The 125,155-nt window shown below is 39.7% G+C and overlaps 2 protein-coding genes and 1 pseudogene across 8 annotated transcripts; 1 reads left to right on the plus strand and 2 right to left on the minus strand.

Annotated features, from left to right (window-relative positions):
- The first annotated feature begins 625 nt into the window (after nt 1-625).
- Abl2 (ABL proto-oncogene 2, non-receptor tyrosine kinase) lies at nt 626-102,686 on the plus strand. Of its 7 annotated transcripts, none has more exons than XM_027935021.2 (13): nt 626-1,015; nt 74,999-75,061; nt 76,200-76,370; nt 79,643-79,938; nt 83,129-83,401; nt 84,469-84,553; nt 85,654-85,831; nt 86,438-86,622; nt 87,863-88,015; nt 88,734-88,823; nt 92,493-92,666; nt 93,197-93,430; nt 93,740-102,686. In XM_027935021.2, exons 1-13 carry the CDS (start codon nt 859-861, stop codon nt 94,918-94,920), a joined length of 3,240 nt encoding a protein of 1,079 aa, XP_027790822.1. In that variant the 5' UTR covers nt 626-858; the 3' UTR covers nt 94,921-102,686. The 7 variants fall into 7 exon arrangements, with proteins under 7 accessions (XP_027790822.1, XP_027790820.1, XP_071456374.1 ...); XM_027935022.2 differs by lacking the exon at nt 626-1,015 and adding an exon at nt 69,712-69,823; XM_027935019.2 differs by having other exon boundaries at nt 93,197-102,686.
- Nucleotides 34,495-34,977, minus strand: LOC114092435 (ATP synthase F(0) complex subunit C3, mitochondrial pseudogene; annotated as a pseudogene).
- Nucleotides 102,687-107,992: 5,306 nt separating the features above from the next.
- Nucleotides 107,993-120,239, minus strand: Tor3a (torsin family 3 member A). The gene is made up of 6 exons (XM_027935001.2): nt 119,991-120,239; nt 119,361-119,474; nt 116,746-117,011; nt 114,820-114,998; nt 109,300-109,424; nt 107,993-108,808 (listed from the first exon to the last, which is right to left on the minus strand). The coding sequence occupies exons 1-6, from the start codon at nt 120,223-120,225 to the stop codon at nt 108,558-108,560; spliced, it is 1,170 nt and encodes a 389-aa protein (XP_027790802.2). The 5' UTR covers nt 120,226-120,239; the 3' UTR covers nt 107,993-108,557.
- Between the last annotated feature and the right edge of the window lie 4,916 nt (nt 120,240-125,155).

The raw sequence follows: 125,155 nt of genomic DNA on the forward strand, positions 1-125,155 counted from the left end.
AGTAATTTAGGGAGCCCCTCCACAACGTGGCGAGCCCTTGTCTCAAAAATAAAAAATGAAATGCTGGGAATGTAGCTCAGTGGTAGCTCCTCTTGGGTTTAATTTCCAGCATAAAATAATAATGTAGCACCGTACTATCTTCTTGTGCATTTCATACAATTTTAGTTTGACTCTAGGCCTGCTACCAACAATGGTGTTTAAAGAGATCCTCCTGGGTATCTGAGGGATCCCGGTTGTACCGCGGAGAAGCTCAGGCTTCTAAAACCCCAGCTGTGTTTGCTACGGAGATGCGCACGTGGTGGGCACTCAGCCCTGCTCTGATTTGACAGGTGGAGGTGGGACAGGGCAGGCCACAGACCATCCAACCCCGAAAGGCTGTAGGTTGTGCAGCTGGACGTGGGTCGGCTAAGGCAGATTCGGACGTGGGAGGCAGAGGGACCCAGAGACCCACAGCTCTCAGCCGCCGCAGACTAGCGGACGAGGTGGGCCCCGGGCGCCCCCAGCGCGGCAGTCTCGGGGGCGGGGTCGGCGGGAGGCCCGCCCTCCGGGTAGCGGCGGTGACTGGGCGGGCGGGGGACGCTCTGTCCCACGCTCGCCCAGTCCTCGGTGGTTTAAAGATGGCGGCGGCGGCGTTGGGGGCGCGGAGCCGCCGGAGGGGGAGGGAGAAGGAGAATCTGTGAGTAGCCGAGAGGTAGCGCGGCGGCTGCCGTGAGGAGTCCCGGCGCGGAGCCGCCGGCGGCCCGGCCCCGGGTCTGGGCTGGGAGGGAGAGGCCGGAGCCGCGCCTGGAGCCCGAGGCCGGAGCCGAAGAGGAATGTGACCAGGGGTCGGCGGGGGCGCGGGAGTACGCAAGAGCAGGGATGGGGCAGCAGGTGGGCCGCGTCGGGGAGGCTCCGGGGCTCCAGCAGCCCCAGCCGCGCGGGATTCGGGGCAGCAGTGCAGCCAGGCCCTCGGGCCGCAGGCGGGACCCGGTGGGGCGCACCACGGAGACCGGCTTCAATATCTTCACCCAGCATGGTGAGTGTGTCCAGGAGCCGGCGTGAGGGCGTGGGGGAGGCCGGGGGTGGGGTCGGGGCGGGGTGGGAGGCGGACAGGCAGCCCTGGGGGGTTCAGGGGTGGAGGGGTGCCTGAGAGAGGGGGCGGAATCCGCTGCCATCTGGGCCAGTCACGGGAGGCGAGTCACACCCCTCCCCCTCCCGTCTCCAGCCTGGCTGGCAGCTCCTGGGGGCGGAGGAGAGCCGTGGGCTTAGGCACCGTGTATGGACTGTCCTCTACCGTGGGACGGGGGCGGTGGAGCTGGAGGACAGTGGATGGTATCCCCGGGGGAGGGAAAGGCAAGGGAGGTAGGAGATGAGTCTAGGAGATGGGAGGGTAAACCGGTTGTCAGCGATGGGAGGCGGAGTTGTGCCCCAAGGGATTGGGGAATAGGACTGAATCTCAGGAGATCGTGGCATATAAGGTTATGTGTAGAAATCAGGCAATGAGCAGCGTCAGAGTGGTGAACAGTGCCCTGACATATCCTTCTGTAGGAAAAGTAAGGGAAGCATCTCATCATTTTTGACATTTTTGTTTTGCTTTTCAAACTAGAAATGAAGGGCTTTTCCAGACCATACACATGTTCTGCGCCTTCGAGTAGGACACATGATTCTGATATGGTTGGCAGGGGCTGTGAGTTCGTGGGCATGGTTTGGGTTTTGTAGCTGTGAACAAGAGTTTGTGTGTCTGTATGTGTGTGTATGCATGTACATACATACATGCATATATTCTCTATGTAATCTGGGACCTATTTTGCCTTATTTCTGTATTTTTAGAAGAGTGTCTCCAAACACTTATGTCATACAGTCTTAGCAAAAATTGGAGCATGCTCTCTAATAATTTGTGTTTTCATTATATATTATATAACTTATAAACATTTAGAGGAATGTAGAATGAGATGGCTAGTTGCAGTGGTGCATGCCTTTAATCCCAGTGACTGAGGAGACTTTAAGTAGAAGGATCACAAGTGCGAGGCTAGCCTCTAATTTATTGAGGCTCTCAGCAACCTAGCAAGAACCTGTCTCAAAATAAAAAAGGATTGGTGATGTAGCTCAGTGCTAAAGTGTTCTTGGGTTCAAACCCCAGTGCCAAAAAAGAAAAAAAATAAGTATAGACCTGGGGGTGCAGCTCAGTGGTAGAGCGCATGCTTAACATGTGAGAGGCCCTGGGTTCAAATCCCAGCACCTCTACTATGAATAACAAGAGAACAAAAGAGTTTTAAGGCCAGGTGTGGTGGTGCATGCCTGTAATCCCAGCTACTCTGGAGGCTGAGGCAGGAAGGTTGCGTGTTCAAAGCCAGCCTGGGCAACTTAAGTGAGATCCTGTCTTAAATAAAGGTACAAAAAAGGACTGAGAATGTAGCTCAGTAGTAGACGCTTGACTGGCATGCATGAAGTTCACGCCTTAGTACTGCAAAAAAACAGAGAAAAAGTCCCCCCCCCCCCCCCAAAAGGATTCAGTGGATCCTTTTGCATGTTTTCAACAATACTTTTGAGACCACTTTTCTAGAGGATGGAAGAGTAGTGGAGGGGAGAAAACAAAATTGACCTTTATGGGTAGGTACCCCAAAACGTAAGGGGGGGCTGGAGATATAGATATGACTTCTATAGAAAGGACTGATAATTGAAATTGGGTGAGAAGAAGCAAACTGGAGTTTCAGTGAGGATGCATAGAGAAAATAAAGACTAAAGGAGGCAGGGTGTTCTATACTACACAGGTTAGGGAAGAAGAAAAAAAGTGTGAACTATTCATTAGAAATGAAATTTTGGAGGATGTAATGATGGGTGGTACCATGCAAAGAGAGATGAGTCTGAGAATCTATGGCTACCAGGTGAGTTGTGCCAGAAAGTTCTGTAGTCAGAAGTATTTAAACTTCTAAATAAATATCTGTTGTTTCTTTTTTTGTACTGGAGATTGAACCCAGGGGCACTTTATCCCCAACCCTTTCTCTATTTTTATTTTGGGGACAGGGTCTTACCAGGTTGCTGAGGCTGGCCCCAAACTTGTGATTCTCCTGCCTCAGCCTCCTAAGTCGCTGAATTACAGGAGAGCACCACCATGCCCAGCCTAAACTGCTGTTTTGTAATGGAGGAGTTATAGGTGGTTTGGTGCATCCAAGTTTTACATGTCTAATATTAAAGATGTGCTCCAGCATCCCTTCATAAAATATCTGAATATTTTATGTGGGTGCTAGATGAGTTAGTCTTTATTGAAGTCACTTCCTAAAACACAAGAAAAAAATGAACTAATAGTTTTTAGGGAAAAAGTCATCCTCTGCTTCATTATAGAAAGTGTTACTATGCATTAAACTTGACCCAGTGGGCAACAGTGATCTTGTTCCTCTGGTGTCTTATTCAGGACCTAAGATTTTCAGAAAAGGAGGAAGTCGCGAAGAATAGAATACAAAGAGATTTTGAAGGATGGACAGGATTTGGATCTGTGGAGCAGGAAAAAGAGGGCAGGCTGGGCAGGAGAAACATCTTGAACAGGAACAATGGGAATGGACCTAATTTGTTGATGGGATAGTGAGGAGAAACATCTGTCAGGAGTGAATAACCTATGAGTTGGTGGAAACAAAATCAGAGAACAAAAATTGAAAGTGTCAAGTTCAGATCTTGTCTCTACCTGGCTGGATGACTTAGTCACCATCATTGAATTTCTTTATCTGATAGATACCTTTTGCATTTACAATTTTATGATTCTAATTGAGAAGTAGTAGGAAGAAAACTTTGAATAGCTCAGTTGGACTGGGTTATGGGAAATCTGGAGGAGAAGTTTTTATCAGTTTTACTGATTGGCTAGTTTATAAGAGCTATCAATAAACCCAAGTATGAAATGCTGAAATGCTAGAATGTGCAAGCATACTTTGACCTTGTTGAAGGCAGTGGATTTGGAAGCAGTGGATACAGGAGGTGTAGTTTAGGGGACAATTCATTCATTTATCTATTTACTGGGCTCTGGGGATGATGTTGTAAACCATAACAGAATCCTTACCTTCATGATTTTTTAAAAAAATATTTAGTTGTTGATGGACCTTTATTTTATTTATATGCGGTGCTGAGAATTGAGCTGGTGCCTAGCACATGCTAGGCAAGCACTCCGCCACTGAGCTACAGTTCAAGCCCTCATGATTTGATCTAGAGGAAGAAAGAAGAGAGACTGTTTCAGAGTTTTTGTTAAAGGCATAACTCTGGAGCCATTCTGCCTGGACTTAAAACCTGACTCAGTTGTGTGGCCTTGGGCAAATTATTTAACTGACTGAAATGTAGAAGCACCTTAGCATTTACATTTTAAGTCTTTATTTTCTCTCCACTTTAAGTAACTTTGATTATTTGAGGGCTTTCAGAAAGCAACAAAAAGGTAGGGGAATTTTGAGAATTTGAAATCACTTTAGATCTGCCTGAAGATAATTGATATCATCTGAAGACAATTGTTACAGGGGTTGGGTGGCCGAGAATAAGTAGTTCATGGTTCTCATGGGTGGTTTTTTTCCATTTTTGAGAGTTGAACCAGGAACTGGCCATCATAATTGTGAAGTTGATAGAAACCTCATTCTAAGCTGACATTGATTTGCTAGTTAAATTTAATGACTTTTTTTGCAGATAAAAATTTATGATGTATACTATAACCCTCATTTGATATCCCCGGAGACCTTTTGTTTTGTTTTGTTTTGTTTGCCCCCTTATTATTTTTATCTCAGGTTGTAAAGTTTCTTTTTTTTTTTTTTTTTTTGTTTCTTTTTTATTTTATTTTATTTATTTATTTATTTTTTTATTGGTTGTTCAAAACATTACAAAGCTCTTGACATCATATTTCATACATTTGATTCAAGTGGGTTATGAACTCCCATTTTTACCCCGTATACAGATTGCAGAATCACATCGGTTACACATCCATATTTTTACATATTGCCATACTAGTGACTGTTGTATTCTGCTATCTTTCCTATCCTCTACTATCCCCCCTCCCCTCCCCTCCCATCTTCTCTCTCTACCCCATCTACTGTAATTCATTTCTCTCCCTTGATTTTTTTTTTTCCCTTTGTAAAGTTTCTTATTAGAAGCTTGTGGTAGTAGGACTTTTGTATTCTTGAAGTTGTCAAATTGGACATTTTATCAATGTGGTACTCCATGTGTAGAGATTTCAAAATGCTCAAGAGCCTCACCAATCTCATTGGATTTTTTTCCCTAGAATAGGAAATTTGACAGTGCCACTTTAGCATGGAGAGCTTGTTAAAACATAGATTGTTAGGTCCCACCCTCAGGAGTTTTGATTTGGGTCTAAGGAGGGTCTTGAGAATTTGCTTTTTTCCTTCCCTTCCTTGCTTCCTTCCTATTGAACCCAGAGGTGCTCTGCTACTGAGTTGCATTCCCAACCCTTTTTATTTTTGAGACAGGGTCTTGCTTAGTTGCTGAGACTGGCCTTGAACTTGAGATCCTCCTGACTTAGCCTCCCAAATAGTTGGGATTATAGGTGTGTGTCACGTGCCTGGGGTGCCTGGCGAGAATGCTTATTTTTGACAGAATTTCCCGGTGTTGCTAGGGCAGCTGTCTGGGACCATACTTTGAAAGCTGTTGGTAATGGGAGATGAAAAAGAGTAATGGATCAAAGGTGACTTAGATATTGTCAGAAAACATAATGTACTGATTCTCTACTAAAAGCTAGTGCAAAATTCCATTTGTTCCAAGTCTAGTGTCTGCATGTAAGTGACCACTCTCTTTTACCACCATTTGTGGTTTATCTCTAAAAGTTCATATGTTGAGAGATATACTTTTGAAAGACTCTGGAGTCATCGAGAAAAGGAAAGGTAGGGAACATAAGGTTCTGCTGGCAGACTTGTGCTACAGTACTATGGGCTTCATTTAGTTCTTGGGAGAATGAAGTGATGAAATAATTGCCATTTATTACCTGGCATGTTCTAAGTATTTTATATCCAATTTTTAACTCAAACCTCATAAAACCCTATTTGCCCAAATTGAAAAAGTTTGGGTACCAAAGAAATTGGGATATCTATTTGTGATTCTATGGTTTTGGTATATAATGGTACTTGTTACTTTTGTAGTTTATATGTATTTGTGTATGTGTGCACATATATACATGTATATACAAAGATTTTTACCTCATCACTCTTGAGACCAGTGATGGTCAAGGGTTAAAACTGTATAGTCTGTGACTATGAATTGAGACATATATATGTGCTATTGTACTGAAGAGAGCAGTACACACTATAGCTATTTGGGAGTTCATGGTAACATTTACCTACTATCTTAATTTCTAGGTTTGGGGTTACTAATATTATTGAAGACTTACATAAACCCCTCCCCCATAAATAGGTTAAAACTTATTTTATCCTTTTGGTTTTTTAAAGAAAGTTATCAAGAAGACTTATAGGGACTGAGAGTATATCTCAGAGACAGTATGCTTAGTGTGCATGATGCCTTGGGTTTTATCCACACAAAGATTTGCAGATGTCAGTGGTAGTATATTGGGCTACTATAGGAAAATGGATATACTTAGCCATTTTCCTTTTCTTTTTCTTGTGCTGGGGATTGAACCCAGGACCTTGTGTATACTAGGCAACCACTCTACCAACTGAGCTATATCCTCAGCCCTAAGCTATGTTTCTTTATGAATGTAGAAAAGAGTATACAATATTAGTTACCTGTGCTCTCTAATTTCATCAGTATACCATGCTGGTAGAAAGTTTTTAAAATAAATAATAACTAGTAATATTGTGTGCTTACAGGTATTGATTGCATAAATATATTTGTGTGAATAGCTTTTGGATTCTGAGATACTGGGTTGTAAGGATTGATTTCTTTGTCCTGTATCCTTCACATAGTACCTGCTACATAGTAAGTACTCTTGAGTAATTTTGGAACAGTTTTTTTTTTTTCCTAATTTAACATTTATATATCTTTTATATATTTCTATAATAGTGTCAGTGAAAAACATTTTAAATAACAGTATGTCTAGTTAGTAAAATTTTACATAAAAACTCACTAGTTTCCTTTTTTTCTCCTCTTGATATCAGAATATTTAGATGTAGGAGCTTCTGAGGAATTTGTGGGGAGGGGTATTATTGTACAGAATGTTAATATTAAAAATGAAGCACTCTAATAAACGTATTGGAATCAATATTAACCACTTGAAGTGATTTTTTTAAATAGTTTTATTTTATTTATTTATTTTTATGTGGTGCTGAGGATGGAACCCAGGACCTCCCACATGGCTAGGCGAGTATTCTGCCACTGAGCCACAACTCCATCCCCTTAAAGTGATATATTCAGTTTGTTATTATAATACATGATTTCTAATGATCTTTTTATTTTTAGGTGGTGGGAGAATTAAAAATTTTTTTTAGCTTAAAACTCCTAAACATTTTCTTTATTTCGTGTTCATTTCTTCTGTACTAATTGTTCATGTTAACATCTCTGAGAGAATTTTTAGGTTTAATTTAGACAGAACTGCTGTCCAGAAGAATGTTGCTGCTCAGAGAGATTTTGATGAACATCCTTATTTAAAAATCTAAAAAGTTTTGTGTGTCCCTGTGTGTGAAAATGTGATATTTTGTATAGTATCTCTTGGTTTCTGATCACTGTGTTTTTTTTATTTGTGTGCATAATTTCAATATGTGGTCATTATTATTAATAATAAAATTTCCTGAATATTGTTTTTGACTGGTCTTTCACTCAAGTAAATGCATGATAAGTACACATTAAACATAATAGTATACCCAGTTTAAACTTGATTGCTTCAAGAACTGAGAACAACTTTGGGCATTTCTCCACTTTGCTTTGTGCTGTAAATTTGCTGAGGCTGTGTGATGGTACTCCAGGCTCCTCCATAGTGAACTCTGCCAGCCTTGGCTGTTGATCAGTGGGCCCAGTCATTTGTATTCCTGGGTTTGCTGTCCAAGGAGAAGGGTTTAAAAACCTTTTACTTGATGTGGACAAGGTCAAAGAAAATGTTCTGTAACTTAATAGATATGTGGTATGTGCCCATACAATTTTGTTAACATATTCCTCTTTATATGCTAACTCCAGCAAATTAAAGTAGCAATATTGAGATATGATTGAAGATTGCCACTTAGCATTCTGTGGTTCCAGGTAATTACTAAGGAAACATTTTCTTAAAGCTAACAGTACTAACAAGCACAGTTTGTATCACCCATCTGTTCCTCACTGAAAAGCAAGGTTGATACTGAAGGTTTTTGTTTCATAGCTTTCTTGGATTAATTTTGAAATTTGCATGTCTGACTGCATTATAATTTACAAAGATCTCAATGTGAAAAACAATTCTTGGAGCATTTGCCTAGCACATGTGAAGTACTGGGTTTGATCCTCAGCACCACATAAAAACAAATAAATAAAGGTTAAATTCTTAAAATAGAAAAAAAATTAATTCTTAACAATGCAGAGGCACATAAAGTCGCCATGGAAGTCCCCTTTGATATCACTGCTCCCCATACATATTCTTTTATTAAAGGAAACTACTGTTCATGGTTTGAGTGTTTTTCAGAATCGTGTGTGTGTGTGTGTGTGTGTGTGTGTGTGTATAAAATGAGTATGTTTCTCTTGAAGTTTTATAAATACAGCCATACGAATTTTCTCCCTGAATTCGGTTTTGTATTTGACATGTTTGGAAGACCTTTCTATATCACTATGTATAGATTTCTCATTATTTTTGATACCCTTATAATTATTTATGTTCTGACTATATTTAGTTACTTCCTTATAAGATTTAATTTTCAAAAAAATCTTTCTTCTGGCCTTTTTTCCTCCTCATCCACCCTCCTCCTCTACTTCCTCTTCCTTCTCCTCCTCTTCCTGTGCTAGGGATTGAATCCAGGGCCTCACAAATGCTGAGCAAGCAGTGTACTACTGAGCTACACCCCTAACCCTGGTATTTTTTTTCCCTTTTATCTCTAATTTGAATCTGTTTGAAATTTATGTATGTTTGAGGTTGGAACCAACTTGATTTTTTTTTTCTCCTGCACTAATACTAATGAGTGAGTAGTCCATCAAGTCTCCACTGACTAAGAGCCTATTTACCTACATTAAATTCTCATATGAACATATGAGAATAGATTACAGGCCTTGTAAAAGTTGTATCATTCCATTGATCTGTCTCTTGCATATTGTTCGCATGCTTGTCTTATTTATTTATTTTGATTCTGAGCCCAAGAGCACTTTAGCACTGAGCTACATCCCTAGTATTTTTTTTTTTGAGACAGGGTCTCTCTAAAATGCTAAGGCTGGCCTTGAACTTTTTACCTCCTGTCTCAGCCTCTAGAGTTGCTAGAATTATAGGCATACACCATCACACCTGGCCTGTTTTAGTTATTATAAGCCTACATAGTTTATGTGTTTATCTGACTAGCTCCTGAGTCATTGTGTTCTTTTGAAAAATTTGGATGTTGCTGCATCTCATATCTTACAAAAAATCTTTAGAATTAGGTTATAAAGTTTGGAAATCTTGATGGGATTTTGATAGTGATCATAATCATAGGTTATTTAGGGGATGAATTGACATGGTTGCATTATTGTGTTCTTATGTCAAAGGACATTATCTCCTTTGCCAGTCCAGGCAATTCTTTGTCCTTCAGTTAAAGATTTTTAATACTCTTCATATTGTTTTTGAACCTTTCTTGTTAGGGTTTTTTGTGGGTGTTTTATAATTTTTGTTGTTATTGTAAGTTAATCTTTCTGTGTTAACATTTCTTAATGGCTTATTTGCTTATTACTAGTATGGGAGGCTAGTTTATACACACACACACACACATATGTTGTCTTACTGTGCTTATGTTGTGTTTAACAATTTTTCACTTAATTTTCTTTCTAGACAGGCAATCATTATTGTCTGCCATACTATCTTTCTATCAGTTTTTTCTCCCTATGTCTCTTTTTTATTTTTTGCAATATAGGGAATGAAATTTGGGGCCTTCAGCATGTAGGCTACTGTTCTACCACCGAACTACCTCTCTAGATGCCATCAACATTTTTATTTTCTTTTTTACTTGCTTATTTTTATTTTTTAGTACTGGGGATTGAACCCAGAGTCAGTTTACCACTGAGCCACATCACCAGCTCTTTTTTTGTTTTTTATTTTGAGACAGAGCTTCATTAAGTTGGGTAGGGCCTTGCTAAATTGCTGAGGCTGGCCTCAATGCTATCCTCCTGCCTCAGCTTCCCAAGCCACTAGGATTATGGGTGTGCACCACCATGCCTGGCAGAGTCTATATATTTTTATAGCTCAGCTGGTAGCCCATTAACTAACTTTTTTTTTTTAATATTTTTTAGTTGTCAGTGGACCTTTATTTTATTTATCCATATGTGGTGCTGAGAATTGAACCTAGTGCCTCACACATTGGTAGGCAGGCACTCTACCACTGAGCCACAACCCCAACCCCCTATTAACTAACTCTTAAGACCAGATTCAGTGTGGAATGATTAATATTGTGAAACTGGTATTTAACTTTAGGGAGGTCTCAAGAAAGAATATTTTCTTTTATAAAAATGTTTATCAGAAGTTAATTTTCTGATTATGTGTAAACTCTATAAAATCTGTTTTAGTATGTGAAGAAAATGTATTTTTTTAACTTTATTGTATTTATGTGGTGCTGAGGAAATGAACTCAGTGCCTCACGCATGCAAGGCAAGTGCTCTACCACTGAGCCGCACCTCCAGCACCAAGAAATTATATTTTTAAAAGGAAATATTTCAAACATAAGAAAAGCATAGCATATAGCATATATAATTTTTTAACCATTCAGGTTTAAAAAATGTTAATATTTTGTAGCTTTTTTAGAATAAGAACATATTAGAGAAATTCGAGCACCTTTGCTGCTTAAACCCATTCTTCTCTCTTCCTACCCTAAGGTTAACGCTTCCCTGATATTGTTTATCCTTCTCTTCCATACAGTTAAATTTGTTTCATACATAAATATTTATGATGTGTGTCACAGTATATAAATATTGTTTATTTGAAAGGTTTATACGAATTCTATACCATACTATGTTCTTCCAATTTTTTTTTTACTATTACATGGCATTTATGGTATATAAATATGTAGAAATTCATATTGATGTAGGATTTCACTGTTTATTTAGAATTTTTCATACTGAGAGATTGTTTCCAATTTTGCATAGAATAGGTGCTTGAAGTTCTATTCTGACTGGAAAACTTTTTTTTAGTTATTTTTATTAGCCATGTAGACATTTTTTATGCATATAGGCAATTTAAAAAGTCAATATAACAAGGTTTGAAGTGAAAAACCAAACAAAACAGCAGCACCTGTCCATTTCCCTTCATATTGGCATTGTCTGGTATAGCAGCAACTAGCCACTATGGCTATTGAGCACTTTAAATGTCTCTTCTCCTAATTAATAAGTAGTATAAGTATTGAAGCCAAGCATAGTATTGCATGCCTGTACTCCTAGGTACTGGGAGACTGAAGTAGGAGGATCACAACTTCCAAGTCAGTCTGAGCAATCCTGTCTCAAAACACATACACACAATTTCAAAAACAGTATGAAGAAAATGAATGTAAAGTGCTGCATTAATTTTTAAAAGTGATTACATGTTATGGTTTGGATATATCAGAATAAATAAGGTATATATATATATATATATATGTGTATAGTTTTTTCTTTTTTTTTTTTGGTGCTAGAGATTGAACCCAAGGCTGTATGAATGCTAAGCATGTGTTCTACCACTAAGCTATACCTTCAGGGGCTGGAGATGTGGCTCAAGCGGTAGTGCACTCGCCTGGCATGCGTGTGGCCCGGGTTCAATCCTCAGCACCACATACAAACAAAGAAGTTGTGTCCGCCGAAAACTGAAAAATAAACATTAAAAAATTCTCTCTCTCTCTCTCTTTAAAAAAAAAAAAAGCTATACCTTCAGCTCCCATTTAAAGTGTTATTAAAATTAATCTTATGAATTAAAAATTTAATACAGTTACTAGAAAATGTAAAGTGACATGTGACTTGATTATGTTTCTGTTGAACAATGGTGCTTTAGATAATAAAAACTGTGAGAGCAGGAAGTTGGTCTTGTAGTTCCAGTACTTTTTTTTTTTTCAGCACTGGGGATTGAACCTTGGGACACTCTACCACTGAGCTACATCCCTAGCCCTTTTATTTCATTTTCATTTGGAGTAAGAATCTCACTAAGTTGCTGAGACTGGCCTCAAACTTGTAATCCTCTTTTCTCAACTTCCCTTGTTGCTGGAATTAGGCATGTACCATCTTCCTGAACTTTTAACATTGCTGTGTATGCAGTAGACAATAAATATTTAAATGAATTGATATATTTAGCAAATAGGGAGAGGGCATTTTTCTTTGTTGTGTGCTCAGGGATATTATACCTGGCATGTTACAGTGCATGCTTTGAACTGACCTGAGATTTTCTTGTCATTGATTTGTAAAAAATTATTTTAAATTTGCCTTTATTCCACAGTGCATGTACTTCCTTTGATTACCTTGTTTTTAGCCTAGATGTACTTTTAAGAGTTTAAATGAAACTTTATGAAATCCTGTCTTTATTTTGTTCTATAATTAACCCTGCTATTTGGGAAAACTTTAATGCTTTTATAAGTTCTTGGACATAATTGTTTCAAGTTTTCCGTTTCTTGAAATTATTAACTGTCTTCATTAATCTTGGCCATGGTCTTGGTCGTCAAGGTGGCTTCAGCGTTGAGCTAATATTCTGTCAAGCTGTTTCCTCAAGTCTGAGCTTGTGTTTATCTTTTTATATTTAATATTATTTCTTCTTTCTTCTTGGCATTGTATGGAATCTTTCCATTTTATCCTTTTTATTCTTTAAAGTCATTCCCCCTCCCTTTTTTTGGGAGGTATTGGGGATTATTTAATCCAGGGGGATTTAAGCACTGAGCAACATCCCTTGTCATTTTTTTTTCTTTTGAGACAGGGTCTTGCTAAGTTGCTTAGGGCCTCTCTAAATTGCTGAGGCTGGCTTTGAACTTGTGATCCTCTTGCCTCAGCCTCCTGAGCCACTGGGATTACAGACTTTTGCCACCCAGCTAAAATTATTCCTCTTAAAATTTTAAGAGCTTATGTAATTTTTTTTGTAGATATTTGAGAAGTCTGTCTTAAACAGGGTTATATTGAATCTTTACACCTGTGTCTTTGGATTTTGGTTATCTTTCTATTTAAGACATTTTCATTATTTCTCTGATTTACACAGTTGTTTGCCTTTTAATATTTTCTCCAATAGCCTTATATTTGTAAATTAATTTTCATTGATCTCTTTTCTGGACTTCAGAGTTGGTTTTTCATTGTTAAATTTCATCAGATTAATTTCTGCTTGTGTTGAGCTGTTTATATTCTGTAGAGGTTGACTCTTCTACCTCAGTGATTTTCTCTGGGTGGAGACCAACTCCAGCTTGTGTAATACATAGAAAACTTACATGATAGTGGGAGCTCAGGGTCTCAAGGACAGGAATGCAGCTAGGCCAGTCCAGAAACAGGAAGTCAAAGACCACTAGAAACTCAGTCAGTATTTATTTTCTGTCTCTTGTTTTGGCTTCTGTTTGCTTATTTTATTCTTCTCTCAGACCTTCAGTTCATATCATACTTCCCATTTTTTTAACCCTCTACGCTGATGAAGAGGACAGTGTATATGAAAAAACATTAATTTCTTAGTTTTAGCTCCAAGTTTCCAGGAGTGTCACTGTGATTGTTGGTCACCTCATCTATTAACAGGGTTTCTCAGCCTCTGCAATGTTATTGAGATTTTTGGGTTTAATGAATATATGTTGTGGGGACTGTATTGTGTATCATAGAATATTGAGTAGCATACTATCCTCAACTAAGTTTCAGTAGCACTTCCTGCCCAGTTTTGACAAACTAAAATGTCTCCAGATATTGCCAGATATTTGTATAGCAATAAAACTAACTCGGCTGAGAACCAGTAACCTAGAATGTATTTGAGTGCTATAGTCTCTACTGTGTGAGGACATTTTGGAAGAATCTTTAGGAGGCTGGGTAGATATTTCCAAAATTCAACACTTATTTTTCATAATAGTTGGAATTTTATTTATTTATTTTTTAGCAGTGCTGGGATTGAATGCAGGGCCTTGCACATGCTAGGCAAGTGTTCTACCAGTGTGCTAAAAATCCCTAGTTTGGATGTTCCTTTTAAAATTATTTTTTCTTAGCTGATTGCAATGGCACACACACCTATAATCCCAGTGACTCAGGAGGCTGAGGCAGGAGAATCACAAGTTCCTGGCCAGCCTCAGCACCTTAATGAGACCCTCAGCAACTTAGCAAGACCCTGTCTCAAAATAAAAAATAAAAAGGACTGGGGATGTAACTTAGTGTCCCTGGGTTCAATCCTCAGTGTCAAAAATAGATAAATAAATAATAAGATTTTTTTCTTATTTGTTTTGAAAATGTTTTTTACTACTTGAAATCTTTGACTGGAATTATAGAGCTTACCATTTTTGACAATTATCTGCATTTCTCTGAATCTCCTGCTGGTTTGTTTTTTTTTAAACCCTAAGAGTGAGGGTATATATATGTGTAAGGGTGTTTTTTTTTTTTTTTAATATTTTTTAGTTGTAATTGACACAATACCTTTATTTTATTTATTTATTTTTATGTGGTGCTGAGGATCAAACCCAGGGCTTCACATGTGCTGGGCAAGTGTGGAAATGCTCTACTGAGCCACAACCCCAGCCCCAGTATGTTGGTTGTTTTTAAGATAAAATTTATGATTTTGGTGGCATAGGCCTAGGTGTAAAAATTTAGAACTGGAAGAGACATTAGAAATAGTATATTCTAATACACTTGATTTATAGACAGGTAGACTGATACTTGGAGAGTTGAAACAAGTGGCCATGTATATATAGAGTAGATGAGGGGAGAAAAAGTAATCTTTCCCTCACTCGTCCCTGTTCATGGCTGAGACTGTTGTGACAGAATAACAAGAGAAAAGCATACAGATTTGTTTTAGGTATATGTGACACTGAGTCCTTCAGAAATGCAGGCCCAGAGAAACAGAAACAGGTGTAATTTTATTTTTTTGTAGTTGTAGATGGACAGAATGCCTTTATTTATTTTTATGTGGTGCTGAGGATTAAACCCAGTGCCTCATGCATGCTAGGCAAGTGCTCTGCTGGTGAGCACAGCCCCAGCCCGTGAATGTAATTTTAATGTTTATGTTTGATTAAAATTAGACAGTTGTGTAGAACTGTAATTGAACAAAGGGAGAATCAATTGATGATGATAAACTAAGTTACAAGACTTTTGGTTCAGATTCTTTTCATTGTTCTTGTATCTTCAGATATAAAGGCATGCCTTTCCTTTTGGTATAGAGGAATGAAGTATAAAGGAACCTCTGGAAGGAGGGCCTTATGATCTGCTTCAGACAGGAAGGTCAGATTTCTTTTTATATTCTGCTTCAAGATAGAAAGGTGGGAGAAGGTCAGAGAGAACTTCCTGCTTCTGCTATTTCTTTAGATACCAAGTTGCTGTGTTTTGGGGTGGTATCCCCAGAACCCAATCATAGAGCACAGAAAAATTGGGATCCAACCTTATTTTCTAGATACAGTTTCCAGTTATCTTTTATTGGCATCTGTTTTTTTTTTTTTTTTTTGGTACTATTATTATATAACAATATTTATTGAGTACTTATGTACCAGCTGTGCTGCAGACTTTAATTATTTTATTTAATCCATACAATAAGTTATGAAAATGGATCTCAAAATGAGATATGTGTATTTCCAAAAATTATGCTCTTAACTATTATGTCTAATAGTAGGATGATGGTTTAAGGATTGGGTGCTTGTATACCAGATGCATTAGTCTATCTTATTTAATGCTGAAATTAACTCTAGGATCTGTACATATTTTCTGTTTTTTTTTTCAGACAAAAATATTTGGCTGAAAGAGATTGTTTCCTGACTTAAGCCTACACAACTAGTAGGTAGCAGAGCTTGACTTCAGGTTTTGCAGTTTCCCCAGTTCTCTGCTGCACCTAAGGGAGATGATCCTGTACTGATGTTACACTGTTTTCACAAAGTCCACCATAATATAATAAAAGGAAAAATCAAATATAATTCACTTTATTAAGATTAATAAATAACTGACTTTTTCATTTTGAGACTAGTCTTCATATACTATTTTTGTACCTCATTATTTTTGGACTTAAATCTAAAATATTAATAAAAGAAACCTAGATAATTACTATTGGTAGAAAAATACTTCTTTAAAAAAGTATATTTAAGGAGCTAGGGCTGTAGCTCAGTGGTAGAGCGCCTCTCTCGCTCCTGTGAGGCTCTGGGTTCAATCTTCAGCATCACATAAAAATAAATAAAAATATTTAAAATAAACTTATTATGTCTGTCTACAACTAAAAACAAAAAAAATTAAAGGTATATTTAAGAGATTAATAGAATGACTTTCCTGACTAATGTAAAAATTTTACATAAAGTTGTTGCAAGAAATAATTGTAAAATTCCTAGAGTGTGAATGGCAAATTATAGATACTCAGTGATAGCTATTATTACCTTAAAAAACAACAACAACAAAAAAACAGGGCCTCACACATGGTAGGCATGTCATCTACCGTTGTTTTGGGGTACTACTTTTTAATTTGAGTCAAGGTCTTACTAAATACTCCATACTGGTCTCAAATTAATGATTCACCTGCCTCAGCCTCTGGATTAGTTAGGATTACATGTGTGTGTAACCTGGTTTCTGTTATTACTTTTTTTTTTTAGTTGTAGTTGGACACAATGCTTTTATTTTATTTATTTTTATGTGGTGCTGAGGATCGAACCCAGCGCCTTGCGCATACTAGATGAACACTCCACCGCTGAGCCACAACCCCAGCCCTTCTGTTATTACTTTTTAAAAGTTGTTTTCATTTTTATTGGTTAAAGTACTTTCAGGCAGTTCTAAATATAATTGAAAACAATCTGAAAGATGTTAAGGCATGTAATTTTGAGATCGTAATACAAAGTAGTACAATTTCTTTAGGTATGTTCTGTGCCTAGGCTTAATTACCAGATTTTTATGCTTCTGTATATGTAGATAAACATAAAATATAATTTTTTTCTTTGCCTTTTTAAAATTTATTTCTTACATACATGGCAATAGTAGAGTGCATTACATTCATAATTATCCATTCATAGCACAAATAAAATATAATTTTGCTTTGTGTTGTTACAAACCAGCATTCTGATTGAATGTGTTCACCACTTCACTTAGGTAAATCAGTCTTTCTTTGCTCTCTGATCCTAAAATACCTTCTTACTCTCTTTTTAAAAATGTTTTTTTGTTGTAGATAGACATAATAAGTTTATTTTGTATGTCTCTGTGTGGTGCTGAGGATTGAGAACCCAGTGCTTCACACTTTCTAGGCAAGCACTTTCCTACTGAGCCATAACCCTAGCCCCCATTCTCGCTCTTATACATAGAACAAATCCAGTTGTCAGGGCCTTAAAACAAGAAATAAATAAATAAATAAATAAATAAAAAGAAATAGAGAACCAGTGGAACTAAGTCCAGAAGGTGGGTGGAGGTAATGTTATATGTGGGTGTACTGGGGATCATGGCACTCTGTTGACAAGAATCATTTTATAGCTGGGCCTCTTGGAAACTGGAGCTGGTAAGCTATTAGAAAATAAGACTGCATACCCCGCCTTTCTCATTCAGGGGCCACAAGGTTTTGGCAACTCTTGCTCTGTACATCTGTTCAATTTTCCTGTCTTCCAGCTGGCTTTCTCCATTTCAGCTTGTCTGTGGAGTATAATGGTTTTTCAACTCAGCTCATGATGACAACTCTCAGTGTATTTTTTTTTTTTGGCATTTATCCCTATTGCTAAATGATTTTTTAAAGTTTATTTTATTTACTGAAGAGTCTACATATAAGTGGTTCAAAATCCAAAAGGTATGCTAGGCGTGGTGGCATGCACACGCCTGTAATCCTAGCAACTCTGGAAGGCTGAAACAGGAGGATTTTGAGTTTAAGGCTAGTTTTAGCAATTTGGTGAGACCTTGTCTAAAATAAAAATGTTGTGGCTCAGAGGAAGAGCGCTTGCCTAGCATGCATTAGGCACTGGGTTCGATCCTCAGCACCACATAAAAATAAAACGAAGATATTGTGTCCACCTACAACTAAAAAATAAATGTTTAAAAACACTAAAAAAAGAAAAGGACGGGATGTAGCTCAGTGGTAAAGTGCCCCTGGGTTCAATGCCTGGTACCAAAAAGAAAAAAAAAAATTCAAAAGATATGTAAAAGTTTTCCTGCCACTTCTTTTCCTGTAGCCATCTTAATTCAGATAACTATTTTTTTTTTTTATGTTTCCAGAAATGTATTTTGCATATATATCTCTGGCTCTTTTTTTCTTTTAGATCAATGATAACATATTATGTACATTGTTTGGCACCTTGCTTTTCCCCCCTTTATCTTGGAGATTTTTCCATGTCTATAAATAAAGAACCTGCTTTTTTTGTGTGTGTGCTGGGGTTGTGGCTCAGCGGTAGAGCGCTTGCCTAGCACATGCGAGGCCCTGGGTTCGATCCTCAGCACCACATAAAGATGGATAAACAAAATAAAGGTATTGTGTACAAATAATAAAAAAAAAAAACCTGCTTTTTAATTTTTTTAGTGTATAATAGAATTTCATTGTATACATGGGTTATAAATTAGGATGTTTACAATGTTCTAAGGAGGAGTGTGTGTCACTTTAGACAAATGCTAGTATAGCTATAGAATAAATGCCTCAGAAGCTTGGTGTGGTGGCAATCCCAGCTACTGGGAAGTTTGAGGCAAGAATCACAACCAGTCCAGCATGAACAATTTAGTGAGACCCTTGCTCAGAAACAAAAAAACAGAACAATTGACACCCCCCAAACAAACGAAAACAAGAATAAATGCCTGGAATTGGAATTGTTGACAGCAGGACCATGGGGATTTTGTAATAACCATTTATTAAATAACTTTATACATCTCTGTGGGTGTGTATGCGCGCTGTTGCGCACCTGCTCGCTAGGGATTGAGCCCAGCTCTTTCTGTGTGCTAGGCAGTCACTTTACCACTAAGTGATCATCCAGCCCTTGAATAAACTTTTATCCACCATTTTGTTTATAAAGTGAATATTCTTTTCTGAAATGTTTGGAACTAGAAGTGTTTCAAATTTGGGGTTTTTGGACTTTAGAATATTATGCAGATTGAGAATCACTAATTAAAAATTCTGAAATCTGAAATGCTTCAAAAATATGAAATAGAAGTTTTGGATTTGTGAACATTTGGGATTTTGGAGAATTTCAAATTAAGTATGCTCAACCTGTACTGACATCCTGTGTGCATTGGATTTCATTTCTAGCCATTCTGTTCTCTTGATTTGCTTGTTTAATTATGATCTATCATTAGACTGCTTAATTTTATACTTTTATAATATGCAGTATAGCATGCTGATAATGATCTAGACTTGAGCTAAACCACCTGGCTTTGAATCTTGTCTTTACTATTTCCTTAGCTTTGTGAACTTGGGTAAATTTCTTAACATTGCTGTAGTTGAATGCCCTTATTTGTAAAATGGAGATGATGATGATAATTTGTATATAGACATTTAAGTCCTTTCCTGTTTTTTAAACTGAAATATCATTGTGATGTTAATTTTTTATGTGGCCTTTGAACAGAACATACTTAGTCTAAGTCATTGTTAACTGTTGAAAACACAAATGTGGAGGAGGACAGCAAGGTTATATGTTATTCCTTTTTAAATGTCATCAGTTTAATTTCTTTCAAGAAGGAAGGGTGGGTTTCCTGTCTAGATTTTAGGTGGTTATTTATAAAGGAATAGCACTCCCACATTGTTAATAGCTAATTTGCAAATGTACATTTTAACTGGTAATAAGTAGAAATATATTGGAACTAACTCACACTTTTTTCCTTTTAGAAAAAGCATGAACAGGCTGGGGATATATCTCAGTTGGTAGAGTGCTTGCCTCGCATGCACAGGACCTGGGTTCAATCCTAGCACCAAAAAAGAAAAGAAAAAAAAGTATTAACAGTTATCAGGGTTTTTGTTTTTTTTTTTTAAATACAATGTAGATGGCCAGTATTATTTATTAAATTGCATCAAATTATATCTATCTCAGTGTGCTTAATTTTTTTTATCATCTTTAAATATTAAAGGCATTCTATTTAAATATAGATATAGAATTTCAAATTTAATCATCCCATAGTATATCTAGTATATTTGTGACTGGTAGGAGTTTTTAAGAGTTGAGCATTAATAGTTGACTTACCAAATACAAATACAAATATACAAAATAAATAGCATCACATTTTGGACAGAAAATGGGGATCAACAAAAACAAAAAACCCCACATTACTTCCTAATGGACCATCTCAATTAGGCAAAAAAAGGCAAACATAGCAGGCTTGAGATTCATATCCTTAGGGAGGTCTGCTTGAAAGTTGACCCTTGGCTGACATCTGGGAACTCAGATTTTGGGTGGGTTCCCATTATTCCACCAAATGAAGAGTGGCTCATTGTGCCTAAACTGTTTATACAAACATTGTGGTTTATTTTGAACCCCTGCTTTCTTTCTGGGAGTTTGACTTTTCTTTTCCTTCTCTCCCTCCCTCCCCACCCCACTCTACCCCCCCTCTCTTTCTTTCTTTCTTTTTTCCCCCCAGTACTGGGGATTGAATCCAGGGCATTGAGCATTGCTAGGCAAGCACTCTACCTCTAAGCTACATCGTCGGCCCTTTTAAACAATTTTTATTTTGAGACCAGATCTCACTAAATTGCCCAGGCTGCCCTTGAATTTGCCATCCTCATGCCTCATCCTACCCAGTAGCTAGGATTACAGGTGTTTGCCTCTGTGCCCAGATAGGCAGAGGATGTTTATGTGACTGGCTCCCAAGAAAATCTTTGGGTACCAAGTATCGAATGAGCTTCCTTGGAGACTTTTTTTGCGGGGGGTGGTTGGGTACTGGGGGTTGAACTCAAGGGCACTTGACCATTGAGCCAATAAAGACAGGGTCTCACTGAGTTGCTTTCTACCTCACTTTTGCTGAGGCTGGCTCTGAACTCATGATCCTCCTGCATCAGCCTCCCAAGCTGGAATTACAGGTGTGTGCCACTGTACCCAGCTTCTTGGAGACATTTTATGTGTTTGATCGATTGATTGATCTGTCTGTCTATCCATCCATCCATCCATCTACCCCACCTCCAAACTCATATGTATTGCTGGGGAATTGAGTGAGTTCTACATGCTTCTGTGGGAGAAAACTTTTTGAAGCCTGTGCCTGGTATCCTTCAAACTTGTCCCATGTACCTTTTCCATTTGCTGATTTTGCTTTGTATTCTTTTGCTCATAAGTGTACTCACAGCCACGAGTACACTTATTTGCTGGGTTCTGAGACCTCCTAGTGAGTCATCAAGGCTGGAGGTGGTCTTGGGATCCCCTGACACAGCAGTCAATCAGATACACAAATAACTGGAAACTACCGTGTTCATATGAAGCCTCTGTGTGGAACCATCTGATGAGTAGATTTTTTTTTTTTTTTTTTTTTTTTTGCTTTAAATTGTGTCTAGGATAGTAGGTAGAATGAATAAAACTAAAAATTAGAGTCTAAAGAAGTAAAAACTTGTGAGTCAAAACTTTTAAGGTTTTATCTTTGTGAAACTGCATTTTGGTGTCTTGCTATGTGCTAAGCTTCTCTACTTTATAGAAATATGTAATTGTGGGGCTGGGGTTGTAGCTCAGTGATAGAGAGCTTGCCTAGCATGTGTGAGGCACTGGATTTGATTCTTAGTACCACATAAAAATAAATAAATGAAATAAAGGTATTGTTTCCATCTACAACTAAAAAATAAATAAATATGTAATTGTGGGATAAGAACTACACATAAATATGATCAAAGTGCTATGATGTAGAAGGTACATGGGTTCAATGGAACTTTGTTTTTATACCTTTATCTTGAGGTTGTCATAAATTAGTTGATACCTGTGTGTTACCAAGTTTCAGTAACTGAAGAGTGTTGAAAAGTTGCAAGAATAGCACAAAGAACTTTCAGTTACTTTTTGCCTAGATTCTCCATTTGTTAATATTTTGTCTTGCCCATCTTAGACCATTCCCTCTTATCTTTTCCTTCTCTTAACCAGAAATATATATAAAAATCACCTGGAAAATACTTAAAAAAAATAGGTGTTCTGTTGAACCAAGAAGGATTCTGGAGAAATAAAATAAACACTCTTCTTGATGATTTGGATATATACATCAGGTTAAAATTTAGTTTACTATACATTGCCTGTAATCCCAGTTACTCAAAAGGCTGAGGCAGGAGGATTTTGAGTTTGAGGCCAACCCATAATGAGACACTATCTCAAAAAAAAAAAAAAAAAAAAAAAAAGAAAGAAAGAATTGGTTCTTTATAATATGATGATAAGTTTATATTCTTTTGATGGGGACAAAAGGACCCTCAAAATTGCAGTAGGTTTAATTGCACATTCTTCAAGTGTATTTGATTTAGTCTTTAGCTTTTTAAATATTTTATTATCTCCTGGGTCCCATTGTTGCTGTTGAGAAAAGTAACTGACAGTAAATTGACTGTCCTGGAGACAGTTTGTCATTTCTATCTGGCAGTTTTATGAATCTTTTTGTCTTTAGTATCCTGCATTTTCACTACAAGTAATTAGGTATAGATTTCTTACTCTGCTAGCAATTCTTCATATGTATTGAAACTACAGCAGTTTTGGAAAAGTCTCAGCAATTATGTCTTCAAATATTGCCTTCTTCTCAGTTTTTCTTCTTTCCTTTTTGAATATTGTTCGGATATATGTTAGACTTTGTGTTCTACCTTTGTTGTTGAACTTCTGTTCCATAGTTTTAATTTTTATATCACTGTGCAAAATTTTATTTCTTCATAGTGCCCTTTGTTGATTTAATGACTGTTTAAGCCATGGCACTGAGCTTCTCATTTCAATTATATTTTTCACTTCTGCAAGTCATATTTTGTTTATTTTACTTTATAGTTTTGGGGACTGCAAAGCCCAGGTTTCATGCCTGCTAAGGCAAGTACTCAACCACTGAGCCACATCCCCAGCCCTGTTTTATATTTTATTTAGAGTCTGGGTCTCACTGAGTTGCTTAGTGTCTCGCTAAGTTACTGAGGCTGGCTTTGAATTTGTGATCCTCCTGAGCCACTGCACCTGGCCTCTTTTTTTTTTTTTTCATTGAGGATCTAACCCACTGTTGTCATCGAGTTTCATTTCCAGTCTCCCCCCAACACACACACAATTTTGAATCAGGGTCTTGCTAAGTAGCTAAGGGTCTCCCAAGTTACTGAGACTAGTTTTACTAAACTGCTGAAGCTGGCCTTAAACTTGTGATCCTTCTGTCTCAGCCTTCTGAGTTAGTACAGGCTTGTGCCACCATACCCAGCCCCCCTACCCCCCACCCCCCATTTGGTAGAATACTGTAAACATAACATAAATTTTAAAATAACATCCTAACAATTTTTAAATTTACAGTTTAGTGTGTTTGTTGTTATGCAACCATCATTACCATTTATCTACAGAACTCTCTTCATTTTTCTGAACTGAAACTTTGTATCCATTAAAAGAATAACCCTACTGGATGTGTGTGGTTGCACACTTGTAATCCTAGCCTCTGGGGAAGCTGAAAAAGATCTGGGGGATTTTCAGGTAAATTGATGGAATTGGAGAATATCATGCTAAGTGAAGTAAGCCACTCCCCAAAAAACCAAAGGCCAAATGTTCTCTCTGATAAGTAGATGCTGATCTATAATGGTGGGGAAATCATTGGAAAAATGCAGGAACTTTGATTGGGCAAAGGGGAGGGAGGAGCTGGGAGGGGGTATAGGGGTAGGAAAGATGGTGGAATGAGATGGACATACATATGGTGTGACAATACATTGTGTACAATCAGAGAAATGAAAAGTTGTGCTGCAATTATATGTGGTGAATCAAAATGCATTCTGCTGTCATATATATCTAATTAAAATAAATAAATTTAAAAAAATTAATGCACATGGACTCACTAGGAAAATCTGGGAGAGTATCTGAATTATTTAAGAGGGGTAGTGTGGGTATGGTTTTGAGTAAAGGGAAGGGTCTAGGATAAACTTTTTTAAAAAAATATTTATTTATTTATGTATCTTTAGTTTTAGGTGGATACATTAGCTTGTTTTTATGTGGTGCCGAGGATGGAACCCAGTGCCCCATGCATGCTAGGCGTGCACTCTACCACTGAGCCACCACTCCAGCCCGTAGGATAAACTTTTTGAGGCAAGGACTTTCTTTAAAAATCAATGAAAGTATTACCCAAACTCTGCAGAAAAGTAGGCATAACTTTTCTGGAAGGTTTTGCACCCCCTCCCCCCACCCCCCTCCTCCTCAAGGGAGGAGCTTGCTGTTCTGGAATCTGTGTGGGTCCACCTTTATTCACAACTGTTAGTCTGACACAGTAACTATAATGCTTTGGGGGGAGAAAGCTCTGTTGTTTTGAAGGGTTGACACCAACTTTCACACAGTGAACACATCACTTATTTTGGTGAATGGTTTTCCTATAGTCAATTAAAATTCTTTTCCATAATTATTTGACATAAGAGCATCAATAAGACTAAGTCATGCAAATACAAAACCTAAATGTTGCCTTAACATAAGGCAATAAAGAGACTTAAAAACAAGGTATTTTTTTTCAGTCTTTTTTTTTTTAACACAATATCTTTACCTATTTATTTTTATGTGGTACTGAGAATCGAACCCAGTGCCTCACATGTGTGAGGCAAGTGCTCTACTACTGAGCTACAGCCCCAGCCCAACAAGGTATTTCTTTAATCAAAATAAATAATGCATTGGAATAAAAAAATAATAATAATAAAAAAAGGCTGGAGATGTGGCTCGGTGGTTAAGACCACTAGATTCAATCCCTGGTATCAAAAAAACACCCCCAAAAAACCTTTTCTCCCTCATCTCAAGCAATGGCAAACACCATTCTTCTTTCTGTCTCTATGAATTTGATTACTCCAGGTGTCTTACTGTCTTACTCCAGTGGACTCTTACAGCATTTGTTCAGCATTTGGCTTACTTCATTTAACATACTGTCCTTTTGTTTCATCTGTGTTGTATCATGTGTCAGAATTTAAGACTGATAAATGTTTTGTTGTCTGCATATATATTTTGTTTGCCCATTCATGTAGATTGTTAAGATTTATTGGCCAATAAATATATATGACAGCAGAATGCATTTTGATTCACCACATAGAATTTTTGGATCCCCACTATACTGTTTTTCATAGTAACAGCACCACTTCACATTCCTACCCACAGTGTATAAGGGCTCCAATTTTTCTAAATCTCACCAACATTTGTAATTTTCTGTTTAATAAATCTTTTTAAAAAATCATAGTAATGGGTATGAGGTCATTTATCAGTATGGTTTCGATGCACGTTTCCATAACAGCCCCCCCCCCCAATGGGGATTGAATCCATGGCCTTATACATGTTAAGGAAGTACTCTACTAATGAACTCCATCCCCAACTCTTTTACTTTTATTTTATTTTGAGAGAGGGTCTTGCTAAGTTGCCCAGGATGGACTTAATACTACTGTAGAATAGCTGAGATTAAATGTGTGTGCAGTGTTGATCATCTTTTAATGACCATTTGTATGTCTTCCTTGGAGAAATTTTCAAGTCCTTTGCCCATTTTTAAATCAAGTTGTTTGCCTTTTTTGTTGTCAATTTGTTGGTCTTTTTTTTTTTTTTTTTTAATCTTTTAGTTGTAGTTAAATCCATTTATTTTTATATGGTACTGAGGATCGAACCCAGGTCCTTGCACGTGCTAGGCGAGCACTCTACCACTGAGCCACAACCCCACTCTTTTTTGATCATGTCCTTTTGTTTTCTTATATACTATCCTTACTTTTTTTCAAGCATATTAAATGTCATATATTCATAGCAGAGTCATTCCAAAATTTAGCATCTTAATATTTATCACTTAATTTCCGAGGATCAGAAATCTGAGAGTGATATAGCTGGCTATATATTTTGTTGTTTTTTGGTATCGAGGATTGAACACTTGATCACTGAGCCCCAGCCTAGCCCCATTTTGTATTTTATTTAGAGACAGGGTCTCACTGAGTTGCTTAGCACCTCGTTTTTGCTGAGACTGACAAATCCAGTGCCTCACGATCCTCCTGCCTCAGCCTCCCAAGCCAGTGGGATCATGTGCATGTGCCACCATGGCCGGCTAGCTGGCTGGTTTTAGCTAATACAGATAATATTAACAATACCAATAATATTAACATGATGTCTGCCTTTGTTTAAAATGGTTTATAAATTTATCATTTTATCTTTATAACAATTGTGTAAGATAACAGAGTCCTCTAAATAGCCCTTTCATGATATTAGTGGCCAGAACTTAAATTTAAGTCAAGAAAAGGTAGGAAACATGGTACTATTAGGAGCAGTTAATAGTGGAATTTTACTCAGGGTTGTTGATTTAGTTATTTGAAGGATAGATAGTAATTAAGTAGGTGGATGAATAGAGAGGTAGGGAGAGTATTTAAGTGAAACAGAATGTGCAAAGACCATGTGAATGAGGAAGCAGGGTAGTATTATTTTCAGTGGGTTCAAGTATGATTGAAAAGCCCTTGTTTTCCTTGTATTCTTCAGTAGATTTTGCTTATTAGCAAAAACAAAAGGTGGTCATTGTTTATTTTTGATTTGTGTATAGAGCATCGATGACTTACAAGTTGTTTATAGTCATTTTTCTTCTACTTTAGCAGAAATTATGCGATATGAAAAAAAAATTTTTTTAAGCCACTGTTAGTTTCTCAAACACACTTTGGCAGTCACTGACTTTTCAGAAAGTACTCTATTTAATATTCATGATTTGATTGTTGACATTTAGATCAGTGAAGTAGTTTAATTTCCACAATGATTTCCTTTGCTTTAAATTATGTTATTAGGAAACTATTAAGATAGAGTTAAAATTTCTAAATTCATGCTTTTGTATAGAATTCTTGGAAGAGTTTACAATATTAGAGATTTTGAAAACAATGTTTCTTAAAAAACATACGTATTTCTGTCTTGCAGGACTCCTATTAAAAATTGTCAAATTTATGAAAAACAGTACTAACATTGCTTTGACCCTGAGATTTTAGGTGGGATTTTAAGTGAATTTATTAGGATCATAGATTTAGAATGTTTAATTTAGTAAACTGGTGTTCCTCACTAGTCCACTAGGGGATACTCCAGTACTTAGGAAGAAAATCTAGTTGCCACTGTAGTTTAAAAATTATCTCCCACTTAGTATAATTATCTTTTTCTTGTTTGTTGACATAGAATAAAAGAAAGTAGATTTTAGGCTGGTTTAGGCTATTAATTTGACAATAATATTCACCTTTCAAAAGGATTTGCTGCATTTTTAAAATATAGAAATTCATAGTATCAATGGTTGGCCACATTATCTATTGTGTTCTTCATACCAACTTCTTGAGCAATCTAGAAAAACTGATTATTGGGTTTGGGAAGTGCTCAGTGCTGCAGTGTTCGTCTGGCATGTATGAAGCCCTGGGCTTAATCCCCAGCAGAGCAAAAAAAGAAAAAAAAAAAAAAAAGGTGTAGAATTCAATGTTTATTTTAAGTTATAGATGGACACAGTACCTTTATTTGTTTGTTTTGTTTGTTTATTTATTTATTTTTATGTGGTCTGAGAATCAAATCCAGTGCCTCACACAAGCTAGACAAGCACTGTACCACTGAGCTGCAATCCCAGCCCTCAATGTTTGTTTTTTTTTTTAAATTGATAATTATATATTTTTCTTCCTTTGCACAAGCACATAATGTCTCTCATTTATTTATTTATTTATTTGGGTACCAGGGATTGGATCTGGGGCACTCAAGCACCGAGCCACATCCCCAGCCCTATTTTGTATCTCATTTAGAGACAGGGTCTGAGTTGCTTAGCACCTTGCTTTTTTTTTTCCCCTAGTGTAGTTGGACACAATACCTTTATTTTTATTTGTTTTTTAATTTTAATGTGGTGCTGAGGATCGAACCCAGTGCCTCCCATGTGCTAGGTGAGTGCTCTACCACTGAGTGACAACCTCAGCCAGCACCTTGCTTTTGTGGAGGTTGGCTTTGAACTCTCAATCCTCTTGCCTCTGCCTTCTGAGCCACTGGGATTCTACTGCACCCAGCATCTCATTTATTTCATTTAAAATATTTTTAAAGTTGTAGTTAGACACAATATCTTTATTTATTTATTTATTTATTTTTATAGACATAATATCTTTATTTTATTTATTTATTTTTATGTGGTGCTGAGGATTGAACCCAGTGCCTTGCACGTGCTAAGTGAGCGCTCTACCACTGAACCACCACCCCAGCCCCATTTTAAATTTTAGTTTTCCTTGAAAGTTCAGGAAAGCCAATTTCTTGGTGAGTTTGTTATAATTTTCTTCACTACATCATGTGTTCTCTTTTGAACAATTGTCTTAAAAAGTATGAAATAGATGACCTTAGGTACAGACAACAGAATCATTCTTGTTGTTGTCAGATATTTAACAGTTTAATATCTTGATTTCTTCCTGCCAACTAAAGTAGATACAATTTAACTTATAGTTTGAAGAAAAATGTATCAAAAGTTGAGTTTCATATTTAAAATAGCAAAATTTTAAGAAAAGAGTTCCAGTGCAGCCAGACATGAATTACATGTCTATAATCCCAGCTTCCAGGAGGTTGAGGAAGGAGGATCACAAGTTGAAGGCCAGACTTGGCAACTTAGTGAGATCCTGTTTCAAAAAGGGCCTAGGATGTAACTCAATAATAAAGCACCCCTGGATTCAATCCCCAGGACCCCCCACCCCCTGCAAAAAAAAAAAAAATGTTTAAGCTCTTGTATATATTAGGAAAAGAAAATATTTTTTTTCAACCAAAAAGCCTTTATTTATTTATTTAGACATGGTCTTGGTAATTTGCCCAGGTTGGTTCCAGATTCCCAAGCTCAGGCATTCCTCCTGCCTCAATGTCCTAATACCTGCAACTACAAATGCTCACCACCCACCACACCTGACTAAAAGTTTTTATTTATTATAAATTTAGTTTTCTTAACTTTTTTTTTAAATTCTGTGTGGTATGATGGTGCAATTTTATTGCATATAGTGTATTTCATTTCTCTACATCTGATGTGTAAGTACTTAAGGTTAAGTGAATTATCAGATTTAACTCATTAATTTGCCTGATTTATGCTATTTTATAAATACAACAAATAGGTGAGGGTGTATACTGTCATGACTCCATGATTTGGAAATTGGAAATTCAGGCAGTGTGGGACAAAAACAAGTATACTATTTGTCCAGTGAAAGTAAAGGTGGTGGGGCTGGGGTTGTGGCTCAGCGGTAGAGCACTTGCCTAGCATGTGTGAGGCCCTGGGTTCCATCCTCAGCACCACATATAAACAAATAAATAAAGGTATTGTGTCAACTACAACTAAAAAATATTAAAAAAAAAAAAAGAAGGAAAGTAAAGGTGATATCAGAATAACTGAGAATTTGTTTTAATTAGTGCTGGGTAATAGTTTTTTGGATATAATAGATTTAGTAGTGTTGTGTGGAAGGGATACATTTGACATATTTTTTATCTTCCTAAAAAAAGGAGGGCAAGAGCTGAAGAGTGTTGGATAATTAGGTCTTTTAGTTGTGTATCTGGTTAGATTGACTAGTGTTCCCAGTAGTACCTTTGGTACAGAGTCAGAGACAAGGTGTTCCTATGGACCATTTTGACAATTGCCACTGTGTAACTACAGGGTATAGGTAAGCTTCCTGCTTTATACAATGACTAATGAATGAGGTAAATATGATCAGTTCATATTTTGTTATGTTGTGGCCGGAGGGGAAGGGTAAAATGTTACAGTGTTATGGTTGGTGGTTTTTCTCTACTTTTATACTTTTTCATTTTTTTGAAATAATATATATATTTTTAAATAAAGGCAATACATAAAAACAAAAGAAGTCAGTGTGGTGGCATATGTCTGAAAATCCAGCAAAAGGGAGGCTCTGAGACAGGGAGGATCCCAAATTTGACGCCAGCTTCAGCAATTTAGCAAGCCCTGAGCAATTTTTTTGAGAAAAAGGAAAAAGAAGGTTTATTGCTTTGCTAGCAAAGGAGAAACACAGAGGACTCCTGTCCTGAAGGCTGTAATTCTGCCCATTAGCAGGAATGGCCCTACACAATTTAGTGAGACCTGTCTCAAAATAAAAAGGACTGGGGTTAAGCACCCCATGGGTTCAATCCCTGGTACCAAAAATAAAAGAAAGGAAGGGAGAGCAGGAGGAAGGAAGGAAGGAAAGAAGCTGGGGATGGTGGCATAGGCCTATAATTCTAGCTACTTGGGAGCTAACGCCGAAGGATTCCAAGTTCAAGGCCAGCTTTGGCAATTTAGGGAGATGGTCTCAAAATAAAAAGGGTTGGGGATGTTGCTTAATAGTAGAGTGCTTGAAAGCCAAACCTGAAAGAATGATCAAGGCTTGCTGTTGGAGAAAATGCCCATTTATTGAGGAATAGCTCTGCATATTTATAGAGCCAGGGGCGGTTTGACAGTTATAACAGTTTAATGGTTGAATGGTTTGACAGTTGGCTGGGGTGCTTTCTGATAGGTGGGTAAGGATCATGTGAGCCAGCAGGGCTAGTCTGATTGGTGGGTAAGGATCATGTGAGCCAGCAGGATCATGTGAGCCAGCAGGGCTCACCATTGGACGGCTCTTCTTGGGGGATGAGGAAGTTAGTCTTTGGAGCCAGGGCGACTCCCAACAAAACCAAACCCAAAGACCATTTCTAGTATTTTTGCTGAGGTCCATACTGTTAAAATTTTATGACCGTTTTCAACTGACTATCAAATTTTCTAATTTCCTCTAATTGAGGGAGTGAGTGTTTTAATTTTCATTTAGCACTACATAGACTGTGTTTTAGTAATTTGGGGTGGGGGAAGGCTTGTGATTTTAAAAAAATAGTTTTATGAGTTTTTATGAGTATAAATTAAATGATAAGTGATGGGAAAATATGTGTATATGAAGTGATTTCATACAGAAAGGCTGTCCTATCATACAGTATTTAATAATTTGATGTAGAAGAATGGGCAGCCAAACAGCATTACCTGAATTTGGAAATTAGAGTCTCTTTGCTTGAAGCTTATTCATTTTAACTGACAGAAATCAGTGCTTATTCTTGTTTTATTTATTTATGTTTTTAGTTGTTGATAGACCTTTATTTTATTTATTTATATGCGGTGCTGAGAATCAAACCTAGTACCTCACACATTCTAGGCAAGTGCACTACCACTGAGCTACAGCTCCTGCCCCAAGTGCTTATTCTTTTTAATTATGGTTTATAAATCTCATTCTTTGTGATATAATAAGAGTAAAAAATACTGTGAAGGCCCTTAAGTCTAGATTGGTCAGTGAAGGATTTCGGGACTATCATTCTAGATTTTCTCTTCTGAAAACGATCTTCATCTTGTGGCTTTCCTGTCAGTTGAGAGGAACACTGTTTCAAGAGAACAGAATGTGTCTTCCTGTTTAATAGGGGACTAGAGGAGTAATGAAAAGTGGCTGGGTTGCTGCTTCTACTTTTCCCTTGTCAACTTTTGTTCCACCCAACCCCATTAACAGGCCTGTGACCTTAAATTCTGAATATATTGGAGCATGTCCTGGAGTATTCTTTGTTGTTGCAGTTTTTGGTGACAAAGTTTCTGATATCAGTGAAACCTTATGTGATATTGTGGAAAATATATTTGATCTTTGTTTTGTTTCTTGGCAAAAGGGGAAAAAAAAAAAAAACCTGATAAAATTCTTGGAAATCTCCAGAGTGATGAGTGTCTCTTGTATGCTAATGAAATGCCTGGTGCTTGGGGACCTCTAGATAGTTTCAGGATGGGTACTGGTCTTGGATATACCAAGACATGACTTGGGGGTTAAGACCTTGAAACCTACCCCCAGTCTTTGAGGAAGGGAGAGGGGTTAAAGGTCAAGCTCATCACCAATGGCTATATTTAATCTAATTTCTTACATGATGTAGCTCCCCTTAAAAAACCCCAAAGGACTGGATTCAGAGAGTTTTCTGTGTAGCTTGAAGTATGGTGGTTCCTAGGTTGTGGCACTACCAGAGTCATCATGGAAGCTCCACACAACTGGGCCCATATCTTGCCTTGTCCATCTCTTCTGTCTGGCTCTTGATCTGTATCCTTTGTAATATTCCTTGTAGTAAATGGGTGAACAAAGTAAGTAAAGGGTTTCTCTGAGTTCTGTGAGTCACTTTGGCAAATTAATCAAACCAAAGGGAGAGTGTTGTGGAAACCTCAGTTTATGGCTGGCAGTTGGAAGCAGAGGTCCCAACATGTGCTTGTGGCTGGCTTCTGAAGTGGGAGGCAGTTCTGTGGGAATGGGTCCTCAGCATGAGGGATCTGATGCTGTCCCAGGTAATGTAAGAATTGAGTTGATTTGTAAGAAGGACACCCACGTGGTCAGAATTGCTTGCTCATTTTGTAAGGAAATACCCCATGTGTTTGATGTCAGAAGAGTGCTGTTGAGTGCTGTATGAGAGTAGGAAAAACACTTTGGTTGTTTCTCAGACAACCTGTCCTCAGACTTTATAATTGGTGAAGGCAATATTGTACTTGAAGTTTGATGACTGGATGAATGTAACTAAAAACTTCCTAGTGACTAGATAGGTAATTGCTAGTTATGTTATAATATAATAGAAGAGTAAGGGACCACATAAGAAGGGAACGTTCAACATCTTACTCTGATAAATTCTCAAAGAATTGTATTAAAACACCCCAGAAACCAGGTGCAGTGGCACACAACTGTAATTCCAGCAATTTGGGAGACTGAGACAGGAGGATCTCAGGTTCAAGGCCAGCCTCAGCAAATTAGTGAGCTCCTTGGCAACTTAATGAGACCCTGTCAAATAAATGAAGGAGGGAAGGAAGGACTGGGGATATAGTTCAATGGTAAAGGACCCCTGGGTTAAATCCCCAATAATCCGCCCCCACCTGTTCTGGTGCAAAATAAAACACCCCAGAACAACACAAAGAATACAATATTTTTGCCTTTAATGTTCTACATTTGAGATGAACTGGAAAGTTAATGTAATTCAAGCATCACTGCTATTAAATTTAAATTTTTAATTATTTAACTTTTGAAAAATTAACATTAATATGGTCCCCAAATTTAAGAAGTATACATTTAATCTCTCTCTCTTTTCCTTTAGCTACCCTGTTCTCTTTCCTAAGAAGCAATCAATATTCCCAACATAAATATACTTTTAACATTTATTATTTAAAGGACTTCTTTGGTATGCATAAATAATTAAAGTTGACAACATGGATTCTAGAGTCAGATATTTGAAATTTTTGTTCACTCAACAATTGCTGAGCATCTACCACATTTTCGTGACACTGGGAATGCAACTCTGAACAAATCACAGTCCCTGCCTTTATGGAGATTACATTGTGGTAAGTGGAGACAGACTCTAAATAAATATTTATTTACTATTTTATATGGTGATAGGTTTTAGGAAGAAAACTGAAAGCTGGGTAAAGGGACAGGTTCATGGCAGAGGAGGTGTTTGGATAGGGTTGTTGAAAGAAAGCCTATAATGAAGTGACATTAAGCAGAGACTGTGATCTAAAGGAGTTAGACTTGTGCTTTTGGGAGAAAAGCATTCTGGGAAAAGAACCATCAAGGGCTAAGTTCTGGACAGTGTGTGTACAGAGGTATATGTCCTTTCAGAATGGTGGAGGAAGTTAGATTGACTCAGGAGGACTGATGTCAGTGGAGAGGGTTAGTGGATAATACATAAAAGGAGGAAGAGAGCAGGAGAGTTCAGTGCTTGTAATAATGGGGATTGCTGATGGCTGGTTCATGCAGGGTTTGTGTAGGAATCGGGATTATTTTGTTCTGAGTGGGATAGCTTAGATTGGCTGCTTTGTGGAGTGTAAATTCTTGGGGGTAAGAGTGAAAACAGAATTGTTATTGAGGCTAAAATAACTAGAATATACAACAGTGTGCCAGATACAGTGAGCTTTATTAAATTTAGTTAGGTATTATTTTCCTTCTAGATTTGAATTCTGCCCCTGAATAAACTCATATTATTATACTTATAAATGGTAAGTTTAGGAATTAAATTCTGTACTAATTTAAATTTGTTTGGATTTCAAATATCACTTAACATCTTGCAGAAATATGGTAAGATTCCCAAAAGAAATCCCACCCACTCCCCCCTGCCCCTTCTCCCTGGCGATTGAACCCAGGGGTGTTTTAACATTAAACTACATACCCAGTCCTTTTTATTTTTATTTATTTATTTAAAAGTTTTCATCTTTAATGAAATGACTTTGGAAATAACGTACATTTCCATGACACCAACACTACAATTTTTGGAGTCACAGTAAGTTACACAGAATTACATCCATAATTACTATGAATGCCAACATTTCAAGCAGTAATTTCTGTTACATGGCAAACAAGATCAAGAAAGCGACCATCAAACAAAAGAGACCCATAGCTTCAGACAAGACAAATCCCAGGATAGCATAGGAGAACAGCTGCTGATTCAGAGAAGGATTTCTGGCATAACCAGCGATAAGGATGCCAAAGACTGTTCCAATACCAGCACCAGAACCAGCTATTCCTACTGTTGCAGCACCTGCACCAATAAATTTGGCAGCAGTATCAATGTCTCTGCTGATTACACTGGTCTGAAACTCCCTTCGGATTAGCTGATGTTCACCATTCCGGGCCCCATTAAAAACTGTAGAGCCCTTTCCAGGTCTAGTTTCTGGTCGAGATAACACTGATACAGAAATTGGTCTGTAAGCAACTCTGGATCCAGCTGGGATCAGAGCTTGGGTGCAGGCGAACATCTTAGACTCCTTGGGGCGGCGGGGTTGGAGGATCTAGGTGACAGGCATGTGGGCTCTTCTCCCTCTTCCTCTCTTCCCGGGACGTGGCGTGGGCAGTGGCATCAGAGGTCCAAGGAGTGGGCTCCCGGTCCTTTTTTATTTTGAGACAGGATCTCAAAAAAAAAAAAAAATGTTTGAGGCCAGCCTCACACTTGAGATTATCTTGCCAGAGCCTCCCTAGTCATTGGAATTTCAGGCATGCACCCATTGTGCCCAACTTGTACCTTTTATAGTTATGTCTTGCAACAATTTTTTTCCCCTTAGGCTTTCCCAAAAAGATTTGTTGTATGGTTTTTTGGTTTTTTTTTTTTGTACTGGGGATTGAACTCGGGGCACTGACCACTGAGTTACACCCCTTATTTTGTATTTTGTTTAGAGACAGGGTCTCACTGAATTGCTTGTCACTTTGCTTTTGCTGAGGCTGGCTTTGAACTTCAAATCCTCCTGCCTCGGCTTCCCGAGTCACTGGGATTACAGGTGTGTGCCACTGCACCCAACGTGTTGTACAGTTTTGACAAATTAAATATTGGGTGCTGTTTTTCTACTCCATTTTGGCTAGATGACATTTTGAACTTGAAACTGCTTTGATTTCTCTGGTAATGTGTCAAAATGCTAAAAAGTATTAAAAATCTTTAGACCTTAAGGAAGCAGGTTGCTAGTGATGAAAATAAATGAGATATAAAAATGTAAAATTTAAACTTTTCAGTGACTGAATAATATATCTGAATTTGCTGGTAACCTGATATATCTCTTGTGTTAAAGAGGGTACGACATAGAAAATAAACCTGAAACTTGAGGATGTTTCAGAACTCTTACTATCTACCTGGGTAAGTAGAGGTACTTTAAAAATCAAGGAAATAATGGATAAGGGAAAAGATGGTTAAAAAGGTAGGAAGTAGAAAAGCAAAGTCGACACTTTGAAGTATTTTAAAATAGAAATTGTTTTGGAAGAAAAGAGAAATAGAAAGTTTAGGTTTCAGGGAAAGCCTACAATATTGAAAGCTTAAGAAACTTCTTTAAAAATATATATGTATATATATAAAATCTGTAATTGGACACAATACCTTTATTTTATTTATTTTTATGTGGTGCTGAAGATCAAACCCAGGGCGTTGGATGTGCTAGGTGAACGCTCTACCACTGAGCCACAACCCCAGCCCAGAAAGCTTAAGAAATTTTTTAAATAAGAGTTTGCTGGTTCCAGTCAAGGTTAGTAAAGACAGTCAAATAACATAGCCATATGCACATGCTCAAAAAGAACTGAAAATGAATTCTAATACTTATATTATTCATGAAGCAGTTTCAGTCTAGAGGGACATCACTAATTTTCTCTTAATTTGGTTTGCTTGTTTAGACTTTCTAAAATATGACTTTAAAAGTAACTAAGTATTTCAAGTTGATGATATGGTGTAGGGGGTAATATAAAACAAACTTTGTAAAAAAAGGTGTTTACAGAAAGAACTTTCTCATGAGGACAAATATGTTCTTATTAATATTTTTTTCAGACCTTTCATGAGTTTTTATTTTTGCTATAAATTTATTATATAACTACCCTGTTATTTATATTTTAAATACAGTATACCTCAGTTTGGTTCATGAAATCTCAAGATTTTTTATCTAAAAATAACTGAGTGATCTTTTTCCCATTCCTAAAATGTGAATGGTGATAAATTCTCATATGTAGTATGGCAGAGAAAAGACTAGAATTTGTCAGTCTTCAATTTAATTTCTACAGATTCCTTTTGTTATTTGTGTGTGTGTTTATTTATTTACTGGGGGGAGTTTACAGGGATGAAACCCAGGGGTGCTTTACCATGAGCTACATCCTCAGCCCTTTTTATTTTTTATTTGAGACAGTCTCACTAAATTGTTTCTTTTTCTTTTATTTTTTGGTGGTGCTGGGGACTGAACCCAGAGCCTTGTGCATGTGAGGCAAGAGTTCTACCAACTGAGCTGTCTCCCCAGCCCCTCACTAAATTGTTGAGACTGGTGTTGTGATCTTCCTGCCTCAGCCTCCAGAATCACTGGGATTACAAGCATGTATCACTGCCCCGACTGTGGATGAGTTTTGGAAGAAATTGCTTTCTTGAGCAGTTTTTGATACTAATCATAGGCAAACATAGCCAGCTGTCCTGACAGTTATAAAATAAACAATGGGCAGGAAAGGCAAAACCCATCAGTGGCAAAGGAAAGAGCACCTCAGTCTTAAAAGCGTCCTATCTTTAAGGTGATGTACACCTACCTAGAATACTGTGTAATATACATTGTAGTATTTGATTAATCACATCCATTTCAAAGTTTGAAAACTTCTTGTAGGAGAAACATCAGGGTCTGCCTCATTTACTTGAAAGGGAGATTTTAAGTGGAAAGTGTGCTGCAAAATCAGTTGCAGTCAATAAATATAGCTCTGTAGATAGTCCAGAAACAACCATAGAAAACAGTCAAAAGTTTCTAAGACTAAAAAAAGATTATATGTTAGTTATATAATAGTAAGTAGATTTAGTGAGAATAGCCGTACTTAGTAACCATTATCAGATTCAAGACTGTAGTTTTGGTAGGTTAAAGATTTAGACATTCTGGGGCTGGGGCTGTAGCTCAGCTGCAGAGCTCTTGCCTGGCACGTGTGAAGCACTGAGTTCGATTTTTAGCACCACATAAAGATAAATAAAATAGCACTGGGGTTGTGGCTCAGAGGTAGAGTGCTCACCTAGCATGTGTGAGGCACTGGGTTCGATCCTCAGCACCACTTAAAGTAAAATAAAGACATTATGTCACACCTGTAACTAAAAAATAAATATTAAAAAATAAAATAAAGATATACTGTCTGTCTACAACTACAAAAATAAAAATAAAAAGATTTAGACATTCTGTTATGTTTGACATCTTTCATATCTTTTTCTTAAAATTTTTGAAATAGGATAATATATTCTCATGTCGTCACACTTAGAAAAATGACTTAAATATGTATATGGCTTATGTTTTTGTTTTTAAGGGATAAGGTATTGGGCAGGGGTTATATAGCTCAGTGGAAGAGCACATGCCTAACATGCTCAAGGTTCTGGGTTCAATCCTTAGTACCACAAGGGGTTAAAAAAATACAGGATTTTGATGTTGTCCAGGTGCCTCAAACTCCTGGGCTCAAGTGATATTCCTGTCTCAGCCTCCCAAACAGCTACGACTACAGCCATGTATCACCATACTGAACTGTTTATCTTTTTATTTGCAATTTTTATCTTCTTAATTTTTAATATACTGTAAATGTTTTATATTATAATATTTATATTTGGTGCTGAGGATCAAACCTCAGGGGCACTCAACCCACTGAGTCACATCCCCAGCTCTATTTTAAATATTTTATTTAGAGACAGGGTCTCACTAAGTTGCTTTGTGTCTCACTAAATTGCTGTTGTCTGGTTTCCTAATATTTATAGTATGTAATGTTATATACCGAATATCCATGTTTTAAATTTCATTTCCTTGCCTTTTTGTGTGTGGGTGTGTGTTGAGGATCAAACTTAGTACTCTACTGATAGATGTGACAGATAAGCAGATGGTAAAGCAGCCCTTCCTTGCCTTTACAAGGTGAAAGTTGCTTAAACACTTGCAAAATAATCAGTATTCTGATGACTACGTATTATAACAATCATAATTAGTTTAATGTGATTGCCTGTTACGGGATTGGGATGTTGAGTGGCAATTTTAGAATTGCAGAGTTCTTTTTCTTGTGGAAGAATTATCTGAGTTCTGTAGTAATTGGACAAGACTATGTAAGCCTTACCCTTTGAGGTCAGTACATCTAAGTTGCACATTTTAAACTGGCGACTCAATAAATTATTTTCTTCCTTCAACTGTAACTATTGTTAGTGTCATTGTATTTCCTAATTTATAATTTACACTCATCAGTGCTGCTTTTAAATTTTATTTTCTAACATTAAAGGTTGTATAATCTGGGTATTTCTTAGAATTTATGACTTAATGGGTGATGGATTATTTGTTCCCACAAGAAAACATTGTTTTAGATGGTTTTCCTTTTTGTAAAGTCCAGAATCTTAATCATTTTACCTTAAATTTTCATTCTTTCTTTCATTTTACTTAGGAGAGCATTTACATAAACGATAGTCAAGGAAATCATAAACATACTAAAAATGTCTTGGATTTTTAGGGCACAAAATCTTAAGTACAGCAAAAGTGTATTGTAAAAACAAGGGTGTGTGGGGGCCCCTGGGCTTGTGGCTCAGCAGTAGAGAGCTCGCCTAGCGCGTGCAAGGCTCTAGGTTCGATCCTCATAAAAATAAATAAAATGAAGGTGTTGTGTCCAATTACAACTAAAAAACAAATATTAAAAAAACACAATGGTGTGAAAATCCAAATTTAGATTTATCCAGATAATTTTTTAAAAATTAACATGTTAGAGTGTGGGGTTAAGAATACCTCTGATCACTTTTTCCTGGAATAGGTCAACTCTTCATGCAAGTGCTATTTATCTACAGAAGAACAATTTTTATGAGATTTACCCTTTGAAAAAACATTTTTAAATGTATATAACAGAATTTTTTCTTTTGCCCTTTTTAAAGTACACATTTTAGTGGCGCTGATTACATTCACAATGTTGTACAACCCATTGTTATCTGTTTCCAGAACTTTTTCACCATCCCACATAGAAACTCCATCATCAGCAAGCAATGATTCTCCATTCCTCCCTCCTTGCAGTTCCTGGTAACCTCTCATCTACTTTCTGCCTTTATGAATTGCCTATTTTAGTTATTTTGTATAAGGGGACTCATACAGTATTTATCTTTTTGTGTCTAAATTATTTCACTTGTCATAATGTTTTCAAGGTTCATCCATGTACTGCATTTATCAGAACTTTTTTGGGGGGCGGGGGTGGGGTGGGGTAGGAAATTACCAGGGATTGAACTCAGGGGTACTAGACCACTGGGCCACATGCCCAGCCCGATTTGTATTTTATTTAGACACAGGGTCTCACTGAGTTGCTTCGTGCTAGCTTTGAACTTGAGATCCTCCTGCCTTTGCCTCCTGAGCCACTGGGATTATAGACGTGTGTCACCGTGCCTGGCTTTATCAAAACTTTATTCCTTGATATGGCTGAATAATATTCTACTATATGTGCATGACTCTACACTTTGTGTATCTATTCTTCAGTTGATAGACACTTGAGTTCTCACCTTTTGGCTATTGTGAAACATGCCTTAAGTTAACACTGGCACTTACAAATATCTATTTGAGGCCCTCTTTTTTTTTTTTTTTTTTTTTTTTTAATACTAGGGATTTAACCAAGTGCTGCTTTGCCACTGAGTTATGTCCCCAGCCCTTTTTATTTTTTATTTTGAGGCAGAGTCTTGCTAAGTTTCTGAGGCTAACCTGGAACTTGCTATTCTCCTGCCTCGGCCTTCTGAGCTGCTGTATGGTTAAAAGTGTTATGTATGGAGCTGCTGAATTTGGCAAGTTGGATCTGATAGACAATAAAGACACTCTTTTTATACAAGATAGCGTTTACTTTAGTAATATGGAAGCAAGAGCAAAAGCAAAAGTGATCTGCAAGAGAAAAAGAGAAGAAAATATATCACCAGATGAGGGAACCATCAACACCTGAAATTATGAGCTGGGAGTTTCAGGTTAGCTTTTCAAGGTTCTTACTAGGAAGTCCTGAACAGAGTGTCCTTTCTACCGCAGTCTGGCTGCAGCAAAATAACGGGGGTGGGGGTGGTGGTGACGAGCAACTTGTGAAGATTGATACAGCAGGAGTGGGAGCCGTTTATTGTAGGACAGTAGGGGTATATATACATAAATGATTACACAGCTTGTTCTTAATTAACATAAACTAGGTACAGCAGTCAACCAATAAGGAATCATCATCTTAATGATTACACACAGCTTAACTTAATTGACATAATCTAGACACAGTAGTCAGCCATTAAGGAATCTCTATCATCTTAATGGCTCGCTGGCCGTTAACTTCTCAAACCACTCCCTCTGGCAAAGTGCCAGGCGCCATCTTGGCTTGTTTATGGACCCTAACACCTTTCCACAAGTGAGACTCCAAAGTTTTATTCCCAGCGGGGTCCCTTAAATACAAGTTAGAATAAAGCAAACTCCTTTCTATAATCTGTGTGACCTAATGATCCCCTCAAGGACATTTCATTCTCCCAAGGACTGGCAAGATCCCCAAAGGAAGGGAGTCATGGCCTTGAGATAAGTCAATATTTGTGAATTCTCCTGAGGGAGCCAAACCCACCAAGAAGTCAGCATTCTTTTTTAAGTAGGGTTTGTTTTGATATACTTATACAAACATGGAGTATGTCTTATTCTAATTTGGGTGAAGTTAGCATTCTTCAGATTTTCCATCTGTGTGCAAAGGTCTTAGTAGGCACATGGAAGAACTTTAATTAATTTTCCTTAGCCCTTTAGTTGCTTGGATAACAGGCATGTACTGCTGTACCTGGATGTTTGAGGTTTTTTGGGGGGAGGGGTGTTTATTTATATATATATATATATATATATATATATATATATATATATATATATATATATATAGTGGAATTGCTGGATCATGTGGCATTTCTGCTAAGCTTTTGAGGAATAGCCAAATTGTTTTCACAGTGGTTTCACCATTTTAATCCTACGAGCAAGGTACAGGGATTCATTCTGAGGTGATAATTCTACCCACAAATTCTTGTAGTATCTATATGACCTTGAATGAGTCTTTTTTTGTTACCTCATCTTAAAAAATGGAGCTTGATGCCACTGTAGCACAAAAGCAGCCCTAGATCTTAAGTAAACAAAAAGTATGGTTTTGTTCCAATAAAACTTCATTTTCTTTTTATTTCCCTTTTTTTTTTGACGGGGGGGCGGGGTACCAGGGATTGAACTCAGGGGCACTCAACCACTGAGCCACATCCCCAGCCCTATTTGGTATTTTATTTAGAGACAGGGTCTCACTGAGTTGCTTAGCGCCTTGCTTTTGCTGAGGCTGGTTTTGAAGTCGCCATCCTCCTGCCTCAGCCTCCCGAGCTGCTGGGATTACAGGTGTGCATTACCAGGCCTGGTTTAAAACTTTATTTTCAAGATCTGTAATTGAACCAGATTTGTCTCCCATGTGGTAGTTTGCGAATTCCTACTCTATATCATAAGATTACAGATAAAACTAAATTTTAGTTAATACAATTTTATTTCAGCACCAGTTATTGTTTCATAGTATCTGCTGGATATATGACATATATTGTTCTATTTTCATTTATTACAATTGAATTAATCTTTCCATTATTTATATTTTCCATTATTTATATTTATATATTTATATTAAATTTATATATATTTTAAAATATTATATTTTATAAATATATTTATATATTTATAATCTATGGCATCATAGATTAAGCATACTCTAATTGTTTTGCATTCCAGTATTATAAATAAATTTATTTATTTATTTGGTACCAGGGATTGAACCTAAGGACACTTAGCCACTGAGCCACATCCCCAGCTGTTTTTTTGTTTTATTTTGAGACGAGATCTTCCTCAGTTGCTTAGGGACTTGCTAAGTTGTTGAGGCAGGCTTTGAACTTGCCATCCTCCTCCTGCCTTAACCCTTCAAGATGCTGGGATTGCAGGCGTGTACCACCATGCCCAGTATAAATTTAATTTTAAGATGTCACTTTGGTAAGGATATCATATGTATACCATAATTAAATGTATTAAAATTTCCAGATTTTGTTTTCTCTTTTTAAATCAATGTTATTTCCCCCATAGAGTTATTAGGATTATTTTTGCATTGTTATTTAAAATTAATAATTAAAAATGACATAGTATGGCTGGAAATGTATCTTAGTGATAAAGTGCAGGCCTGTTGTGCTTGAGCCCTGGGTTCAATCTCTAGCACCATTAAAAATAATAATATTTAAAAACTTATTTATAAATATTGTAAATATTGACACTTTATTGGTGTCATAATTGAATTTCAGTGCTAGAATATTCTATAAGAATTTGGATAAATATATTTTGAACTTCTTCAAAGAAGAGTTCTAATTCTATGTATAAATATTTTTCAATGTATTGTTGCTTTTTTTGGTAAGGGTATTGAACCCAAGGGTGCTTAATCACTGAGCTGTATCCCCAGCCCTTTTTTTATTTTTAATTTTTTTTTAATAGTTTTAGATGGACAGCATGCCTTCATTTTATTTGTTTATTTTTATGTGGTGCTGAGGATTGAACCCGGGCCTCACATGTGCTAGGCAGGTGCTCTGCCACTGAGAAACAGCCACAGCCCTCTCCAGCCCTTTTTAAATATTTTATTTAGAGAAAAGGTCTTGCTGAGTTGCTTAGAGCTTCACTAGGTTGCTGAGGCTGGCTTTGAAGTGATCCTCCTGCCTTAGCCTCCTGAGCGGCTGGGATTATAGGCATGCGCCACTGCCCCACTACTATTGTTGCATTCTTGTGACTGTTAGAGGGAGAAATTTTAATTAAACTATTATCAACATTACACAGCCAATTGGAAGGACTGGCAGTAGTTGATAAAATCAAAAATTAAATATTTTTTTAGTTTAGATGGACACAATGCCATTTATTTATATGTTTGTTTGTTTGCTTGTTTATTTATGGTGCTGAGGATTGAACCCAGTGCCTCACATGTACTAGGCAAGCACTCTACCACTGAGCCCATGAGGGAATTAATTCTTAGGAAAGTTTGCTGCTATTTGGTCAGCCAACCAAAAATGGTTATTGAGTCTTTAGGTATAAGTAGGAACAAATAATACAGCTTTGCTCAAAACTGAGAAGACAGAGTTGGGATCACAGCATTGCTGTTCAATGGCAGCAACAATCTTTCCCCAACGTAGAATGCTTAGACTGCTTCTCTGTTGGGAAATGGGACTCTAATAAGAACAAGCCTTCTTTAAAAACAAATAAACAACCTCAAAGTGACTTCTGAATCTATACATGAATCATACTTTTTGCTCTTAAGATCACATAACTAATGCTTTAAATAGCTATTATGCTGCCATCTACATTGATATTAAAGATATAAGTAAAATGGATTTATGTACTTTTAAATACTGAAATATATGAAGCACTGACTGTATTCCAAAAATTGTTTCTTAAATTTAATATGCTTAAGGATGTATTTCAGCAAATACTTTAGGACTAGCAAAATCAAAAGCAAGTAAAGTGACCTTCTAAAATATCTGTTACTCAGACCTCTGAATTTTTATATATCTTGTAAAGGGTAATTGTTTACTTAGAATCTAATATGTGTGGAAAAAGTGCCACAAATAATGGTTCACAAAAAGTTGAAGTTGAAGATAATTTTATATAAGTTCACTGTGGTTCTGAATAGTACAAATGTAAACAAAAATATTAAAAATTCAACTTTAACTTTTTGAAAACCACCCTTTGGTGATCTGAATGAATGTTTTCTTCAAACTCTGTGAAAGGTGTATATAACTACTCTAAATTTTTTTATATACTAATATGTAAAAATATGTTCCTGTGAGGGATTAATAATTTAATACTGACTAGAAAAGAATGTTTTCCATTAAGAAGTATAATGACGTCTTTTTTTAAATGGAGCTTGAATTGTATAATCTATAAATTCTATCTCTAAATTTTATAACAATTTATAACATCGGAATTGCCACAGTTTTCATATTTGATGTGATTTTTATCTCCCTACGTGTATTTATTTTAAAGAGCAGGTTAATTATAGAGTAGAGATAACTTTTGTATACTTAGGAATGCAAGTATATATGAGTCTTCAAATACTCTTTAACTTTTGTTTGTTATATAATTATCAAAGACTTTTCGGGTAGATTTATAATGAAATGTATTATTAATTTGTACTCTGGCTATAAAAATTATAAGCTGATCAGAGAGAGTTACTTTTAAAAATCTTTCGTCAAAAGGGTCTTGCTATATACACTATCCACATGAGTGATTATATAGAATAGCATATGCTTGACTTTTATAAGAAAACAGGTTGTTATTTTAAGAATGTAGCATTGCATAATTATCTCTTAATGAAATCTTGAGACAAATGGAATTCCAGAATAACTGCAAATTTTAAATCTGAAAGAGTTTTTCTTACAACAACAACAACAACAACAACAAAAAGAAAATTTGAAATAGAAGTGTATTCAGTTAGTATATAAAGGTTTGAGTCAGTACAAGCTTTAGAACAATTGTTAACTTTAAATGGAATTTTTATGTGTTGTAGATTTCATGTAGTCCATTTTATGTAATCATATCCCTGCAGATATAGTACAAGTATATTTGCACAGCACCTCAAATTCATAGCACAATGTATTATACATAAAATGAGTAGGGAAACCAGAGCCCTGATCCACATTACAGGCATTCTATTAGAAGGCATAAAACCCCCTTATACCTTGATGTTCAAAGTTATATTCTGACCAAAAAGTCCTCTTTAAAATGGCTTTATAATCTGTTAATACTTCAATTTTGCAGGGAACTATCACTTTTTATACATAAGTATTTTTCCATATTTTTTATTGGTGCATTGTAGTTATACACAATGGTAGGATTTGTTATTACATATCTGTACATGCATACAGTATAACAATATAATTTGGCCAATATCATTTCCTAGTCTTTCCCATTTCTTTCCTTTTCTACCTCTCCCTGGTTGCTTTCTCTATTCTGCTGATCTCTCTTCAATTTTCATGCGGACCCCCTCCTTTCTTTTCCTTTTTCCTAACTTCCACATAAGGGCTTAATATCATCATTCCTTTTTACCTATATGCATGAAGGATACATATATCTTTCATATGCTATTCTATATAATATGCATGAGAGAAAACACGCAACCCCTTGACCTTCTGAGTTTGGCTTATTTCATTTAACATCAGTTAAGTTCCATCCATTTTCCATCTTTAATTTCATTTTTTTTAAATGGTGGAATAAAACTCCATTTTGTTGGGCTGGGGATACAGCTCAGTTGGTAGAGTGCTTGCCTTGCATGTACAAGGCCCTAGGTTCAATCCCCAGCACCACAAACAAACAGAACACTCTATTTTGTTTGCCTATTCATCTATTGTTGGACACGTAGGCTGGTTCCGTAGCTTAGCTATTGTAAATTGTGCTGCTACATACCTGGGTATGTCTATCGTGAAAATATACTGCCTTTAATTCTTCAGGATAAATACTGAAAGAGTGGTATAGCTGGGTCATGTGGTGGTTCCATTTCTTGTCTTTTAAGGAACCTCCACACTGATTTACATATCATTTACAATCTCACCAGTGGTATAAAAATGGTCCTTTTTCTCCACATCTTCTCCAGCATTTGTTATTGTTTGTGTTTTTGATGGCTGCCATTCTGACTGGATTGAGATGAAATCTCAGTGTAGTTTTGATTTCCATTTCCCTAATTGCTAATTATTTTGTGTAAGGTCAGGCAGCAGCGACCAAAAGGAGGCAGACTGGAATTTTTATTGGGCTTAGGGCAGGAAGGGAGGGCTTAGGACAGGAAAAGGGGTTTTTAGAGTCCCTTGTCCTACTGGAGTTGGTGGGGGGCGGGGGGAGCTGGCTAGGATCTAGGATTGGCCCGGAGACCCCTCTGATTGACATTTTGAATATTGGGATTTTTTTTTCCATTTATTTGTTGTTTGTATTTCTCTTTGGAAAAATGTCTGTTTAATTTGTTTGCTCATTTATTGAGTTTTTTGATGTTAAGCTTTTGAGTTCTTTATATATTCTGGATAGTAATCCTCTGTCAGAAGAGTAGCTAGCAAAGATTTTTCTAACATTCTATAGGTTATCTCTTCACATTCTTGTTTCCTTATACTTAAATATTTTGAAAGTTGATTTTAGCACCTGTGGCTTTCCAGATAGCCTGCGAGACCAGATTTACCAAAGAGGTAGCAGTTTTAGCCACTCATCCTCCAATAGAATCAATTGCCATTAATTAATTGCTGTTCAATTTCAGGTTCCTTAATCTACGTTTACTGGGTTCTAAGTGGATAAGGTAGGAAATAGAACAAGATAACTTCCCAAAGACCAACAGTCTCCCTGAAGGTGACTTTAATTGAAAGGGTATGGTATGTCATGACTATTCTTGGAACTTGACTTGGTTGTTTCTGAGCCTCTGGCAGAAAGTAGAAGGGTTGGGTTGGATTTCAGAGCATCTTTGAAATAATTGGGATGCTTGTAGTAACAGCCTGAATTGCAGCCAAGGCTCAGTGCTCTGACAGTGCTTTTTTTTTTTTTTTAAATCTCAAAGTATTTTCAATCCTTACTTGTAAGAAATAGGAACCTGTTCCTCATTCATCTAGTTCTTTTCCTAGGCCAGGATGATAAGGTTTATTTTTCCCTTGATTCAGTCAGTCCTAGGTTTTGTACATCAAAAGCATGATTTTACTTAAAAAAAAATGTTCAATGCTTACCTTTTTCCTAAGCTAAGAAAATATAATGGATTTAAACTCTAAAACTTGTTAATAAAAGCCTTGTTATTTTTGCTTTCTTGAATAGCACTTGAATATGCCAGATATTTGTCTTCATCTCCCAAAGTGAGATACTCTAAACAGAATGTTAAGAAGTCTTTCATGCATATAGTTAAAAAGGAATGGTGATTGATATTGATCAAGTCCTTATAACTCCTTCTGACCATAGAGATTATGGAAAAAAATTTGTTTAATACGTGATCTTCATTGTTAATTTGCATCATTCATTCTCATTTATTAGACATGCCCGATAATAGTAAAACTTTGTAGGAAATCTGTCTGCCAGGAGACTAAAATTAAGAGCTAGATGTTTATTCCTTAAGGATAGCCAATTAAGGAAAGGAGTTCCCCTCTCCTGCCCTTCTTTTTTAAATAGCTAATTTATTTCCTTTAGGTAGCCTCAGACTTGTCTAGTATTTTGATTAAGCCTGCAGCTTTTATTGTGAAATATTTTGGGAGTAGAAGTATGGTCTTTACCAGTTCCAAGGGACTGGTGGTAGCCTTTCTGGGGCAGTGCAGGGAACAGAAGGGGTATAGTGAATCAAGGATCTAGCTCAACATCTGTCAGCTGGTATAACATTTTGTCCCTTTTTATTTTCTTTCTTTGTCTTTAGCATTCTACTGCTTCTGTGGCCATGTATAAACATACATCTACCTTACCCATTGTTAAGAACAAAACAACCCACAAAATACAAACAGAAAACCCCTTCCTCTCAGGAGCTCAGGGGGCTGAGGCAGGAGGATTGGAGTTCAGAGTCAGCTTCAGCAACTTAGTTAGGCCCTGCGCAACTCATTGAGACCCTGTCTCTAAATAAAATATTTTTTAAAAAGGGCTAGGGATGTGGCTCAGTGGTTAAGCACCCCTGGGTTCAATCCCTGGTACCAAAACAAAGGAAACAAACAGACAAACAAAAACCCCTACCTCATATCTTTATTCTGCTTTTGAAATAAATCATGCTTTAAGAAATTTCACAGAGAGGGGCTGGGGCTGTATCTCAGAGTAAATGCATTTGTCTAACATGTGTGCAGCTCTGGGTTTGATTCCCCAGCACCACCAAAAAGGAAAAAAGAAAGAGAAAAGAAAGGAAAGGAAAGAAGTTTCACAGGGAGTAAGAAAGGTGAAAGGTATTAAGAGGAGGTCAGAGTGAGCCCTTGTATTTCTCCAAATTCTCCTTTTTATTTAGAACCAATAGGAAAATAATAAAAATAATAAAACCAATAGGGCTTAAAATAGATGTCAGAGCTTTTAAAACTATACTGTGCACTGAATTTGAAGTAATAATTTATTCATATATATATGTATATATCAAAGTATTTCAGACTCATTCTTAGTTGTACATATAGGAACAGGGGAGATCATTGAGGAATATCAAAAACTATACGCACATTTGAAGGTGGGGTAAATTTCTTAGTCCTTGATCCCAAGGTGAGGAAAAGAATTCTGTATCCATGCTTTCAACCAATTGATAATGAAAAATATTCAAAAAAATTTTTGTGTATGTTGAATATGTAAGACATTTTTCCCTTGTCCTTATTCTATAAGTATTAGCATTTACATGGTATTAGGTATTATAAGTAATCTAGAGGTGATTGAAAGTATGTGGGAAGACATATATAGGTTATATGCAAATACTATGCATTTTTATATAAAGACACTTGTACATCCTTTATTTTGGTATCCTATGTGGGATAGGGTGTCCTGAAACCAATACCCCTCATGAATACTAAGGGAAGACTGTGCTATATTCCCAGGACATGAGGGTAGGAAAAGGAAAGCCAGAGGACAACAAAGGACTTTTAAGTGAGGGTGGGGGGGTGTTATATAGCTGCTTGTAAGGCATATATATATGGCAGTTCCCTGGACTACTAGTCTTTTGAGATGCTCAATGAAAATGTAATTTTTTTTCTTGCAAGTAGCCTTATCATTCTTCAGAATGGTTTTATTTTTGGAGAGGATAGGTAGCATTGTAATTTACTCTTTATTTTACATTTATGTTTTGTTTTTGTATAGTCATATATCCATTCAGTGTCAAATGTCATTTTTTAGATTTATTTGAATTAATGCCCAGATAAAAGCTATTTATAACAATGATAAATTTAATAATTAATACAGTATTTAATATATTAATATGATATCTAATGAAAGTGATATTAAGTCTCTCTTGATCTCTAGGTTCTCTGCCTTCACTCTTTGTATTCTGTTTTTTGGGCAAAGTAAAAGGGTTGTGTTTCTAAAAATGCCTTTCTAACTTTAAATTTTGTTGATACATTACTCTAAATGTATGAGCTATTTTCTGGAACCTGTTTTCAAAACAATTCTTGGTGGTTTCAGAAGAATACATATGAAAGTTTTTTTTTTTAAACAAAAACTTTTCTTAATAATTTATGATGTTTAATAGTTTGAGAGTGTCTAGATGGGTTTACTCTATTCCTATTTTACAATGTAAAAGATCCCATGTCTGGCTGGGCACAATTCAGGAGCCACTTATCAAAAGAAACGAACTTTATTTTTAGAACACACACACCACCCCACACAGCTCCTCAGGAAAAACCCTCAGAGCCCAACTGCCACCACAGGCTTCCCACAAGCCTCTCAACCTCCCCCACTCCTCCTGCTCTTGAGGCCGATTGGCTGGGTCGCGTGGGCGGAGCCAAAAAAGTCCCCCAATGAGCAGCTCCGTGGTCTGAAAGGGGGGGGGACAGCCCAGTGAGCATCACTGCAGAGGAGCCAATCAGTTGGCAGCTAGAAGTTTGCTGGGGCCACTGTTAGCCAATCATCAGCTGGCAGCTGGAAGTTTGCTGGGGCCCCTTCAGCTGTGGCTCTCAACAGGTTTACTCTATTCATATTTTACAATGTAAAAGATCCCATAATATTTTGGATTGACATTTGTCAGTTTAGTATCTTCAGGAGAGATTTGTTGCTTCTAGGCCGTGTGTACTTCTAAGAAGAACAGACTGATCTAGGCTTTGTTGCATCACATAAGAAATATCAGCAATGTCTCCCTACTTGTTAATGCATAAAATTCTTTCTTTTTTTGGGGAAATTTTTTTTGATAGACTGGGTAACTTATTCATATGTCATATTTTTGTGGTGGGTAAGATTCAGGTTTATATGTTGGAACAAGTTTCTTAGACTGTCTTTAAGCTCTAGAGCATAGCTGAATTCAAGATCTTGCCCTTAGAGTAAACACCCTCAACCTTTGAGCCCCTGTGTAGTTGAAATAAATTGGATCCATTCTCTTTTGCCTATTACCACTCTTCCTTCAATCAAAGATAAAGTCACTTCAGTCCTTTGGGTAGAAAAAGACTGACTTGGGACAATGGGTATACATTTATGCATAAAGTGTAAAAAGAAAATTATAGCATTTGTTAACTTTTAATTCTGGTCTTTGCTCTTTTGAGACTGCTGATAACCTATTAGTTATGATTTTTAAAATGAGTTAATTTGATTTTTACTTTGTCCTGAATTATTTGGGGCTTTAGCTCTGTACTTGGTTTTAGTGAGGACAAATTAAATTTGTGGTATATTTGGGATTTTCCTTAGCTTTCCCCCCACTTTTCTTGAGGAAATATTATAGCACTCAGTAAAGAACCCCCCACCCCCCCTTTTTTTAGAGAGAGAGAGAGTTTTTTAATATTTATTTTTCAGTGTTCAGTGGACACAACATCTTTATTATATTTGTATGTGGTGCTGAGGATCAAACCCAGTGCTCTGCGCATGCCAGGCGAGCGCGTTACTGCTTGAGCGACATACCCAGCCTGGAACCCCCTTTTTTTATTTTTATTTTTTATTAAAAAAAATTTTTTTCCAGTTGTAGATGGACACAGTACCTTTATTTTATTTATTTATCTTTATGTGATGCTGAGGATCGAACCCAGTGCTTCACACATGCTAGGCAAGTGCTCTACTACTCAGCTCCAGCCCTGGAACCCCCTTTTTTGTGTGTGTGCAGAATGGTTTATTCTTGTTTGTGTACAAGAAATTATTTCTGTTTTGTGGATTTTATCTTGTGATTTTCATTTCTAAGTCTTAACTTCCTAATAATTACTTAGGTAGGAAGATGATGTGACTGTAAAGAAATATTATGAGTTGGATAGAATTAAAATGATGTGCTTAAATAACTCAGTAAGAACTACTTAAAATTATTTCCTATATTTGATTTTCCCCACTTAAAATTTTCATAATGTAGGGCTGGGGATATAACTCAGTTGGTAGAGCACTTGCCTCACATGCGCTTGCACAAGACCCTGGGTTCAATCCCCAGCACCACCCAAAAAAAAAAAAAAAAAAGTCTTAAGTTCCATTGGTTTTGACTTCTGGTGCTTCTCCAAGTGATGTTGTGCCAGGTGTTTTTGTCAAGGATGGGTTAAACACCCCCACTTTTTTTTTTTTTTTTGTACAAAAGGATTTATTGTTGTTTGTGTACAAATGATTTATTTCATTCTTTTTATCTTAGTATTTTCATTGTAAGTTTCAATTTTCTGTAAAAATTAAGGCAAGGAAAAAATTCTAACTCTAAAAGGTTAAAAGCAAGGAACAGTTTCACATTGTTGCCCAGGCTGCTTTGAACTCATGATCCTTCTGCCTCAGCCTCCTGAGTAGCTAGAATTATAGGCATTTGCTACTGTGCCTGAGGTCTTTTAATTCTGTTGAACATAACAGAATATTTCTGTTTAAAGATATGAATAGTTTTTAGATAGTTCACCTCTGTCGATATTGTGGAGAAATATCTTTAAGTCTATAGGGTCTGAAAGTCAGCAAGTGTATTAACCAATTTTGTGGATTGACTTGAATACTGTATATTATTTTGGTTCATAGAATAGATTTCTACCATTGCTTATCAAATATTTTCGTCTCTATTAATATTACTAAGTGAGCTGGGTGCAGTGGTGCACGTCTGTAATCCTACCAGCTTGGGAGGCTGAAGCAGGAGGATTGAGTTCAAAGCCAGCCTCAGCAATTTAGTGAGGTGCTAAGTAACTCAGTGAGACCCTGTCTCTAAATAAAATACAAAATAGGTCTGGGGATGTGGCTCAGTGATCAAGTGCCCCCCAAAAAAAGGACTGGAAATGTAGTTTAGTGGCAAAGCACCCCTGGGTTCAATCCCCAGTACCCCTCCCCCTAATAAAATCTGTGCTTACTTTTCCTATTTTTGCTTCACTAGTACTTCACTTCATGCATACACATCACTGACACAAAAACAATTAGAAATTAGAATTACATTCTAGAAACAAAAAATAATAATTTTTTGTTTCTAGAATGTAATATATGATATACTGTTTTGTTGTTATTCTTTATCTGGAATGCCTTCTTCTTCATCACTTTACCTATGCTTTAGATGGTTAATATAAAAACAACTTGCTAATGTGGTACATATACACTATGGAATATTACTCAGCCATAAAGAAGAATGAAATTATGGCATTTGCCAGTAAATGGATGAAACCTGAGACTATCATGCTAAGTGAAAAAAGCCAGTCCCAAAAAATCAAAGGCTGAATGTACTCTCTGATCTGTGGATGCTGACTTACAATAGGCAGGGAGTGGGGAGAGGGTCACTGGATTGGATAGGGAGAAGTGGCGGGAGAGAGTTAGGAATGGGAAAGACAGTAGAATGAATCGGACATAACTTTCCTATGTTTGTATGTGAATACATGACCAGTGCAACTCCACATCTTGAACAACCACAAAAATGAGAAGGTATACTCCATGATGTGTGATATGTCAAAATATATTCTACTGTTATGTATAACTAAAATGACAAAAATTAAAAATAAATAAATATATAATGGGAAAAATAACTTGCTAGTGTATTAAACTGGATGTGATAACATGGAGTCATAGATCTCATCTTTTCATCTTACTGATATATTCCTGATTCTTACTGTGTTTTGTACAAAGTTCAACAGATATTTTAATAATTAATTGAAGGATTGTGGATCGTTTTACATTTTAGAATTTCCTATGTATTGAGTTGCTTTGTTTCTTTATGTGTACACAGATACCTTCATATGCATTCCATGCACAGAAGCTATAGTAGTGTGCTTGTGTGTGTGTAAGCAGTTGTTGCATGCTTCCGTAGTCTCAGTGGAACAGCTGACTGCTTAGATTACAAAGGATGTATTATAGATCTTTAGGAATGATCTAGGTTTATTTGCTAGTCTCTTCTTAGGAATGTCAGCTCTGAGCTTGCATTGAAGTCATTGTACCAGGTGCTAGCTACACTGACTGGGAATTCCACGAAGGAAAGAGGATTGGCACATTCCTTTCATCCCTTAGATATTTCATTATCTTTTGCCTCAGCAACACAGGCAGTGATGTGTTTCTGTTAACCACAGACTGGTATTTAAGGAAGGACCTTAACCTCACCTAAACCTTTGTCACAATATGAACAGAAGTATTTATTTGTATCTAAAATAAATGTGGAAATTTATAATTCAGGTTAAGCTTCAAATTCTCATCTTTGAGTATTGCTAAAATTTAGTGTTCTGTGATAGTTAAGATATGATTTTTTTTTTAAAGAGAGAGAGAATTTTAATATTTATTTTTTAGCTGTTGGCGGACACAACATCTTTGTTTGTATGTGGTGCTGAGGATCGAACCCGGGCCGCACACACGCCAGGCGAGTGCGCTACCGCTTGAGCCACATCCCCAGCCCAAGATATGATTTTGTATTATTTTTCACAACTGGTATGAAAATGTAATTCAACATAGTCAACACTTTTTTGGTTTTTTCTCTTTATTTTTAAAGTTATAATAAAATTGTATTTTTTTGTTTATCTGTGAATTTTAACGTGTTTAAATTCATGTTACCCCACGATCAGCAGAACAATTCCATCATCCCAAAAGATTTCCTCATGTAGTGAATCCCTCTGTAGTCACATCTTTCCTCAGCCTTCACCCCTGGCAACCACCTGTCATCCATCACTATAGTTCTGTCTCTTTAAGAATGTCATATAAATGAAACCATACAGTTTACAACCTTTTGAGAATAGCTTCTTCATAATGCCTTTTACATTCATCCACATATGTATCATGAGTTTATTTCTTTTTATTGTTGAGTAGTATTCCCTTGTGGGGATGTAGCACATTTTGCATATCTTTTCATTTATTGAAAGACATGAATATTATTTAAGGTAATTTCAAATATAGCTGCAATAAACATTTGTGTATGGATTTTTGTGTCAAATTATATTTTCATTTCTCAAGTCTAAATACTCAGAAATGGGATTGCTAGGTCATACTGCAAATGTTTTACTTTATAAGAAACTACTTTCCAGAATGGCTGTACCATTTTTCATTCCCCCCAGTACTTGATATTGTATTTTTTTATATTAGCAGTTCTAATAGGCATTTAGTAGTATCTCATTGTGGGTTTTTTTGTTTTGTTTTTGCTGTGCCAGGGATGGAACCCAGGGCCTCCTGCATTTTGTGATTTTAATTTGTGTTTCTGTAAAGGATACTAAGGTTGAACCCTTTTCATGTGCCTATTTGTTATTCATAGAATCTCTTTGGTGAAGTGTCTGTTCAGGTCATCAGCCTACTTTTTAAAGAGTTGTTTACTTAGTGCCTCAACCCATTTTTGTTTGGCCTTTGTGAACAACATCAGTAAATAATGTTTCTTCTCATCACTTTTTTTACTGTCTTATTAAAAGACAATGTCTTAGAACTTCAGAGATGGAACAAAGGCCAAGTTTAATTGTTGGTTCTCTGTATCACCTTGTGATCTTAGATTAGTTACCTGAAGGATTATTATGAGAATTGAATAATTTTAATTAATGAAGTGCTTGACGCACAGCTGTACTAAAACTTTGTCCTTTCTCTCATTTCCCAGACTCAGTTCCTGGATTACTAGTCTTTTGAGATGCTGAGTGAAAAGAGTGTGAGAAAAGAAACCTGACACATGCTGCATGCTGTAGATGGCTTTTGGAGGATTACTATAAACATGGGTGTACTAGTGGTTTTAAAAATCAGACATTTCTTTGTTGTACGACTTGTATTCAGCATTTTCTTGTTAGTGGTTTAATAGTCCCGTGACATCTCTTTAATGTACTGTTATGGAACACACTTTGGCAAATATTGATTTACTTAGCATGTTGTTCCACATCGTATGGGATACAATAAATACTCATTGTTTATCAAATATAGAGATAGATGCATGATCTAATTTAGCTTTTAAGACTTGAAATAAGCATTTAGAATATATTAAGTATTATCTGGAGATGGGTTATGCAGCTTACTGAGGTGTTTTTTTTTTTTTTTTTTTAATATTTTTTAGTTGTTGATGGACCTTAATTTTATTTATTTGTATGTGGTGCTGAGAATCGAACCCAGTGCCTCATGCATGCTAAGCTAGCGCTCTACCACTGAGCCACAACCCCAGCCCCAGATTTTCTTTTTTCAACTGTTTTCTGTTTATGACTCCTTCTCCTATTTCTAAAACAAGTTCTAGGCAGTGGTTTGAAAGTTTGGTCCTCAGACTAGTAGCATCAATATCATTTCTGAGTGATATTAGAAATGCACATTCATGTTTTCTCTTTTTTGTTTTCTGTTCCCTTCCCTCCATTGTTCCTTTCTTTTCTCAGGACTAGGTTTTTGAACCCAAGGTTTTGAACCCTTGTACATGCTAGGCAAGTGCTCTACCACTAAGCTACGTTTCCAGTCCTTGAAAGATTGTTTTCCTAGCCAGGCATGGTGGCGCATGCCTATAATCCCAGCAACTTGGGAGGCTGAGGCAGGAAGAGCAATGGCTAGGAGCTTAGCACTCAGTGAGATCCTGTCTCTAAATAAAACACAAAAATAGGGTTGGAGATGTGGCTCAGTGGTTGAGTGCCCCAAGTTCAGTCCCCAGTATACCCCCACACCGCCCCCACAAAAAAAGAATTGTTTTCTTTATTTTTTTAAAACCCCTTTCAGTTCTCACCTGGTCTGTGAATCAGTGAACTGGAAGGACACAGTTAATGATGGTGGTAGAGTGAAAGCAGATTTTGGTTCTGTGTAATATAATGTAAGATTAAAAGGTGACAGTGATGATCTTTACTATGAATCATTAATAGTTTGATATTGATGGATCTTCTATTAAAATGAATTTCATAGAGAGCTTTACTGAAGTATGTTATGAAGTTGTCCATTAATTTGGTAATTTCACTGATAGTTTTGTTTTAGGTTGTAGAAGAATAGAGGTCAGCAGTGAACATAACAGAGATTGAATTCCGAACTTTCATTAATTTATCAGGACAACAGAAGATTAATTTATGTTCTGAACCAAAGGAATTTTGTAGTTTGAAGTTATGTTTTTTTTCTTCTTGCTTGTACCATTCATGCTATAGGGAGGATTAGGATTCTATTGCTGGGTGTTTTACTTGGTGGTAGAGCACTTGTCCAGTATGCATAAGGCCCTGGGTTCGATCTCTAGTACTGTAAAAACAGAAAAGAGGAAAAAAAAAAAAAAAAAAGGGATTCTATTGCTTTTGACAGCCAGTAGCTGCTGAAATAAGGTAATGAACAGGGTCTTTTATCTTAGTTAAAGCATTCCAATTATCTGTGTTTAGCCATTGTAGCCAGGACCCAAGTAATATGTGGAGTGTATGTACGCATAAACATAACCTCTTCATAGATATTGGAGAACCAGCACTTTAAGTCTGAAACAGGAAGAGCCAACTTTTTTTTTTTTTACTTTTGGCATCACATGCATGATAGGATTGTTGTCTATAACAAGACAGTGAAGATAACCAAATAGAATTGGGTTAAAGAAACTAGAACTAGGGCTGGCGATATAGCTCAGATGGTATAGTGCTTGCCTCACATATCCAATCCCAGCAACACACAAACACACACACAGAAACTAGAACTATATTATCTCCTAATGAATACCCACATATACATTACTTTTTAGCTGCGATGTTGTTAAGATAGGTCATAACTGGGTGTGGTCGTGCTGGCCTGTAATCCCAGTGGCTTGGGAAGCTGAGGCAGGAGGATCACAAGTTTAAAGCCAGCCTTAGCAACTTGGTGAGACCCTATCTCTAAATAAAACATAAAAAGGGCTGTAGATGTGGCTCAGTGGTTAAATGCCCCAAGTTTAATCCTCAGTACCCCCCCCCCCCAAAAGAGAGAAAGTCATACATGAAGGGAAGACTTTTTTGTTTTTAATCATCCTTTCTTTGAGGAAAAATTAAAAGGAAGCGTACTCTATTCCATTTTTGGTCTAAATAAGGTTGTTTGAAGAAGAGATGAAAATTGTCCAATCACTAGAGAAAGGGTTATATTTTTGGATGGATGCTAGGTTCTGGAATGACCCGTACAAATTTCTGAAAACTTTAATGCATCATTTTGCATCAACTCAGGAAAAAATTGTGATTATTTTGTTGGAAGTAAATCGTAGATATTCCCAGTTTCCTTTGATGGAACACACTGGTAAGCATATGCATATCATTCTAATTAGTCTCTTTGGGTTGACTCTTAAAATGTTATCCTGTGTATGGATGGATGGATCACAATCAGCCCACTTTGGGAACTTGACTGTTATTCAGATTTCCATCACTGTGACAGAATACCTGAGATAAATTAACTTAAAGGAGGAAAGTTTTATTTTGGCACACAGTTTCAGAGTTATCAGTCCATGGTGAGTTGACTCCATTGCTTTTGCAGTAATGGAGAACATCATGGCAGGGAGCACATGATACAGTAAAGCTGCTTACTCACATGATGGCCAGGAATCAGAGAGATGGAAAGGGACTCAGAGATGTGAATATTCCCTTCAAGGGCTTATCTCCAGTGACCTCTAATTTCTTTCCACTAGGCCTCACCAGCTGAAGGTTCCACTACCTCCCGTAGTGCCATAAACTTGTAATCAAACCTTTAGTGCATAGGCCCTTGGGGGACATTAAAGATCCAAACTATAGCAAGAACTTTTTCCAGTTCTTTTTGTGCTATTTCTATTGCATTAGAGAGGTTTCCTGATATAGTGAAAAGCACCTGGGCCTTGAGTTCAGTAAGACCTGTGTTTTGAATCCTGATTTCACCAGTTAGCCCTGGACTTAAAAAAATGACTTGACATTTCTGAGCATTTATAGATTGGTGATAATGCCTGTTCTTCAGAGCTCTAGATAGTGATATCATAAGTTTTAATATGTCAAAATTACTGGAGTGCCTGCTATGTGCAAACTACAGTGTTAACACAGAGGAAAACCAGTGATCTTATTGTGGAATGCAAGCAGCTGTTTAAAGAAACTTATCTGCAGATGGCTAGATGAGTTCTTCCTGAATGCAAATACCTTGATATTTTCTCAGAATTAGTACACTTTCAAAAAGAGGGCAACTATCATGTACAACTACGGTGCACCAATTTTAAAAAATTGTGGGGGTGGGAGGGTAAATGAAAATGTAATAAATAATCAAAAGGGAATGCTATTAGGGAGATGATTAAGAGATTCTTTGGGACAAAACACTTGAATTCCTGAGTCCCACCCTAGATCATTCATTTATCCAAGATTCTCTTTCAAGAATGACATCTGCACATGGAACTAAGCAAGCCAGGGTAACACAATTACACATTTTTTTTTTTTTAACCTTCCTTGTTGGATGAAAAGACTGTACTTTTAAAGAAGCAGGACAGAAAAAAGTGTGGCACAATCATTGTCTCTGAATATAACAAATCATAACAAGTTTTCCATTTGCTTGAAAGTAGAGTCAAAAGATTAATTCTTGTGAGAAGAATGAAGAGCTGGGTGAAGAGAGGAAAAATTCAGCTTCTCTTTCACAGAGACCAGTACATAATTAAGCATTCTGTAGAAGTAAAATTATAAATTCTATTAGTTTAAGTTTCTGAAATATTCCAACTTTAAAATTTTACTTGATTTGGAGAGCTATTCATACTTTCTGGTAGTTAGTATTTTGGTCACACAATGGAATGTGTGGGTGTATTTAGAAATCAATCACAATGTCTTATTTTACATTTTGTTCATTGTTTATAAATTGAAGAATGGTTAAACCAATTATATTTTCCTAAAAACTCCTTGGCCACTGGTAGAATTTGCTTTGAATTTTGTTTTTAAAACTATCACTGAAAAAAAAAATTTAAAAAATAAAACTATCATTGTTTGTAGATCTATGTATAGGAATATATAACAAAACCTGAAATAAATAAATAAATTAGCATGGAGTCCACATAAATTAAATTTCTTCTATTGCCAAGTGTTCCCCCCCACCCTGCCCCCAGTACTGAAGATCAAACGTAGGGCCTTGCACATACTTTACCACTACATCTTTATCCCTCAAATCTTAAATTATAGGAATTGGTATTTTAATTTTAGCCTGAAGGCTAAAAATTGCTGAGCATGCCTTAGAGAAGTCTTTAAGAACAGGATATGGAAAAGACTGGATTAAAATGTATGAAAAATGTTATCAGTAATTATTTCTGGATAATGGAATTCCCTTAGTCCATTTGCTATGATGAATACCCGAGAATGCATAATTTCTAAAGAATAGGGATTTATTTAGCTGATGGTTCTGGAGGGCTGGGAAGTCTAAGAGCTTAGTGCTGGAATCTGCTTAGCATCTGGTGAAGGCCATATTGCTAGGTCATGGACAGCATCCATGTGCGATAGGGCTAGTGAACCAGAGAAAGCTCACTTTTATAATGAAATCACTCCTGAGATAACCCATTAATCCACAGATGGATTAATCTGTTAACAGGGCAGAGCCCTTACAACTCAAGGACTTCCCTAAGGTTCCACCTCTTAAGCATCATTTACATATTAATTTGAAGATTAAGTTTCTAATGCATGAAATTTGGGGACACAGTCAAACCATAGTATAGGGATCCTAATTGCTTTCAGTTGCCTTCATTGCTTTGTGTTCAGAATTCTAGAAAATAGGCACACACTTCTATAAGTAAGGAAAAATGATGTCAACCAATATTTATTAAATACATATGCTAGGAAAATGAATATGAATAAGATGTATAATCTCTGCCACTGAGTGGGATTGGGTAGGAACTGGCAGAAATGGGAGTGGGGACAGACATATAAGTAATAGTACTTTATATTTTTCTGTATTTTGCAATATTTTGTTCTCCTTCAATAACAATAATACAAATCCATGTGATTGTGATGCAGGATAGAATTATGAAGTTAATTATTAGAATTATGAATTATCTTAAGCATGGGAGAAAACACTTTGAGAACAGGGAACAGAATATGCAAAATATAAATCATATGCTTCAAATGATGAATTTACTAGGTAACTGGAAGGAAAGAAGACTTAGGAAAAGAGAATTAGCAGTTACAAAGATGAACATATTGAAATCTTGAGTAAACTGCTGTAGAGCCATACATTGAATTCTCTGTATTTGTGGGTTCTACATCCTCAAAATCAACCAATTGTGGATCAAATTACTCAGGGAAGAAATTGTGTCTATACTGAGCATGTACAGACTTTTTTTTTTTTTTTGCTGTTATTTATATAATACATTATAAATACACCTATTTACGTAGTATGTACATTGTTTCAGGCATTATAAGGAATCAAAAGATGATTTGAAGTGTACTAGAAGATGTGTTTAGTTTAAATTCTATATCATTTTATATAAGAGACTCGAACATTCACAGATTTTGATATCTTCAGGAGTTCTGAGAACCATCCCTCATGGTTACTGAGGGACTACTGTATAGCATAAGGTCTGAGAAAGGGAATGATGATAAATGAGATTGGAAAGGTAAGGAAGGGCCAGACCATGGAGCATCTTTTGTATACTAAGGATACTAAGGATTTTTGTATACTGAGGATTCTGTTTATTATACACCCATCAAAGGTTTTATAGAAATGTAACTTGAGATTTGCCTTTTCAAAATGCAAATTTAGAGACAATTTGGCTATTAGATTGGAGCAGAGTGAGATGGAAGTCAGGGAGGTCAGAGAGAGCTAAGAAATAAGACAGAATTAGGAGCGAAATGAGTTTGGTTGCTTTTTAGGATGTCTTAAGTGTATTTATCCAAAGGCCGTAAGAGTCAAGTGATCTATTACTCAGGAGAGTGTTTCAGATCAGTAGGATTTATTTAGGAGTTGTGGTAGGCCAATATCTTAAAAGATAGCCTTGTCCTAATTCCCAGAACCTGTAAATGTTAACTCCTGTGGCCAGAGGGAGAGTGGGGAGAAAGGGGTGTTGTGTGTGTGTGTCTGTGTGTGTGTGTGTGTGTGTGTCTTTTAGAGGTATGATGAGGAGGTTATCCTGGATTATTGAGTTGGGCCCTAAATGCCATGGCTGTGTAAGGGACAGAAAGGAGAAGACAATGTGAAGATAAAGCAGAGAGAAAGGAGAAGACAATGTGAAGATAAAGCAGAGAGATCTGAAGGTGCTGCTTTCTATGATTGAGTGATGTGGCCACAAGCCACTGAAAGCTGGAGGAAGTCAGCAATGGATTCTCCCAGAGAGCCTCCAAAGGAGCTGTGGCCATGTTGACCCTTTGATTTTTGTCCCAGTGTGCCAGTTTCAGTCTTCTGGCTTCCTGAATTATTAAAGAAAGCATTTTGGTTGGCTTAAGCCATCTATTTTATGGTTATAGCAGATAAGGAAACTAATACAGCAGCCAGTTGTCTAGTTTATAATGACAAAGAGTGGGTACGAATGACTTCACCTGTGGAGAATGCACAGCATGAGAAGAAAAGAAGAGGCGATGTTTTTGTAATCTGGTACCACTCAGACATGTTGTTTTGAATTAGTATTTCAGAAACTGAATATAAAACCTTATAATTATTGCCAGGTTTTTAATTGATAAAAAGTTTTTGATGGAATGCTAATAATTTCCTTTATCTTTTGTATAGATGTTGAACTATGTTAACTTCCAAATTTGCATCTTAGTGATTTCTAGTCTTGCTTTTGTCACTCTTACTTGGATATCTTCTGGATGTTACTTTATATTCATCTTGCTCCAAACTAGAGATTTAATATTTGTTACCATAACCTCTTTCCAAGTAATTATCCAATGTGTTTCAAAAGATTTCTTGAATTTGTATATTATTCTGTTCTGTGGTCAGGTCCTCCTCACCTCAGTTCAATTTGCTGTCATAGACTTTTGAGTTATCTCTTAACTCCAGGTGGTGTGCCTGGAGTCTTCTAGACCAGAGCATAATCAATGTGTTACTCCTTCTCACAAATCTAGAATGGCTTTCATTTGACTTTGAATTCTTACTACAGTCTACATTTTGTGGAAAGATAAATTTATGGAAGGAAGGAGTAAGGTTTGCTTGCCTGTTCCCTTGATGCGCTCTCTGGGTAACTGAGTTTATATCACCAGTGAAGAAGGATTTCTGTTCTACCATTAGGTGAAAAAGCAGGAGGATGAGAAGAGGTTTCCTCTTTGTTGTATCTTAATTGTTTTTAACTAAAAAAATAATCTGTATGTCAGAGGCATATTTTGGGGCAACATTCTGGGTTTCTTTACTTTACTAATGAATTTTAAAGAACTTACTGTTGTTTCCTATACAACTTTCTCTTCACCCTAGTGAAGTGAGTATTCATACATAGCTGAAGGGTATTATGATGTACATTTTTTGAGGGCTTTATCATGAGCTTTGAAAATACCCTTAACCTGAAAATTTGTCCTAATGAAGTAATATTAGAAAAAAAATTAGGATGTACAAATGTATGTTAGTTGATAATAGTCCAGAGTTGGAAATGATGGTATTCATCTGCAAGATGAAATATAAATTTTCAAAGATTTATTAGAATATGAGAAAATTCTTACAATGTAGTTTTTAAAAGAAATAAGTGCTTTACTCATTTATTAATACCTCAGTAGGAGGTGACTTTCGGTCATTCCGTCATCCCTTTTTAGTCTCTGGTAACTTTCTTATCTGTCCTTGCTTGATGTTGTTAGTCTCCTTTTCTGACTCCTTGTCTTTTTGTGTGAGCTTTCTAAGTGTAGTTTTTCAGTGCTTATTCCTAAACTCTGCACTTTAATTTTTTAATTTTTAAAATTAACATCCAATAAAATGGACCTTTTGCGGTATACAGTTTGATAAATTTCAGTCCATGTATAGATTTGTGTAATTGTCACTGCACTTAGGATACTGAGTAGTTCCATTACCCCATTAAAAAATAATAATCATAAAAACACTTTGAGGATCACACCTTTCCTAACCCTTGGCAACCACAATGGTTTTATCTTTTGGAAAATGTAGCCTTTTGTTACTGGCTTCTTTGGGAAACTCAGCATAATGCTTTTGAGATTGATCCAAGTTGTGCGTATCAGTACTTCAGATATCTTTTTTATTTTTCCTTTTTATTACTGTATATTTTCTGTTATGTATTTGTTCCACAATATGTTCATCCAGTTTGTCTGTAGATGGACATTTAGGTTGTTTTCAGTAAGTATGAATAGAGCTGCTGTAAACTTTGTGTGCAGATTTTTGTTTGAACATAATTTTCATTTCTCCAGGACAAATACTACTCATGAATGGATTGTTGGATCATATGGTAAGTATATGGTGTACTTTCTGAGAAATTGCCAAATTATTTTCCAAGGTAGTGGTACCATTTTGCATTTCGCCTATCAATGTATGAAGGTTTTGTCTAACCATCCTAGGTTAGCATTTGGTATTATAATATTTTTGTTAGTCACTGTAATAGATATGTAGTAGTATCTTTTTGCAGCTTTAATTTGCATTCTTAAGTGTCTGTGATATTGAACATTTTATTTATCATTCCTATATCCTCTTGGCTGAAGGAAGGAGTAAGGTTTGCTTGCCTGTTCCCTTGGTGCTTTCTCTGGGTAACTGAGTTTATAGTTGATTTTTAACCCATTTTAAAATTGAGTTATTTCCATATTTTTAAGTTTGAGGTTTCTTTACATGTTCTGAATGTGTGTCCTTAGATATATAATTTGCAAATATTTTTTATCAGGTTATAGCTTTTCTTTTTATTCTCTTAACAAAGTCTTAGAATATATACCTTTCTAAAAACAGCTTTGTTGAGTTATAGTTTACATTCCATAAAATTCATCTGTCTTAAAATGTGTACAATTCAATAATTTTAAGTAAATGTACAGAATTGTGCAACCCTTACCACAGTCCTGTTTTAGAGTATCTCTTATCACCCAGTGGATCTCTTGTACTAGTTGGTCTGTGTTCCTGTCTCTAGTCCCAGGTAACAATAATGTGCTTTCTGGACATTTCATATGAATGGAGTTCTGAAATATGTAGGCTTTAAAAATTGTTTTATGGAGATTTAGTACACATCATAAAATTTACCCATTTATACTATTAGAATTCAGTGGTTTTTATTAGTACATTAACAGAATTTTTCAACCCATCAGCACAATCTAATTTTTTTTTTTTAAGATCTTAGAAAAATTTTTTTCATCCCCTGAAAGAAACCTTGAAACTCTTAACAGTTATTCTGTGTTCCTCTCCTCACCTCTGCTCTAGGCTATCGTTATCTACTTTCTCTATGAATTTACCTATTCTAGATGTTTCACCTGAATGGAATCACAATACTCTGATTTCTCTTCAGATTGTATCTTTCACTAAACGGAACCACGTAGTATGTATTAGTTTTTGACTGACTTCTTTCATTTGGCATAAGGTTTTCAAGGCATGTCTATTTCGGCATGTATGAGTACTTCATTCCTATTTATTCCTGAATAGTTTTATATGTCCATTCATCAGTTGGTGAACACATGGGTTATTTCCACTTTGGGTCATTATGAATAATGCTGTGAATCGTAGTGTGCAAATTTTTGTGTGGATATATTTTCATCTTTAAAATTATTTTTGGTTATGCTAATGGCTATGATTTATTAAAGTGGAAGGAAATGCAGCAGAACCATCAAAAGGAAAAAGCACATGGAAAAATTCCAGAGCAAATCAGGCACCTCATCCTTTAATTTTTCTACTACCTGTATGATTATATTTTTCTTTCTTTATTTATTTTTTTAGTTATAGTTGGACATAATACCTTTATTTTATTCATTCCCCCCTTTTTTTTTAATGTGGTGTTGAGGATCGAACCCAGGGTCTCGCATATGTGAGGCAAGCGCTGTACAGTTGAGCCATAAACCCAGCCCTATATTTTTCTTTTTGACAGCCTTTCATTGGATTGTTACACATTCATTTTGACAATCTGTTATAAATGTGATTAGATCATTTATATGTGGTATAATATAATCCAAATTATTTTGGAATTTGGGTCCATAATATTTTAAAATATTTTTTTCTTAGTTGTAGATGGACACAATACCTTCAATTAATTTATGTTTATGTAGTGCTGAGGATTGAACCCAGTGGCTCACATGTGCTAGGAAAGTGCTTTACCACTGAGCTACAACCCCAGCCTCCAGGTCTATCATTTCTTGTTTGTTCTTCTCTGTCTTGAATTATTTGAACATTGTTATTTAGTGTTCCATTTTATTTATTTTATGTATGTTTGTATCTCTCGTTTGATTGTCCAGGGGTCCATATAGGGATTTCAATATATATGTTGAACTTTTTACATACTGCTTAGACTCAGTGTTTACCACTTCAAGTGAAGTATGGAAACCTTATCATCATATAGTTCTCTTTATTTTTTCATCTTTATGTTATAATTGTTACATGTTATATCTATTATATGTACATAAATTGAAGGGCCCATACAGATGGTACTACATACTTTATGTTTCTAGTCATCAAACATATTTTAAACAACCCAAGAGAATAGTGTATTTTGTTTGCCCAAATGTTGATCAGTTTTTGTAGTTGTTTATTCTTTTTTTAATATTTATTTTTTAGTTATAGGTGGGTACAATATCTTCATTTTATTTTTATGTAGTGCTGAGGATCGAACCCAGTGCCTCACACATAGTAGGCCAGTGCTCTACCTCTGAGCCACACCTCCTGCCCCTAGTTATTTATTCTTCGTGTTCCAAAATTTCCTTCTAGTATTCTTTCCCATTTTATCAGAAAAACCTTTGACAATTCCTTTAGAGCAAATCTTCTGGCAACAAGTTTTTGCTTTCAACTGAAAATGTGTTTATCTTATCTTCATTTTGGAAGGATAGTGTCTGTGGATATAGAATTTTGGGTTATGACAGAGTTTTTGTTTGTTTGTTTCAGAGCTGGGAGTTGAACCTAGGGCTTCAAGTAAATGCTGTAACATCAAGCTACCTCCCCAGTCTTTGTTTTTCTTAGCACTTAAGATTATGTGTTCTGCTTTCTAGGCTCCATGGTTTCAAATGAGAAATCTTAAGTGACTTGAATCATCATTCTATAAATCTGATTCTACACTTTTGTCTGACTGTTGTCTCCCTAAGTGATATCATCCAGGTCCGTAATTTTAAATACCATATAATGCTGATGACTGCAGCCCAGGATTATCTCTGACCTCCAGATTTATATATCACAGATCTTAGTTATCTCTCTCAAACTTACTTGTCCATGGAACTTGAGATATACTACTATTCTGAGTGAGTGACATGGCCATCTACCATGTACTTAAGCCTGAAACTTAGTAGCCAACAAACCACCCAACTACCCCCATGTATGTTGTATCTACATTATCTGCAAGTCCTGTGGATTTCCATCTGCAAGCCATATCTTTTATGTTCTTCAACGTTTGTCTCTGCTGTTACCATCCTGTTCCAAGCCAACATGATCCTTTTCTGCATATTTTTCTGTTTCTAATTTTTTAAAGATGGAAGTCAAACCATCTGATCTCCTTGCTTAAAACCATTCACTGGATTTCCTTTATACTTGGAATAGAAGCCTAAACCCTTAAGTATTTGATCTGGTCAACTCCTGACATCCATAGTAGTACTCTTTTCATTTTCTTTACATACCAGGTTCTTTCCTCTCTTAGGGTTTTGCATGTGCTTCATTCTCCCTGCCCTCCCTCCCCATCCATTCTTTGCTTGGATGCTTCTTTTGCTTCCAGCTTTAGTTTGTCACTTTATTTAAATAGTATAATTTCCTGCCTTAACCTGTTATTAACGAGATTTGCAAAAAATAACAATGCTGTTCTTATCTTTTAATTCTCTTCTGAAAGTTATTTTTTGATTTTTAAAAAATATTTATTTTTTAGTTGTAGTTGGACACAATATCTTTATTTTATTTCTTTTTATGTGATGCCGAGGATCAAACCCAGGGCCTCACACGTGCTAGGTGAGTGCTCTACCACTGAGCCACAATCCCAGCCCTGAAAGTCATTTTTTTATACCTTTATTTATTTATTTATTTTTATGTGGTGCTGAGGATTGAACCCAGTGCTTCACACATGCAAGGCAGGCTTTCTACCACTGAGCTACAACCCTAGCCCTGAAAGTTATTTATTAAACAAAATGTTTTATGTTAAATAATGGGTTTACTGTTGTTTTAGAATTAATAAATATGGTTAAAATTTCTCAGCTTTAATTTTAGCTATGGTAATGTGTAATGTAATATGTAATGACAAATTTTTTAACCCACATAAACCAGAGATCTTTGGAGATCTGTTGCATATTTTTAATTTTAGTTTTTATTATGGTAAGATATTCATAGCACAATTTACAATTTAACTACTTTTAGGTATACATAAATAAATTTACAATGTTGTACAACAATATTTGCAGAAGTAGGTTTTGAGAATGAGAAGAAAATTCCAGATGTTTCATATTAATGGAATTATACAATATTTGCCTTTTGTGTCTCTAATTTCACTTAGTTTGTTTTTAAAATCCATCTGTGTTGTATCACATATCAAAAGTCCATTCCTTATTAGAGTTGAATAATATTCCATTAAATGTATAGGATACATTTTGTTTATTCGTTTATCTCTTCTTTACTCTTAGTTACAATACAAGAGCAATTTAAATGTATTGATAACGTAAATAGCAAATAATTAAGTAGTAAATCATGTGGTTTAGAATCTACATATTTCACCATAGATTTTTTTATAATCCAGAGGAGAAAGTCAACCTGGTATTTGAAATCCTGAGTCATTATTTGAGGTTACCATTAGTCATTTAATTCTTGTTTTCTCCATGATATGGACAGTATTGGCTTTATCAAGATTAATTTCATTGAAAGCGTAAATTAGTTTATTTGTTGTTGTTGTTTGGTGCTAAGGAATGAACCCAGGGATGAGCCATGTCCAGACAAGGTCTCACTAAGTTGCTGAGAGGCTACCTTGAACTTGTGATCCTCCTGTCTCAGTCTCCAGAGTAGCTGGGATTACAGGCATGTGCCATCACACCTGGCAAGCTTTGTTTTTTTTTAAACTGTTAACAATTACCTACATATAATAATATTAAATTATAATTTATGTTTTACTTTATTGCTACTTCAGTCTGGCTGTCTATAATTTTACCTTATTATTTTTTATTGATCTAGAATAGTGCTGATGTATATAGTAAGTGCTTGATAGATATTAAATCAGTGAGTGTTCTCAGCTACACAGTTATAAACACCCTTGTAGTATTTTTGTAGATCATATCATTAAAGTCATCCCTTATTTATAGATTTTACTAGTTTTTTGTAAGACACTCTTATTTTCAAGTTCTTAAATTTTATTTAACTTTCTTCCTCTATTATTAACAAAGATTAGGCTTTGTTTTTGAAAGTTTTAACACTGAAAATTTTTCAATATAATCATGCTATTCTTTAACCTGTAATAAGCTATAGAGCCAAAAATGTTAGTGGAGGCAGTTATTTCCTGGCTTTGGGCTATGAATCAGATAGTAACTATTTCTTTGGTTTTGAAATTGTGGTTTCTTGAGCTAACTTGAGTGATGTAAAAGATGAGTCTTGTTAGGCGTTTCCTCTTTTAAAAATGTATTTAGTGTTTTATTATAAACAGATTTTCTCCAAGGAAACATTTCTCTGCAGTCTTACCTCATCACCCTTAGAAATGAAAACCTTCCTATATGAACTGATAACTTAGTTTATTACGAAGCTGTATGTTACTCACATGTGTGATGAAAATAGCCTTGTGTTTTTATTTTATACACACACACACATTTCTGCATTTAATATTCCCAGAACTTTCAGAAGTAACTCGATTCTGACTTAGTCTTGTGCTGATTACAAGACATTTTCCTTTAGGCTACCCTCCACCCATTTTGGGAGTTGTGAGTGTTTATCCTCTTATTGGTTAACTCTGGCCACTGAGTACATGAGTAAATGTCACATGCATGTGGTGTTGCCTGTCAGAGTGGAATTCTAAGACTTCCTCTTTACATAGAGCAGTTTAACTTTGTGCTTCTGACCAGCAGCATGGTCTTGGGGACAGTTCTGCTTCCACCTAATAGTTATGGCAGAGATCAGAACACATCACTTTGCTGCCTGTGCAGTGAGGCCTCAGGATCTGCTGTACGCAACTTGACAGGTATGGGTCAGAGTTGGTAGTTGGAGAAAGGGTGGATAACCACAAGAGTCAAGTGTGGAGATATTAAAAAATTAATCTTACCTGCTATTGTTATCATCCGCATGTTTTGTCAGTAAAGGTTTATGTTGCTTTTTTTCTTAGTATTTCATAGTGTAATGTTTATTGAATATTGAGTAGTTAGCAAATGAAAGAATATATAAATGATATTTTATGATACAAAGATGTATATATGTCTTGATGTGAAGAACTTAAGCTGTGTTAAAAACTGTTGAATACTTTATCCAACTTAGTTTTTAAAAGAGATTAAAATTCTTAGCTTGTAGAGAATACAGTCAGGTGAAATAGAATTCTGTGAAGAGAAAGGTTTTTAAAATACTTGAAACTACCTAAACTGAAAAATTTGTATTTTAATTTTTCCAGTTACTACCTGACAAATTTCTAATAAAACTGATAAAGAGTTATTGAATAACTAATTGTTGGAAGTGTTTTTATAAAATTAAGCATTAAGTTTCAGATTACTGGGGCTGGAGTTGTAGCTCAGTGGTAGGAGTGCTTGCCTGGCACATGTGAGGCACTGGGTTTGATCCTCAGCATCACATAAAAATAAATAAAAATAAAACAAAGGTATAAAAAAGTTTCGGATTTCTCTGTGAGTTTATTATTCTAGGTTTTAACTTGTTTAATCATGGTAATTTATTTTGAACAAGCTATTATTGCTGTTTTGCTTTATTTTTGTTGTATATTGCACATTTATCAATAGAAAAAAGTTAATAGGGCTGGGGTTGAGGCTCAGTGGCAGAACACTTGCACTGGGTTCGATCCTCAGCACCACATAAAAACAAACAAAATAAAGATAGTGTGTCCATCTACTAAAATAAAATTTAAAAAAAAATTAACAAAGCCCAGTGCAGTGGCACATACCTATAGCCCAGTGACTTGGGAGGCTGAGACAAGAGGACTAGAAGTTTGAGGCCAGTCTGGGCAGTTTATTAAAACCCTGTCTCACAAAAGAAAAAATTAAAAGGGCTGGGGATGTAACTCAGTTCTAGAGAGCCTCTGGGTTCAGTCCCAACATCCTAGTACTGAAGGAAAAAACAAGGAGCGTAGGGGATGGAGAAAGAAAGAAGTAACAAAATTCCTTTTTTAAAATTGTCATAAAATAGTTCTGCCACTTGGTTCCTTTACATACATAAGTAAAATTCAGTTTTCTAATGTTTTGTCTTAAGTCCATCATCTACCTCTATAGCAGTAATTAACTAGAAGATTAGTTCAGTTGCTATCTAACTTAGTATATAGCAGTCACTTCACATTGTTCAAAAATGAAACTTCGCAGCCTACACATCTCCATTGAGGCTTGCGCAGTACATCTGAATCATCCAGACATGTCTATCTTAACTGATGAGGAAAGTGCCACAGACTAGGCCCACTGACTTTACTTGCTTTGCCCACAGGCTTTTGTTTCATTTTGGTTTTGCATTAACCCTTAGCTGATTCTTCTCCATTTCTTTCTTTTAACACTGTGATTCAATACATGTTCATTCTCGTCCCCAGAAAAATGTTGAATTTCTTTTCTTTAAAAAAGTTATCTTTTTGTTTGGTACCAGTAGGTAGGATGGGATTTCAGTGGGATATCCTGTGTAGACTGGTTTGCAGGAAATTGACCCTCAGTTCTATGAGAACAGAAGAGTGAGTGGGAAGAAAGAAGAAAAGAAGGAAGGAAGATCTTTTGACTCAGCCAGAAGGACCGTAAAATCAGAGATGGGAAGAGGGGGTGGTAGGAAATGAAAAGGTTTGTTTTCCAAATGGTGGTTCTTTTAGTATTTTTGCCTAAAAAAAAATTATTTTTTATCCTATGTTTATTGATTTGTATATTTAAGAAATATGTAGTATTGTTTGACCTTTAGATATTTTAAAATTTATGTTACATTGTGTTGTGGGTCTTATCCTGTTTTCTCCTTTTGTCAGATAACTTCTTCTTTTGTTTTGTTTTTTTTAGTACTAGTAATTAAACCCAGGAACACTTCACCTCTGAGCTACATCTTTAGTCTTTTTTCTTTTTAGGAGACAGGGTCTTGCTAAATTGCTGAATCTGGCCTTGGACTTGAAATTCTCCTGCCTCAGTTTCCTGATTATAGACATGTGCCCCTGCACCTGGCTAAATAATATGGTTTTAAAGAAGCTAACTTTGCCTTTAAAAATCTTCCCTTGGCCTTGGAGTTCCTTCCCCGATAGATGAGTCACATGTTATGAACATGTCCTTGCACATTGACAGTCATCAGTACAGAATTCTTACTCATCCATTTTAAATGCTTATTTAATTTAAAGTCTGAAACCTTGCCTGACTCCAGAGTTTTGTTTTATATTTTGTCCTCTTATAGCATCCTCTGAGTATGGCAGTCTACATGATTTATTCTTTTTTGAAACCTCTTATATACAGGCACTGTTTGGCATTCACTGTTCAGTGAACAAAACAGAAAATTCCTGTCCTTCCTCATGAAACTTGTATTCTAGTAGGGGAAGTTAGATGATATGCATAAATATAATAATAAGTAAATTATATGTTTGGTAGTAAGAGCTGTGGAGAAAAATGTATCAAGAAAGGAAATGTGGAAGATCTGGAAGTGTTGTTAGGAATAGTTGCACTTTAAAATAGAGTAATCAGAAAATGCCATACTGGAAAGGGTAATATTTGAGTAAAATGTCATGGGGACAAGTGTTTAGGCAGAAGGAAAACCAGCACAAAGATCCTGAAGCAGGAGTGTGTCTGCCATGTTTAAATAATAGCAGGGAGGCCAGTGGTCAGAATGATATAAACTAAGGGGAGAGTAGTTAAGAGATGAACTGCACAAGACACAGAGTGAAGGACCTCATAGTCTCTTTAAGGATTTTGGTTTTTACTCTAAAATGGGGAGCCATTGAAAGAGTTTTAAACAGTATGGTTTATGCATTAAGAGATAACTGGTGTGTTGACAAACAATAGGAAGACAATATAGAAGCATGGAAATCAGTAGCTTCATGAAATAATCTAGGTGATAGATGATTATTGTAACAGGATGGTGGTAGTGGAGAGGGTGAGTGAGAGATGGATAGACTGGATATTTCTGAAGGGAGTGCCAATAGAAGTTCTGAGTGAATTGGATGTGGTATGTGTGAGCAAGAAAGAAGTCATGAATGATTACAACGTTTTTGGCCTTAGCACCTGAAAAGATGAAATTATCATCAGCTGAGATGGGAATTCTGTAGGAGAAACAGATTTGCGGTGGTGGTAGGGAGAATAGAGAGTCGTTTTGTATATTAAGTTGAACAGTGTTATTAGAGATTTCTAGTCTTATTCTGAAATCCAGCACAATATCTAGCATATAGTAAATGTTCACACAAGTTACTAGTTTTGTAAATCTTAAAACTTTTTTTGGGGGGGTGAGGTGCAAGGGTTGGCCTAGGCAAGTGCTGTACTACTGAGCTACATCCCCAGCCCTAATCTTAAACTTTAATATGCTGGGTTTCACAAAGTTAGGTATAAATGTATAGCATTTGCTGTTTTTGTCCTAATAGGATTTAAGTTGGCTACAATGTCTGCTTAATACTACAGTATCTTTAACCTTGTCATTGATGACAGAAAAGTTCTCCAGGGGTGAGATTTTTATATAATTTCAAACAGGCAGCTTCTATCTAAAAAGAATGAAGTGTATTTGAAACTGTACTTTGATAATTATTAGACAATAATAATTACAAAACATTGTAATGTGTTATCACATTATTTCTGACAAAATCATTTATCAGTATGGATCTTGGGGTATTTAGTGTGGCCCTAATAAATTGATAAAAGTGAATATTTACTATGTTTTTTTTTTTTGGACAATGCTTTTGATTTTAATGAAGGACTGGCATTTGTGATCCAGTGGAACGTCTGCTAGAGCAAGTAATTTTTTCATTAAAATAAAAATATAGTACATGTGACCACTTCAAAGAATGTTTCTTATGATATGTTGTTGTTGTTTATTTGGTAATCCTAAATTAGTTATCTTATATATAATTTAACTGTTTCATTCATTGTAAGTTTGTTTAAACAGGGAGCAAGTATTTGCTTTAAATTGACTTTTTGGGACACCTGAACATACCTTTTTTTTTTTTTTTTAATTTTTTAATATTTATTTTTTAGTTTTCGGCGGACACGACATCTTTGTATGTGGTGCTGAGGATCGAACCCGGGCCGCACGCATGCCAGGCGAGCGTGCTACCGCTTGAGCCACATCCCCAGCCCCTGAACATACCTTTTAAGTCTATCATAATACTTTTTTTTTTTTTTTTTTTTAAAGAGAGTGAGAGACAGGGAGAGAGAATTTTTTTAATATTTATTCTTTAGTTTTCGGCGGACACAACATCTTTGTGGTGCTGAGGATCGAACCCAGGCTGCACGCAACCCAGGCGAGCGCGCTACCTCTTGAGCCACATCCCCAGCCCATATCATAATACTTTTAATACAAAACAAAATTGAACTCTAGAAATTCAGACATTTCTTTCTTTTCAGAGAAGAAATGAATGTGATGAAGTGAAACTATGCCACTCTTTAGATAATTACAGATCCGGCCTGCAGTAGGAATTTCTGTCAATATCATGTAGATAGTTATGAAACATTGTTTAGTGTGATTTTAAGATTAAAATTCATTTCTTTCCTGTCATATATTTTTGTGTAAGTTAGCAATTCATTCAGCTAATAGTTACTGAATACATATTATGAAAACTAGACAGGAAGAAGATTCAGTTCTTATCCTTAAGGAGTCTCCATTGTAAAGTGTGGGAAATAGACATAGATGGAGGTGATTGATGGGACAGATGTCAGGTTTTGAAAGCATAGAGAGGTGTGTGGTTTCCTAGGGAAAGTTATAGATAACTTAAGTGTGGTAAGATGAGAAGTCAGCTAGTCAGAAGAAAGTAGAATGAGAACCCATTCTAGGTATACAGGACTCAACAAAGACCAAGAGGTGGGAAGTAGAGTGGCATATGTTAAATGTGAGGTGTGGAGTGGGGAGAGACAAAGTTGGAGAAGTAGATCTCAACCATCTACTAATTGTGAAAGGTCTCAAAGGCCATGCATGATAAGGAGACTTCAGCTTGATGGTGAACTCTTGAAGTGGCTTAAGAAGAGTGATGTGGTCAAATTTTTGTCTTAACTAGATCACTTTGCCAGCTGTGTGGAGGATGGATTTGAGGGAGACATGACTGGAGGCAATAGTCCAGGTGAGATGTTGGGGATCTGAAACGAGGTCTTGGAAGTAGAGATGGAAAGAAGAATGGATTTGAAACAAAATAAAACCACAGATTTAAAGGTTTTTCCCTTCAAATATGTTAAAAAATAAATTTAAATTAAAAGTCAGGAGAGACTTAATACAAAAATGTTGTTCTATGACAGACAATTGGATGGTTTGCAGACAGCCACTAAAATCAGTCCCAGAAATCTAGAAAATTTTGGAAGAACAATTATTTTTTGCATAGCCAATCTGGGCTTTGTGAGACAGGTGATCTTTCAGACAATATAGGTATCACCTGTCTATGTGTATGAATAAATTAGGAACTATAAAGCCTTGAGGAAGAAACCGGTCTTACTAGGCTTCAACCACTGCACATGTTAGAAACTCAATAAATATTCACTGATTAAATTATCAATATTTTTCAGATATATGCTCAGGAAAAGAAATTAGAGGGTTTCTTAAGTCATTAAAACCATGAACAGTTACAAACTGTTCTTACCTAAAAAGATTGCTTGAAATGTCAAGAATACTTTGTATTGAACCAAAACATGTTCCTTTCATTTTGCAGAAATTTGGGACTATTTTGCTGAAAGCATTATTTCTGTAATTTTTATACATAATGGAAGGTCTGGATTTATTCAATACTTCTATATTTCTGAAATATTTCTTTTTCCTATAGTTTGATTTCTTTGGAAAGAGTAATGGAAGAAGTGTAGTTTAGAATTTATAAAACATAACTATTCTTTATTTAAAGCCATCACCACAACAAAATATGCTGTGTGTTTTTTAAAGGTAGGAGCCTCTTCTTTCTGAGCTTTCTTTTTTACATTTTAAGAAAACTATGCCATATCTGATTTTGGTGCATGCATATAAATCAGAGCTAAACTCTCATTTTGTGGTCCTTTCTCTATCTTGTTACCATTTCAAGAAGTAATTCTATGTCTAATGCTCAGGAGACACAGTGCCTAATTGCTCATCTTCATGACTCCATTAATTGTACAGTTCTGTCTCTCTTTGGAGTTGTCAGTATAGGCCAGCAAGTGAAATAATGTGTATGTACTGAATTCAAATGAATTTTCAGCTGTTGGAACTCATTGTAAATTCTTTTCCCTTTTTGTGTCTTTCAGAAGCTTTGCACCGCCCTTATGGTTGTGATGTTGAATCCCAGGCACTGAACGAAGCTATCAGGTGGAGTTCCAAGGAGAACTTGCTTGGAGCCACTGAGAGTGACCCTAATCTCTTTGTTGCACTTTATGATTTTGTAGCGAGTGGTGATAACACACTCAGCATCACTAAAGGTGAGGCTTCTATGTAACATCCAGTTTCTATTAGTGGTTAAGAAATAAAGGAGACTGTCTGGCTTCTGCCACTGACTATAATTAGTTTGCTGATTTGGGCCCAGATACTTTTGGTTTGTTCCCTTTTTTAGCTGTGTAAGAGTTCTGCCCTATAAAGTGTAACTCTATTTTTTAGGGTTTATTAAGGATAAAACCGAATTAAAGCACCTTAGGAATTCTCAGAAATCTGTACTGTATATGTTATGTACGTAATATATAAGTATACATATATGTATGTGCACGTATATATTAAAATCTAAGTTTGTTCTTGCCTCTTGAATCTATAAAGGCTCCCACTGGGGAAAATGTATTTCAGGATAATTTTTAACTAAATAAAATTGGAACTTAAATGATTATTTGTCAAACAGATGCCTCTTCGTTACAAGTTTCAGAATGGAGAATTAAATGGGAGTGGTCATTCCAAGAAGGCAGCCTGTCCCCACTCAAGGAAGGTCACCCATCTGTAAGGAAGGCAGCCCTTCCCCATTTGAGGAATGCTACCCTTATATTTCTTGTCAGTATTTTCCAAGATAGCGCAGTCACCAAGGGAACATCGATATAGAAAGTCTCAGATACCAGTTAGAGCAACTGCTAGTCTACTGCTTATGTAAAAATTTTAAAGACATTAATTCTTAACATCTAATCCCATTCATCAGAAGCAGAAATCCTTAAAACTGAGTTTCTCAAACTGAGGTATAGGTATGTCCCAGAGTGGGTATGATTGTATATTAGCACATTTCAGGAATTTTCAGAGGCACAGTAAATGTAAAAGTGCATTCTTTCCTGGCATCAACTTAAAAGATTTTGGGTAGTTTTAGGAGCAGGTTGGTGACAATATGGATATGTGTGTGGAGGTTGTATTTATGTGTTGAAGGAAAATATTACATAAAGTTTGGGGATAAAATAAAGGACGTCAAAGAAATATTCTGCTGTCCAATAGTCTCTTGGGCAACATTGCACTCTATTTTACCTCTTCCAGTACTTCAGTGGAGAAATTTGCAAAGCAGTGACTTAATACATTCTTTCCTTCGTATAATTTTCTTGTCAGTATTTTCCAAGATAGCGCAGTCACCAAGGGAACATCGATATAGAAAGTCTTCATTTCTCATTTACGAGTTAGAGAAGCTGCTAGTCTACTGCTTAAGGACTAGGATTCCCTTTATCTATGGCCAAGAGTAGTTTCTCTTAAAATCCATGAAATGTCAGATTTTTCTTATCTTTCTTTCCCTTGTATTTTGGTATTGGGGATTAAACCCAGGGGTGCTCTGCCACTGAGCTACATCCCCAGTCCTTTTTATTTTTTATTTTGAGGCATGGTATTGCTAAGTTGCCCAGGCTGCCCTGCAATTTGGGATCCTCTGCTTCAGCCTCCCATGTAGATGGGATTACAGGTGTGTGCCTGGCTAGTTCCTTCTTCTTTGAAGGTGATACTTTGCTTACAGTAAAAAGAAGAATTCTGCTGAACTCAGTGCCTGCCTATAGCCCAGCTACTCAGTGACACTGAGATAAGATGATCATTTGAGCCCCAGACCTTGAGACTAGCCCAAGCAACAGGCAAGACTCTGTCTCAAGAAAGGAAAGAAAAGAAAGTTCTTTTTAGAATTTCTCTGCCAATAGGCCCAGTTTTTATGGTAGTCAAAATTTCTAGAGTTGAAAATTCTCCTAACTGCCAAAAAGAAAACAAACAAACAAACCTGTCATGTTTGTATCCTAATTATGATGGTCTGTAATTACCAGTTCTATTTAAGGAAGGGGCAATATGAAAATACACAAAACTTGGTCTTCTAGTTCTGTGGACTAATATAGAAAAGCAGCAGGGCAACAAGTTTTCCTATAAGTACAGAAATATAGTTGGCTAGTATTCATCTGTGCACTCGTGCATGTCCACTGCCACAAAAGTCACACTTTTGTCTGTGTACATTGTATGTATATTATATACCCATGCGTGTGTATACATGTGCTTTTGTGTTTTTCTTCCCATATAGGTGTTTCAGGTAAGATAGTAGGGGCTACAAAGTTATGCTATGGTAAAAGTTTCTGGAGGTCACTGGGAAAAGATAGATGGCTACCAGAGTAATTATTTTGAATTTTTCTTCAATAGCCTTTGACTGGAAACTTCTGGGCCATGAGACTGATTTGGCATCCTTCTGATTTTTGACCCTCAGAAAGTAGGAGTGAACTCTGTATAGAAAGCCTTGCATCTGTTAGAGATAAGAGTCTAAGGCACTACAAGAATTCATTAGATTAACTTTTATGCATTACTAAATACCTGTACATAAATAGAGTTATATATTAGTAATACTTACACATTACCTAAATAATAATGGTATCTTTTTTACCTTCCCTGTTTTGCCAAAGACACTTCTAATCTATACCTGAAAATATAGGGACAAAATGTACATTAAAATCTTAAGTTTATGATGGTGTATTAAGAATTGTAATGCAAAAATTAAAAAAAATCTAAGTTTTATGTTACAACTTTACTAGAGAAATCAAGAACATGGAAATAGGTGGCAAAGATTCACTAAGTGACTTAGAGTTTGGGTTCCATCTTCAAAGTCATCTTCCTTTTCCATACACTAATTTTAGAGGAAAAGATAGGGGATTCATTCTTTGTGGAGAGTAGGAGGGAAACCGTAGCTATATTGGGAAAGTATACCATCCTGGAAGTAGCTGTGCTTTGGGAGTCCTCTCTGCCTTCTCCTGCTCTCCTAGTTTTCTTAGAGAAAACATTGCTGAAAACTCTTTGTTCTTGTGGGTTTTTTTTGTTTGTTTGTTTATATCCGTAGTTTTGTTGCCTTGGTACCAAATGATATTTAGAAGCAACTTGGTATTTCACATCTTACCTCTAATTCTTGATTATCATTATCATAGTAAGCTATTTTGAGGGAAAGTGAATTTTATTTTTCTTGCACTATCATTTTCTAGCCAGTTGAGTAACTGTTCTGTCTTTTTTGTTTCTTAGCACCATAGAGGTCCTTGGGAATATTTTTAAGGGGTTATATAAACTTTTAAAATTTTGTAATAAATGCCAGAAAATAATTTCTGTTCTTATAGTTCAAGCTACAAATCAGAGATCAATCAGGACATGGCCAGCTTTTGTTATTTACAAAACATCTTGCCATCAAAGTTCTTATTTTCTTTTTAAGTGAGTTTCAAGTTTGACAATACACTGCATTGGTTTGAAATAAAGTCTTCTCTTTTCTTTTGTTCTGTGATTACTTCACGGTTAGGTGAAAAGCTACGAGTTCTTGGTTATAACCAGAATGGCGAGTGGAGTGAAGTTCGTTCTAAGAATGGACAGGGTTGGGTGCCAAGCAACTATATCACCCCAGTAAATAGCCTGGAAAAACATTCCTGGTACCATGGGCCTGTATCACGCAGTGCAGCCGAGTATCTACTCAGCAGTCTAATCAATGGCAGTTTCCTGGTGCGAGAAAGTGAGAGCAGCCCTGGGCAGCTGTCCATCTCGCTCAGGTATGAGGGGCGTGTGTATCACTACAGGATCAATACCACCACAGATGGCAAGGTAAGACTTGCCAGTAACCACTGCTACTTGTGGACTGGCTGCTCTGTACAAAGAGTACTCTCACTGACTAAAGTGGAATATAGTTTTTTTTTTTTTGTCTCACATGAAATAAGATATTTGCTGAATTTGTGAGTTTTAAGATATTTGGCATGTTAGAGCTTGCTCTTTTCAAAACAATAAAGTAATATAAAGTAAAAAGAGGACTATATTAATAGTTTAAAGATGAGTTACATGCGAAGGTAAAGAATGAAGGGAACTGCTATCTAAGCTGTTCTAATCATCAACACAAAAATATACACCCAGTATATTGACAAAGAATTTATATTAACCCTGTTTCATGGAAAATAAAAATGATCTCTAGAAAGTTCATGGAGTATGAGTTAAGACTTTTGAGACTGGCGTTGATCATTAAATGTATGTTTGTATGTTGATATAAATAGATCATTTTAGTCATTTAGTAGTTTTTATGTTGGGAAGATCACAAATTAGAATGAACTTATTTATTTATTTGTATTTGGTGGGGGGGGTACTGGGAATTGAACCCAGAGGCTTTAACCATGAGCCACCCTCCCAAGCCCTTTTTTTTTTTTTTTTTTTTTTTTTTTAATCTTTTGAGACCGGTCTCACTAAGTTACTTAGGGCCTTGCTAAGTTACTAAGGCTGGCTTTGAACCAGGGACAGTTGCTGGGATTACAGGTCTGCACCACCATGTCTGGCCAGAATGAATGTATTTAGAATGGAATTATTATATTTTATAAATTAGGAAGTCTGAGAGCTTGTGTCAGTTCTTCTGTTGAAAATTTAGATCAAACCCTTTTTTCCATTTTTTTCCCTGTGTGATATGCATAACAGGGAAAAAGCATGGGCTTTAGACCAAGCATTCCTGTTTGCCTGTAATTTCAGATACTTGGGAGACTGAGGTAGACACAAGTTCAAGGCCAACCTTGTCAACTTAGTGAGACCTTGTCTCAAAATAAAAAATAAGGGGCTGAGGATGTGGCTCAAGCGGTAGCGCGCTCGCCTGGCATGCGTGCAGCCTGGGTTCAATCCTCAGCACCACATACAAAGAAAGATGTTGTATCTGCCGAAAATTAAAAAATAAATATTGAAAAATTCTTATTCTTTCTCTCTCTCTCTCTCTCTCTTTAAAAAAATTAAATAAAAATAAACAAAGGGCTGGGATTGTAGCTCAATGGTAGTGTTCCCTGAGAGGGAAAAATGTCCCACATTATAGGGTTGTTGTAAAGATTAAATAAAATAATTTATGTAAAATATAATAGCTGGTACAAAATAAGAAATAAATAAATTACTAGTTCGCTTTCTCTTTTTGCCCCACCATACAGACGTAGTATGTTGTATCATGGCCCAAGCAAATAGAATCAGTTGTCTAACAACAGTAGAATGGATTAACAAATTGTGGTGCGTTCATAAAATGAAATGTTTTTTAACAACAAAAATGAACATAAAGTTCTATACCCAACACCATGTGGAAATCTATGGCTTACAGCTGCCTGCTTTTATAAGTAAAATTTTATTGAAATGCACCCACATCCATTTATATATGTATTCATACATGTATTCATCTGTAGCTACTTTATGTTACTAGGCAGAGCTGAATAGTTGTGTCAAGAGACCCTATGGCCAAAAGCCTAAAATATTTATTTTTTACCTCTTTACAGAAAAGTTCTCTGGCCCCTGCTACAAAAAGTCTCATACACATGAAGCTGATTGAAAGGGATTAGTGATTGCCTGGGGGTTGGGATGTGGGGAAAGTGGGAATAATTACTGATAGGCCTTGAACAGGGGGTGATTAAAAATATTCTGGGGTTGTGAAGGTTGGGCAGTTTTAAAATACACTAAAAACTACTGGATTATATACTTTAAAATGGTGAATTTTATGCTATCTTACAACATAAACGTTGAATGAAAGAAAGCAGACACCAGACATACTGTATATTCATTTGTATACTGTTCAGTCAAAGCTATCTAAGATGTTTGAAGTCAGCTAGTGGTTACCTTTGCAGGACTAAGTAGATAGAGGGAGGATTCAGGAATGCTTATGATGTTAAAATTTTTGGTGTGGGTGATATTTTCATGAATGAGTTTATTTTATAAAAATCACCGATTCTCTATTTTTGATATACTTTTCTGTATGTAATCAAGTAAAAGTTTCTTTTTAAAAAGTAAGCTCCCATGGTAGATAAAGCCAAAGGCTGCATTACTTTACATTTCTTATTGCTTATCACAAATAAACAACTGTTTTGTTAATAACCCTGAAACCCAAATGTAGCATGTGTGAGCTTTCTTGTGCACTCTCTCTCTCTCTCCCTTTCTCTTTTTTAAAACAGCTTAGGCATTCAAGAAAACACATTGTAGCCTATATTCCCATTGGCTCAGGAGGTTGGGTCAGGCAGATCACAAGTTCAAGGCCAGCCTCAGAAGTTAGCAGGGTCCCTTAGGGGACCATTAGTAATTATTCCCACTTTCCCCCCATTTAGTGAGACTCTGTCTCAACATAAAAAATAAATGGCTGGGGACGTAGCTCAGTGGGGGCCTCGGGTTCAACCTCCAATACCAAACAAAACAAAACAAAAAACCCTTACATGTTGTAATTAAAAATGCTTAAGATAATTAAATAAGAATCATAATGCCTTCCTCACCCCCCTCCAATCTAAATCAGTGGTTATCAATTTATGTTCTCTGTAAGATTTGGGGGTAATATTTCATTAACTTTGACAGGAGACCAACCCCTGCTTATCTACTTTAATCAGAACATCTCTCTTTTTACCCACCTTATATATTTGGATTCTATAACATTATTGTTTAGAAAGACCAGTGAGCTTGATGATCCAGAGAGACATGTTGGAATTCTCTTTCAACTTTAAAAATAGGGGTTGATTTAAACATTAAACTGAAGTTCTGTTGTTGCCCCTGGCCATCAGCATTTAATGCAGTTTACCTCAATTAAGATGTAAGGGGGGTGCCTGGGATTATGGCTCAGTGGTAGAGTGCTTGCCTACCATGGTGAGGCACTTCACTGGCTTTGATCCTCGGCACCACATAAAAATGAATTTAAATAAAAGTGTTGTGTCCATCTACAACTAATATATATATCTTCCATCTTCATACCTTAAGGCTTTTTAAAAAATCCTAATGTCTTTCAAGTTGTTTATTTCTTCTTTTTCACCAGGTGTATGTGACTGCTGAGAGCCGCTTTAGCACTTTGGCAGAGCTTGTTCACCATCATTCCACAGTGGCTGATGGGCTGGTGACAACATTACACTACCCAGCACCCAAGTGTAATAAGCCAACAGTCTATGGTGTATCCCCCATCCATGACAAGTGGGAAATGGAACGAACAGATATTACCATGAAGCACAAACTTGGGGGCGGTCAGTATGGAGAGGTTTATGTTGGTGTCTGGAAAAAATATAGCCTTACAGTTGCTGTGAAAACACTGAAGGTGGGTTGCTGAGAATTACAGTTTTCAGGCATCTTTTTGCCTGTGTGCTGAATCACTTGGAAGTACCAGTGTGCTCTTTTTTAACTTTGGAACACTTTCCACCCACTGGTGCCAAACACATCAGCAAATCGTGATGATTAACCCTAGTGCCATTGCTGATAACACAGGGCAGATTATTCACTGCAATGCAGTGAAACCCACATGTGGGAAAGGTTTGTTTCTGGAGAATGTTGATGTAGATCTTGGTGGGAGTTGAAAAGCAAATTATAAGTTACAAAAACAAAACAAGCTGTTTTGCTTCCTGTCAAAGACCCCTACTGGACAGAATTCTTCATGCATTGTCTATGAATCATGGGTCTTTCTTATTCTGTTCTATATCTCCCTGCCTCTTGCTCCTCCCATCTCCATGCAATTACATAGTTTTTTCTTGTTCTTAAATTTGCAGAAATCTTTTTCCTGATACTACTCTCTCTTGTTTAAGCATCCCAGGATCAGATTACAGGGTCATCACTCATGTAATTTACTGATCTTATCCCAGAATCTCAGTGACTCTGGGAAATCACTCATACAGGTTACTTTCCAACAATGAGTAGTCATCAGTTCTGTTTATTAAGCATATTTTGAGTGTGAGACAATATGTGAGGCTTTGCAAATATGCATTGCTCCTTAAGTGTGTGATTTAATTAGAAGATAAACAGGTAAACAGCTGATTGCTCTTATCTTTTCATTGAAATTCCAAGGTATCTAAAGAAGTAAAGAATTTCTAATCTAAGTCTCCTGTGTTTTAATTGATGTAGGATGTGCTATTGAATTTTGCTCACCCTCCTAATTTTTATTCCAGTTTCTAATATTGGATAAATTCAGGAACTTCTGTTGAACATATTAAGTTGTAAGGAAAAAAATATTTTGGTTGTAATAAAATTTCTTAAAGTGAAATGCTAAAATATTCAAGGGACACTCCCTTTTACTTTTAAAACTAAAGCCATAGAATTATTAGTTGATTCAAATGATTAAGATAAGGATCTATCTCTTTGTTTTTTTTCTATCTTACCTTCCCTGTTTTCCAGGAAGATACCATGGAGGTTGAAGAATTCCTAAAAGAAGCTGCAGTGATGAAGGAAATCAAGCATCCTAATCTGGTGCAACTATTAGGTAAATAAACCTGAACCATTAGTTTTCATAAAGATGCTTGCCCCCAGCCCCTGTTGTCTTCTAATCATTCTTTGGAATCATTGTGATAAAAACTCCCAATGAGAATCCATTTCAGAAAATGGTTTTCATGGCCTGGGGGTATGGCTCAGTAGTAGAGTACTTGCTTGGCATGCATTTGGCCCTAGGTTCAAACTCCAGCACACCCCCCCCCAAAAAAAAAAAAAAGTTATTTTGAACAGTAGGGGTTGGGTTGAAAACAAACAACAGGGCAGGGCTGGGATATAGCTGACAATAGAGTGCTTGCTTAGCACATATGAGGCCCTGGATTAAAGACCCAGCAGTACCAAAAATAAAAAAAACAGTGGCCTAGGTTCATTTCTGTGTAGGAAACTGCCAAGCATAAATGATGGCTGCCTCATTCAAAATTCAGAAGCATTCAAAATGGTACTAAGTCAAAAACTTATCACAATAATTTCACAAAATAAGGAAACTTTTACAGTAAAAAAAGAAACAGATTAGAAAATTGTTACCACACCCATCACTTTACCCAAGCAGGAAATGCTATACTGTGATAGATTGATTTCACCCATTCAGATCACAGAGAATCTTTTGACTAAACCCTTATTTTCTCTCTATAAAGTTGGGCCAGTTTCTGTGGATGTTCAAATAGAATCAAACTCTCTGAAAGAAAATAATTTCTTGTTGGCTCTTCATGAGGAATCTGCTATGTGAAAATTCTTGACCATGGAAACAATTAAAATCTTTTTACAAACTATTATTACTTCTAGATAAGCATTATTAGAATGTAGTTGAGTGGGAGAATCATAGGCATGTTCAGAACTCTAGAAAATGTGGTCATCTTTTCCCATTGCGGAATTAACACAAGTACCTCTTTTACACAAAGGCAAATGAGTTTCCAGAGAATAATATAAATGGAAGCAAAGACTTCCTTATCAACCAACTTCTTAATTATGTTAATTTCACAGAACGTGGTAAAAATTAGCCAAACCAGACAAAGAATTGTTGAAATATTCTTGGCCATAATGACTTGGATTATTGGAATGTATACTAATAAAACAACCTCTGTCTTCATCTATCAGGTGTGTGTACTTTGGAGCCACCATTTTATATTGTGACTGAATACATGCCATATGGAAATCTGCTTGATTATCTCAGAGAATGCAACCGAGAGGAGGTGACTGCAGTTGTACTGCTTTACATGGCCACTCAGATCTCTTCTGCAATGGAGTATTTAGAGAAGAAGAATTTTATCCATAGGTGTGTGAAACCTGTTATTGCCTTCTTGCTTGATATGAAGATGAAGAAAAGAAAACCTTCCCAGAAATTTTCAGATAATTAAAGAAAGTAATTATCTCTATCACAGGGCCCATTAAATGTAATTTCTAGCTTGTAAACTTATTGTGCTCTGATTAAAAGTACTAATGAGAGACCTTTGTTATTCTCAACATGTACTAGTTCCTATTTTTCCCAGCACTGTATCCAAGGTCCTTTTGCTCCATCTAGTGGCTGAATTTTTAAAAAAAATAGCATCTGTCTATGGAAGTATTTTGTTAATTTTTATGTGGTGCTGAGGATAAAGCCTCCTAAGCATCTCTTACTTACTTTTGAAACCTGACCTAATACTTATAAACCCATTTTATACAACCTGCTCTATCCTAGCATCATATAACTGCTTCTTGATGACTGTTCTATAAGTGTTACAAATTTAGTGCCTTTTGTCTTTGTTAGTGATTATCATAAAATAACTACCATGATTGTTAGTTATCAACTCTTAGAGCACAAAGAAGCAAGAATAGAAGATTTATGACCATTTTTCTCACCATATGAGTAGGATCACATTAGAATTTATTCTCTTTCCCACAGAGATCTTGCAGCACGTAATTGCCTAGTGGGAGAAAACCATGTGGTAAAAGTGGCTGACTTTGGCTTAAGTAGACTGATGACTGGAGATACCTATACTGCTCATGCTGGAGCCAAATTTCCTATTAAATGGACAGCACCAGAGAGTCTTGCCTACAATACTTTCTCAATTAAATCAGATGTCTGGGGTAAGGTTGGAAGAGAGATTTTCCTTTGTGTCATTTTATTTTCTTTATAAATCCTTTTAATTCTTTTGAGTTTCTCTTTTATATGACGTTTAAAAAGTCAATCAAAAAAGGGCGCTGACCCTGGGCCTGGTATCTCATGTCTGTACTCCAGGAGGCAGAGGCATAAAGATTTGAGACCAGGAGTTTAAGAACAGCCTGGATAACATAACAGGACCCTATGTCCAAAAAAAAGCTCTAGACCTTCAAAGAAGTCACAGTCTACAGCTCATATTGCATTGGAGTGCTAATGATCCATTCTTTGTAAAGCTCCCTGCTTTTCACATAGGTTTTATTGCTCATTTCCGGAGCATGTGACACAGAACACTCTTTTCAAGGAAGGCATGAGGAGGTTACATCTAGTATTTGTCCTTCTAATAGATCTTGTTTCTAATACCCTGAGAGCAGAAGGACTTATTAGATAGAGTCTACCTAGTAGGCTGAGCAAGTCTGAAAATGTAGATTGTGGGTAGGCAGAAATTGTTGTAGGATTCTAAGTCACTTCTTTCCAGAAAGCTCCAACTCAGAGATAATCAAATTGTGATATAATCAAGCAAATTCTTTTTTTTTCTACTGTTAATTTTACCTGATTTTAAATGAATCTATTTTTCATTACTTTTCTGATTATTAGCCAACTTTAAAAATCATGTAATTCATTAAATAGATCAGAGACTGTTCTAAGAATAGTTAGATTATGTCACAGGCTTTATATCATCTTAGTTTGTTATACCTTAGTGTAATAAAGAAAAACCTAAATAAAAATTGTGAATTTTAGAATTGTCCTGAGATTTTTTTTGGGCAGCATTTCTGTGGCAGATACCTTAGACAAATAAATCATGCTCTAAAAATTGGCAAAAGGGTATATTAATGTTGCTGTGTGATTATGAACCAAAAAAAATTGGGTAGCGGGGTACACTTTTTTTTTTTTCTTTTGGTACTAGCACTTTACCACTGAGCTACATTCGCATTCTTTTTTAATTTTTAATTTTGAGATAGAGAGGCCCTAAGCAACTTAGCAAGACCCTAAGTTCCTGAGACTGACCTTGAACTTGAAGTCATCCTGCCTCAGCCTCCCAAGTCACTGGGATTACAGGTGTATATCACCGTGCCTGACTGTGAATCAAAAGAGACGTTACCTAATGATAGAAAATAAACAATAAGACAAAACACTAAGCTTTCCCCCCCCCCCTTATTCCTTATGCAGCTTTTGGGGTACTATTATGGGAAATCGCTACATATGGAATGTCACCATACCCAGGTATTGACCTGTCTCAAGTGTATGATCTACTGGAAAAAGGATATCGAATGGAACAACCTGAGGGATGCCCTCCTAAAGTTTATGAACTTATGAGGGCATGTGAGTATTTGTGCATATTTTAATTTTGAAATGCCAACAAGTTGGGATGGTTAACAAAATTGGAAATATTCCTTTCAGTATTAGATTGAATCTAGCTTCATGGCATTTAAAAAGTTTGTCATTTATCAGCTAGCTGAAATAGGATAGGCTCTACCAGTGAGTCCTACTGGAATCCTAAGAATAGTTGTCTGCAGCCCAAATATTGATCCAATTTCTCAAAAAATTGTATATTTAATAAGATCATAAGAATTGGGTTTGTAGAGGAGTGTTGGAGTAGTAGATTAAATTACAGTTGTGTTCAAATACAGGTTTTATATTATTTTCTCATTGAGCATTGGCAAAAGTGAATTTTAAATGTCTCCTTTCTTATACCCTATTAAATTTCTGGATATATTTGGGCTTGTTTCTTCACAACGTTTAAAGACAGTTTTTACTTATTTCATTTTTCTGCTGGAAGAAAACTTGCCATTTTCTAAGTGATTTTACACCCCTTCTCATTTTTACAGTAGAGGGAATGGGAACTGAGGCTGGATAGAAGGACCAGCCTTACTAAGTGGATTCTTAAACCTCTGGGTCTAGAACTGAGAGGTAGCTACATGTCTGCCATAATGAACATGTTGTAACTAATAAACCCACATCATGATGCATGAGCCTCATTGTCTGGTATGCCATTGGATATGTAATTCTGTCAAGGAACTAATTCTCTTCTGTCACATAGGCTGGAAATGGAGCCCTGCTGACAGGCCCTCTTTTGCTGAAACACATCAAGCTTTTGAAACCATGTTCCATGACTCTAGCATTTCTGAAGGTAAGAATCCGGTGGATTTAGTGTTGGTGGCTAGTTCTGGCCTGTGGGGAGTGGTGGGTTATTACATTCCAAAAGTATTTAGCTCCTTTGGCCACGGTGACACTTGCTTGCCTATAATCCCTGTGACTTGGGAGAATGAGGCTGGAGGATCCGAATACAAGGCTAGCTTCAGTAAGTTATCGAGATACTTTCTCAGATTAAAAAATAAAAAGGGTTAAGGGTATAGCTCAGCAGTAAAACATTCCTGTTTTTTTTCGTACTGGCCCCAGTACCCAAACAAAACAAAACAAAACAAAAAAAGGGATCTGCTCTTACACTTGACAGCTCTGTTTCAAGATATTCGGTTAAGGCTGGGATTGTGGCTCAGTGATAGAGCACTCGCCTAGCACATGCGAGGCCTTGGGTTTGATCCTCAGTGCCACATAAAAAATAAATAAATAAAATAAAGGTATTATGTTCAACTACAAGTAAAAAATAAATATTTAAAGAAATATGGTGTCTCAATTAAAAATAAAGAAATTAGTCTCTTCATAAAGAAAATAAGTTTGAAAATTCTTTATGTATCAACATTTATGATAAAGGGAAGAAAAGAAGAAAAAGTAATATGAAAATACCAAATTATTCGAACCACATACCAAGTCATAAAAGCAATATTCAGGGCTGGGGCCGTAGCTCAGTAATGGAGCACTTGCCTAGTATGTGTGAGTCACTGGATTCAATCCTCAGCACCACATAAAAATAAATTAATAAAGTTATTGTGTCTAATAAAAGAAAGCAATATTCTATCATTCATCTTCTAGAAATATATCTTAATAAAATAAGAGCATAAATTTAGCTATAAGGTATAAAAATTTAAGAACAACCAAACATCTACTGTGCTGTTAATTATTATAGTATTATTGAATACTTTAAATTGTATTCTTAAACCTGTTGGCATGGAAAGAGGTTTAGAAGAGATAAATTAAGCTATCAACAGAGATAAACCACTTCTCATTTAAAAAACAAGGTATGGGCAGGAATGGTGGCACAACACCTGTAATCCCAGCCACTCGGGAAGTTCAGGCAGGAGATTAGTGAGTTTGAGGCCAATCTGGGCAACTTAGTGAGGCCCCAAGCAATTTAGTGAGGCCCTGTCTCAAAATAAAAAATAAAAAGGGCTGGTGATGTGACTTAGTAGTTTAGTGCCCCTGGGTTCAACCCCACAGTGCCAAAAAAAAAAAAAAAAGTGTCTGGATACATATACATACAGGTAGTTTCCTTGGCATATAATGCCTCTAAAATTATGTTCAAAAGTCAAACAATAAACTTATTATAAGGAGAGAAGGCCTGTTCATAGCTAAAAATATACAATTCTTAGTTTCCCTTGACTGTAGACACTGTGATAAAATGCTGGAATTTGGTATGTATTTTCAGATTTTTTTCCTTTCCTTCAAAATAGAACAGAGTCAAGCACTTAAGTTCTGTATTAGAAGAAGAAATCAGGCAAGTTGATTTTTGTCTGCTTTCCTTAGTAGTTTATCACATTAGGTAAGAGAAAGGAAAAAAGAGAAGTTCACTACCAAAGTTTAATGAAAAATATTTTCATCCTTGCACTTTGATATTGGGAATTTCTGTTGGTTGAGGAGGGCACAGCTGGTCTTTGGGGCCTAAACACACATGACAGTCACAACACTCTCCCTTCCTCTATATGTGTATTTCCCATGGAGTCAGAGTATTGGAAGTCAAAGAGTAGGGGCCATTTCTTTGGTACTTTTGTGTTAGCTTCTCTTGACTCCTTAGTTTAATATTTCTGCTTCTCTTGAAAATGTATCCCTTTAGAACATGAATGTTTATCAATTTTCAAAACTAATGCCAATTCAGAATTGTTAAAAAATTTTTTTTACATTATTCAAACCACAATTATTGACCATTTAGTCTGGGGCCAGGTGTTGTACTAAGTCTGGAGATACAGAGATAAGACACAGTTGCTAAAATAGGGTTGTAAATTTATTAGTAAGATGTAAGTAAAAGAAACACAACTTAGACTCTAAGCAATAAAAGGAAGATTTTGTCGCTCATAAGCAAACCATGGCAAAGCAGAGCGGATGCCAACCTCAGAGTTCTACAGACTCAAGTAGCTTTATGACGTCTTCCCTCCCCTTTCCCTGTCACTCCCACTGCCATCGAATTTCTCTTTACTTGTACTTTTGCTCTTCTCTCATTCTTAGACTCTTCCAAGTGGCACGGGACATAGTTGCCAGCATCTTTGAGGTCCTGTCTTTAGAGCTCATGATCAGGCAGGTTTGTCTGGCTCCCGCTACAGTATATAGTCATGTACCCATTCTTATGAGGAGTTAGTTCCAAAATAATTACCAAAAAAGTTGTAAAATAATTACAGATGTTCACAGTTTGATTGATCCTACTTGCTTCATTTTTGTTTAGAAATGAATAGCAAAGTATGTGTTTACCTCAGAAAAAGCCACAAAACCCATGGCCAAGTTTTAAATTAACCGGCGTAATTACTAATGGAGTGAACACTTTTTCAAGAGGCTAATTTGCTTCATTTGCATGAAATGGAATGTATCTACCCTTTCTTTTTAAAAACCAAAATTTCTGCAGACTTTTGTCCACTTTGTTCAACTTTTGAATAGGCACTTAGTTAATAAAAATTTCCAAATGACCAATAATATAAAATCATCCCTTATCACCAGAAAAGGACAAATTAAACCATGATGATATACTACAACTTGCTTACTAGAATGGGTAATATTAAAATAGCACCAAAAAGCCTGTTAACTGTCAATTTTGGTAAACATGCAGAATAACCAAGACATTTATATCCTGCTAGTGGGAATGTAAATTGTTACAGCTATTTGAGGACAGTTTGGCAGAACCCACTAAACCTGAATGTACACGTACCCTGTGAACTGATAACTAGGATTATGTCAGGCAGACATGCATAGAATTATAAACCAAAAGATACATAGCAGGTTGTTCCTAGCAACATATTCATTACTAACTAGAAACCTGGACATAGTCTAAATGTCCATTAAGAGGAAAGCAAATGAAGTTTGACATTCACACATTGGAATATTAGACAACAATGAAAAAGAATCTCTGGCACATGCAATAACATGTGAATCTACAGGCTTAATGTTGAGCAAAAGAACCGAGGGAAGAGAGTAACGCTCTGAATCCATTTGGTTAATTTGGTGTCTTGCTGTGTTTCCCATGCTGGTCTTGAATTCCTGAGCTTAAACCATCCTCCAGCTTCAGCTTCCCAAGTAGCTGGAGCTGTAAGCATACACCACTGCACCCAGGTGAATTTTATACTTTAGCAATCTATTCTTCATTTCTTTCTCAATTGTATGGTTTTTGATTTTTTTTTTCTTGGTATTAGGAATTGAACCCAGGGGTGCTTGACCACTGAGCCACATCCCTAACCCTCCCCTCATTTTTAAATCTCTTTAGTTATTTTGGTTTTTAATTTGTTATAATCCCAGCCCCTTTTATATTTTATGTTGAGACAGGGTCTCACTAAGTTTCTTAGGGCCTTGCTGAGTCTGGCTTTGAACTCACAATCCTCCTGTCTCAGCTTTCCATTAGTTGTGTGTTTTTTCTGAAAAAGAAAAACTGCCTTTCTCTGTCATAAAACCGTTCTTTTCATCAGGCCTCTTGTCTTCTTCACAGAGGTAGCCGAGGAGCTTGGTAGAGCTGCCTCCTCCTCGTCGGTGGTTCCATACCTGCCCCGATTACCTATACTTCCTTCCAAGATGCGGACCCTGAAAAAACAGGCGGAGAACAAAGAGAACATTGAAGGAGCACAAGATGCCGCAGAAAATCCTGCCTCCAGTTCAGCACCAGGTGAGGCCCTAGGAGGTAGAACCAAAGCTGAAACTGCCTTTTTTAAAGAAGTGTAGATACGATGCTTTTGTGCCCGTTTTATGCCCGTCTTCCCTGAAGACAGTATGGCCTCTGTTCTACCTCTAGTGCTGGTCCTGCATTGCTATTGCTAGTAGTTCTGATCTGTCTGTCCAACATAAGACTCTGCCACGAGCTCCATTTCCTCAGCCCTGGCTCCTGCATAGTTACCATCTTTACAGTTCTGGTGAAAATGTCTTCATTAAGCCGGATAGGTGATGCCAGATACATTTGTTTTTAGAAACAGGATGAATACTGAGGTAAGAATCAGCAGGGTATTTCCCCCCACTTACACCCACACCACATTTGGAACACTAATCACCAAGAAATGATAATGTATTTATTAATTTCTTCTAAGTACCCCAACACTTGACACTTTATTGATGCTGACAAATTTTACAATTCAGTCTTAGTTACTCTAATGGATTCTCTTCTTGTCTTTTACATCACACTGATTGTCCATTTCTCATTAGGGTTCATTAGAAGTGCACAGGCCTCCAGTGGGTCCCCAGCACTGCCTCGGAAACAGAGAGACAAGTCACCCAGCAGCCTCTTGGAAGATGCCAAAGAGACATGCTTCACCAGGGATAGGAAGGGAGGCTTCTTCAGTTCCTTCATGAAAAAGAGAAATGCTCCCACACCCCCTAAACGCAGCAGCTCTTTCCGAGAAATGGAGAATCAGCCCCACAAGAAATATGAACTCACGGGTAACTTCTCACCTGTTGCTTCTCTACAGCATGCTGACGGGTTCTCTTTCAATCCTGCCCAGCAAGAGACGAACCTGGTGCCACCCAAGTGCTATGGGGGGAGCTTTGCACAGAGGAACCTCTGTAATGACGACGGTGGCGGGGGTGGGGGCAGTGGCGCTGCTGGGGGTGGGTGGTCTGGCATCACAGGCTTCTTTACACCTCGCTTAATCAAAAAGACACTGGGCTTACGAGCAGGTAAACCTACAGCCAGTGATGACACTTCCAAGCCTTTTCCAAGGTCCAACTCTACATCTTCCATGTCCTCAGGGCTTCCAGAGCAGGATAGGATGGCAATGACCCTTCCCAGGAACTGCCAGAGGTCCAAACTCCAGCTGGAAAGGACAGTGTCCGCCTCTTCTCAGCCAGAAGAGAATGTGGACAGGGCCAATGACACGCTTCCAAAAAAATCAGAGGAAGGTGCTGCTCCAGCCAGGGAGAGACCAAAAGCCAAACTGTTGCCCAGAGGAGCCACAGCGCTTCCTCTGAGAGCCCCTTCTGGGGACCCAGCCATGACCGAGAAGGACTCTCCAGGGGTGGGAGTGGCTGGAGTGGCAGCTGCACCCAAGGGCAAGGAGAGGAATGGTGGGGCACGCCTTGGGACGGCTGGAGTCCCGGAGGACGGAGAGCAGCCAGGCTGGTCTTCTCCAGCCAAGGCTGCGGCCGTCCTTCCAACCACTCACAACCACAAAGTGCCAGTCCTCATCTCGCCCACTCTCAAACACACTCCAGCGGACGTGCAGCTCATTGGCACAGACTCTCAGGGGAATAAATTCAAGCTCTTATCTGAGCATCAGGTCCCATCCTCTGCAGACAAGGATCGCCCCCGACGGGTAAAACCAAAGTGTGCCCCACCTCCACCGCCGGTGATGAGACTCCTGCAGCATCCGTCCGTGTGCTCAGACCCTGCGGAAGAGCCAGCTGCCCTGACTGCAGGACAGTCCATGTCAGAAACACAGGAAGGAGGGAAAAAGGCAGCTCCAGGGGCAGTGCCCATCAGTGGGAAAGCTGGGAGGCCGGTGATGCCTCCACCCCAAGTGCCTCTGCCCACATCTTCCGTCTCGCCCGCCAAGATGGCCAATGGCACAGCAGGTACTAAGGTGGCTCTGAGAAAAACCAAACAGGCAGCTGAGAAAATCTCAGCAGACAAAATCAGCAAAGAGGCCCTGCTGGAATGTGCTGACCTACTGTCCAGTGCAATCACGGAACCTGTGCCCAATAGCCAGCTGGTCGACACTGGACACCAGCTGCTCGACTACTGCTCAGGCTACGTGGACTGCATCCCCCAGACTCGCAACAAATTCGCCTTCCGAGAGGCTGTGAGCAAACTGGAGCTCAGCCTGCAGGAGCTGCAGGTGTCCTCAGCAGCTGCTGGTGGGCCCGGGGCGAACCCTGTCCTTAATAACTTACTGTCCTGTGTACAGGAAATCAGTGACGTGGTGCAGAGGTAGCCACTGTTAGCCTGGTGGGAAGATGCGTACACATTTCTGGGGGAGAGGGAAAGGGACATGTTTTCCTGTGTTCTTGTTTTCAAAAAATGAAAGACTGATACTTGAGTGTGTTTATGTGAAGTACCTCAGATCCCTGAGTTCTCACGTTTACAGGTTCATCTCAAAAGTAAAACACAAACCACATGAACATAGGAGAGGTGAATTAGGTAGGGGCAAGGCACTGGTGGACCAGGTTGGAAACCGCACCGGAAGTTGGGGAACTTGGGTGTGACAGAAATGCAGTCTGTCCCTACCTGGAACCCTGTGAGGTGCTGGACTGGGCCACTGGTCAGCACCAAGGGTGACTGTGCTCCGGTTCACCTGGCAGCTTCGGTGGGATAAGAGAAGGAAAGCTGGGCCTGTGCCAAGAGCAGGTTTGCTCCAGGCAGCTGGGAGCCCTGTTAGCTTTGCTTCCACAGGTCATCGCTGCTGCAGTAAGAACTGCGGGTCAGGTTGCTAGAACACAGACCGGGAAACGTGGCCGCCTGCCTGCCCCTGTCTGCCTGCCTTTGGTGCATTGGTGCAGGGGGTAAAGAGTGCTGGGAGGTGTCGTCTGGGAGGTTGAAGCCTCCTCCTGAAATGCTCCTTGAAATGCTCCCATCCCCCAGTCTGATACATTATTCATGGACCAGGACTGGCTGACTGCTTGTTGGTGGCTGTCTGTTAACTGTAGGTGTAGAGGTCTCCTTATTGGTTCTGCCCTGTCCCTTGCAGGGCAGGCTGTCTTCCTTTATTTCTGGCAGCATTCAGGGCATTCACTCATTGATCTTGAAAGTAGGGGTCACTGCAGGTTCTCACAGGGGAAGCCTTTTCTGACATAGTGCCCCTGCATATTGACACACTGGCCGAGGACTGCATATTTCTTTACCAACTAAAATATCAAGGAGGTGGTCCTTTCTTGAAACTGTACAGCCAAGCCTGTGACAGAGGAGAAGCTGGCTTGGTTGTAATGACTGTTTCTCCCTCCCTCATCACCTTCAGCCGAACCGGGTGGACAGTAGGGGAAGGCATCCCCAGCACTGCACCGCCCCCCCAACTCCGCTTGAATTACCCCATTATGCTTTTCTCTTCTCACATATCTGTCCCTGTCCTCCATCGTTGTACTTGTGTAGTTCATGTTGGGAATATTCTTTATTTATTTTACCATTTCATCTCTATTTTAAGAGTGCATAATTGAAGGAGTAGGTCCTTTTCAGGGAGTACCAGTTAGATCCTGGAAACATAATGACTTACCCTTAAATGTGTTTTGTCCTTGAAAAATAGGCGTTTCTCTTCCCTATTCAATATAATTATGGAAAACTATGGCATAGAGTTGAGTCTAATGGGTTAAATATTATTAATGTTCTTGGTATCAGGTCTAATTCCAGTTACTGCTTCATTCTTTTTAGAAAGCTTTATGAACCCTCCCTCCATTCACACTCCCCAAAGAGAATCCAGTACAAAGTATTTTTATTTTCTTCTCCCAAAGGAATATTAGCATAGGAAGATAGGAATTCAACATTGAGCAGAGAGTTTTCTTCCTGGCTGTCCAATCGATCCCCTGTCAGGCCTCAGCCCTGTCTCTTAATCCCTTAAATGATGGTAACAGTGCATGTTCTCAAGGGCGTTTTCAAATAAATGTATGCTAACCCTTTGATAGCCTCCCTGGAAAGCTCTTTAATGCATTGTTATGTTGAATTGTTTTTCTTTCTTTGCAGAGTAGCAGATGCTACTGAATTTAGAACTGCTGAGCTTGTGTTAATTAGGCTAGAATACTGAGGAAGAAACTGTTTTCATCAGAGTTTGGCATTTTTTGACCAAATTAGTTTTTTATCACTGCTGCTCCAAAGGAGGCTCAGGTTAAGAGAAGGATTCGCAGGGAGGGGACAGTACCAGGTATGCTGGCAGGTGTTGAGTGATCCGTGTCAGTATGTGACCAGTAGCTGTAACAAAGGCAACTGGTGGTCCTGTTAATATCTTTGTAGTAATTGGAAGAGAACTTGGATTTAAAGTCACCTTTTTTCCTTACTGCTCCCCCTTATCAAATACCATAAACTTGAACTTATTTTAGTAGTTAGTCTTTTAAAGGTGGAGAAGAGAAAGCTGAAATTTAGAATATTGTTATGCTGCTTTTTAAGTTTATCCCTGCCATTGTGGAATGCAAGTTAAGGGATTATAATTGTTTTCAGGTTTTTTTTTTTTTTTTTTTTTAAACAAAGGCTCTATTTTTTCTTAAGAGTTCTGAAAATAAGCCTTGCAGAAACACTACTGAGTGTATTTCGGCTCCCTGGTTTTCTCACTGAAAAATGATCTTGAGGGTGGTGGGTGGGGGCTGCATCTTACTCAGGGCAGCACCTATTTCTGTCTTGCTTACAGTGGGTGCTCAATAAATCCATACATTGAATTGATTCTTCTCAGCACTGTCACAAGTAGCATTAATTATCGCAGCACACCCCATCCACATGATGCTTGGACTCTGTGACGTCAGGGGTGAGGGCTCAGGGCTCAGGTTGAAGAGGCACTGTCAACTTGCTATAAAAGTACAAGTTAGGTTTTTCCTTTTTACACTTGTAAAGGACCAGTTTTAAAGAGAAAAAAAGAATCAAAACTTTATGTAAATTAAAAGGTTTGAATCCAAAGCAGAGAAAACTGCTTCTAGAGATTAAAAATGTCGTTTAATTTATCTAATCTAAAAGCAGGTAGTAAGGGAAAAGGCCTTGTACATTGTGTTGACGAGTGTCTGAAGTGGCTCTATAGATGCGCAACCTTTGGGTTGCCATGGCGTGTTTTCCTTTCATGTACAGGTAATATGATTTGACCTTAAATTTTCTACCTTAAAATGCAATATTTTGTGTTGACTATATCAATTGTGCATTACATAGAGTTTTCTCCTAAAAGGCTTTGTGTAAAGTTAACATGTACAGTTTTTCTTACAGACTCCTATCATGAATTTCAGAGACACAGCCTTAAAAATTTTGGCCTTGCTGGGGTGCAGTGGTGCACACCTATAATCCAAGCCACTTAAGAGGCTGAGACATGAGGATCATAAATTTGAGGCCAGCCTCAGCAACTTAGTGAGGCCCTCAGCAACTTGCAGCATGTCTCAAAAAACAAAAGGGCTGGGGATGTAGCTTAGTGGTAAAGTACCCCTGGATTAAGTACCCAGGCCAAAAAGATGTGTTTTATGTGTTCTTACAGTGAATTGAACTTGATACCAAGCTGTGAGCTCTGTTATGCAAGAATGTTTTTCTAGATGACTTATATATACATAGAGGTCATTAAAGCTGACACCGTTTCCCAGATGCATTTTAAGGTTTAAAATAGAAATTTTCTTACAATTCAATTGAAAGTTGGCAGTAAAATAGTTCTTAGTTCATAAAACATGCTGCCTATGCTAAGGCACAGCCCATGTTTATTTAACTAAAGTCATAGATCTTTTGCGTTTAAAAGATGCAGTATAGATAGTGGTTTAGAGTTTGGGCTCAAAACCAGTGAAGAAGACAAGTCATTTAACTTTGCTGAGCCTCAGTTTCCTCGTTGTAAAACAGGGATGATAATAGTAACTACCTCAGGGTTGTTGTAAGGATTAAATGAGGTAATGTTTATAAAATCCTTAGCTCAAGTGCCTAGCACACATGGCACTCCATAACTGTCAACTAGTATTATTATTAACACCTAATCCAGGAATGTACAACAGAATCGTTTAGGGGTTTTTTTTGTTTTGTTTTGTTTTTTTTAAAGAAATTAGTCCCATTCCAGATCAGAATTCCCAGTGGGGTGAGATCTCAGCCAGTGTGCTTTCAATGAATGTCACCAGGTATTTGAGATACCCAACACTATCTGAAAACTGTCAATGACCTTTTCTTCATAGATTAGGAGATCAGAGGAGAGGATGGTCAAGTCACTCTAGTATTATCTTAACAGTCAATGACAGGGCCAAGGCTGAATTCAGGTCTTCTGACTGCTGGTTGTGGCTCTTCACCACACCTGCTGCCTTGTGGGACACGCGAAGAAAGTGGCTCAGAGAGACAATCAGTGTGCAGGGTGCTGCACGCTCTCTAAAGCACAGGCTCACGGCACACTCTGACCCTCAGGGGCTTGACTGTTGAGAAATGGCAGCTCTGGCAGAGCAGTGTTCAGGAGAACTCCGTGATTTAAAAGATTATTTGGGGTCGTTCTTTTGGACTGATCTCACCAACAGCCGTCTGCACTTTGTAGTAAAGGAATATCAACTTAAAAGTTGTTTTTTTTTTTTTTTTAACTAGTCCTACATTCCTTTTTCTTAAACGACTTTATTGTTCAATATCACTTTAATGACTGAGATAATGTATATGAAAGCACTTTTGAAAAGTATCAAATCTAATATAACTATAAAGTTGTATTATGAATGTCTGTGTAGAAGAGAAAACATTTCACTAGTGCTGATTGACCTAAACGCTTTTACCTGGGGGGACCTGAAACTGCAGGTATATGAAGAATCACCTGTGTAATTTATACATTTATAAACATGAAACTGCTACAAGAATATGTGCAGGTATAGCACATGGTTTGCTACAGTTATAGTTCAGAGCTGAATAAGTTCAGGAAAACTAGGGACCAACTTTTTGGTTTAATTGTGCTCTTTAAAAAGTAATGAAGTGTACTTGGCTTCAGAATATGGAAGCTCTTCTGGGGACCTTGGCTCAAGAAGGATGAGGCCTCTTACTCTTGAATATTTGTCTACAACCTGCCCAGCCATTGGTATCCTAAATGTGGTGGAGCAGACTCGTTATCTGTTGGTGTTGACAGTGTCTTTTTTAACCTACGTCCTTTGTGGTTTTGTGGTGGGAGGATGCATGGGGCTGGATGACCTTAGGGCCAGGGCATTGGGTTATTACTTCTAGGATTTCCTACTAGTTGTGACATTGACATTTATCATCTTTGTTTTTATCCCAGGAAGAGTAGATGAACTTAATTTACCTGTTAGATTATTAAATACTGAAGAGTAAATTGCAGTGGGGCTGCTGTGGGTTACAGCTGTGCTTCATTCTGACCCCTCCCACCCCTTTCAATTTTTGCTTGCATTCACCTGTTCCACCTGGACTGGGGTCCATCTTTGTGTCTCAAGCATCTGTTATGACCAGTCCTTCTTAAGTAGGTGGGTCTCTGGGTTTAAGTTTCCTTTCAGGGACCGATAGACTCCCCAGGCTGTATTTCTTAGCTTCTATTAAGCCAGTAGCCCAGCTTCTTTGAAAATGCCTGCTTCCATTTGTGGGCAAGCGAGAGATCTAGGGAAAGGCAGCTCCAAGGGCACTCGTACCTTCCATGTGACAACCTGGGGAAACTGCTGGCTACAACCTCACCGGAAAGGCCAGGTCTTGGGCTGGTTCTAAAACTTCTGTTCTTAACAGGATATCTACATCTTTTGTATAGAGTTCCGGTTTTCTAACTTCCAGACTTTTCAAAGTCCAATAATTCAAGGCCAGCTTTTTGGGGGTTGGATGCCAGTCAGCAGTGCCTGGAGTAATGGTGACTGTTACTGCCATGTTAAGCACAACCTCACTGCCATCCCTGCCCTCCTCTTAGAAAGCATGGGCAAGTTTCAGGGCTAGGGACTGGACCTGAGTGTGGGCAAGATGGTATTTCCTTTGTTTCTGACTCATCATCCTAGATGTATAGGCCAGGAAATTAGGAAGCTCTACCCTTGTAATTGGGATAAAAGAAGATCCAGTGCTTCTCCTTGAGTAAGGAGGCCTACAGCAGGCATCTGGATTCTAAGCTGACTTGGAGCAGCAGAGGCCACCCGTAAAGATTTGTACCTTCAAAGATGGGTTTATGATTTTTGCAGTAGAAAAGGTTTGTCTGCTCGGTTGCCGTCATGATTGAGCTAGGTCTGGGAGAAATGGGCTTCAGTGGAGCGCAAAGCCTCAGGCGGGGAGACACCACCACTGAGGGCTTTCCTCACAGCCAGCCCTGATGGGAAGGAATGCTGCAGGTTTCTCTGTCCCTGAGTGAGCCGAGGGAGGGGAGCTCTTCCTGGACCCTGCCCCACCTCCAGATGCACGCACTTCTCTCCTCCTATGTACAGCTATGGATTTGAAATTGTTTACCTCTCCTAGGAAAATGTCTTTTCACCTCCCCATTACTAATCAAACTGAACACGGTAGCAAAGCCCTTTCAACTGGGACAGAGTGGACAGATGGCATGTTGAGTGGGTCTTCAAACCTGCGGACCATATAAGGGAATTAGTATACAGGGGACACAGTCTTTAAGTTGAAAGGCTAGGCACAGTCTTGTCCCCAGACTAGACCACGTTTAGGGCAGAATTGTGATACCTGAACTCTGCATTTTCTGGGAGATTCTTTTTTCACCATTGCAAGAGCAAATTTCAAGGTCGTATAAGTCTCTGCAAGTGACTGAGCTGTGCACACAGAGCTTGAGGTCTCCGTACTACTTGACCCTTTAAGGAGCTGGTAAAGGCAAACTGTCACATGCCAACAAGCGTTATAAAGGAAATGCAGGAGTTCTTTGGTTGGAACTGGGTTAGGTTTGCTTCCGAACCTCAGAATAGGAGGTTTAAATCATGTTTAGGTACCATAAAATTTAGTTGGAGAAGGGGACTTGTGCTTAATAATTTTTTTCCACATATGGGTACCTAATTTTCAGTAATTATTATACAACAAAAATAAGTAAGCCAAATAAATTTAATCTTGTTTAGAAATTGAACGCATGATGCTCAGTGCTTTAGGGTCCTTGGTAATGAACTCCAGGTACTGCTCTGTCGTTTGTAAATCCCACACCATGTATTGTGCGTGGCAAGAATGCCGAGAGAGAGAGACAGAGACGGACACACACACACTCCTGATAGATGAGGGCTCCCTAAACCAGCTTTCTTCATTTAGACAGCCAGTTTTCATTGTGGCCACTTGGACTCCATTATGAGAAGAGGTTTCTGAGACTTGAGAAATCACCTTGATCAGGCTGACTGTCTTCCAGGGAATTAGTATACAGAATTAGAACAATGAGGCACTTACCTTGTAGTTCCCTAAGGAACTGTGTTTGAAAACCCTCCCCTCTCAGACCTGTGCACACATTTATGTCAGTCTGTTGTGCGCCCTCCCTGAGAAGCAGGGGTGTAAGTGCAAGGGGAGTGAGTCACATCTTGCCTTGTGCACAGGGGCAGTGGCAGGGTTGGTGTGTTGGCCACAGGCAGGCTGGCTGAGCCACTGATGCAGACACAGCCCGTCTCCCTCATAGACCCTGCATTTTTCCTTCTTTGCTTTCTGATTTTATAAAGACATCAGTGGAGAAACCCCAGTTTTGTGCTTGCTTGATTAAAAAAAAAGTTTGGACATTTCATGGTTGTTGACAGAACTTTGTCCTGAAACATGCTAATTCAGAAAAAGTGTTCAATGTTTATACCAAAGGTTACGCTCTGCAGGTGTGTGGTGCACAGAGAGTGCTATGTGTTGCTACGGGGACACAGTGCACAGTGAGACAGTATGGGATTAAACTGAAAACACGTCAATCATGGGTCACCTACCAGTGTTGTCAGGTATTTGTTCTTTATTGTTATTGTAATATATTTTCAATTGTTTTTCTAATTTAATTCTCACTCTGTTGTCTGACTGTGAACTGCTAACAGTGTTAAACTTGATGTAAATAAATAATGCCCTTGAAAGGGACTGCTCTCTGCCTGTCGTCTCACAAGGTTTGCAAGTTGTGTTTTGTTTTAAATAAAGGTTGCAATATTTTATTGACAAAGTGAACTTGAGTTTGAAGTGTTTCTCCCATGATTTTAATTGACAGGAAATCTAAGCAGAATTTCTCTTTACATAAAATAAATGTCATTTTTAATGTAAAGAAGCAGATTTTAGCAAGCATCCCTCTAGTGAACTCTGGAGGGAGGGGTAAATCTCATCCTTTGGTGGTTCACATTTTTTACATAAGGCCTGGAGCCAGGCTGGTGTACATAAGGTAGGTAGTGTGACTCTCCAACATGAGATGACTATAAAAGCAAACCTGACTCTCAAAATCCATCCTGAGTGAAAGAAGAACCGACACGAGACAAGTCACTGGAGGAGTTCCACTTTATTACAAAAGGCTATGGGCTTATAAAGATCTAAGGAGAGGTGGCAGGGCTTAGGAGAATGACGGGTCACTCATTTATTGGTAAGTTCTTCCAGATGTCAGTTCCGGGGTCCACAAAATTAGTTCCTATTGGGGCTAAGGTTTCCCGCTAGTGGGGTTTGAATATTGGCGCCGGTGGGAAAGAGAAAGGCAGGAAGAGAAGCTCCTCAGGCACCATGTTGGGGTTTTTGGGGTGTGGCTGCCGTTATACCTTTTCCCAACACTGAGAACAATACCAAGTTCTAAAAATACTCTGAGCCAAAGTAACATTAATAGGATAAATATATAGACACACAGGAGGGAACTTTCTTTTTCTTTTTCTTTCTTTCTTTTTTTTTTTTAACTACTGAGCCCTTTTTATTTTTTCATTTTGGGCAACTTAGTGAGACATTGTCTCTGAATAAAAAAATTAAAAAGGCTGGGGATGCAGCTCAGTGGTAGAGCATTTTCCTAGCACATGCGAGGACATATTCTCAATATTACACATACCACTCCTGATTTTTCTATGTTGACTTTGTATCTTGCAACTTTACTAAATTTGTTTAACAGTTGGAGTGTTTTAAATTATTTTAACTTTTTTTTTTTTTTTTTTTTTTAGTGGAGTCTTAGGATTTTCTCTTGTCATCTGCAAACAGTGATAGTTTAATTTCTTCCTTTCTAAGTTGGATGCCGTCTCTTTCGTTCCTGTGCCTGATTGCTCTGGCTAGAAGTTGCAGTACTACGCTAATAGACATGAAAGGACGTACCCTTGTCTTGTCATGGGCCATACAGGAAACACTTTCAACGTATGAGCTGTGGACCTATGATATATGGGCTTCTGTACCTAATTTGTTGGGAGTTTTTAATCATGAAGGGATGTTGAATTTGTCAAATGATTTTTTTTTCTACATCTCTTGAAGTGATCATATGGTTTTTTCCTTCATTCTGTTGCTGTGATGAGTCACATTTATTGCTTTGCATATTTTGAACCACCTTGCATACCCGGGCTGAATCTTACCTGGTCATGGCAGGTGATCTCTTTAATGTGCTATTGAATTTGGTTTTGTAGTATTTTTTTTTTTTTTTTAGGGTTTTTATATCTATGTTCATCAGGGTTATTGGCTTTTACTTTTCTTTTATTGTTATGTCCTTGTCTGTTTTCTTTTCCAAGTCTGGAAGTACACCCTCCTCTTCAGTTTTTTTGGAGTAGTTTGATTAAAACTGATGTTCTTTAAAGGGGAGAATTCAGCATGAAGAGCTCGGTTTCTGGGCTTTTCTTTGATGGGCGACTTTTTATTGTTGATCCAATCTCATTAATCCTTCTAGGCGTACAGATTCTCTGCTTTTTCATGATTCAATTCCTGGTAGGTTGTGTATGTCCAGGAGTGATTTGTCGGTGTTTGTTTATAATGGTTTCTTATGATCTTCTGTGTTTCTGTAGCATCTCTAGTAACATTTCCTTTTTCATTTCTGTTTTTATTTGGTTCTTTTTTTCTTTTTTCTTAATCTGGCTAAGGTTTTTATTATGTTTATCTTTTGTGGTTGGGTGGGGACCAGGGATTGAACTCAGGGGCAGGCACTCCACCACTGAGCCACATCCCCAGCCATATTTTGTACTTTATTTAAAGACGGGGCCTCACTGAGCTGCTTAGCGCCTCACTTTTTTGGCTGAGCCTCTGGATTTACCGGGTTGTGCCATCGCTCCGGCTGAGACTTGTTTTGTGGTCTAACTTGTGATCTGTCCTGGAAGCCGCTCCAGGTGCAGTTGAGAAGAATGTGTGTTCTACAGCAGGCGAGTGGAGAGTCGCATACATGTTGTTAGGTCGTTTGGGCTGGAGTGCAGTTTAAGTCTGGCCTTTCCTTGTCTATTGCCGTCTGGATGATCTGTCCATTGCTGAACTTGGGGTGTTGAGGTCCCCCACCTATTATTTTCTTGCAGCCGCTCTCTCTGTTAGCTCTGTTGGTGTTTGCTTTGTGTACTCAGGTGCTCTGATGCTGGTTACCTATGCACTCACAGTTGTACCTCTAGCAGGACTGTCCCCTTGATGACAGTGTGATGCCCATTTGTCTTTTTTATGGTTTTTATTTAAAGTCTGTTTTGTCTGATATACTCCTGCTCTTTGGTTTCCGATTGCATGGAATCTTTTTTTTTTTTTTTCCGTCACTCCCTTTCAGTCCACATGTGTCCTTACCAGTGAAGTGACGCTCTTGAGGACACATGGAATCTTTAGCTTTTAATCCATTGTGTCTTTTAATTGGAGAACTTAATCCATTTACATTCAAGGTGATTATTGAGAGGTGAGGACTATTACTGCCATTTTGTTGTCTTCTAGTTGTATTCTATTTGAAGCACCTTGCGTATCCTGTCTTCATCTCTGGAAGTGGACAGAAGGCATTCTCTGGAGCCCAGGCGAATTTTTTTTTGTGTGTATGTGTTTGTGTTTGTGTGTCTCCAACATGAGTTGACTACAAAGAGACGTTTAATTATTTAAAAATCCATTATGAGGACAACTTCAATTAAGTTCTAAAAATGTTTTGAGGCAAAGCAGTATTAATAGATTAAGTGTAGATCCTTCTATAGGAACGTTCTATTCTTGTTTGACTTGGTCTTAAATTTTAACAAGTGTCATTGCTTGCAGGCATTGCCTGCATTAGGTACTTGTGAAATGTGTATAAGTGGCAGGCAGGAGCCTGTTGGGATGTTTGCTATTTTTTTTTTAATATTTATTTTTTGGTTGTAGTTGCATACAATATCTTTATTTTATTTTTGTTATTCCCAAACCTTTCCCAGGCCCTCCAGAGTTTGTGCTAACATATTGACTCTTGAAGAATGGGGACTGGCACCATGTGCTCAGAGGTCTAGAAGCTTCAGCCCCGCTCCCTGACCTGTGGTGGGAGGAGAAGGCTGGACTTGGACTTCATCACCAGTGGCCAATGATCTCATCCGTTGTGAATGCACAATAAAGCCTCCATAAAAACCTCCAGTGCCGGGCTCAGAGAGCTCCGGGCTGGCGAACGCAGGAGCACAGGGAGGGTGGCGCCTGGAGCAGGCTGGAAGAGCCGCACTGCAGCTGGCTGGTGCCCAGGCTCGGCTCAGAGCCTCTCCTCCTCTGGCTGCTCCTGAGGGGTATCCTTTGTAACAGGCCAGCAACAGTGAAGGGTTTCCCTGTATCTCCAGGGCTGTGGGCACCTTGACTTGTAACCAAGTTGGACAGAAGTGTGGGTAACCACTACTTGCAATTGCATCTTTTTTTTTTTTTAATATTTATTTTCTAGTTGCAGTTGGACACAATATCTTTGTTTTATTTATTTTTATGTGGTGCTGAGGATCGAACCCAGGGCCTAGAACGTGCTAGGCGAGTGCTCTACTGCTGAGCACAACCCCAGCCCCCAATTGCATCTTTTTTTTTTTTTTCTTTTAGTTGTTGATAGACCTTATTTATGTGCGGTGCTGAAAAATCAAACTCGGTGCCTCCCACATGCTAGGCAAGGGCTCCACCACTGAGCCCCAGCCCCAGCCCTACAATTGCTTCGTGACGGGAAGCAGTCCTGCAAGACAGAGCCCTTAACCTACTCTCACTCCAGGTAGTTGATGTCAGAACTCGGCTGCAGGATGCCCAGTTGGTATCCACAGGAAACTGGAGACTTGCACGGAGTCTGTAGAGGAAGTTTTTCTGTCTACACCTCAAGCTGTGTCCTGAGCACTTCATGAAGATGAACTCATCAAATCTTTCCAGCAAGGTAGGTGGTTAAGCCCAAATGGAAGTTAAAGTTAAAATGAGGTTAAATAGTTCCCTGGTGTCTCACAGAGATGACTGGTGGAGCCACAACCCCAGCCCAGGGAGGCTGGCGGGGAATGTGTCCAGAACACTTTGTGCTACTGCTTGTCTCTGTTCCCATGTGGGCAGTTCAGAGCCTGTAGTTGTGACACCAAAAGAATGGCCAGTGCTAAAAGAATGTGGGTTGTTTTGTTTTGTGTCTCGAGACTTAAAAACAAACACAGAACATTCTTTCTGAAGTGTGTATTTAGCATTTAGTGCTGGGTGCACATTCTTCCAGAGGTGCTCCAGACCAGAGGACAGCTAACTTGCAGCTAAGACTGGCCTCATCTGGCGGGCACCATGGTGTATGCCTGTAATCCCAGCTGCTTGGAAGGCCGAGGCAGGAGGATGGCAAGTTCAAAGCCAGCCTCAGCAAAAGCAAGGTGCTAATAAGCAACTCAGTGAGACCCTCTCTCTAAATAAAATACAAAATAGGGCTGGGGATGTGGCTCAGTGCTTGAGTGCCTGAGTTCAATCCCTGGTATCAAAAAGGGGGAAAAACTCACTGGCCTCATCTGACTGTACAGTCAGGCCAAGTTTACTTTTGTCCCATGAGTGGTATGAAACTAAGTTCCTTTGATTCATTTATTGGGCAGCTTCTTGAGTGCCTAACGTAGCCAGGGCTAGTACTCCCTAACCTTGGGCAGTTGTTTGAGTTCTTGAGCCTGATAAAGTGTTAAGCGAGGGAGAGAGACGTGTTCCATTTCACAGGGCTGAAGATGAGAGGGTCAAGGAGGACTTCAAATGAAAAGATGACGACAAAAAAGCACAGGCCTGCGGGTATTCCAGGACTGCAGAAGGGAAGGACCACGGAGGGGGACACAGAGGGGACCACGGAGGTGGAGAGGCATGGGGCCGCGAGTTCAGACCTGAGGGACTCGTTCCTGTTCCAGGCTATGGCAGGGACTGTTCTCACGTGCAAGAGCGCTGTGCCTTGGGAGCCTCTTCAGTAAGAGGCTGGTGTAACCCAGCTCAGCTGACATGGTCCCAAAGCAAGCAGAAGCTGGCAGACCCACCACACACGCTGCCAGCTCCGAGTGCCAGCATCCACCGTCTCTGCCAGTCCCCATCAGGATGACCTGGATTTGAAATTTTGCTAAGTGAGCACAACTACTAGGTTTCAGTGAGCAAGCAGGCCAAGGAGGTTAGAAAAATACAAAATTTTAATCTCTACTTATGACAGTCATGTCAAAGCCCCTAATTAAAAACTTTTTTTTCCAACCTGCAGAGCAGAACAGGGCTTAGCCTACACTCTCAGAACTTTGCAGGTACTCTCTGCCCTTTTCCTCTTAGCCCAAGGCTCTGTGCTGACCCACCCACTCGCTGCTCATCATTGCTCTGGGGGTAGTGGCTTGAAAGCCAGCCTGCCCATCCTGCCAACCCAGGTGAGTCCCATGCTGGGCCACCACAGCCCTGTTCTGTAACCCAAGAACCCTTCAGCCTCGGGCCCAACCCCCAAGTCCAGCCATCTGCCAGGAGAGCTGCGAGGCCAGGGGGAGCACCCGCAGGGCTGCGAGCCTGGGATCTGTGGCCTCCTGCTGACTGTCTCCGGCCTCCTGGCCCACGTTGTGGAACGTGGGTCTTTAAGGCACCAAGTGATTGAAGAACTGGCTCTGCTTCTGATCAAGGCCTTCCTGTTACTCACTAGTTAGTTAGTGACTGCTGGATGCGCTGGCACCCCAGCAGCTCCGGGAAGTCCTCATTCAGTCTTCAGGGCAGGATGTAGGTAATTCTCTGAGCAACAGACTTGCAGCCTTGGGAAGAAAAGAGTTGTTCCTCCTTGGGGACATATGTCATCATCTTGGCGATCTCGTCCAGGGACTCTTCTGTGTGCGGGAGCTCCTGGCTCAGGAAGGCGTCGCGAGCACACAGCCTCACGTGACAGTATTCCAGTGGCAGGAAGGGGACAAAGACGTCAATCAGGTCTTCTTTCACCAGACGGCTGTGGCCAAAGCCACTGTCTGAAATCAAGACACAAAGTCACATGGAAGCTGACCCGAGGCTGAACCCAGTGGGGCTCTACTGTGTCCCAGGACCCGCAGCATGGGCAGGATTTGGTCTCGTGTGCAGTGCCGGGGGGGCTGTCTGCAGCACATGCCAAGAGCCACACCACTGGGTCTCCTGGAGCAGGTGAGCAGGGTGCAGTGGCTGGTGCCTGGCCTGGTCCAGTGGCAGGAGCAATCCTCCATTGGACAAGGCCGTGGAGGCTGACCGCTGAGGGTCTCACAGTGACACTTTGCTCAGAGCCTCTGTGTCTCCTGGGCCAGTGCCAATGCCTCTTTCAAAGCATTTTCAGAAAGGCACTCTTCCTGTGCCACCCACGGTTGACAACACGGGATGACTGGAGCGTGTCTTCTGGATGGTCAGGGCCCCTGTGCACCTCACAATCACACCACCAGCGTTCACGCTAATCACCTCCAACTGTGGCTTGTCTTGTGCGTGGGTCACTCACCTGTGGACCCCATGATCTCGGCTCGGAGGCGGGGCTCTAAGTCTTCCATCGTAATTTCTTCCCGGGGCCGTCCAGCCTTAAGCCATGTCAGGACCACCTCGTTGACGACGTTGCCCCCGAGGTTACTGAAAGAGACACGAAGGGCCTGTTGACAGAGCTGTATTTTTAAGCCTAGATTCCCAATGGGTTCCCTGACCACGAGGCCAAAACCCCGGTGCGGGAAGAGTGGAGGCTGCGGGCCCGGCCTCGGCCCTCCCGGGGGGACCTTGGCACAACTAGCATCTGCATAGAAAAGACGACGTCCTGCCTTGCCACCCCCTCTCCCGCTCCCTTTGACAAACGCTTAGGAAACTGCCAGGCGCAGAGGGCACAGCAATGGTTAGATGCGGTTCCTCCTCTGAGTTCTGTGGGACAAGGGCCTGAGGCTCCAGGACAGCGTGGCAAGTGCTGACCAAGGAGAGCCTCACATCGAGGCAGAGGGCGAGTAACGGTCCTCAGAGCCGAGGAGGAGGGGTGTGGCCTGACGCAGAGGCCCAGGAGGCTGTGCAGCAAAGCATCAAAGGCAGGCTGAGACTCTGGGGGCGCCCTCGCCATGTTTGCAGATACGGGCCACGGAACCACGGAAGGGCTTGGAGCTGGGGAGCGTCGGGTGGCGACCTGGTCAGTTTTACGTTCTAAAAAGACCATTTCAGGGCTACAGAGACTGGATTGAAGGGCCATGGATGGTTGCAGAAAGCTAGTCCCCAAGCCTTCTGCCAGCAGCCCATGCTCAGAGGTGACAGATGATGGAGAGAAGGACAGAAGAATTAAGAAATACCACTGAGCCAGGTGTGGTGGTGCCTGTCTGTGATCCCAGCCACCGGGAAGGCTGAGGGAGGAGGACCACAAGATCAAGGCCAGCCTCAGCAACTTCGCAAGGCCCTAAGCAACTTAGTGAGACCTTACCTCAAAATAAAAAATAAATACGGCTGAGGGATGTGGCTCAGTGGTAAAGTGTCCCTGGGCTCATTCCTGGTACCAAAAAAAAAAAAGAGGGGCTGGGGTGTGGCTCAGCGGTAGAGTGCTTGCCTAGCACATGCGAGGCCCTGGGTTCGATCCTCAGCACCCCATAAAAATAAATAAATAAAGGTATTGTGTCTCACTACCAAAAAAAAAAAGAAAGAAAAGAAAACACCTCTGGCAAGACCCTGTCACTGATGGACATGAGAAGTGAGAGAGGACATGTGTCTGCCCTGGGCTTCCGACTGCTCCCGTCACAGGCGCCAATGTGCTCCCCACGCTCCAGTGTTCTTCCATGGCTCTGGGGGACTGGGGTGTCACTGGGCAATGGGAATTAGGGGTCTGGAGCACAGAACAGGACGGGATTAGTCAGGGGATAAGGCGAGGAACCCAGAGAGCCACCAACAGGAGCTAGCACAGAGGTGCACAGACCTGGGGCGGGAGCGCGGCCCCCTCCCAGCGCAGGCACCCACCTCCCTCCCACCCTCACCCCCACCCCAAGGCTGCAGCCCCAGGCAGCTCCTTGGCCAGCTCCGCCGGGGCCTCTCTGGCTCTGCCACCTGCCTCTCCACAGCAGGACGGGAAGGTGGCAACGAAGGACTGTGGCAGGCGGGCAGCAAGGAGCAGGGTCCAGCTCCTCCATTCCTCCCCTCCAGTGGACCTTGAGTCCCCCGGGTCACCCTCCTGTGTGTCAACTCACTTCCGGGCTCATTTAGCATTTGAGCACACCGTGAGCAAGGCGCCCAGGCAGGGAGAGGGGCTGGGTGCTCCCCGCTCACATCTCCCCCCCCGGGGGCACCCTGCCTGCCCAGCAGCTAAGCCAGGACGGACGGGCTGTCTGGCTGCGTGGTCCTTCCTGAGGGGACCAATGTACTCCTGATGACAGACTTTACCAGGGGCTGTGGGCACTGCGGGGACAAGGGCATCCCCTCCCCTTCCTCCAGGTCAGCTGCTCAGCCAGACTTGTCCAGACACCTGCCTGTGGAGAAGCTGCTGACAGCACTGCTCCCTGCTCCCCAGCCCCCACCTCTGTAGGAAGGGCCACAGGTCATCTGGACGCCTGAGGGCCTTCAGCAGAGGCAAGGTCACCCTGCTGCCAAGGGACTGCCCCCTCCCACGTTCCCCACAGGAGGCAGAGGCAGGTACTTGTGTCTCCACTGGCATGAAAGGCAGCTCCTGGGGTAAGGGCCAGACCAGCGGGGCTGACTCACCAGCTCCTGGGCAGACCCCAGGGCCTTCCCGCTTCCACCCAGGAGGCCACCAGACTCCAAGTGGGTGGGGAACAGGAAGCGTGGCCTATTTCTCTAAGGAGCCCCAGCACCTAGCCCAGTGCTCGGCACACAGCAGCGGCTCCACAGTGCGCATTAGATAAATGGACATGGCTGTGCATTGGTCCACGCCACCTCCAACTCCCTTCTGAATGTCCCCTCTGGTCTGCCTCCCCCTCCCCAGGCCACGTCTTTACCTCACCACGAGGCATGACCAGGAGGCCCCTCTCTCCACCCCCTCCCCTTGTCTTCAGCTCCTCAGGGCTGCCACCACCAGGCCACCTGTAGACAGACACTTCCCCCAGGAAGGACCTTACCCCCAGGCCCCCTGCCAACCAGGCCCAGAAGGCACCTCTATTCACCAGCCCTCTGTGGGCCTGGGACAGGACCACATCCAAGCTCATCGGCCCGAGACCCCGAGGAAGGGACTCAGGTTCTCTCCAGGACCAGCCATCCCCGACAATGACCCGGAACAGAGCAGCACCGACTGCTCCTCCCTGAAGAACAGAGGCAGGTCAACCCTGATCTCTTTGAGAGAAGGAAACCTGACCAAAGGTGCCCGAGTCAGAAAACGGGCAGCCACCACACACAGGTCACTGGGGGAGGTCCGAGCTCTCAGAGTCGCAGGGCTCCCCGCCTGTGCTGGCACTGTCCCTGCCTTGCCTGGCAGCGGCCCCAGGTAAATGGGCCTCATTCCCTCTTTCTTTACAGCTCCCCACCCCACTGGGGTCCTGCCCGTGACCCTTCCCGAGCCTTCTACCGGGTAGAAATGAGCAGGAGTAGTCAAGGTTGGTTTCTGGCCACCAGACAGGAGGCGCCCGGGTTCTGGCCGACCTAGGGCCAGGCTCCGACACCCCAAGCCCCACAGGCTCACTCCCTGCTTCACTGCCACCTCGGGAACCGTGCCCTGGAACAGCACCTCCAGGCTCTGACCACCAGTGAGCCGTGCTTCAGGACAGGCCCCGGGACCCTCCCTAAAACGACCTCCCGAGCCTGGGGGAGCGGGAAGTGTCCCCAAACAGAACCTGAAGGACAGAACCTAAATTAGAAGGGGCGACCTCGGCGGTCGCCGGATGGACCAGGGCGCCCACCAGTCCCTGGCCTGGTGTACAGGTGCAGGCCAGTGCGCCCGGCCTCCGGAGCCACACCCTCCGAGGGCGGGAGGTGTGAGCGGCCTCCCGTCTCCCTGTCTCCCTGTTGGGGGAGCCGACCCAGCTCCTGCTCACAGCTGGGGCCGCCCGTGTTGGCTTCTACACACGCTGGGCATGGGCCCTGCCAGGTGTCACCCCCTCCCACCTGCCATCAGGCGCCACAGAGGGCAGGCCACCAAAGCCACTCAGGCCTCAGTGCAAACAGCAAGTTGGGCTATTTCCCAGGGTTAAATGGCAGGTGTTCCCCGGGTGTGACTTAGTCACGTTGGCAGCTCAAATTGCTTGTCGTCCAGTACAGTACTCCTCACCACGAAGGGGAGGTGCTTCCCACGATGGACCTCAGCGGAAGTCCAGAGACGCAGCGCCCCCATACACGGCTTCCCCACCCACCGTCGCTGGACGCCTGGCCTCAGGAGTTCAGGGCAGCCGGGTGTGGGGTTGTGGGGGGCGCTGCTGGATGTGGCCCTGCATGACCGGGGGTGGACAATGGCAGCCTGCCCACAGCTTCTCCTTGGTGGGAGGCCTTGGTACAAGCCAGTGCCCGAGCCACTGCAACCAAAGGCCACATTTAAGTGACCCTTCGAGTCCTTGTCACAGCTGTGTCCTCCTCCCGGGAGGGCAGGCTTAGCTGCTTCCTCCTGTGGGGGACTGGTCTAGCAGGACGACTCCCCGGGCACTGCCTCCACCCCAGGTGGCTAGCGGTGGGTGTGCAGCCACGCGGCCTGCTTCAGTCCACCAGTCAGGTCACTGGGGGAGTGGGACTGCCCAGGAGACAGACAGCAGTACCGGCTGGCCGACAATCAGAATGCCGCAAAGGCAGACGTCTGCCTGGAGTCCAGGGCACTGGGTCAGGTTCAGCGACCACGGCCAGCAGGGGCGAGGCCTTTCCAAGTGGAGAGGTGGTGGAGGAGGGGGCCAGGAGGCAGCGGCCCACTGCCCCGTCCAGGAGCGGGAGGAGATACTTCTAACAAAAGTGCAAGGGGGGCTGGGCTGCGGCTCAGTGGCAGGGCGCTCGCAGGCCATGTGTGAGGCTGTGGGTTCCATCCTCAGCACCACATAAAAATACATAAAATAAAGGTGTGTGTCCATCTACATCTAAAAAAATATTTTAACAAATCATTTAAAAAAGTGAAAGGTGGTCCCCGTGGTGGTCCCCAAGCTTCATCCCGCAGGAGGGGACTGGCTTCTGCAGCAGCAGTTCAGAGGGTCCCCAGCACCCGCACCCCACGACCTGAGGGCTTCTGTGGAGAAGCCTTAGGGCCAAGGCCACTCCTCTATCTGGCCTCCTCTGACTCACTGCCCCAGGAGGAGTCCTGAGCCTGCTGCTTAGAACCTGGGGAGAAGGTTGAGAACCCAAGAAGCGACCTGTCCTCAACTCCTGACTCTGGGCACGCAGACTGTATCAGACGTCTCTCTTCAACTCACCCGGGGACCCTCGTCCTCCCCACAGCTCACGTCCCACAAGCCTGCACGGCAGGGTGGACTCGCCATCACACCAGAATCCTGACCTGGCACTAGTTTAAACCCGTCCCAAGGGTCCGCAGGAAGCCAGGCCTGCTGTCCACAGCTCACCCCTCCATGCTCCCAGCCTGGGCGAAATCGTCCCCACTCCCCATCCTCACCAGGTGTGCCCTGAAAACCCCCGGCAACAGGGGCGGCCAGGGGTGGGGAGGAGGAGCCAGCAGCCTGTGGGGAAGCAACTGCTTTGACTTCTAGGGAGTCTGCAAGAAGCTGGTGCAAAGCTTCAAGCCAAAGCCTCCATAAAGAGACAGAGTTGAACAAGTTATTTCTGTTTGCTTCCTGCAGGGCCACTTCAAGAGCCTGGGACACTCAGCAAAACAGAAGCAGGGAAATGTAGCCCTGTGGCAAGTCCTGCAGGCATCACAGATCTAACCACACTCACCGCAGGGTTTGGCCAGCGCTGCCTCTTGGCAGAAAGAGACCTTCAGGCCTCTGGGGCTGGGGAGGAACTACTCGGCCCTCTGAGCAGCTGCCTTGGGACCTCTCAGGGTCATTGGTACTTGATTTTGAGCTAATGAGCTGTCTGGAATGGCAAAGAAGCCCTCCACCGCCTGCCACACCTCCCCTCACTCAGACCTCACCTGAGAAAAAGAAAGATGTTCCTCGGAGACTCAGTGCTGTGGCCCTCAGTGGCGTGGCGTTCCAAGTGGGGCCCTAGGAGCTCCAGCAGCCCCGGGTGCAGCTTCTCAGCCTCGTCAAAGATGAACAGGCTCTGCGGGCAGCGCTGCTGCGTCCCCTGGATCTGGCTGGTCAGCTGCTCCTGCACAGGACACAGGGAGCTGTGGAGACCTGAGGACACATCCCACCCTCCAGCCACAGTCCGGGTCAGGGCACCAGTTTCCCCAGCATTTCTGCAGTGGGTTGCCTGGGACTGGGATCCAAGCCCTGGGGGCGAAGCTCGCACCTGTTCGCCAACAGGTTTCCAGATGATTTTCCTGAACCTGAAGGTTGGCAGCCCTAGTCTGGGGAGAGGAAGGGGCCTGGGGGCAGTGGAAAGAACCCCTTGTGTCCCTGGGCACAAGCCCCCACTCCAGCCTTCTCCCTCCTCTCCAGGCCTAGGTCCCATCCTGGAAGTACCTGTCAAGTCAACTCCCCAAGGGCAGGGGTCAGGCTCTGCTGTGGGGGTGACAGGCAGGAGGGGCTCAAGGGCCAGAGGCAGCCACTCCCCTGCCTGCGCTCCCAGGAGCAGCGTGCCCACTGCTCCCAGGCTGGGCCAAGATCTCAGGGAGGTGACACTCCTGAGCGCCTTCTGGGGCCCAGACAACCTGTAATGCAGGGGCTCCCAGAGATGGTGGGCTCTCGTTATAGCCAAGAGAATAAACCCTCAATGGAACAGAAGCTTCTTTGGTGTTCCCAGAGCTGTTGTTCCCAACTTCTTACCCCAGCCTACACTCCCTGTCCCTCTCTAACCTCCTCAGAGTCTGACTTCAGCCCCCCGTCACCCGAGTGCACGGGTGTGTGTGGACATGCCAATTTTTACAGTGGGGAAGTTGGGATCCACAGAATCAGGTAATTTCTCCTGAGAAGGCCCAGCTGTTGGCCGCCTGCCCTGAGGCCATCTGGAGTTCAGGACAGTTCACCCTGCCCTTGCCCTCTAGGTCATACTGAAAGGGCAACTCCGTTCTCAGAGATGTCTGTGATGACTAAAAGCTAAAGCCAGGAGCACCATCCCCTTAGTCTTGCAGCTGAAGGAGTTGGCACATTTTCCTGACCGATTTTAAGTGCTACAGGTCTGACTGGGAAGAAACCGGACCCGCAGAGCAGCAAGGGAACTTTCTGTCCTCCCACTTGCTGGCTATGATGAGCGGTTATGGGAAGACATGGAGAACCACCTGATATGGCTGCCTCCTTTTAAAACACTACACCGCGGGGGATGGAGCTGGCCTAGCATACTGGAGGCCCTGGGTTCCCTCCCCAGCACCACATTTTTTTTTTAAAAAGGCAGGATATGCTTCTTTTTTTTTTTAATATTTATTTTTTAGTTGTAGTTGGACACATACCTTTATTTCACTTATTTATTTTTACGTGGTGCTGAGGATCAAACCCAGGGTCTCGTGCATGCGAGGCGAGCGCTCTACCGCTGAGCCACAACCCCAGCCCAGGATGTGCAACTTTCCGTCCAATAAAATTGCAATAGTGTGGAACAGCACGGGGCAAGAGCTGACACACGGACACTGCTGCGAGCCAGCCAGGTTGGGTCCGTGCCCGGAGATCATAGCAACGGTTTTGCTTTCCTCTCATTTCCCCACTTCCCTAACACAAAAGTCAATACACGACTGATTCTGTTAAGCTGCGTCTGGCTTCTCGTGCATGACTGTGGAGTCTAAAACAGCAGTTGTTCCTCTGAAGGATGGGGGCCACTGTCACATTCTGTCACACACCGCCACCTGGGTCCTGCCCTTCCCGAGGCTTCCCAGAGCCCACCTCCTTTCAGGCTTGGGTCTCCCTCAGCAGAGGCCTCGCTCCAGCCCCAGCCCTGGGTGCATTCCCAGCGCTGCCCGCCTCACCTGGTACAGGTCCACATACGTGGGGTGTGGGAAATGGAACGTGGCAATGAACATCTTGACACAGTCGCTCCTCAGCCCGTCCCGATAGAGGTTCTCTGCCAGCATGCGCGCCACAAAGTTCTTGCCTGTGCCAGACCAGCCATGGAACGACAGAGCCAGGGCCTTCTCTGGCCAGGGCATCTCTAAGTAGCCCCTCACTGTTCTCAGGACCAGCTCGCGGGCCAGATGCTGGCCATGCAGGCGCACACTCAGGTTCGATTCCAAGCCTGGGGGCAGGAAAGAGGAGGCCACAGTGAGTGGCACACACGGGCATGACTCCCGCAGGTGGGGGCGTGGCCAGCCAAGCATCTCTGGTCACTCCTAGGGTGGATCACTGATTCATGCCATTTGGACTTAGAGGGCAGACCTTGCAGCAGAATGGATTCAAAGGCCATTTTCTGAAGTTTGAGAAATCGAGATTGAACTCGGGGAGAGAACAGAATCACCCTTTCTGAAGACATCCCAGGATGTGGGCACAGACCAGTTTGGAGGAAGGACCCTGCCCACATCCTAGGCTGCCCCCATTCTTTATCTTCAGGCCTCCTGGAAAGCTTTATGGAGAAACCTGTTTATTCCTTCTATTTCAATTCAGCAAACTCTTGTCCACAGTGCCCGCGGGGAACACAGCCCTGCGCTGGGCATCCTGGTGGAGGTGAGGTGTGCTGCCAGCTGGCCTGAGGCACTGCCATTCTGAGTTCTGGATCAACTGGTTTGGCACCTTGAGCCAACCAGGTCAAGGTCTACTGGAGTATCACATCACTTCAAAACTAGTAGCGTCACAGGACGGAAAATTAACTTCTACTGCTATTTTTCCTGTACTCAAAACTGTGCTGTTTTATATTTAACTTTCACAGTAATTCTGTAAGGCACGTACTATTATTCCCCCTTTAAAGTTGAGGAAAGGGGCTGGGGATGTGGCTCAAGTGGTAGCGCGCTCGCCTAGCATGCGTGCGGTCCGGGTTCGATCCCCAGCACCACATACAAACAAAGATGTTGTGTCTGCCAAAAACTAAAAAATAAATTATAAATAAATAAATAAAGTTGAGGAAACAGATTTGGGAAGGACTGTCCAAAATTTGCCAGCACAGGTGTTTCCGATTCCCCCGCCAGAACAATCTGGATTCCCAGACCTTTCAGAGAGGTGACCTGCCGACTCACATCTAAAGTCTTATTCTGAATCAGCAGAAATCCAAATTCACACTCTGTGTAGTCTGGTATTCTGTCTTGTGCCAGGCCCTGTCCCTAGACATACTGTGTCACTGGCACTTCTTCCAATTAAGTGGCCTACTATCTAGGGTGGGTCTCATTTCTGGAGATGGAAGTGCTGGGATCAGGGAAACTCTAGGCAGGAAACCACTTCTGGGGAAAATAGGGAACTTCTGCAAACCACCGATGCAGTGGTCCTTTAACAGGCTAGGCTAAGAATTGCCCTCTGAGAGTTAAATGCAAATCCCTTTAGTATGCAAATAAAGTCTCCTGAACTGAATAAAACATCAAGAGAGGAAGATTACTTAGCAGAACTTCACATGCAGTTGAACTTGAAGGAGAACATTTGCAGGCACACGGGTAGGACAGTTTTCAATCCATGTGATCGCTAATATGGATTTGTTTATAATCAGAAACCATCTCCTATTTCTGTCAGCTGCTGACGCATCGTCACTGATCCAAAATAAACTGGAAACCCAAGTTGTGTCCCCAGACATTTGTTGGCTAAAGGTTAGAAAGGGACACTTGGAATCACAACACAATTTCTGATTGGTTCTCTTGCGTGAACTAGGTTACTATTATTGTTTAGAGAAGCAAGGTGCTCTGGGCCTGACTCTCCCAAAGGTCACAGATATGTTGTATTAAGGGTTAATCCCAGCAAAACTCCTAGCACCATGCTTAGTACATAGTAGGAGCTCCATAGACATTAGTTGCTCTTTTTCCTTGGACCAATTCCCATGGTAGAACATGGTGAGAGATGGCAAATAGGCAGAGGAAAATCTTCAGTCTCAACAAGGGACAGCCAGTGGCAATCAGCAGCCTGTCCTACCCTGGTAGTGTCCCTTCCTCCCAGTTGTCTTAAGTCTGATATGACATGTTCATGGTATTCCCATGGATTCCAACAAGCTGAGCAGCCATGAAACAAAAGGTAAAAAAGGGACTTCTCCTTGATTCAAGTAACAGTGTCACTCACTGTTAGAGCACTTGCCTAGAATGTGTGAGGCCCTGGGTTCCATCTTCAGTACAACACAAACAAACAAAAAACCCACATAGAATGGAAGTGCTCTGGCCTCTGTGTTTAAATGAGTGAATGCAAAATCCATTAAGGACACCACTAATATTGGTCTCACATTATTCCCATTTTGGTGGGTGTTATTTCTGGAAAGCCTAGTAGTTTCATGTCTTATCCAAAGAAGATTCTCAAATAATTGCAGACCTGAGTGCAATTTCAGTGTGACAATTCCTGCACTAGGGGAGTTGGGCAGCATGGCAAAAGTTCACCTGCACCCCAGTAGTGACCTCGCCTCCCCGTACATACATCCCTGCCTCCCCGTACATCCCTGCCTTTGGAAACCAAGCCTGGGTCTAACCTGGAAAGTTGTTGGAGATCCTGCAGTCCCCGCCAGTGCAGCAGTCCTGGAAGCCACAGTACCACGTAGTGAGGATATCCAGGCACCGTTGACCCAAACCAGGGAGGCTCCAGCCTGGAAAAAGAGGGGCTGTGAGACAAGGACGAGAGCCTTTGGCCCACGGCAGTGAACAGTGAAGCGACAACCATACCACCCAATTTGCTAATGACAACGCCAGAACCAAAACTCAAGTCCCAACTCCCCCTGCCCAGGTTCCGCCCACTGCACGTGCTCAAGCGGCGTCTCCGCGAGCAGCGTCTCCGCGAGCAGCAGGGGAGGAGGGGTTCCGGGGCTGGAGGGCAGCCACCAGCTGCGTCCGCGGCGGACCTTCCTTAAAGTCACCAGAAGGCGGGAAAGGGCAGCCCGCTGGGCTTGCGGGGCGGGCGGGAGACCGCGCAGGACGCGGCGGGGGCGTGTCTGGAGGCGCAGGGACCAGGTGGGGCGGCGGGCGGCCCCTGCCCCCAGCCGCGAGCCACAGGCTGGCGAACCCGGCGCCGGCCGCTGGGGCGCCCGCCGGATGCCGCCAGAAGGGGCATCCCGCGCCCGGAGCGGCAGGTGGCCCCGGCGGTCGGCCGCGCGGACGGCGCTTACCCCCGCGCCCCGCGGCGGCGTCGGCCTCGTCACAGTCGTCGGGCCACAGCTGGCAGCTGAAGAGCGTCCAGTACCGCCTGGAGAGGGCTCCGGCCGCCCGCAGCCAGGCCCTCGCCGAGCCCGGCTCGTCGGTCCCCTCCCACGGCCTCTCGGCGCCGCCGTGCCCAGGTGCGGCGGCGAGCGGCAGCAGCAGCAGGAGCCCGAGCCAGAGCGGGGGCCGCGGGCCGCGAGGCATGGCCGGGCTCTGCCGCCTCCCGCCGCGGCCGCTCCGGCTCTTTAAGGCCCGGGCGGGGCCGTGAGGCGGGCGTGGGCCCGGGGTGGTTGTTGCTATGGCGACCGGCCGGCCCGGCTGCCTGCTCTCTCAACACGTGACCCGGGCGGGAACCGAAACCCGGGCTGGTGTCCCGGGATAGGTCCTGTCCACCCCGCCAGCTCCCAGGGTAGTCTGTTTCTGGGGCACGCCTGCGGTTGCAAAGGCGGTGACACCAGGCCTTGAAATGCCCACTGTCAATCATTATTATTTTCGGGTACCTCTGTTGGCCCATCTGAGGTCTACCAAATAAGGACACACCTTCGTGCCTGGCCCCTTCGTCTACAGTCAACTTCCTGCCAAACTATTAGAGGAAGCTGGGGATACCCTCTCAGCCAGGGGAGTCAACTGTGCAGAGGCCCTGGGAAGAACGCACGCAGGAAGAATCCTGTCTGGCGGAGGTGGCCCTCTGCAAATAATCAGCAGGCTTCCACCAAAAACAAGAGGAAGCTGAAGGTTTCAAGTTTGGAGCTATTTGGGGTTTGGAAACCACCCTCCAAGTTATGGGGAAATCATGAGGTCTCCTGTTGAGTAATTATATCTCATGAAAAAGAAGGCTACATGCTCAGTACACTCTCAGCTAGGTTTGTAACTTTCAAGTGTTTGTGACTATGAGCAGCCATCAGTCACCACCAGCATGCCTTTGAGGGCCTCTTTCCCTTGGATTTCCTTCTTCATAATGTGGAGCACAGGACAGATTGTTTTAAGTTTCAGAGTTATCTTGTCCTCATTGGAAACCACTGTAGAGACAGATCAAGGGACCTACCTGGCCACTATCTTGTTTAGTGACTTTGAGGCTGGGCTCTCCAGTTGGTCAGTGAATCTGAGCACCAGACCTTGCAAATATCATAAACTGCCCCCTCGGTTCATGCCAATCTTAGATCACACTCAATGCCAGGGGCTGCTCCAATCTCAACAGCTCACCAAATTTGCCTTTTTATTCAAATAGCCACAGAGGCCAGATAAGCACCTTTGTCAGAATACCATGAAAGCTCAGTTGACAAGCAAAGTTATGTATTTTGTGTCTCACAGTGATGTCAAAAGGGAACCCAAACTTTTCAGAGCAGCAGCTAAGGCACCAGTACAGCATGACTTACTTGGAAAAACCAAGTAGAATCATTCAGAGGATAGTTAACCTTGGTTTGGATTTTGTGTGTGTGTGTGTGTGTGTGTGTGTGTATGGTGGTGGTGCTGGGGATAGAACCCAGGGCCTTGTGCATGCAAGGCAAGCACTCTACCAACTGAGCTATATCCCCAGCCTCATAGTTTGGATCTAAGTGCCACCCCAAGACCCCATGGTAGAGAACTGGTCCTCAGCTTGGTGCTATTGGGAGGTAGTTGGAGGCCAGTGGGAGGTCTTTGAATAACTGGATATGACAAAGGGACTATGGGATCCTGTTTTCTTCCTTTTTTGCTCCCTGACCATGAAGTGGGCAGTTCTGCTCTGCCACATATTCCTGCCATGATGCACTGCTTCCTTCTTCCCCCAACCAGAGGCCTAAAAGCAATGGGTCTCCCTGACCATAGATAGAATCTCCCACACCATGAACCAAAATAAAATTTCCTTTATAATTATCTCAGGTATTTGTTATAGTGGCAAGGAGCTAATATATATCTTTCTGCTTATTTGAAAACTAAAAACATTAACTTATTCAGCAAATATTGTTTGAGCATGAAAGGCAATCTAGCATAGTGAATAACTAAACAGGTTCTACCACTTTCTATTTGTGTAACTTCAATTTCCCCACCCATAAAACAGTCATGGGAATGCTGCTAAGATTAAATGAGCTAATTTGAGTGCATCATAAACACTCAATACTTTATTTTCATACATATTTATTTATATAATATATAAAATAGACTACTGGAGGAAGCTTGCTTGCCATTAGTTAATATTGATATTTATAGGTGAATTTATGGTGATAAAATTACTAATAACAGGGCTAGGGTGAAGCTCATGGTAGAGAGTCTGCTTAGCATGCATAAAGCTCTGGGTTCAATCTCTTGTACTTACTCTCAAATTACCGATAACAAACCAGTGGCCCTCAGCTGTAATCCCAGGGGCTTGGGAGGCTGAGGAGAAGCATCTCAAGTTCAAAGCCAGCCTGAGCAATTTAGTGAGGCCCTAAAGAAACTTAGTAAGAGACCATCTCAAAATTAAAAAAAAATAATAAAAAATAACATCTGGGACTGTAGCTCAGTGGTTATGTGCCACTCAGTTCAATCCCAGTACAAAAAAACAAAACAAAACAAAAACAAGTTTTAAGACTATGGAAACAACTATCTTTACTTACAACTGTCATCTAGTGATAACTGCTAATTTCTGAGATGCTCTGGTTTGGATTTAGCATTTAATGGTAAATAAACTAGGTTAACAGGAACTTGATTTCAAGAAACTTTTTTTTCCTAAAAAAAAAAAGGGGAACTGAGTGTGGTGGTGCATACCTTAATCCCAGTGGCTCCGGACTAAGGCAGGAGGCTCTTGAGTTCAAAATCAGCCTCAGCAATGGTGAAGCACTAAGCAAATCAGTGAGACCCTGTCTCTAAATAAAGTAAAAAATAGGGTTGGGGTGTGGCTCAGTGGTCGAGTGCCTGAGTTTAATTTCAGGTAGTTAATTTACATCATTCTTGATATAAAAAAAAAAAAGCAAATTCTTTTCACCAAAGAGTCCTAAATAGAGACAATAAATCCAAACACCAGTATCTAGACAAATCTCTGAATATTTCAACAAACTGTTAGCACAGTATTCTCAGAGGCTGGAGAGTAGTGGCTGTAGTATCTAAGAACAAGAGCTCACGGATGATGGGGACATCTAGAGGCTATTGTGAGAACTACAAACAGCTAGGATTCCTCAGCAAGCATCCTGGCATTGGCACTGTGTGGGAGCTTGTCAGAAAGGCACTCTCAGACTCTTGGACCTACAGAATCAAAATCTTCATTTTAATAATGTCTTCCTAAAATAAAGTGGGTATGTGACACATTTTCTGAAGTCATCTGAGTAGAACAAGCTTTATGGATACTCCCAAACTTGCTGAAGGTGGGCAGAACTGAAGCCAGATTTAAAGTTAGGTAGTCAGTGTAGTTAGGTAAATTGGGTCTAATATCATATCAAGTGAAATCTAAAATGGAGGCCATGCTGACAATGAAACGCAGGACAACTCATGAAATGTTAATGAAAGGCCCTAGGCCAAAGTCCACCCCAAAGAAATGTTAATAGAACCGTGGGAACAGCCCCAACAGATTTGGAGATAGCCCATCCCAAGAAGTGATAATGAAGTCCTTCCTGCCCAGATTACTTGTTTGGCCCACCTGTGTCCCACCCCTCGGGCCTTCCCCTTACATTCCATCACCAAAACTATAAAAAGGGGAGACAACCGCACTTCCACGGATTCCACCTCTTGGGTCCCCTTCTTCCTCAGGGAGAAGTCTTTTCTGCAGTCCTTTAATAAACTTCTAATTTCTACTCTGACCTTGCCTCGGCGTGCTTTTCTGGTGTTATTCTTCAACATTGGGGAAGCAAGGACTCGTCACCGGCCAACAGCGGTAACAGAACCATCTGTCTTGAAAACGATCTTTGGGTACAAATCAAGTCTCTCTCTCTCAATCAATAAAACTCTGAAAACAGGAGATGAATGTTTCCTGGTTCATCTATAAGCCAATAGTTGCTTTAACATCTCTGCCACAGTACACTGGGGGGCATCATGGGTGGAACCTGACCTCTCTAGAGGCAGGGCACAGCCAGGCTTCCTGATGAGACCATGGACACTCCTGAGGGTCTTCCTGGCCACTCAGGTTCTAAACTTATTGGAGGCCTGGGACACTCTACATTTGTGCAGCGAGGGGCACACGCCACCTGTCAAGTCTGGATCTACGTCCCCTTCTGTTGTGTGCCTACTGCCAACCCCACACCTGCTGCGTTCCTGCTCCTTCATTTTCAAGTTAATTTACATCACTCCTGAAGCATTTGGTGGCTCACAAAGTTCTCCTCTGTCAGGATGAGATTAGGGGCTCTTTAATAAGAGTGGATGTCACTGTCATTTCCATTTCACAGCACAATATCCAATGTCTACGCAAGACCAAAACCTTACAAATGGTGACTTAATGCCATGGTTCCCTGGGGTTTTTATTGCTACTTACCCCACAAAACCCCACTATGGAAACCAATCTTACAAAATGAGGGCTGCAGGAAGTTGTTTTTTAGGCAAACACAATAGGTAAGATCCATCCAGTAACAGAACATCTCCCCTCACTCCTGGCTGCCCTTTTCAAATTCTAATACCAGTCATTCTAATACAATTGAGAAGCACACAGACCCTGAAATTTAGCCTGCAAGAGGATTTGTATGTGGTGAGCCTGTGAGGAACACAAATCAGGCTTTGGCCTCCTGCATGTATTTAAGGACACACGACCAAACTGGCAGATACACCCCAACTCAAGGGGAAAATCTCAAGAACTCTGCACAGCTGTCTGGTTGAGGTTTAGGATGAATTTCCATGTCAGAAGTTAAAAATCTGTGTGTTGTAAGAATTCTAATCAGGACAATCAGCCTTCTCTTCTGCCTGTATGGTACTATGTTGACAAGTTCTTCAGAACTCAAAATGCTTACCTCTAAGATGCAAGAATGAAGTTAACTACTAATATACAAAAAGCAATGAGGATTCTTTTTTGTACCAGGGATTGAACCCAAGGGTGGTTAACCACTGAGCCACATCCCAGCCTTTTATTTTTTATGTTGAGATAGGGCCTTGCTAAGTTGCTTAGGTCCTTGATAAGTTGCTGAGGCTGGCTTCGAACCTGCAATCCTCCAGCCTCAGTGGCTGGGATTACAGGCATATGCCACCATGCCTGACCCTA

The sequence above is a fragment of the Marmota flaviventris genome, chromosome 12 (genome assembly GCF_047511675.1).
Source record: "Marmota flaviventris isolate mMarFla1 chromosome 12, mMarFla1.hap1, whole genome shotgun sequence".
In the NCBI taxonomy this organism is placed as follows: domain Eukaryota; kingdom Metazoa; phylum Chordata; class Mammalia; order Rodentia; family Sciuridae; genus Marmota; species Marmota flaviventris.

Coding starts and splice junctions, on each gene's coding strand:
- Abl2 (XM_027935019.2), top strand. CDS start 859: ATGGGGCAGCAGGTGGGCCGCGTCGGGGAGGCTCCGGGGCTCCAGCAG. Junction 85,832..86,437: donor AAGAAGAATTTTATCCATAG/GTGTGTGAAACC, acceptor TCTTTCCCACAG/AGATCTTGCAGCACGTAATT. Junction 92,667..93,196: donor TGCCTCCAGTTCAGCACCAG/GTGAGGCCCTAG, acceptor ATTTCTCATTAG/GGTTCATTAGAAGTGCACAG.
- Tor3a (XM_027935001.2), bottom strand. CDS start 120,225: ATGCCTCGCGGCCCGCGGCCCCCGCTCTGGCTCGGGCTCCTGCTGCTG. Junction 117,012..119,360: donor GATCTCCAACAACTTTCCAG/GTTAGACCCAGG, acceptor TCCTGCCCCCAG/GCTTGGAATCGAACCTGAGT. Junction 114,999..116,745: donor CGTATGTGGACCTGTACCAG/GTGAGGCGGGCA, acceptor TGTCCTGTGCAG/GAGCAGCTGACCAGCCAGAT.